Consider the following 144,179-nt stretch of genomic DNA (forward strand, 5'->3'; position numbering starts at 1 on the left):
CTTTTTATTTTATTTATATATATATATTTCAGAAAGGAAGGGAGAGGGAGAGAGATAGATACATCAATGACAAGAGAGAATCATTGTTGGGCTGCCTCCTGCACGCCCCACACTGGGATTCAAGCCCCCAACCAGGGCATGTGCCCTGATTGGGAATCGATTCATGACCCTCTGGTTCATAGATCAAAGCTCAACCACTGAGCCACGCCGGCCAGGCCATTTTCTAGCTTTTTAAATTACAACCACAAAACCAGAACCCTGCATAACAAATTGTTCTCATATATAAATCAATTCCTTCCCCCTTCTCCTCTCTCCTATAAGGGAGACAGGATTCTAATTTATTTCTCATTCCTTGGATAAACTAATTTTTTTCTTGTTATAAAAGAAATCATTTTAATTTGGTGCCTTGGAACCAGCCAAAAAATAGAATTGAATCACAGAGTGGAGATTATGGAGTGAAGTTCGGCTGACCTACCACCACAAATTAAGCTGCAGTCCACTTAAACTGCCAGCAATGGTGAGTTAAGCAACTGTGCTTAACGGACCCTCCATTCTGGCATTGGGCAGGATGGGGGTCTATTGATGAAAAGCACTTGGTCCCTCGCTCCCAGTGCCGTCCTGTGTGAGGGGGCTGCCTCCTGCGTGTCCCTGCATCCCATCTTGTTCCGGCTCCCACTCTAGTATCATCGGAGAGGTGACCCCAGGTGGTGACAGTTCGTATTTCTCTGCTCCTTTGACAGTGGGTGGAAGTATGGGTGATAAAGTTGAAGGAATTGCTATTAAGAAATAAAATGTTCTCTAGTGAGATTGTGCATAGTCAGAGGTGGGCTGATCTGTGAGGGTGGATATTATTTTTCTTTTAATTTGGGGTTATTTTGTCTGGCATTTCCCATCCCCATGGCCCAGTAATGGTTTTACTCGAAAAGTGACCCAATGCATATCATAGGAGTCTCATGAAGGGGAAGCAGAGGCGAGCAAACCTCAGAAGAGTTGAAGGCTTTCATTAAATACCAGAGGCCTGGTGCACGAAATTCGTGCACGGGGGGTGGGGGGTGTCCCTCAGCCCAGCCTGCACCCTCTCCAATCTGGGACCCCTCGAGGGCAGTCGGACATCCCTCTCACAATCCAGGACTGCTGGCTCCCAACCGCTCGCCTGCCTGGTTGCCACTAACTGCTTCTGCCTGCCAGCCTGATCACCCCCTAACCACTCCCCTGCCAGCCTGATTGACACCTAACTGCTCCCCTACCGGCCTGATTGCTCCTAACTGCCCTCCCCTGCTGGCCTGGTAGCCCCCAGCTGCCCTCCCCTGCAGGCCTGATTGCCCCTAATTGCCCTCCCCTGCAGGCCTGGTCCCTCCCAACTGCCCTCCCCTGCTGGCCTGATCGCCCCCAACTGCCCTCTCCTGCTGGCCTGATCACCCCTAACTGCCCTCTCCTGCAGGCCTGGTCACCCCCAACTGCTCGCCCCTGCAGGCCTGATTGCCCCTAATTGCCCTCCCCTGCAGGTCTGGTCCCTCTCAACTGCCCTCCCCTGCTGGTCTGATCACCCACAACTGCCCTCCCCTGCCGGCCATCTTGTGGCAGCCATCTTGTGTCTACATGGGGGCGGCCATCTTGTGTGTTGGAGTGATGGTCAATTTGCATATTACCTCTTTATTATATAGGATGCCGTTCTCTATAAATGCCTCAAATGCAGTGAGATCCAGCAGAAAGTTCTCTCTCCCCCAGCAAATTCTGTTATGCTGAGCTCCTGGGAAAGGCAGGGACTTCCTGACTTCTCTCTCTCATTTCTGCCCACCTCCAGCCATGTCAGGCGGCCTGTAGAACAAGTCACAATACACAGTAGGGTCACTGGGAATAAGAGCAGAGAAGGGACCATACTCACGCACAGGTTTTAGTTTCCATGACCTAGTGTGATTTGGCACCAAAATCATCCCACATGTCATAGAAGGCGAGGTGTTGTGGGGGGCGGGGCCCTCATGGGGCAATTCCCTGTGGAGGCCTGTTACCCATACCCGTGTCCTCCCTGAAATGACGGGAACAGAATCTCTCCCTTTAGTCCTCCGAATGTTGGATGAATTAAGTGAAGCCCAGGTCACTTAAGCATCAAGCACTTAAGGCCACAGATTGATTGTATCGCAGGGGCATGGATTTGGTCACGATATCTCCACATTTACCATCTGAACTGGGAGGACTGGTGGGCCACGGGCAGGCACAGGCTGACAGCTCTCCCCACCACCACCCCCCACACACACTCAGTTAAATGGCACAAAACCGAGCCTGGTCTCGGTCTCCTGGGGGCACTGAGGTCCCCTGGGCCTGTGCACCACCTGGAACTCCATGTGAATTAGCACCTCCCTCCTGCCAGCCACGCCCAGGGTTGAGAGCTCTTTACTTATGTTTACCTTTCAAACAAGAAATTTAGTCTTTAACATAGGAAACGTGTGGGGGAAGAGGGGGTTGAAAACGCAAAAGGAAAATAGATTTATTTGCAAAAATGAATTTGTTCATAGAACTAAAATCCAAGAGGGCAGGGTTGCACAAGTCTGCAGGCTGGGGCTTCAGAGCTCTGGCCTTCTTCCACTTGACCTCTGTGCCGATTCAAATTCAGTTCTTTTCTTCCTCCAAATTTCAGATAAAGCTAGCGACACGCTGCCCTTACTGGTCAGGTTCCACAGTCTGTCTGCCCACCACTTTGCTGAGAGTTTTTATCATAAATGGGTGCTGGATTTTATCAAATTTTTTTTCTGTGTCTATTGATATGATCATGTGATTTTTATCCTTATCATTATGACTATGTAGTGTATCACATTTATTTATTTGTGAATATTGTACCAATCTTGCAGCCCCAGAATAAGTCCCACTTGGTCATGGTGTATGATCTTTTTAATGTATTGCTGGATCCGGTTTGCTAATATTTTGTTGAGGATTTTTAGTATCTATGTTCATCAGGGGATACTGGCCTATAATTTTCTTTCTTTGCCCTGTCTTTATCTGCTTATGGAATTAAGATAAATGCTGGCCTTATAAAATGAGCTTGGGAGTCTTCACTCCTCTTGAATTTTTTGAAATAGCTTAAAGAGGATAGGTGTTAGTTCTTCTTTGAATGTTTAGTAAAATTCACCCGTGAAGCCATCCAGTCCAGGACTTTGGTTTGTTGGAGTTTTTATATTACTGCTTCAATTTCATTAGTTGTAATCAGTCTATTCGGATTTTCTGCTTCTTCCTGATTGAGTTTTGGGAGCCTGTATATTTCTAGGAATTTACCCTTTTTGTCCAGATTGTCTAATTTGTTGGCATGTAATTTTCATAATGTTTTCTTACAATCCTTTGGAGTCAGTTGTTACTTCCCTTCTTTCCTTTCTGATTTTATTTATTTGGATCATCTCAATTTTTTTCTAAATGTGTCTAGATAAAGGTTTATCTTTTCAAAGAATCAGCTCTTTGTTTCCTTGATTGTATTTTTTTAGATGCTCATTTATTTCTGCTCTGATCTTTATAATTTCCTTTCTTCTACTCACAATGGGCTTTGTTTGTTCTTTTTCTAGTTCCTTTAAGTGTAAAGTTAGACTGCTTGAGATTTTTCTTGTTTCCTGAGATAGGCGTGTAATGCCATGAATCTCCCTCTTTGGACTGCTTTCACTGTGTCCCACAGATTTGGGGTTGTGTTCTCATTTTCATTTGTTTCAGGGTACGTTTTGATTTCTTCCTTGATCTTATTGTCAACCCATTCATTGTTTAGTAGCACTTAGCCTCTATGTCTTTGTGTGTATTTTAGTTTTTATTTATGTATATGTGATTGATCTCTGGTTTCATATCATTGTGGTCAGAGAATATGCTTGATATGATTTCAGTCTTCTTAAATTTAATGAGACTTGTTTTGGGTCCTAATGTGTGGTCTGTTCTAGAAAATATTCCATGTGAAAAGAATGTATATTCTGCGGTTTCGGAGTAAAATACTCGGAAGATATCAAATTTATCTGATCTTGTGTCATTTAAGGCCACTGCTTTCTTGTTGATTTTCTGTCTGGAAGATCTATTCATTGATGTCAATAGGTTGTTAAATCCCCTACTATGACTGTATTACTGTCAATCTCTTTCTTTATTTCCAACAAGATTTGCTTTACATATTTAGGTGATCTTATGTTGGGTGCATAAACTTTTACAAGGGTTATATCCTTTTGTTGGATTATTCCCTTTATCATCATGTAATATCCTTCTTTGTCTCCCACAATGGCCTTTATATTAAAGGTTTTTGTTTTTTTTCAGATTTATGTATTGCTACCCCAGCTTTTTTTTTTTTTTAATTTCAAATTGCATGAGATATCTTTTTCCATTCCTTTACTTTTGGTCTCTGTGTATCTTTCATTCTGAGGTGGGTCTCTTGTAGACAACCTATGTATTGGTCTTATTTTCTAATCCATTCAGCTACCCTATTTCTATTGATTGGAGCATTTAAGCTATTTGCATTAAAAGTGATTATTGACAAGTTCATATTTATTGCTATTTTGTGTGTTTTTTTAAACTACATTCCTTTGTTTTTCTTTCTTCTTCTTCTTAAAGTAGTCCCTTTAACAATTCTTGCACTACTGGTTTGATGGTAACAAACTCCTTTAGCTTTTGGTCTCTGCCACTCTGATGACTTCAATCTCCCCAGGGCAAATGAAGTCCAGTTCTGGATGTGGAGAAGTCTTACTGCCCTCAACTAATCAGGAACAAATACATCTTTGTCTTGCTTCCCCCTTCCCTCCCCCCCCCCCCCCCCCACACACACACAGAGGTTATAAAGGAGAGAAAATAGTGATCAACAAAACTTATTCACTTTGCTAGATTAAAACAAAACAGAAACAAACTCATAGATACAGAGAACAGACTGATGGTTGGGGGGGGGGGGGGGGGTTGGGTGAAAAAGGTGAAAAAATCAATACAAATTGATAGTTTCAAAATAGTCACGGGGATGAAAAGTACAGCATAGGGAATATAGTCAATAATATTGTAATAACTATGTATGGTGTCAGACAGTATTAGACTTATTGGAGGGATCACTTCATAAGTTATATAAATGTCGAACCACTATGCTGTACACTTGAAACGAATATATTTCCACCATAATTTAAAAATAAATTTAAAAAACAGATAGCAGCAGAGCCATTGCTTTCCAATAAGACAAATAATAAATTTCACAAACTTAAGGAAAAATACAATTTATTCAAAAGGCTAAAAGAGTATCGGAATCCAAGTGACACTAAAAAGCTTTGTTCTCATGATTGAAAATACAAGGATAATAAAACCTCAACTGCATCCTGTTATACTGAACCTCCTGTTCATCCTTTCTGACATCTCCCAGCACAAGGCTCCCTCTTCCTGTAGGTCTATGGGTGAGCAGCCTGCCTTAGCTCATACTCTCTGGAGGGGCAAAATGCACGTGCCTGACCCACAAGCAGAGGGCCGGGGAGTGTCCATGCCGCCCCGAAAACAAGCTTCCTGAGTGGTTATGAAGTGTAAGGGCTGAGGGCTGAACCAGAGCTGACTGGGAGAGGCAGCAAGTAACACTGGCAGAGAGACAAACCAGCCAGAGAAGAATTCGAATCTACCTCCTTCATTTCTTCCACCAACATTGGGAAGTACCGAGTTCCTATGTGACTCTGAGGACAGAGTCTGTGAACAAGACAGGTTTGTCCCTGGCTCGGTGGGTATTTGTGTCATGAACCTAGAATCTCCAAGGACTGATCAACAAGTGTTTGTTACATGCAGGTCTGGGAATTTATGACACAAGTTAAAAATTGAATGCAATAACTTCATCAAAGACTTTTTAAAAATTTAATAAAATAAATTATGGAAATGAATTTACCGGTGTTTTAATTTGTTAATTTAATTTTTCCAGGACTCTCAATTTTTCAAGATTATTTTTTATAACAGTTTTAGGTTCCCTCCTTTCTGCTGCTAGAGACTAGGGTACAAATGGATGTATTAAAGCATCACAGGTGTTACGATGATCCTATATAATAAAAGCATAGTGACTGAAACAGTGGAACGGCCAGAATGACCAGAGACAGAATGACTGCTGCCCCCTCACCCTGGCTGGCCCTGCCCCCCAGCAGGGACCCTCTCCATCCCAATCTGGGGTCCCCATCCATGAACCGGGCCTCTATCCTATATAATAAAAAGGTAATACACAAATTGACCCTAACGGCGGGATGACCAGAACGACCACTGGACCAGTCACTATGAGACGCATTGACCACTTCTCAGTTCCTTTCCCCAGCCTGCAGGCTCCGATCACCCAAAGGCAAACGGGAACCAGGGGTGAGTGGCGGGGGATGCAGGTGGTGCCAGGCCATGGCCCCCGCCCCACCAGTCGCCCCACACACAGAGGGCAACCTGCAGTGGGGGCAGGGCCAGCGATCAGGTGGAACAGCCTACCTCTCAGTTCCTCCCCGCCACCTCCCCAGCCAGCAGGCTCCAATCACCCGATGGCAAATGGGGAACTGGGGGTGGATGGCAGTGGGGGATGGGGCCGGCTGCGAGCAGCTGGGAAAGATGGCCCTGATCACAGGCCAGACCCAGGGACCGTACCCGCGCAGGAATTTCATGCGCTGGGCCTCTAGTATTTATATAAAATGCACAAAGTAAGGGCAAGCAGAGATGGTAATTTGATGTTTTTCTTCCTTATTATTCTCAGCTCTCTAAACAGCTTTTCTCTAGGAAAAAAACTCTTTCAATGGAGGATGGAGGCTGCTACTGGAGTGAGGTCAATGGTTAGTAATGATTCAAGACCAGAAATGAATGCACCTTGAAATATTCAGTTAAATGTAACCAATAATATTTGCCCCCAAATTTCTGATTACTTTTCAGTTTCCCAGTTCTTTATGGATCCGTTAAAATACCCAGCTAGTGGCCTCCCAGGAGCCATACATGTCACCCCATTCCAGGCATTTGCTTGCTCTTCCCTTTGGGGGAATGCGGTCTGAACAAGGAAGCGTCCTGTTCTCTCTATATGTTTAAGATCCAACCAGAGTAGGCTTTTGTGTGTGTGTTTGTTATAAGCTTGCTATGTTTGTAGTCCTAATTTAACATTAGTGAGACATCCGCCAAGCTAGTGTGGGTACTTCTGATTGGGAAGCCCAATCAGGACTTGTTCTGAGTTTGATGATCAGTCAGAAACACACATAGAGAAATGCTCATTAGAGAGCTACTGAGAGCTGAGGCAAAGCAGCAAAGGGCTGAATTCAGAGCAGCTGTCGCTCCCCCCCACACACCAGTTCACATTTGCGTGAGGAGAGATGGCAACCAAACGACCTCAGTGTTCTGTGGTGCCCATTGGATGTACACTGATATCCTGATACCTCAGGATATCAGCGGGCATTTCACAACATGACATGGCAGACTAATGTTAAACAGCAGCATTGACTCAGCCCACAGACGGCTCCGTCTGCCTGCTGTCTCACGTGGGCGTGCTGTCACCTCTAATCATACACTTGGAGACTGTCTGTGGTATGTGAATGGTGCGGCGGGGTTCCCTACCTGTTACTTTGTGGAGCGCCTCACACGTGGTGTCTTCCCACCCTCCTGCCGCAGAGCTGTGATTGTCAGGGTGAGTGTCTTCTACGCGTGAATCTGCTGCTGGTCATTATCTCAGGATTGGACTGGCTTTGGTGAGGTCGTCCCAGACGTTCCAGGGCTTTCAGAGACTCGAAAACTGGCCTCTTACTCCTGGAAAGGGAGGAGGAGCAGGAAGATGTTGAGGGCTTGAAGGATCGGGTACTGGTCGGGCTGGGGTCCCAGGGCAAAGAGCATATGGAGAGGCACTGGGCAGCCAGGGCCAGCAGGGGGACCCCGAGGGGCATAGAGGCAGAGGGACTTATAAGGGGGGAACACGGATGGGTGAGGTACACTCTGCTTCCTCAGCACCATGTGTTTGATGGAGCTTTTGAGGTTGCTCAGAGTGCGTTTCTCAGACTGTTTTTGAATGAATGGATTTGGCAAAAATGAACAGAATTTGGCTAACTCAGCAAACTAAAGTTGTCACACAAAATGGTAGAAGGGCTACCTTTTCCATTCCTCGAATGGGGGGCTTAAGAAGTAGGCTGAGCCCAGCCTGTATCTCTCAGTGGTTGAGCATCGACTTATGAACCAGGAAGTCACCTGGTCAATTCCCAGTCAGGGCACATGCCCGGGTTGTGGGCTTGATCCCCAGTAGGGGGCATGCCAGATCAGTGTTTCTCATCATTGATGTTTCTCTCTCTCTCTCCCTCTCCCCTGCTCTCTCTGAAATCAACAAAAATGTATTATAAGAAAGAAAAGAAAGAAAGAAAGAAAGAAAGAAAGAAAGAAAGAAAGAAAGAAAGAAAGAGAGAGAGAGAGAGAGAGGGAGGGAGGGAGGGAGGGAGGGAGGGAGAGAGAAGGAAGGAAGGAAGAGAAGGAAGGAAGGAAGGAAGGAAGGAAGGAAGGAAGGAAGGAAGGAAGGAAGGAAGGAGTAGGCTGAGTACCCCGTTCAGGCTTCTCAGTTGTGTGCTGCTCCCCTCTGGCTCAAGGGGTGCGCGCCTGGGGTGGCCGTGCACACGCCTCCACGCAATCAGGGGCCGAGAGTCCTCGTCCTCATTTTGTTGTCGGCTGATGTGATCGAAGCTCCTGAGCAGTTTATTTGAAAAGCGTTTGAGAAATTTAGCTCCTAAAGGCTTCAGTACATTTGCTATTTCAAACATTAAACACATTATTTTAAAAATGAAACGGGAAAATAGGTTTTCACGCTGGCTGTTCCATTAAACAATGCCCATTTCCTGCATAAAGAACCCAAATTCAAGAACACAACCTTTAATACCAGACAACAGTGAGTTTTAACATGATTTACCTTATTTGGAAGCTTAAAAAAAAAAAAAAAGGTCAAAATGACAGAACTTGTATTTTCTAAAGAAAGTCAGTTGGTGTCTAACAGTGTAACATGTCCCACGTGGTGAAGACAAGTAATGCCCGCTGGTCCTTTAAGACCGGAGATCTCACGAAGATCAATATTGGGGTAGGCCTCCTCCAGGGCACTCCAACTGTCCCTGCTCCTCAGCTCAGGGCTAGCTGGGGTGGGAGGTGGTAGCAAACCGCACCAGGTGTTTCTGTACTATGACGCCTGTCCTCCGGTGGGGGAAGGGAGAGGCAGGAAGGAAGGGGCTGGGAGCACCCCTGTGCCTGGCTGCAGCATTACGCCCGTGGCCCTGACCCCTGCTCCAGGACAATAAGGCTGTGGCCGAGGCAAGTGACCTGCTCACCCCATAACTCACCCAGAGCTGCAGCAGGACGACCAAGACAGCTGTTCCCATCCTTCCAGAGGATGCTTGTCCCCCGCAGGTAAAGGGACTGAGGCTCAGAGAGGCTGAGCCACTGCCTCTCGGGCTCCACCCATGCCTCCTCTGTGAGAAGAGGCCGGGGATTCCAGCACATGCTCCGCTCCACGCAGAGCACACAGCAGTGTGGCCACACACATGCCCACCCTCCTCCCCTCTGAAAACCACTCTTTGTAGCTTCTTTAAAAAGGAAACACCTCCGCCAGGGAGAACATTATTTGCTTCTGGGTGGAACAGACTTTATTTAGGATCAAGCTTCCTGGGGGCCCCTGCCCACAGGGAGCAGTGAAGGGAGGAGGAGGAAGGGGTACCACGGATGCACTGTGGGGGCCAGTTTAGAAGAAAGGCTGGGGAGAGCTTAGAGCATAAGGGGGCTGCAGGCCCACAAACCCAGCCTCCCTCAGCTGGACATCCCCGCTCTCCTCCACAAGCCTGCCCTCTGGAAGGACCTGAGAAGTGGCAGAGCGACAATCATTTTTGGGCGTTTAGTGGTTGGGTTGGCTTAACCCTTAGATGCCTGCCTGTCCTTTCCAGGGGCGAGTAAAGCCAATCATTCTTTCACTCATTTGGCAGCTCTTTGCTGAGCACCTACTTTTGAGCTAGGCCCTGTGCCGGGCATGCACACAGCAGGAAAACAGACAGGCTGTTTCACATCCCCCCTGACCTTGGAGCTGGTGGTAGAAACTAACCACACAGGCAGCTCTATAATCACACGTGGCTTACGGGGATGTTCCAGGGGGCAGCTGATGGTGGGCCTGATGGAGGCCGGCAGGGATTCCTGCCTGTGGAAGGGAAAGAATCTGTGAAAGCAGGATGGAGAAGGCAGGAGCAGGAATCTAACCCCTGGACTTTTAGAAGCTTGCTAGTCCCAGTTATGCCATAGTAAGGATGCTTTTAGGCGCCCAAAGCCAAGTTCAAATACTGGGTCATGGAAAAGGGTCATTTATTCCCAGCAAGGGTCGAAAAGCTGAATCTGGCCCTCAGGCTGGAGTAGAAGGTGTGTTCTCTTGGAGGGAAGCTTGTAGCCCAGCAACTGTTGCCATGAGATGCCCGGGGTTCCTGAAGCAGAAATGACAATACCTAAACTGTCAGCAAGTATTTGTGAATCTTTTGTTAAAAGAACAACAGAGGATCATCTGGTAGTCCTATTATTTATTTATTTATTTTATTATTTTTAAATATATTTTATTGATTTTTTTTTTACAGAGAAGAAGGGTGAGGGATAGAGAGTTAGAAACATCGATGAGAGAAACATCGATCAACTGCCTCCTGCACACCCCCTACTGGGGATGTGCCTGCAACCAAGGTACATGCCCTTGACCAGAATAGAACCTGGGACCTTTCAGTCCACAGGCCGACGCTCTATCCACTGAGCCAAACAGGTCAGGGCCTATTTTTTATTTTTGGAGGAGCCTCCATACTGTGTTCCATAGTGGCTGCATGAATTTCCATCCCCACCAGCAATGCAAAAACGGACTCCCTTTTCTCCACATCCTCGCCAACGCTAGTCATCGCTGGTCTTTTTTGTAACAGCCACCCCGACAGGTGTTTGGAGATATCTCCTGGTTTTTATTTGCACTTTCCTGATCATTAGAGATGCTGAGTACCTGATAGACATTTGAATTGCTTCTTTTAATAAGTGTCTTTTTTTTATATGTCAGACATCTATATATATAAAGAGGTAATATGCAAATTTGTCCGGGACGCCTTTACAGTCACAACTGGTGTGGCTCAGAGCATACCCCCACCCCAGCGGACATACACAGAGGGGGTCTTTGCCTGTGAGCTGCAGAGGAAACACCTTTTCTGACTGCTCATTGGCTAAGCTCCCTGTACGCCGCCACTCACAATGTTCTTGGTAATTTGGGTAATAAGAATCCAAGAAGGTGATCTAGGGTTTTTCCACCTCACTCCTGGAGGAAACAAGGAAGTTCTGCTACTGGAGGGGCTAAGAAATGTCATATCCTGCCCTAGCCAGTTTGGCTCAGTGGATAGAGCCTTGGCCTGCTGACCACAGGGTCTGGGTTCGATTCTGATCAAGAGCATGTACCTAGGTTGCAGGCTCCTCCCTGGCCGGGGCCCAGGTCAGGACTCATGCAGGGCAACCAATCGAAGTGTCCCTCTCACATTGATGTTTCTCTCTGTCTTTCCCTCTCTCTTCCATGCTCTCTAAAAATCAATGGAAACATATCCTCAGGTGAGGATTAAAAAAAAAAGAAATGTCATATCCTATGAAAGACACATCTTGAAAACGCCTAAAGAAAGTTGTCATTTTTTCATGGTGAAGGGACTGGAGTCCGCATTGATGAAAACACCTTGGCAGCTGCGGTGGCTGACAGTGGCAGCAGCCACAGGGTGATGGGGGTGGTGCCTTCCCCTGATCAGCCTGATCACCTCCCACAGAGGGAGGTCAGACCATGGCTTAGGCCTGCTCCCCATGGGAGCCGTCAGTAGGACTCCCTACTTAAGCCATCAGTAGGATATCCCCTGAGGGCTCCGGGACTGTGAGAGGGGGCAGGCTGGGCTGAGGGACCACCCCCACACCCCAGTGCACAAATTTTGTGCACCGGGCCTCTAGTATTTCAATAAAGCTGTAAAAAAAAAAAAAAAGGAAAGAGTAGAGGGAATGTCTATGCCTCTTGTGAAAGCCAAGGGAGGGATTCCAAGTGGCATCTTTAGGGTGTGGCCATCTCTGTCTACTCAGGTGCCCTGCTTACTCTGTGTCCACAGACACGCATGTCCGCTGCCTCCACACGTGAGCACTCACGCTACTGCAGAGCAGAGGGCAGTTAGGGGAGGTACATACAAGCTACCTCAACCAACTTATATGTTTTGGATTCAAGTGTTCTCCAGTTGAACTCTGTGGGTAGCTGAATAATAAGCCAAGCATGCCTTTTATGGTTGAAAATCCTGTAGTCCCTTCTCTTACATGAATCTAGTACACCAGAGGTTATTAGTAAATTGTGTCGTGGACAAATGAGGAAATTGGACACTCGAGTCTTTTATGAATTTCTGTTTTCATTGTATCATGATTGTACCTATGGGTGGAATGTGTGGAAAAGATAAATAAATGCTTATTTGGATATAGAACATTATACTTCCCGAGGTGTTTACACGACATTACTGTATTTGATCCATGCAATGGTCCTGGGGACTAGGCAAGAAATATGGCAGTTTCACAGATGATGAAACTTATGTTCTTATGTTTAAGTAACTTGACCAAGGAGATGGGACTTTGGATGGTGAACACACAATGTCAAAGGTCATATAATTAATTCATTTTGTTTTTCAGACCATTCCTCTATACTATCTTCAGAACTCTGGAAGATTATATACATATAAATAAATCACAGTTTTCTTAATATTTATCTCTTCCTAAAATTATGGCACAGAAAAGAAAAGCTGTCTAAAGAATTCTAAATTTATTGTATGTCTGGATAATTAAATTTTACTATATTTTGTTTTAGTAAAAATTTGCAAATAGCCCAGGAGATTTCCCCTAGAGTTCCAAATTAAACACACATGGATCATATACATGTACAGCTCAATTGCATGGCAGGTCCAAATTATTAATTTCAATCTTTCATTGGAATAAAAGTCTTTATTTTGTTTTCACCAGGTTTTTTGTTTGTTTGTTTGTTTGTTTGTTTGTTTGTTTTAATGGCTAAGGAAAGCAGTGGGAGGGGTGAGTTATTTAGTGGCATCTTTGTTTCATTTGACAATCACGGGCGCCATCTACTGTCAACAAATAAACTCATGAAGGATTGAACAATTTGTTAGTGAATTAGGGCTGAATGAAGAAAAGATAATTTTATAATCCTGGGACTTAATTGATATAGATTCGTGTACACATTTTTATTTTAGATTATGACTTCCTTAAAGCAACTTACAGAAAGAGCCCAATGAAATTAAATTTTAATTACTTATTTAATGATTAAGAGGACTAACTTCTGAAGAGGATAAAAAGGGGAGGAGTCTCAACTAAACCACTTAGTAGATATGTGACTCCTCTTACCCTCAGTCTTTCTATCTGTAAAATATGAGTAATTATACTTGTTAGGTTATTTTGTTGACTAAATGATATGTGTAAAATCTACCCCAAAGCTAGCAGAACAAGGTGGCCATTGTTATATGGCATATGTTGAGGCAAGCTACGTATTAGACTGTGCTAGGAACTTCTTTACAGCAGTCGTGAGAGATAGAAAGAGCAAGATTCACAGCTAAGTGAAAGCCAGGTTTACATTCAATTTTCATCTAGTTCCAAAGTTATCGTTTCTGTCCACTCCCCTTCTGATAGCCTTCTGTGGATGTTCACTTTGGGGCCATCAGTGAGAATCTGCTTTTCATTATTGATATGAGCCTTATGTGTGGCCTGATGCACGTATCTTATTGCATGAATGTGCCAAGTTTACCTAACGGTGCTATACACATCTATTTAAGAAAGTAATTTCAGAAAGACTCTTAGTTTGATATGTAACCTTGACCATAACCAAGGATGAGAAGAATAATAAACCTGTGTTCTCATAGCATTTTGTATAGACCTCTCTCTTACTGCTATCTCACTATGTCATCAAAGGTTTTCACAAAGCTGTCTTTCTTTTTGGAGTAGAATTTCTCAAGGGCAGATTTCATGTTTGCTAAATGAATAAATGAAAAAAACACGATAACATTAATTCTCCCAGGATGAAGAGGGTCTTGGAGGACAGGGACCTTAAATTCTCTGCTCCACAGCATGGAATGTTTACCTGAGATTTACTGACTGGACTTGAATCAGATTGGCTGAAAATTGTCCTCAAGGTATTTCCTTGCATACAAACCACTTGAGAGTGTTATTCTTTCCCTCTTTTAATTAAGTCAAGAGACATTCTTTTAATTCAAATTTCTTCTGTAGAGAATTTGACTGAGATTCAAAAATATCAATAATTGGAAATGGATAAAATACATATCTAAATCACAAAATTGTATTGCTAAAGTTGCTTTTAAAACTAAGAGTGTCTTGGGGAGAAAAGGAAGGGAGAAGAAAGTAAAGAGGGCATATGGTGATGGAAGGAGATGTGACTTTGGGTGGTAAACACGAAATACAATATACAGATGATGTATTATAGAATCATATACTTGAGACCTATGTAATTTTGTGAACCAATGTAATCCCAATAAATGCAATAAAATTTTTTAAAGATTGCAAATAAAAAACAATAACAACTACATAGAAGCATTTTAAGTATTAAGTGAAATAACTTATGTAAAGCATCTAGTCCAGTGCTTACTCAATTTCATTCTTTCATTTAATAGTATATTTCCTGAGCTTCTATTATGTGTTGGATAGACAGTGTTTTAAGTGCTGGTATAAGAGAGTAAAAAAAAGAAAGAAAGAAAGAAAGAAAAGAAAAGAAAAAAGGAAGATAAAATTCTGCCCTTGTGAAACCTTGGGGATGGAATGGCAGGCAGGGAAACTGGCAAATATTCAAATGAAAAGTGCTATGAACAAAAGCAAAGCAGGGATGGGAGACCAGAGTGCCATAGAAAAGTATGAGGGCCGTGCTGAGTGGTGATACTTGAGCAAAGAGCTGATGACAGGAGAGAGTGTCCTATGAGGATATGTGGGAAAAAGAGTCTCGGACAAAGAAGACAAGAAAGATAAGGGCCCATAAGATGGAAGTATGCCTGGCCCAATAAATGCCAAGAGATGCTTCTTCCCACCTCGGCTCCCACACCTCAGCCCTTTGGTTTTCCTGATGGTGATTCCCATGATCATATCGATTTAAGGTACATAAGTATTGGCCACAAATGTGTACATAGATGTAGGGACATCCTTGACAAAGACCTAGTTCTTACAGTATGCCTCAAAGGGTATAGAGTAGTCCTAGCCAGTTTGACTCAGTGGATAGACCATCTTCCTGTGGACTGAAGGGTCCAGGGTTCGATTCTGATCAAGGGCACGTTCCTGGGTTGCAGGCTTGATCCCCAGTAGGGGGCATGCAAGAGGTAGCCCATCAATGATTCTCTCTCATCATTGATGTTTCTATATTGCTCTCCCTCTCCCTTCCTCTCTGAAATCAATAATATATATATATATTTTTTATTTATTTTTTTTTTTTAAAGCAAGGGTATAGTGTAGCCAAGATGAAGTTCTCTGTGGCAAGATCATTCCTGACTAACTGATTTATCATGCTGTTAGGGTGCCTGGGTTTCCAGACCTACCATAGGTCCCTACATAACATCAAATGCAGATGGAATATGGGGCATTGGTAATGGAGTACAGTGGAAAACAACTCTGTTACCAGTGTTCAGCACAATGTTCTAAATTCTGTTCAGCTCTAACATTCTATAATTCTAGGATATATAAAAAGAGCAAAGGGAAAATTCATTACCTGTACTAAGGGTTGAATGGGCCTTTGTGGGTTGACCTGGAGACCCGACAAACACTTCTAACATTCTCTCTTCAGAAAAATGAGTTCTGGGTTTCACATGCTACACTTACATTTTGAACACAGACTTTTCATGGATTGGAGACTTCCTGTGGTGGGTCAGAGCGTCCCTGGTGGCCTTGCACAGGAAGAGATTACAGAGCAAAGCAAGAAACTACTATAGCTGGCTCAGTATGGGGGAAACACTAATCATGACAGAGGGCCCAGACAGTCCTTGGAGAGCCATGGCCACAGCATTGCATGGTAGCTGCTAAAACAGAAGGCAAGCGCACCCAGCAGGCATGGCTCAGTAGTTGAGTGTTAACCCATGCACCAAGCAGTCACCAGTTCGATTCCAGTCAGGATACATGCCTGGATTTCGGGCTCAATCCCCAGTAGGGGGCATGCAGGAGGTAGCCAGTCAATGATTCTCTCTCATGATTGATGTTTCTATCTCTCTCTCCCTCTCCCTTCCTCTCTGAAACCCATAAAAATATATTTAAAAATAGTGAATAAATAAATATAACAAAAGGCAGGCAACCCCCAGTCTGTATAAGTCAACTGACAGATGGAGCTCTGTAAAGAGAAATTCTAAAAATGTTAACATACTTTTTTTTCTCTTTACATTTGGGGTCCTGTGCCCTTCTCTGGAGGCAGCATGAGGCATCATCTATCTCAAGCATTAAGATGCTTGCAGCAAGAATTCGAGTGGAGAAAAAATACTTTGAATAATTGTTTTAGTATTGGAAATAGGATTCTGTAGCAGAACACTAAGCTTCAAAACCAGACTGCATTCACAGAGTCAGAAAGTTGTTCCAAATTCTTTTATTTCCTTCTTCGACTTGAAAATCCATATAGGACCAAAGCGTTTGTACAGGAAATAAAAAAAATAAAAAAAACAGGTGAGGGGAAAGCCTTTCTCTTTAGACCCAGGAAAGCATAGCAAAGAAAGGAGAAAGAAGCTGATTGACTAGGTTAGAAAGCAAGCTTCTTCACACTCCCTTTGGTATTAAGAAGCTTTCACCATGAATCTGAAACAATTCACTGCTTTTATTCATTGAGGAAATCTTATTAAAAATCTTTTAATAATTGGCTGAACTACCATAGTGTGCTAAGTGATATCCTAAAAACTGAATGCCATCGAGGCCAAAATGCTCCGTTGAAATCATTCTCTTTATTAAGTATTAATGTGGCAGCTGACCTTAACAGTAGCAGTTGTTTCTTGATGAGGTAGGATGGTTATTGAGGGGTGAAGTTTTACCAAGTCAAGGATGTCTGAACTATGAAATGAGCTCATAGTGTTTTTGCACGTTAAGAAACCAGTTTACACTCGACAGGAATAACATTGCCCTTATAATAAAGCTCCATGGTTCTCCCTTCCCCTCCTCTTCACTTGCTTTTCCCTTCTATGAACACCCTTCCACCTTGGCTCCCAGGCCCGAGTGTGCACGTGGCTTCCCTGTCTGCCTGCACTGCGTGGCAAGCCTTTCTTTTTCCCAGATCAGTTCCTTTTGGTGAGAAAACACCTAGTCAATATTATTTTTCAGGCAACACCTTATAAATGTGTTCCTGGTATCAGACTTCAACCAATGGGCCAGGAACGGAGCTGTCCAACCAGAACTGCTCAATTATATTTCCATTGCAAATTTTATTGCTGTTCTTAATCTTCACCCCAGGATATTTTTTTCCATTGGTTCTTAGAGAGAGTGAGAAGAAGGAAGGGAGAGAGGGAGACAGAAACTTCATTGTGAGAGAGACACATCAATTAGTTACCTCCTGCACCCACCCAAATGGGGCCAAATGAACCCACAACCCAGGTACCTGCCCTGACTAGGATTGAACCTAGGACTCTTCCCTGTGGGTGAGGGTGGAGCTGAGGGGGGGAGGGAAGGGGGAGTGGCTGAGAACACTCCACCCACTGAAACACACTGGCCACGGTCTCTATTGGATCTTTACTGACCAATGAGAGCAGACCCATCAGAACATGTGATTCCAACCAATCAGAACAGGACAATTGGGTCCAATCAGACTATGCCAGATTGGATTAACCATTTGCTGAAAATAGACCTTTCAGGGAGCAGTGTGGGGAACTTATAAAAATCAGCCTCCCCTTTGTCTCAGGACAATACACTTGCCTTCCCACCAGAGCCTGCCTCCCTGGGTTTCCAAACTGTTTACCTGAATAAAGTTTCTCCTTGTACCACGCCCTATATTGGAAACTTCTGTTGGCATAAGATTGGTGGCTGTGACCTTTTGTTGACAAAAACAATCCCCCAAATTCCTAAGGAATTTGAGCCCAGCTGAGTCTCTGCTGATTGGATGAAGGTGAATATTTTTCAGCCAATAGGAGGGAGCCACACCCCTCCAGGGGCTCATAAAAGGCAGGCCCTTCAGGCCAACTGGCACTTCTGATTCTGGACAGAGCAAAGGAGGAAGGGGCTCTCCTTTGGGCTGCAAGATGGATTCAGGAACGGAAAGCCAAGATCTCCACAGCTCCTCCATCCGAAGCCCCACTGACCAGCCTCCCCTCCAAAAGAATTCCTTAGAAGAAAGAAGCTCAGATGTGGAGGAGAAACCACTGGAAGAAAAAGGCAAGACTTCTTCCCAGTCTACAGAGACCAGCACCCAAAGAGGAGAAGCAGGGAGCTGCTCCAGTCAGGAGAGCTCCAGGAAGAGGAAAAGAGGCTCCAGGGACAGCCCCTGCGATAGGGCAGAGCCCTCCCTGGGAGAGGACTGCAGGGTGACTGTTAAAAAGAGAGGACAGAGCCCTGATGCCAGCCACAGCAGCTGCAGCCAAGAGCCTGGGGACCCGTGCCCCAGCAGAGCCCAGAGGAAGCGCCCCGGGCACAGGAAGCAGCCCAGACCCAGGCCCCGGGAAGCCCAGCCACCTCTGCTGCGGAAAAGCCTGGTGACTTCCCTGCGCACCATGTCTGAGGCCACTTACCACACCATCGTCCAGATGCAGAACCAGCAGGCTGCTGCCCCGCTGAGCTGGGACCACTATGCCCTGCTTGCCCAGCTGCGGGGGCATTTGCACGCCCAGGTGCAGACCATCTATGCCCTGGCCACCCAGGCCGCCTATGTCTTTCCAGCTGAGGAATGGCTCGTCCCAGTCCCTCTGTCGGGTCCCTCGGGTCCAGAGGGAGATGGAGGAGAAGCCCAGAGCCCTTCCTAGGAGGGCGCCCTGGGAGCCTGTGCCTCTTCCCCGGGCTGGAGACGGCCGAGGCTGCCAGGGGATGGTTAGGCTCAGCTGAGGGCACTGGGCCCCATTCAGCAGATACAGACTGGGAGCCACAGCAAAGCTCTGCCCCTTCAGGATTCTCCCAGATGACCAGCAGGGCCTCCTTGGGAGACAAAGTGTGACTCAGTTGTTGGGATTGTCTTCACAAAGGACTTTGAAAACCAAGACTCAGGTGGTGAACCCTGGGTTTCCTGGAGGACTCTATTTCCAAATGGAAATTTCATGTTAGACACTTCATAAATGTTGACTCTCTTAGGAGAGCCAAGCGTTATTTGGAAATGAGAACAAATCTATGGGTTTAACTCTCATGATTGAATTCTGAAAAGGCTGTAACTCCTCCCTCTGTCACCTCCATCCCTGGAAGACTGACATCACAGCCTTGAGGAGCCTTTATTTCTGTTGGAGAAAAGTTTCTAACTTTCTGTTTGATGGAATCCTGGTCAAATCACCATGTCCCTGTTTCCCCGGGAATTACTGCATGTTAAGTGCTATTGGTCACATGTCTTTATCCTTCAGTTGCCTGAGATGATAGGCGTAATTGTAAATTTCCTCCTAGGTTATAGATTGCAATGTATTCTATTTTATTAGAGGTTACTAAATCTAGTATTAAATATTATTATTTACTTACTATATTGTATTTTATATGGTTTTTATTAGCATTTTATTATGGACTCATGTAATCTTTCATCAAATAAATTCATATAATTTTTTATTGCCTTGATTTATATATCTGAGAGCTGTTTGATTTATATATTGCCTTGATTTATATATTTGAGAGCTGTTTGTTCCAAATTATTGATGAGTTTTATCTGCTCAGGTCCTTGGAGGCCTGTCCATTTGGTGGTCAAGTCCATCCCTGTGCACGTAGGGCCTGGGGCCCCGGGACCCTGCCAGGGGCAGTGACCAGGCTGAGCTTGCCAAGCCCAGAAATATGACAAAAATAAAATTAAAGTTTGGTGGGAAAAGAAGAAACCAGTTTAGCCCGACTGGCACTGCTCCGTGGTTGAGCAAGACCTAGGAACCAGGAGGTCATGGTTCAATTCCAGTTCAAGGTATCTGTCTGGGTTGCAGGATCAAGAGGCAGCTATTAGTAATTCTCTCTTATCATTGATGTTTCTCTCTCTCTCTCTCTCTCTCTCTCTCTCTCTCTCTCTCTCTCCCCCTCTCCCTTCCTCTTTGAAATCCATTAAAATATACTAAAATGATAGATAGATAGGTAGATAGGTAGATAGATAGATAGATAGATAGATAGATAGATAGAAAGAAGGCAGGCAAATTCCAGTCTATAGAAGTCAACTGACTGATGGAGCTCTGTAAAGTGAAATTCTAAAAATGTTAACTTACTTTCCTTTTACATTTGGGGGCCTGTGCCCTTCTCTCGAGGGAGCCTGAGGCATCATCTATCTCAAGGATTAAGCTTGTTGCAGCAAGAATGCAAGTGGGGAAACATAATTTGAATGATAGTTTTAGGATTTGAAAAAGGATTTGGTAGCAGAACACTAAGCTTCAAAACCAGGCTTAGCCCCACCTGGTTTGGCTCAGAGTGTTGCCCTTCAGACCAAAGGGTCCCGGGTTCCATTCCCGTGAAGGGCACTTACCTGGGTTGCTACCTCTTCCAAACCCAGGCCCTGGTCTGGCTATTGCAGGAGGCAACCAATCGATGTGTTTCTCTCACATTGATGTTTCTCTGTAACTTTCTCTTACACTCTCTCTCAAAATCAATGGGAAAATATCCTTGGGGGAGGATTAAAAATAAATAAATAAATAATCGAAAAGAACAGCACAGCTTAAGTCCCAGAGTGAGAAAGTTGTTCCAAATTCTTTTATTGCCTTCCATCTAGGACGAAAACGTTCGTACAGGAAATAAACGAGAGGTTAGGGGAAAGCCTTTCTCTTTAGACCCAGGGAAGCAGAGCAAAGAGAAAGGAGAAAGAAGCTGATGGAATAGCTTTGACAGCAAGCTTCTTCACACTCCCTTTGGTATTAAGAAGCTTGCACCATGAATGTGAACCAACTCACTGTTTTTTTCATTGAGGAAATCTTATTAAAAATCTTTTAATAATTGGCTGAACACAGTGTGCTAAGTGATATCTTAAATACTGAATGCCATCAAGGCCAATATGTCCCATTCAAATCATTCTCTTTATTAAGTATTAATGTGGCAGCTGACCCATAACAGTAGCAGTTGTTTCTTGATGAGGTAGGATGGTTACTGAGGGGTGAAGTTTCACCAAGTTAAGGATGTCTAAACTATGAAATGAGCTCACAGTGTTTCTGCACATTAAGAAACCAGTTTACACTCAAAAGGAATAACATTGCCCTTATGATAAAGCTCCATGGTTCTCCCTTCCCCTCCTCTTCACTTGCTTTTCCCTTCTATGAACACCCTTCCACCTTGGCTCCCAGGCCCGAGTGTGCACGTGGCTTCCCTGTCTGCCTGCACTGCGTGGCAAGCCTTTCTTTTTCCCAGATCAGTTCCTTTTGGTGAGAAAACACCTAGTCAATATTATTTTTCAGGCAACACCTTATAAATGTGTTCCTGGTATCAGACTTCAACCAATGGGCCAGGAACGGAGCTGTCCAACCAGAACTGCTCAATTATATTTTCATTGCAAATTTTATTGCTGTTAATCTTCACCCCAGGATATTTTTTCCCATTGGTTCTTAGAGAGAGTGAGAAGAAGGAAGGGAGAGAGGAAGACAGAAATTTCATTGTGAGAGAGACACATCAATTAGTTGCCTCCTGCACCCACCCAAATGGGGCCAAATGAACCCACAACCCAGGTACCTGCCCTGACTAGGATTGAACCTAGGACTCTTCCCTGTGGGTGAGGGTGGAGCTGAGGGGGGGAGGGAAGGGGGAGTGGCTGAGAACACTCCACCCACTGAAACACACTGGCCACGGTCTCTATTGGATCTTTACTGACCAATGAGAGCAGACCCATCAGAACATGTGATTCCAACCAATCAGAACAGGACAATTGGGTCCAATCAGACTATGCCAGATTGGATTAACCATTTGCTGAAAATAGACCTTTCAGGGAGCAGTGTGGGGAACTTATAAAAATCAGCCTCCCCTTTGTCTCAGGACAATACACTTGCCTTCCCACCAGAGCCTGCCTCCGTGGGTTTCCAAACTGTTTACCTGAATAAAGTTTTTCCTTGTACCACGCCCTATATTGGAAACTTCTGTTGGCATAAGATTGGTGGCTGTGACCTTTTGTTGACAAAAACAATCCCTCACAATCCTAAGGAATTTGAGCCCAGCTGAGTCTCTGCTGATTGGATGAAGGTGAATATTTTTCAGCCAATAGGAGTGAGCCACACCCTGCCAGGGGCTCATAAAAGGCAGGCCCTTCAGGCCAACTGGCATTTCTGATTCTGGACAGAGCAAAGGAGGAAGGGGCTCTCCTTTGGGCTGCAAGATGGATTCAGGAACGGAAAGCCAAGATCTCCACAGCTCCTCCATCCGAAGCCCCACTGACCAGCCTCCCCTCCAAAAGAATTCCTTAGAAGAAAGAAGCTCAGATGTGGAGGAGAAACCACTAGGAGAAAAAGGCAAGGCTTCTTCCCAGTCTACAGAGACCAGCACCCAAAGAGGAGAAGCAGGAAGCTTCTCCAGTCAGGAGAGCTCCAGGAAGAGGAAAAGAGGCTCCAGGGACAGCCCCTGCGATAGGGCAGAGCCCTCTCTGGGAGAGGAGTGCAGGGTGACTGTTAAAAAGAGAAGACAGAGCCCTGATGCCGGCCACAGCAGCTGCAGCCAAGAGCCTGGGGACCCGTGCCCCAGCAGAGCCCAGAGGAAGCGCCCCGGGCACAGGAAGCAGCCCAGACCCAGGCCCCGGGAAGCCCAGCCACCTCTGCTGCGGAAAAGCCTGGTGACTTCCCTGCGCACCATGTCTGAGGCCACTTACCACACCATCGTCCAGATGCAGAACCAGCAGGCTGCTGCCCCGCTGAGCTGGGACCACTATGCCCTGCTTGCCCAGCTGCGGGGGCATTTGCACGCCCAGGTGCAGACCATCTATGCCCTGGCCACCCAGGCCGCCTATGTCTTCCCAGCTGAGGAATGGCTCGTCCCAGTCCCACTGTCTGGTCCTTCGGGTCCAGAGGGAGATGGAGGAGAAGCCCAGAGCCCTTCCTAGGAGGGCGCCCTGGGAGCCTGTGCCTCTTCCCCGGGCTGGAGACGGCCGAGGCTGCCAGGGGATGGTTAGGCTCAGCTGAGGGCACTGGGCCCCATTCAGCAGATGCAGACTGGGAGCCACAGCAAAGCTCTGCCCCTTCAGGATTCTCCCAGATGACCAGCAGGGCCTCCTTGAGAGACAAAGTGTGACTCAGTTGTTGGGATTGTCTTCACAAAGGACTTTGAAAACCAAGACTCAGGTGGTGAACCCTGGGTTTCCTGGAGACTATATTTCTAAATGCAAATTTCATGTGAGACACTTCATATATGTTGACTCCTGATGAGCGCCAAGCATTTTTTTGGAAATGAGAACAAATCTATGGGTTTAATGCTCATGATTGAATTCTGAAAAGGCTGTAACTCCTCTCTCTGTCACCTCCTTCCTTGGAAGACTGACATCACAGCCTTGAGGAGCCTTTAGTTCTGTTGGAGAAAAGTTTCTAACTTTCTGTTTGATGGAATCCTGGTGAGATCACCATGTCCCTCTTGTTTCCCCGGGAGTTACTGCATGTTAAGTGCTATTGGTCACATGTCTTTATCCTTCAGCTGCCTGAGATGATAGGTCTCATTGTAAATTTCCTCCTAGGTTATAGATTGCAATGTATTCTATTTTATTAGAGGTTACTAAATCTCATATTAAATATTATTATTTGCTTAATATACTGTATTTTATGTTTTTATTTGCATTTTATAATGGACGCTTGTAATCTTTCATCAAATAAATATATATAATTTTTATATTTTATTGCCTTTATTTACATATCAAATCCCTTAGAGAGCTGTTCATGTCAAATCTTTGATGAGTCTTACCTGCTCAAGTCCCCAGAGTCCTGTCGGTTTGGTGGTCAAGTCCGTCCTTGTGCACGCAGGGCCTGGGTTTCTGGGACCCCACACCTAGTCTGGATCGAAAGCCCAGCTGATTATGTAATTTTTATATAAGAAAAATAAAATTTAAGTTTATGGGGAAAGATGAAACCAGTTTAGCCCAACTGATTTCTGGCTTGGCTCAATAATTTAGCAAGACTAGTAACCAGGAGGTGATGGTTCAATTCCAGGTCAGGGCACCTGCCTGGGTTGCAGGCTCAGGAAGCATCCAATCAATGTTTCTCTCTCATCATTGATGTTTCTATATTTATCTCCCTCTCCCTTTCTCTCTAAAATAAAAAAAGATATATATTAAAAAGAAATGAGAGTTTAGACCCAGCTTTTGTCGACGTGAACTCGTCAGACAAGACTTGCTTATTATGTTTGATGTCTTCAATATTTTAAATTATTGTGATATATCTTACAATGAAGGAAGGCAGCATGCTCTTAAAATATAAGATCAAAGAGCAAACAGACACAAAAAGCTGGGATTTGGAAGCAGTTTTCACATAATGGGAGGATGATAGTCATCAGTGAGGAGGAGGATGATCTCAATGTAGCACCCTGGAGAAATGTTCGTGAAACTGCATTTGGTAGAATGTCTTGAAGTTTTCTATTGAGAGGAGATTCACGCATAGTTTATTCCATGGATGTAGAATAGGTTTCTTTCATTAAAATGTTATTTAAATATTCTAAAGTAATGAGGAAAGAAAATACTAGAACTCCTACTTTCATTTTAAATTAAATTTTATTAATGTTTAATATTCAAGGTATCAATAGAAGCTTCCATATTCTTAAATAATATATACATATATTGGGGATGTGGACTCCAACAGTTTTTGCTGATTGGGGTACACAATCAATAAAATTTGCAGTCCACTGGATTAGAAGATAGAACTCTCAGGATGTTTTAGCCTGGTGTATTTAAATATTTGGTTTCTTTAATTCCCCCTCATACTGTTCCATTTTGATTATGTCCTGCCACATCTATATGGCTGTATGGAAAAAGGATGTTGATGATACAGACTTGGAATATTTCCAGAGCCGTGACCACAGTTGCTTATGCTAAAGTAATAAAATGGTTTCTGATGATGATCTAGTTTGCCTTGTAGCTTAACTACAGGAATGTACAAAAATAGTCCAGCCCATTTTTCTCAGAGAGAACCAAGTAGTTGACATTTTGGTTAGTCTGTAACCTGAGTTACTCTCTCAGGGTCTGAGGCCTTCCCTGCAGGGATGCCTGAATGAGGTGATTTGTGCAGGGAGGTATCTGCTGGCCACCGAGGGCCTTCTTTTTAACCAGTGGTTTCCAAACTGCCCTTTACCCCTCCACGGTGGTCTCCCTCCCACCCCACTCCCGACCCTCAGCTTGCTTTAATCCATTTATAAGTGGTTTAACTTCATCCCAAATGAGATTTTAGACTGTTAACATAAAGACATTCAAATTTGTAAAGAAAGCTGGGTTCGTTGGATTTTACCTGTAAATCTACAGACACATCTCTTCTGGGACGAGCATTTCCTTACCAGGTTCCATCTGTTGCCTACCTATCAGTGTCGGGGCTCCCTGCTGGGTGTGATCTTGGAGGAACACTGCTCCCTCTCTCAGCTCAGCTCAGCTCTTGAAGATTCCTGCATACGAGCCTAACCAATGGTTAAGGACAACAGGGGGGTGGGGGCATGTGTGGGGAGGGGGGTGGGATGGGAATGGGGGTATGAGGACAAATATGTGACACCTTAATCAATAAAGAAATTTAAAAAAAAAGATTCCTGGACTCCCTCAGGCCACACCTTTGTCCACATCTGCCGGGGGTCTCAAAGGCAGAGGTCCTCCGGCCCTCTGCGGCTCCTGTGGAATCCAGCCCCTTCTGCACAGCAGCTGCTGAATGACGCTTTGTTGGCGGGAATTGCTGATGAAGGAACAAAAGAAAGTGTAAGAAAATCAAATGCAAGGAACCAGTAACAAGACTTTAGTTGATGAAATATAGGCTTGCCCCAGCATAGTATCTGGTTTATGGTTGTAAATTGTCTTCTATTTATCTGGCCTCTGAGTCTGAAGCCCAGATAATAGAAGATGATTGCCAGAGAGAATGCAGCAAAGAGGCCATTTCTGGTAAAGACTAACCTTGGCCCAATTTTTCAAGTTCTGTATCTATGTTGCCAGGTATCTCCATCCCAAGACTGGTATTCAGCTTGTGTGTCCACATAAGAACATTGCAGGTATTAATATATTGAAATACTTTCCTACTGGCTGGCAAACAACTGCTGGCCCACTTCCCCTAAGAGATCCCCTCCAACCTCCTCCTCCCGACCTCACTGTCCAGACTTTCTGCCCCTCCCCCCGCCACTGGAACTCCCCATAATCTGGCAACTATGGGGCTAATGTATGACTCAGCAAGAATATCTTCCAGATCTAACCTAAGCCTGTGGCCTTGAGAAATCACTAATGTGTTCCCATCCTATTCAGGTTCCTTAACAAATCTAGCAATCCAGTATCCTTGAGTCTACACACAAACACACACACACACACACACACACACACACACACACACACACACACACACATTGGGGATACTCTTCTTGGAGAATTGGGTTGGATCAGGGAGATAATGACTTGCTTAGGTCTGAATTACTCAGCCTGTCTGCCCCGAATATATCTCAATCTATATGCATTAGACTGTTGCCCAGGAAAGGCCCAAAGAGAAGGAGAAGGCACAGTCCATAAGGATAGGCTTGGAGCCTGCAGCCTGGAGAGGCAAAAAGATCAGTTCTGGACAACTTGTGGCTCAGTGGGACCTACCTTCGGGAGGGTGGAGTTTAAGTTGCTTGCTTGGATTTATTAAGCTGACTCGGGCCATGGCCAATGCATCACAAACCCAAGGCCACTGTTGAAGATAAAGTTTTGTATGAAAAATTGAGCTGGAGGAAGGGATCGGAGGCTCACACCCACAGAAATGCACCTGAAGACTGAGAGCTTTGGCTCGATTCACGTTTCCTTCCTTTCACACCCTCTTTGGTGCTTGTACTGATGGCTGAATCCTGGCTTGATATCTCAGTGTTGTAAAAGGTTTTGCAGTCTGCCCAGAAGTTTACCATGAACAATTACAACGCCACGCTGGGAAGTAATTATTTTTACTCATTTTACAAACAAGGAAACCAAAGAAACTCAGGGAGTTTCAATAACCTGCCTGCACCCCTTTGGGAGTGAGGCCCTCAGACCTTAAGTCCAACGTCTCCTATTACATCATGTTGCTACTTAACGTCCTTCGATAAAGACAGTGCCCTCTTTTGTGTGCCTTAGTAGGAAGTGGCACAGTGAAGCTTAGTGATATATGTGTCCATTTCTGAAGCAAGTAGGTGGCAGCATGTTAGATTGGGTGAAGGTTGAAAAGAAATATATCCTGGGAACTGATGGCCTTTTCAGTAAAACAACACATGAACACATGCAACTCTTCAAGAAAAATGTAAGAATCCATCTTATTTTTGTCAGAGAAACTCATTTCTCTACACAGGACACATCAGATGAGTACAGCTCATTGCAACAGCAAGAGAAATAAATACAAAAACCAGCAGTGGAAAGCTTACTTGTTGGATGTGTACCCATACGCAAGGAGAAGGAAGAGGATGACAGGTTTAGTTAATGGGGAAGAGGAATTTCCGAGGATTGAGGAGGATGCGGAAGAAAGAAGAGTAACCTACTCTGACGTAGCATCCGGAGAGGCACACAATTCAGGTTGGGCACGTTTGCTGCAGCCTCTAAGGGAAGGAGGATTGAGAAGTCTTTGACATCCTCCTATTGTCTTCACCTTTTCTGCATGGATTTTCCTTCTGTGGAGAAAGAGACTAAATAGCTTTGCATGTCTCGTGGCTTTATGATCTTTTTGTCTGCAATATTTGTAGGGAGATAAAGACGTTTTTAAAATTTCAGCGCCCTGGTAGGTGAGTTCCATGCTTGTTGGGAAAATACTCAGTAGGGCCACACAGAGCAGGTTTGCCTATGGGTGTGTGGAAGTTGGGGTTGGGAGGGGGGGTTGGTGCCAAGGCCATGGGAACGAAGGGCATACAGAGCAAGGAGATGAGATGTCAGCTCCCTATGATCCTTATGGAGGGACCATGGATGGAGCTAGGAAGTGGGGGCAGGAAGAGAGGAGAAGGAAGGGTACAAGAGATGGCAGTGCGTGGCAGCTCATGACCCCTACAGAAACTCTATGACATTATTAACTTCTAGGAATGCTTGACAAGAATGACCAACTGCAGAGACCTCCAAGGGCCTGAATTTCCAGGTTGAGGGGAAGCAAAACACAGGAACACTTGTGAACGCAGGGGCTTGGAATAATCCCATTCGAGGGTTCCCTAAGTCCCCAAAGGGCAGGGAGGTCTCAACTGAACTCTGGGTTCCATAGTTAATCACAGGCTTTTTTCTTTTTCTTTTTTTTAAAATCCTCACCCGAAAGTATTTTTCCATTGATTTTTAGAGAGAGTGGAAGAGAGAGAGAAATATCGACATGGGAGAAACACATCGATTGATTGCCTCCTGCACACACCCCGACCAGGGAAGAGCCTGCAAGGTATGTGCCCTCGATCGTAATCAAACCCAGGACCCTTTGGCCCGAAGGCTGACTCTCTATCCACTGAGCCACACCGGCTAGGGCACGTTAAGACATTTTAAATATCTAAATCAGTACAAATTGTTTGGTTTCCTGGTTTTTAAATTTTGGGGGAGATATCTTTTGGTCCTCCTAAACTCAAGACACCATGATCCTTCTTACGCTCTAAATTACAGTTTCTGAAAACCTGGGTTTTGAAGGCCCTCCAGGTGACCTGTGGTTTCCCAAACACAAGGAAGAGGTTTGTTCGAAGGGTATTTTGTGTTAGAGATTTGAGTTCTCCATAAAGGGTATAGATATTTGAAAATTACAATCAGAAAGATAGTCGTGTGCTAGACCAAACACTTCAAATGGTGTGTGTGTGTGTGTGTGTGTGTGTGTGTGTGTGTGTGTGTGTGTGTTGTGTGGTTGCAAACGAAGCTTTGAGGTTAAGTGGTCCAAGGGATTCTGTTTCAATGTGGTTCCCAGTGTGGACAATAAAAGGGCCACATGCTAACCTGACTAACTCAGGGAAGGCCAGGAGGCCTGCGAGGCGGCCTTGCAAACTCAGGAGACCTAAAGTAACCACAAAAGATGGTCTGAAATTAAAAACCTTTCATTAAAAAGCAGTTATAGTGGGGAGTCATGTCCTAGGCCGGTATCTTCCTTGACAAAATTCAACTTCGATCTTACTGAGCCTATTGTCCTTTTGCATCTAAGAGAACATCCCTGAGAAATGGTAGGGTAACTTGTAACTTCCCTTTTACCGGACCCCTCAGGGCACAACCAAATGCACCAGGGCGCCAGGGCAAAAACCAAAAATTCCCTCATTGTTATCCTGTTATCGTTGTTAATTGTTGACTGTTAACTATCCTGTACTCACCTAAGTAAAATAAATATGTGTCTATCATTTTACTTTTTATCCAGTCCCAGAGGTCCCCCCTTCCCCCACTGCCCCGCTTTGCTTTCTCCTACCTCCCTAATCCATCACCAGTGGATTTCATGCAACCCACTCACATCTCCTCCTTTGATTGTAATGTATAAAACGAGGTGAAAAACCACCATTCTCTGGATCATTATCCCAATCTATTAAGATTCTGCTTCCTGGCAATTGTCAACAGTTTGGCTCAAATATAAACTCACAAAAATTCTTTACAGATTTGAATGTTTTTATGTTAACAACGGTCTAAAATCTCATTTGGAATGAAGTTAAACCACCTATAAGACACTAAGAAATCAAACCATCAAGTTTGAAAATCTTTAAAACAGGTATTTATAACTGATACTTCAACTGAGAAACAAACTACCTTGACCCAAAACCTTTGCAATTTCATTTCTGACCATAATGAAGGCTTTTCTTGGCCGTGTTGCCCTCAGATCCAGTTTTGTTTTAAGTACTACTCAGCTTTGAAGTTTAGTGCTGAATCCTATTTATAGGGGATGGTTTGGGAAGAGATTGGCTAGGAAATCCATTCCCAGCAAAGGTCTTTTGAAAACCTTCCTTATTATTATATCATTATCGTTGTAACTATTTTATTTTAAGTATATTTGTATTGATTTCAGAGAGGAAGGGGGAGAGAGAGAGAGAGATGGAAACATCAATGATGAGAGAGAATCATTGATTGGCTGCTCCTGCACGCCCCCTACTGGGGATCAAGCATGCAACCTGGGCATGTGCCTGACTGGGAATTGAACTGTGACCTCCTGGTTCATAGGTCGGCGCCCAGCCAGCCACTGAGACAGGCCGGCCAGGCCATGGTAACTATTTTCTAACTTTAGTATTCTCTCTCACATCGATGTTTCTCTCTCTCTCTCCTTCCCCCTCTCTCTAAAATCAATAAAAACATATTTAAAAAAAAATTCTCTTCTATCCTTTGTTTCAAAACCATGCCAAGAGTGCAGATCACTCAGAGAGTAAGAGAGGGGCAGGGAAGGGGCTTCCAAGTGCTGGCCACATCCAGCTGCTCAGCCTTGGAGGGGTTTGCGCATCTTTATGATCTTCTTTGAAGTCCACAGGTCTTAACTACTCATTGTTATGTGGTCTAGTTTCTCAGGAAAACATTTTAACAGATATCACTCTCCTAACGATCGTGTATGTCCTTCTGGATCAGGGGAGCTGAGTGGAAGATTCTGAATACTTTAGGGAACAGTTCCCAAAAGTCAGCTGTGGAGCTGCTGCATCTGAATCCTGTGGGCCGTGTGTTAAAACTACAGACTGCCGGCCCCGCCCACGCGACAGAACCAGAAAGTCACGGGTGGGGTGGAGGAATGGGTGTCATTCTGCCCCGGGAATTTTCTACTGAGGCTTGTGGGGCCGCTCCAAGGCAGCCAGTCCTCTGCAGCATCCTGGGGAGGGCATCAGTGGCTCCCTACTGCCCTCTGGTGGTCGGAGACGCTCCGGACAGCCCATGTGCCTGTCTGCTTTATTCCTCAATACAGCTCCAAGGCTAGGTCCTTGGTATTAGGCTAAGGTGACCAGACCTCCCGCTTTTGGCGGGACGGTCCCGATTTTTAACAATTTGTCCCGCGTCCCGCGGCATTTTAAAAAAGTCCCGATTTTTGGAAAGAATGCACGACAAGCTAGGGAACGGTGGGAGAACGGGAAGGGAATATACGGTTTTCAGCGGCCATGTGGCTATTTAGCCAGGATATGAGTTTTATATTATTTTTGTTAATTTTATAATGTTAAACTTTAATAATAACAAATAATTGTTGAGAACTGATTGTTGAGAACTGCTTATCAAAGTTCGCATTGTTGATCAGTTGTTAGAATTCGTCCACCATTGTTTGGACTTAATGAACAATGGCATTTTTTGGGGATTGGCAATGACGAAAACATTTTGTAACTGTCTCTCAGACAATACACATCGTACTGCGTGCTAGTAAGCTAGTTAAACAAGTGATGTCATTACAAATCAGCTATTCAGATAATTTAGGTAAGTAATTTATTTATTTATTTCATAAATACATAAATTTTCTTGAATTTAGCAGACAGTACTCGTATTATTTATATTTTATAGTGGCGGCAAAAAGTCTAGCACTGGCCTTGAAAGTGACACTTACGACTTACATTACGGCAAATTCAGAGGAAAAATAATACAAGTTAGTATTGTTATTATTTAGAAAGAAATATAGGATTAAAATAATTTTTAAAATATAGTTACTTTATAACGATCAAATTAATTTAATTTATAAACTAACAATAAAATATGTTCATGTAATTATGTACCTACTTACTGTGTTTTTAAGCAATATGTATATAATAATTTATAATATAATTTTAAATTATTTTTTTAAGATTTTTATCATAATGAGTAAGAAAAGAGGATGCAAATTCAACGATGATCTAAGAAGTGAATTTCCTTTTATTAAAAAAACCAAAAGCGATTACAATATAGACCAAATTTTTAATCAAGAACTCTTCCCCCGCCCCCCCCCCCTGGGCCAAAACCAGTATGGCTCAGTGAATAGAGCATTGGCCTGCGGACTCAAGGGTCCCAGGTTTGATTCCAGTCAAGGGCATGTACCTTGGTTGCGGGCACATCCCCAGTAGGGGGTGTGCAAGAGGCAGCTGATCGATGTTTCTCTCTCATCGATGTTTCTAACTCTCTATCCCTCTCCCTCTCTGTAAAAAAATCAATAAAATATATATTTTTTTAAAAAAGAACTCCCCCCACCCCCGTCAATGGTGTCCCACTTTACCAATGTTAAAATCTGGTCACCTTACCTTACAAGATACATCAATATCCCTCTCCCCCTACTCTGCCTCGATGATGCCATTTTGGTCTCAGCCCTTCTGCTAGCAGATGTAACAATAAATATATAATTCTTTACCCCTTTGGGCCTCGTGCATTCCTCCTTTTGGGGACCCTAACACTCGACTCATCTGTGACAAAGATCCTGCAAAGTGACTTGCTGGAGGTCATAAAGTAAATCAAGTTCAGAGTCCAAAACACTAACCCAGGTCTCCCAGCTTTATTCCACACAACAGCTTAAAGCAATCCCCCACCACTGCTTTCCCCAGAAAAATTCGTGATAGGTTTACATCCACGTAAAACTCCCTTTTAACTTAAATTTGAACTTTCAAAAGGATACATATTTAGACTGTTGTTAGTCAAAACTCTTCCTTTAACCTGCATGAAACCTTCATGAAAGAACATTTACAAATTGCAGTAAAATTATGACGATGAGTTTTTTCTTACAATGTTTATATTTTTAAAACAAGACATTTTAGCTTCTATACACGGCCCCCATGCCACTCTGGGCCTGGTGGCACTGATCGGACCAGGGGTACTTAGTATTCTTCAGTTCTTCATTTGAGAGGCTTAATGCTTTATATGCAAAGCTCGCCGGCACGAAACCCAAACGGGCTCAGTCCTGAGTTCAGAAGAGCAGCTAGGCTCCCTGAGGGAAAATCACTGAAAGCAAACATTTGTTTTCCCCAAGGCAACATTATCTTATCTCCGACTTCGTTCCCTTATCTAAGAAGAGAAGGTCAAATTCTTCCTGGGTTCCCCGAGCTGTACGAGCACTGTGGCAAGCAAGGCTGAATTCTTATTTTCCCCTATCATAATCTCAGCTTTCATACAACTCTGTAAAAGAAAATGAGGGATTTTGCAACAGCTCATGGTCAGGAAGTCTCCTTTTAGATAGTTGTGCTTAACTGTGTCAGCGTTGTTTTTATGAAAAGGCCAGTTTGCCTCTGAAAGTTCGACTACCCCACCCAGGTAGGAAAGCAGGCAAGAGGTGGAGTGGGGAGGGAGGGGAAGCAGAAATGCCCAGAGAGCCAGAGACTAGAGAAAGCTGATGGTTGGCCCACAAAAGAAACAAAGTACTTGACCTTGAAACAAAAGGCCATGGAAATGACCCCAGACACCAGCTTCTGAAACTAGAGCATGAACCCAAAGGCAGGGGTGGAGGTGAGGGGTTGGGAATCAAACAAACTCCCTCTCAAGGGAAGAGAATGGTAACACAGCATGCCACATGGGTGAGGTGCCAGGCTGATACAGGAGCCTCATCAAGAGCTTAGCTCATCCTCAGGGCAAAGGAGAGAAGGTGAATGGGGTGGGGAGTGTCCCAGGTTTAACATCTAGGAGTAATCCAGTTCCCTTGAATAAGCAATTTTAATTTCCATTGCATTGCTAGCCATGACTAAGGGTTCAATCATTAAATTCAGTCACAGATTAATAAAAAACATGACATTTCTGCATAGTTGAATGTTATCTCTGAAAGGCTTACCTGCTATACTAGCAATATTTTGGTTTATTGAAGGATGTTGTTGTAGCGAATCTTTGTAAAATATTTTTACAACCCCACCCCCACCCCCCAAAAAATGTTAAGGCCATTGTCAACATGCCTTATAGCAAATCTAATTCAAATGTATGATAAGTTAGTTTAGCTTTGATAGTACCAAGGTTTTTGTTTTTAGTATCAAATAATAGAACAAATTCATATTCCTAATATATAATGTTCTTATCAGAGTTTCTCATACTTTGGTAATATATGAGCCTGCTTTAAAGAAAAATAAGCAGAATCCATATGTTGACTTTTCCTATTATAGTGTTTCTTAAATAGGTACAAACATAAAATCCTACCTAATAAAATAGTAATATGCAAATTGACCCTAACTCCACTATACCCGCAAGCCATGCCCACCAGCCAATCAGAGCGAGTATGCAAATAAACCCATCCAAGATGGCTACAGCCACAGAGAGCAGGAGGGAGGCTTGGGTTTCCAAGGTGATAGAAGAAGCCAAGCTTTCTGCCTTCCCTGGCTGGCCTAAGCCTCCACTCAAGGCTACAAAGTTTCAATTATAGAAGGTAAACAAACCCTAAACAGAAATGGCTGCCAGCCATGAGCGAGCAGGAGGCTTGACTCCGCTCCAGGCTACAAAGTTTCAATTGTAGAAGGTAAATAAATTCCAGATACCAGGGCCTTTGCTTGGGTCGCCAGGGGGCGTGGTTGGCCTGCAAACCACCACAGGCCCCTCTCTCAGGCCGCTCCATGCCCCAAGGGAACCCCACCCTGATCCGGGACACCCTTCAGGGCAAACCAGCCAGCCCCCACCCGTGCACCAGGCCTCTATCCTATCTAATAAAAGAGTAATATGCAGATTGACCATCACTCCAACACACAATATAGCTGCCCCCATGTGGTCAAAGATCCTGCCCCCATGTGGATACAAGATGGCCACCACAAGATGGCCAGCAGGGGAGGGCAGTTGGGAGGCACCAGGCCTGCAAGGGAGGGCAGTTGAGAGGGACCAGGCTTGCAAGGGAGGGCAGTTGGAGGCGATCAACCCTGCAGGGGAAGGCAGTTAGGGGTGACCAGGCTGGCAGAGGAAGGAAGTTGGGGGCAAACAGGCTGGCAGGGGAGCAGTTAGACATCAATCAGGCTGGCATGGGAGTGGTTAGGGGCAATCAGGAAGGCAGGCAGGCGAGCAGTTGGGAGCCAGCAGTCCTGAATTGTGAGAGGGATCCCAGATTGGAGAGGGCGCAGGCTGGCTGAGGGACACCCCCCACCCCCGTGCACGAATTTTGTGCACCGGGCCTCTAGTAGATATATAAAATCCTTATGTTTGATGTCTCTTTATTACAGAGGATATATGCAATCTTATGCTAACCAACAAAATAACCTTCTGAATTAAATAACCTATAATGAACAATGTTTCCCCCCAAATCAGGGAACAGGATGTATACTTAAAAACAAAGGCTTGGTTTGTCATGACTGCCATAAATCGCTAACAGCCCTTTGAGCATATTACAGGAACTAGCTAGGGGGAAGGAGGCTAACTCCAGCAACTAGACGTTGTGGCTTTGGAAGACTTGCTGACTCTCAACCATAAAAAGTGGACCTCTGCTTGACCAGTTTCAAGATAGTCATCAGAATGGACTGTGCTGACTTACACATAGAGAACTTCCAACTCTCCTTCCCTTGATTTCTTTGTTCTGCTTTCCCTCTCCCTCCAGATTAAAACCCCTACCTGCACTGAGATGTTAACATGGGCTTTGCGATGAGAGTTGCCCATCATCTCAGGTGGCCGGTACTTTACTTCTCATCAGCACCTATCTCACAAGTTTGACTTTCTTCATGGCAGGCAGCCTAACCTATATTCAGTTACACCTTTATAACTATAAGGAAAGAAACATAAATTAAATATAAGCAATACCCATATAATTCAAGGTAACAATATTAATTTAATGATAATTGATGCTGTTTTGCTGAAACTAAATTGCTCTTCTAAGAGTGAACCCAGATGTTTAGGCTTATTGGCTGAAAAAAAAATATGGACTAAGTGTTTCATCAGCAAAAAAAGGATTTATTAATAAAAGGATTTGTTCAGGAAAATGGATTGCAACCCCATACATGCAGACACAGCAAGCCACATGCACACTCTGGCCTACATGCCAAGATGAAGAGCTATTTATAGAAGGAAAAAGAAAGTTCAAGGGAGAGGAAGTTAGAACCACAGAGCTTTATTATAAACAGAGTTCTTCTGGTAGAGTTACATAGAAAGCGATAACTTCCATAACCCTTAGTTCTTTCCATAAACCCTCTTGTTTGATTATGTTTCTTCCTTTTTTAAAATATATTTTTATTGATTTCAGAGAAGAAGGGAGAGGGAGAGGGAGAGACAAACATTAATGATGAGAGAGAATCATTGATTGGCTGCACCCTACTGGGGATCGAGCCCACAACCCAGGCCTGTGCCCTTGACCAGAATCAAACTTGGGATCCTTCAGTTTGCAGGCCAATGCTCTATCCACTGAGCCAAACCAGCTAGGACATGATTATGTTCCTTTCAAGCTTCCAGTTAGTCTTTACCAGGCTTTAGAACTGAATCTAAAGAGTTAAACATACAGATTCACAGTTATTCATATGGAAAAAAATATGATAATTAATAAACGATAATACAAGAATAAATTCTGTTCCATGTACTTACAATGTAAACCTAAAAAAAAAGAGTGACCGCATGTTTGGTGTTCAGCATGTTTATCCCACCATATACCCTGGGACCACTCAACCCTTTTGCTCCACTTATATGTTTTGCAGATGCACAAAAAGGTGCATTCCAAGTCTGATGGTCATTGTAACCCACAGGTATTATGACACCCCCAGGCTCAAGGAGTCTGAAGCCCAAAACCTCTAGCTTATTATAAAACTGGGGGAGGAACCCCACCTTCACTTATTTCTTTATAAGGAAATTCATGCTGTGTCTCACCCCACGATCAGACCTACCACAGACTTCTCAATGAGAAGTAAATAAAAATGTGTACTGAGTGCGACTCAGCTTTGAAAACAAATTTTTATAATTTAGGGGGGAAAAGCTTATGCTTTGAAAGCTGCAAATCGCCCCCTGAATGCAGAGTGCTATGGGTCCAATAAAGGAGGCAGAAAGTGTTTTCATACCTCTTTCATCAACTCTTTGGTTGTGTCCCCTGGCTTTTCCCAACCTGAGAATTAACTTGTGGAAGGAAAGGAATCTGGCAAACAGAGACCATGGTGACACAATGGATTAATCTGGTGATGACAATAAACCTGTTGGCTGACTGCTAAAGAAAGGTGCGGCTCACACGGTGATCACCTCATTCCAGGCCACACCGGTTTCCTAGAACACGTGGCTCCCAGAGCCGCCAGACAGGACCCGGGGCAGAAAGTGCCTCTGTTTGAAGAGGTTGAAGAAGCAGGGACAGTTTCCTCCAATGCTGAGAGGAAGAGAACTATTTTCCTCTCTCTCTCTCTCTCTCTCTCTCAATTGCAAGGAGAATCCCTAATGAAGAAACAAAGAATTCCATTTGTGTTTTTTCAACATGGTCTTTGAACCACTTTTTGCATAAAAGACCAAACATGAATAAAGAGTACGTTCCACAGTAGTTCTAGTATAAAGCTGCCTGCTCTCATTTTTCCTCTAGAAATCCTGCGGATCATCGCCTGCACTGCTTACATGCAATGTTTCTCAAGGGGTGGTCCATGCAACAGCAACTCAGGGTAGTATTTTGAAACAGAAATCCCTGAGCCCCATCTCAGAACTAAGCACCTCAGGGTATGTTGGTCAGACAACCTACATAATCAGCAAGCCACCCAGTGGATTTATATACGTGCAAATACCCCAGACTTTCAGTTTGCCTTCTTAATTACAGGTGATCCGTAAAAGATTTAGGGGGCTTCCCAAAGCAGAAACTGGTGACACTAAACCATTTTCAAGTACAGATGTATTTAGAAAGAGTTCCAAACACTGATGAGAAAAGGAGTTTAATAAATAGGACTGGCTTGCTCTAGCCAGGTTGGCTCAGTGGATAGAGAGTCAGTCCAAGGACTGAACAATCCTGGGTTCGATTCCAATCAAGGGCACATACCTCAATTGCAGGCTCGATCCCCGGCCCTGGTCAGGAACGTGTGCAAGAGGCAACCAATCAATGTGTCTCTCTCACATCAATGTTTCTCTCTCTGTGTCTCTCCCTAAGAATCAATGGGACATTATCCTCAGATGAGGATTAACAAAAGTCAAACAAACAAACAAACAAAAAAATAGGACTGGATTTAGGCAAAATAGAGGTCTCCAAGGTGAAGTCAAAGGTTTTCACTAAATTTTGGAAACTTCACTTCTCCATTCTCTGTCTCCCTGCAGTTCCATGTTCCACGACCCATGGTACTTCCTCTTCTTGCCTGCATTAGCCAAATTAAAAAAAAAAAAAAAAAAGTAAAATGTAATCACATAGGCATATGTGCGAACTTGTCACACTTTCTGGCTGAAGATTGAAGATTTCGGATATCTAGATATTTTCATTTATCCATGAATGTACTCCTTCTTCAAGATATAGATTACTGAATGTCAAGTACTGAAGGTAGAAAAATGAACGAGACATGGCCCATGTTTTTAAGAAAAAAATATTCAAAATGTAGGAATTAAGAATTTGTAGCCTATTCTTTCAATGTCGGGCATTTTGCAAGCCCACCCAAGCATTATTTAATTCTCTAGGAAAATGTACTTGTGTGTTGACTGCTATTTCCTATTAACCAAGGGCTGGGATTCTACAAAGTTACATGTTAACTTGTAGATCTACCCGTAACTAGTGGGTGGAGGCCAGGGATCCTGCTGAGCATCCAATGGCAGAGAATTCTTCCTCCAGCAAACAATTTTCTAGTCCAAAAAGTCAACAGTACTGAGGAACCCTCTTCGACAGAGGTCAAAAGCCACTCTTCTTGAGAATTCAGGAGGCATTTGTCCTTCTTGGATAAAGCCTTTCAGCGCCATTTTGGTGGTTTCTGCAGTGGACTAACAAAGGGAAGGCAGTCAGCCAGTGAAGCCTGCACGTGAAAACCTTTAATGCTTTTGGGAGTGAAGAGTGTGGGTGAGATAATGTAGTAACACGCGAGGGGAGGCCGGGACCAAAGTATTTTAAAGTATCTGGATCAACTAACATTTGCATTTTCATTAAGATGACTGATGCCTTCAAAGCAGCAGTATATTATTTTAATGAAAGCTCTTTACATAGTCCACATCTGAAAAATGTGGGGAAATAACGATACCCAATTATGGTCATAGCTGCATAATCACAAACATTTAGCAAAGGAAAATGATGGTCGTGCCTTTACTGGTATGTCTAAAGCTGTATTTTCACCATTAAACACTGAGTGAAAATCAGAAAATCATGTAAGCTATTGTCACTCGGTAAAATCTCATTGCGTTTCTGTTTGTAAATATCTAAATTATTTAAGTAGTTTGTTAAGAGTCTTTCATTCATGAAATAGACACCCCTTCAGTTGTCCTTGTATACCATGAGTGACTGGCCAGTCATTACGTCCAGAAGAAAAGTTCCTTTTCAGCCCTGCTGTTTGAGAAATGGGAGCTTTCCGTTACTAAGCGAGAGAGTAAATGTCATTATTGTCAAAATTGTCTTCTTTTTCAAGGAGCAGTGGAAGAGTTGTTTTGCCGCAGGTGAGAAAGCCATAGAGCCCCGTGGCTGAATGGGTAGTTCTCTTACAATACGTTTTGTCTAACTGATGGAACATTTAACTTTATTTTTAATCTGTCACAAACAGTGAAACTGGCCTTGACTTGTGAAGCTGACATATACGTGGTCAAGGATGTCCTTGAACGTCCTCTCTCCCGAGGAAGAAGAATGCAGAAGGGAGGGGCAAAATTCCTCTTTGCTCTGACTCTCTCGGTTTCCATTTCAGAGTATACCCAAGGCTGCACTTTGAACAAGCTGAGCACAGAAAATCAGTAAGAATATGACTGACAACACCTCTTCTTGCAAGTTCTGAAGAAACTATCCCTATCTTGAAGTGTCACCAAAAAACTGCTGATAATCACTGAGCAAGGTCAGTATCAACTAGCAAGATACATGCTTTTCTGAACAAAAACTTAATTTTTCCAATAAAACAGAAAGTTTCTAATAAGAATTCTGTATTTTAATTAGATAGATTTTTTTAAATAAATGGATTCAACATTGAATTGCTCAGAGCCATTATTATATATAAATGTTGTTGCTAACTTTTCTTTCATGCATATCTTTCTAAAATGCTGTTTTTGATTTATTGGGTACAGACATATTGGGGCAACTATTTTCTTGTATTTAAGTGATTAATAATTTATTCCACTCATTACTTAATCCTATGGAAATAGCTAATAAACGTATCCTCGTGTCTTTTCCAAAGAAAGCATTTTTGCCTTGGGAGGTCCGATTTAGTCATAATTATTTTTCAAAAACTTTCTGGGTCACTTTCTTATGTCCTAGGGAAAAAAAAAACTTAAATGTTTATAGTAGACACAGTATTATTTTCCCTCTTTTCCTCAAACTGTATTCCCAGCCTAACCTGATAGACCCATAATAACTTTATACCCTGTGGCTTAGAGCTAAAAGTAAACCCCACAGAAAAGCCCTCCATGGGTGGGTAAGTGCGCCTGCTTGGGATTCAGTCCTTCCTGTAAGGGGAACAGTGCAAGATGAACCGGAAGTAGCTGAAGAGGGAGACGGAGACAGCAATACCACGTGGGAAGTGTTATGATGTGCTTATGAAAGGTGCTATGAGGAGTCCCCTTCCAATGCCTGGCTCACAGGGAGTGGTGAAGAGGGTCTCTGAAACTGACTGCGTGGCTGGGACAGGCGTCTTCATCTCTCTAAGACTCTCTTTCCTCATCTGTAACTTTTTGTTGGGAAGATGAAATATAATTATTCATGTAAAGAATGGAGCAGCAGCCCAGCCAGCATGGCTCAGTGGTTGAGTGTCAACCTATGAACCAGGAGGTAATGGTTGGATTCCCCGTCAGGGTACAAGCCCGATTGCTGGTTGGATCCCCAGTAGGGGGTGTGCAGGGGGCAGCCCATCAATGAGTCTCTCTCATCATTGATGTTTCTATCTCTCTCTCCCTCTCCCTTCCTCTCTGAAATCAATAAAAATACATTAAAAAACATATTATGCAATATATTGTAATAAACTTTTTTTAAAAAAAGAATGAAGCTGCAGCAAAATATAAGACTCGGTCATGGTTGTTTTTTTTTTTTTTTTAATATATTTTATTGATTTTTTACAGAGAGGAAGAAAGAGGGATAGAGAGTTAGAAACATCGATCAGCTGCCTCTTGCACACCCCCCACCGGGGATGTGCCCGCAACCAAGGTACATGCCCTTTGACCTGACAGGAATCGAACCTGGGACCTTTGAGTCCACAGGCCGACGCTCTATCCACTGAGCCAAACTGATTTCGGCTCGACCATGGTTTTTGCTGTAGCTGCTGTTGTTTGCTCTCATTCCAGGTCACAGAACTGGGGCGTCAGTCCTGCCTGGCTGGCTCCGCTCTCCACCCTTGCTCTTTGTACAGGCAGACTTGGATCTCTGACTCGCTCTCTTAATGTGTTCTTAATTTTTTAAAATATATATATTTTTGTTGTTGTTGATTTCAGAGAGAAAGGGAGAGGGGAGAGAGAGATAGAAACATCAACGATGAGAGAGCATCATTGATCAGCTGCCTCCTGCATGCCCCCTGCTGGGGATCGAGCTTGCAACTGGGACATGTGCCCTGACTGGGAATCAAACTGTGACCTTCGGGCAGGAATACAATTTCTTAATGCCTTTCTTTTGAGTGTCCATATTACTTTCACAGAAAGGTGTTCAAATATTTATCTAATATAGAGTATGTGCAGACATCAAGGATACACGGATAAGGACACCCTTGCCTTTAGTTGTTCACCATCTCCTGGACACAACCGTCACTAAGCAGTAATGTGCGGGGTCCGAGACAGAGGTGTGCTGCAAGACAACAGAGAGGAGTGTTATACTCGTTTAAACTCTTCATCCTTCCGCAAAAGTTTTGATTGGGCATGGATGACTACTCCTTCTGGGGGAGGAGGAGAATGAGTAGAGTCACTGCTCAAGGGAAGCAGACCAGACTGGATGAGTTCGTTTTTGACAGGCGGCACAGAGCAGAGTATTCCAGGCACAGGGAGCAGCCTGAAAAGGACCCAGAGACTAGAAAATGGGTGGCTTATGGGAAGATTGTAAGGAGGTTTGGCTACAGCTGAAGTACAGGATGATGCCCGGTGCAATGGTAGGGAAAAGCTGCGAACAAAGGTGGGGCAGATTGAATGCCTCTGGTGCCTGATGATGGTAAATGCTGTGCTGGGTGTGATGAATCAAAGCGTCTTAATTTGGGTTGCTATAGCCCATTACCAACTGGGCGGCTTCAGTAAGAAACATTTATGTCTCACAATTTCCCGAGGCTGGAGATCTCCGATCACAGTGGCATGGTTCGGTTCTGGTGAGGATCCTCTTCTGGGTTGCAGACAGATCGCTTACTATACCCTCACCTGGTGGGAAGAGCGAGCTCTGGCCTCTTTCTCTTCTTAGAAGCGTATTACCGCAATCCCATTCACGCAGGCTCCAACCTCATGGCCTAATTATTCCCCAAAGGCTCCACCTCCAAATGCCATTACACCGGGGAGTAAGGCTTAACCATGAATTTTGGGGCATGGATGAAATTCTTCGGGGAAGTTCTTTGAAGACTATACACTCCTATTAAGGGTGGGGAGAGTCATTTCTTCTTTTTTTATGTAATCCCTACCACAGTGCCTGGTAAAGATAGCTCCTCTCTTTGCTACGTAGTTTTAACTTTACCATTATCGGAGTTCTACCTCTAGATAAATTGTACCGATCAAGGAACAGAATCAAGGGAATTAGAGGGCAGGCAGAGGACCCGGCGTCCCACAGGCAGACAGGAAGCGTCCAGCTAGTTTACCCTGTTTCCTGAACTTGAAGAACTAGTGAGTACCAGCTTGCCAGCACCCATCTCCCTCTGGGAGCAGAGCTGGTAGGGTCCTGTTCTCAGCCCACACCCCATGCTGGTACTGAGGGCTCCTCTGCGCTGTGTGCTGGGGATGCAGCAGCGAGCAGTTCCCTGGGCTCCTCCTGGGAAAGCTTCCATCTCAAGGGGCTTGAAGCTCCTTTTAAGTATTGAAGAAACAGTCAAGTTTCTTTTATAATCAAATCCTGTTTTCCTTTCTATTTTTTAAAAGATGTTTTTATTGATTTCAGAGAGGAAGGGAGAGGGAGAGAGAGAAAAACATCAATGATGAGAGAAAAATCTTTGATCCGCTGCCTCCTGCACGCCCCCTACTGGGGATCAGCCCTGGACCTGAGCATGTGCCCAATCGGGGGCCCTTCAGTCCGCAGGCCGAGGATCTAACCACTGAGCCAAGTCGTCTAGGCAGTGGTTCTCAACCTTTCTAATACCGCGACCTTTAATACAGTTCCTCATGTGGTGACCCCCCAACCATAAAATTATTTTCGTTGCTACTTCATAACTGTAATTTGGCTACTGTTAATGAATCGTAATGTAAATATCTGTGTTTTCCGATGGTCTTAGGTTCTACAGCAGTGGTTCTCAACCTGTGAGTCGCAACCCAAATTAAGAACCACTAGCAGAGTCGCCTAAGACCGTCGGAAAACACAGATATTTACATTACGATTCGTAACAGTAGCAAAATTACAGTTATGAAGTAGCAACGAAAATAATTTTATGGTTCGGGGGTCACCACAACATGAGGAACTGTATTAAAGGGTCGCGGCATTAGAAAGGTTGAGAACCACTGGGCTAGGGCCTATTTTTCTTTTCAAATAAAAAGCTATTATCACCAAGCATGCCAGCTTTACATTATATGGTATTCTGGTTGAATAGCGTAAATTTTAGCATTACATTGTAGTGTCTTTGCAAACCGTGATAAAATAGCGCTGAAAGTGGTTCTTAGAGAAGGGCGTGCTTGCCGACCTGGGCAGCACATGCACTAGCATTGAAACACTAGAGATTGGCGTGAACCCTATGCAAGGATGATGCACAAATTCCTGAAGCGTTCCATTTAAAAAAAAAGAAAAGAAAAGGAAGGGGGGGGTGCTTTACTAGTTTCAAATATTAGTTTTGCTGTCTCGTTTTAATGACTATGGCTAGGCTTACTTATACTTGAATGTGGCTTCCTGAAAGCTCAAAGGCCATATTCTAGTCCTAATATCCCATAGAATTCCCACCAGTAGAGTTTTGTAGGGCCTGTAAAATCAGCCTCGTGGTTTTTTTATGCAGGAGCCGTGGGGAAAACACAGAAGGGAGGGAGTGAGCAGTTGTTGAGTTTATTTGGCAGAACTTTATTTTCGTTATCCGAACCGCAGAAAGGGAAGCTCAATTCTCAAAGGTGAAGCTTCGGGGGAGACGGTGGTTTTCACCTAAAGACGACGTGGAATGGCGGGGGGACCAGTAGGTCGGGGAGTGTGCTCGTTCAAAGGGAACAGGAGTTAAACAATGGAGCGAGGGGCAGGCGCTGTGGCCCTGATGATGGAAGACACCTGCGCCCGGCCCTGTCGCGCTGAGTCTGTGCCTGCGAAGGGGCCCAAGCGGGGGTACCGCCAGGGGAGGCGGCGGGTTTGGGGCGCGGCGGCGGCGGAAGGAGCGCGGGGAGGCGGGAAGCCCGCGCCAGGCCTCCGCCGGGGCGGCCGCGGGGCCCCGAGCCCGGCGCGGGGGGGACGAGCTTCGGGGGGAGGCAGCATCCGGGCTTCAGTGTCCGGCGAGGGCCGAGGGCCAGGCGGGGCGCGCTTTTCTTCTTCGGGATCCAAGGCGCTGGGCGCCCGCCCAGGTGAGTTAAAACCCGCGCGTAGAGGCGGGACCCGAGGGCGCGGGGCCGCGGACTCCTCCTCCGGCGCCTCCGCGGTCAGGGTCGGGCCGCGGCCGGGCGCCGGACTCAGGGCCCGAGGGCTGTGGGACTCCGACCGCCGGCCGCTGCCTCCCGCTCGCCCCGCCGAGGTGCCCGGTCCCCGGTCCCCGACGGCAGAGGAGCCCGCGCGGGAGCACAGGTGCGTGCCGAGCGGCGGCCGGCGATCTGCGGCCGGGACGGGACGGGACGCGGCCGGGGGTGTGCCGAGGTTGGGAAAGCACTTCCGGGTCGCGGCCGTGCCCCCGGGCCCGCTGGGTCTTTCTTCCGGCGGCGGAGGGGCCCCGGGGGAGGGTGGGTGCAGCCCCGCGGCCGGGGTGCGTGGGGAGGGGCGGTGCGCTGCCTCCGCGGCGGGTCCAGGCAAACCTCGAGGAGTTTCTGCCGGAGGCACTTGCTCGCCTCCCACCTGGGCTCCCTTGGTCTCACCTGTCAGCCGCCATCACACGTTCTTGTTTTGCTCAAAACAAACTCGCGTTTCCTGCCTAGTTTACCCCAAACGAAGACTAGATGTTCAGCGGCACAAACATATGCAAATAAGCCAAACACCGGAGAGCCTTCAATTAAAACGAAATTGTAAAATAGGAAAAGTTGTGAAAACCTGGTGAAATGGCCCTAAGCGGTTTGGCTCAGTGGATAGAGCGTCGGCCTGCGGACTGAAGGGTCCTGGGTTCGCTTCTGGTCAAGGTCATGTACCTGGGCTGCGGGCACATCCCCAGTAGGGAGTGCGCAGGAGGCAGCTGATCCATGTTTCTCTCTCATGGATGTTTCTAACTCTCTATCCCTCTCCCTTTCTCTCTGTAAAAAATCAGTAAAATATATTTATAAATAAATAAATAAATAACCTGGTGAAATGTGAGTGTTAGAATACACTTAACAGGATCAGATTATCCAGGTCGCTGTAGGAAATCTGATCTCTAATTCAAGATCGTAGAGTGATTCCTTGGGAATCTTAACCCTACCAGACCTGAGGCCCTGAACCTAAACCTCAGGCTTGTCCATAACCCAAAATGTCCCTTTACATCCTCCCCACCCTCTCCCCCTCCTGCAAGATTTTTCATTCATCCCCTGGCTTTATCAGTTACATATTATGTGTTAGATATTGCTGAAAGCATTATAATGAACTTATTAAAGTATAACTTTTACTTAAAAGTTAATTTAAACTAAAACATAAAAATTAAATAATGTTTTCTGAAGTTAATTTTTCGTGACTGCCTACAAAGAAATTTTAATATGGACATTTCTTTCGCGACAAATAGCACATGATCTAACGTACGTGTGGAATTTAATGAACAAAATAAACAGACAGACTGCCCTCAGAGAGGAGGTGGATAGGGGAGACTGGATGAAAGAAAGTGAAGGAATTAGCCAAAGAACATATATGCACAGAATATAGTGTGGTGATGGCCAGGCTGAAGGCGGAGTCTGTGAGGAGGTGGGAAAAGGAGGGAGGGGAATGGGGACATCTGTAATAGTGTCAACATAAAAACAAAGTTAAAAAAATTTTTTTTGAGTCAACATTTTGATTTGTTTCAGTAGAATTCTTGATTCTCATCTCTGAATAACCTTTAATTATATATTACGCATTAATTTCAGATGGCAAAAATTTAAATTAAAATAATGTCTGTCATTTTCCATTGTCATTACAAATTGAATCTTGTAACCGGAATAATACTTATATCTAATTATATAGTTAATAAATTGTAAAATAATTTTTTTATTGATTGACTTTAGACAGAGGCAGGGAGAGCAGGAGAAAGAAAGAAACATCGATTTGTTGTTCCACTTATTTATGCATTCACTGGTTGGTTCTTCTATGTACCCTGACTGGGGATTGAACCTGAAACCTTGGCCAGGGCCTCTGTTAACATATGTTTAATATTTATATTAAATAGTGAACATATTTGTAATAGTAGTTTTAACATTTTCCTGCTTCTTTACATGTCTAGTAATTTTTTATTGGATGATCGACACTGATTTTTATGTTGTTGAGATCTGGATTTTTTTTTTTTTTTACTACTTTAAAGAGTATTGACCTTTTCTCTTTCTCTTGAAGGCAGTTAAGTTTCTTAAAAATAAGTTTGAGCCTTTAGTTTAAATGCATTTTAAAGGTGTTTTAGGGCAAGTCTAAATAGCCTTAACTCTGGGGTTAATTAAGCCCACGACTAAGGGTTGCCAAGGCATTGCCCTTCTGAGTTCCCTGCTGAAAGCCTCATGTGTTTCATAAGCACTGAACTTGAACATGTCCCAGTTCTGTGTCATCTTTAGGAATGGTTCAGCTAACAGCTCCAGGGAATGGTTCTTTCCCTGGCCCGATGGGATTTGACTCGTGCAGGTGCTGACTAGTATTCAATCACAGGTTTAAGGAGACTCCCATACCTATTTCTGGAGCTCTTTCTCTGCATCCCTCCGTCATCCTGAGGACCATGCCACACAGACTGTATGTGCTTCAGTTCTTCTGAACTCTGACCTCTGGCCAACTCAGTGATACCACCAGGCTGTGTTTGGTTTTCCCCTACAATTACAAACTTGGGGAGATTAAAGAATTCACCTCCTTTGTTTACTTTTCCTCGGGGATCATAGGTGGCAGGGCTGTAATGATCTCCTTTAGAAAGTGTCAGGAAAAATAAAACAATTTACAAATTTTATCTTCTATCACAGACAGTTTACCATTATTTGTAATGTTCTTCCAACTTGCTCACAAAATTTAATACAAAATAGGGGAAATTGATGGGAAAACAATTTGGGGAACTTCTCAGTCTGTAAAAAAGCCTTACTCTATTTTACTCTAATTACCTAAGTTCATCATAGTTCTAAGATACTGAGGGCCATTTTAAAGTCTCAGAAGGAAAGGGGGCTTTATGTTATTATTTTCCTTTAATGGTCTTTTGACTTTAAGAATAGAGACAAGCAATAAAACTAGTGAAGATGGGATATACTAAAGAATGATTAGGTTCATTTAGTCAAAGTAGCTGTGGTTATACGGAATTAGATGGGCCAAAGCTTTAGCCTTGAATGCAGAAAGGTGACATTTCAGGAGAACAGAGTCAATTAAATGACTTTTTGTTACTTTTTTTAAAAGTTAAAATTTGAGACCTGGTAGGGTCGCTCAGTTGGTTAGAGCGTCGTCCCCAATGCCAAGGTTGCATGATCCCTGATCAGGCCACGTACAAGAGGCAACCAGTAAAAGCATGAATAAGTGGAACAACAAAGCTATGTCTCTCTCTCCCCTCCGCTTTCTCTCTTTCTAAAATCAATTGAAAAAAATTTAAGTTAAAATTTGAAAGAAAGGAAAACATTAAGACCCCAGACAGAAATAGAAATGTAAGGAGCAGACAATTTCTGGGTCCTAGGAAGGAAGGAGATGAAGGCTGCACCTAGGTTAGCATTTCTGCTTTCCATGTTGAAAAAAACGATTCAGGGGTTGGATTACAAACTTGCCAAAGTTCTCTAATATATTTTGAACCTCAAAGCTCTGGGGTTTTAAAATGTTTAGCACTCTAAATATAAATACAAATGTGAACTAGGTGCTAAGGAAGAGCTTCTTTTTGGCCTTCTTTAAAGATTAGATAAGACCCAGAAATCAGCATACAGTACTAGATAATTTTATACAAGTAAAAGGTTCAAACACAGTTAAGCATAATTTTAATTCGTAAATAGTTTTTTTCAGAAATTTATGATGATGCTTTTACCTCTATCACAACCTTTAAAAAGATATGGTAGAGTAAATGTCAGATCAGTCATGTAGAATACGTTGATACTTTACAATGGACTTCAATAATATCCTTAAAGTAAATATTTCCACTGGGCCACATACATTATAAAGGTAATACATTTTAATTTATGATTTATCAAGTATTTTTTTGTGTCTGTGTGATGATATAGACTTGGCTTTTGCTGTTTAAAAAGCTCTAACATTTTTGTGTTGTACAAAGACAGAGACAACATTCATTTACATTTATGCTTTTTAATTTTAGAAACAAAAACCAAGAAATGCCTCATTCCACAAACAAAGAACTGATCCTTGGCATCATGGTGGGAACTACTGGAATCAGTTTGCTTCTTTTGTGGTACCACAAGGTTTGTAAACCAAGGACAACAATGAATTTATCTAAATTTCTTTCTCTGGGTGATGCATTTGATTCGGTGACTTTGCAAGATGAGATGCAGAAGGACCAAGGAACAGCAGCGATCTTTCAAGGAAGGCAGCTTCAGATACTGGAGAAGTTAAACGAATTACTGACAAATATGGAAGAACTCAGAGAGGAAATCAGAATTCTTAAAGAAACCATTCCAAAGCTGGAGGAATGTGTCCGTGGTGAACTTGGAGGAAAGACAAGGATTAGTCCTCAGCACAGAGCTAGGAAAAGAAGGATTGCCACAGTTCAAAGTTCAGGAACAAGCAATAGTTCAGAGGAAGCGGAAAGTGAAGGAGGGTAAGTTTCTTTAAAATGTTTCCCATGTTGAATTGCTTATTGATTGCATTATTATTATGCCTTCCCAGTCACATATAGGTGTGGGCAAAAGTAGGTAAAGAATAATAAATAATACAATAATTAACAAATAATATAAGGATACTTTTTTTTGTATACTCACTGTATTCTGCTACAAACAAGATATAAAAAAAGTGATTATTTTGGCCTATATTACAATTAAAACCATATTCAATAGAGGTCAGTATTTAAGCTAGTATAGACCGCCTTGACAAAAAGAATATAAGTAACTTACTAGTGCTAGGTGGTAGCATGTGAGTATTGAAAAAGACCGTATTTGTTTGCTAAAATTTGTAACCTATTTTCATATGTAGCCCCTTATATAAGAGTGGTCCAATAAGTTCAATAGAACCTTGTGCGATGATGGAAATGGTCAAAATCTGTGCTGTGCGATGTAGCAGCCACTTGAAGTAGAGCTAGTATAACTGAGGAACTAATTTTTAAATTTTATTTAATTGTAATTAAATTTAAATTGCCATATGGGACTAGTGGCTACTGGATTGGGCAGTGTAGACCTAAAAAGATTTGAGAAAGTTCAAGTGAGTCACTTTTTTCCTCCCATGGGATAATCCACTGAATTCTAAAACCAAGAATATCCATAATATTGTCTTAGAGGAAAGCATGAGTGATTCATGAATAAAGAAATTGTGCTTCACTAGTGTTTTTGAGGCGTAAAATAGGCAAGTAAGTAAAGAAGCACCAGTGAATATGACATAGCCCAAATTCTTGAGGGTGGGGACCCCCATGTTTTCATTGTTGTATTCCTCACATCTGATGTTGCTGGAACACATCTGTACTGGTTGACCTAAAATATGTATTTTTTTGTTTCTGTTGTTTTTAAAACTACTTGCAGTTTGTTATTGGATCAGTTCAAATCCTTAACCATGTACTATTTCTTTATATTTACTAAACTGCATTTAGTAACTACTATCTAGTGAATTAATGAAATCTCTTTCTTTCTAAAGGAACTAATGGTAGAAAGGGAAATTCTAGAGATAGCCTAATGAATTGTTTGGTAATCCTCAAGAAGTATTTTTTCTACCTTTCAAGTCACGAGAGTTTAATATTGTAATGGAAAAAAAACACAAAAACTTAACCTGGTGCTAATTTATTGATAAACATTGTTGTTTCTTTACACAATAGGATATATCTGGCAAGCCATTTGTACAAATAACTATAATTAATGTAATAGGTTGAATAATTTACATTCACTACACTCAGATCAGCTAAAGATGTAAATGTACATTACTCTGTAACTGGATTCAGTTCACCAGCTCTGTTTTTGATAATGTGGGAAAACTTGAATTTGTCGATGCAAATTAACTCAGTCAATTCTGATTTAGAACTAGGTTGTTTTGTGTGTGTGTGTGTGTGTGTGTGTGTGTGTGTGTGTGTGTGTTAAAGATTTAGTCGCAAAAGATTTCCTTTTGGAAAAGGTACTCATGGATCTTATTGTGACTTAGGAACAATAGACAATCATCTCACAACACGGGGGGGGGGGGGGGAATAGTAGATTGCTGGGAAGAGAGCCATGCTCTTTGGGCTATTTTTAAAAAATATATTATTTAAATTGATTTTTAGAGAGAGAGGATGGGACAGAGAAAGAGAGAGGAACATCAATTGGCTGCCTCCTGCACATCCCCTACCAGAGATCTAGCTGCAACCTGGGCATGTGTACTGACCGGAATCCAACTGGCAACCTTTCGATGCAAGGGACAACACCCAACCAACTGAGCCACACCAGCAGGGCTCCCGGGCTTCTTACTCTCTTACACATCTTGCCAGGTGTCCTAAGAATGTAAGGCCCTGAGCACTCTTTTTTCCCCCCTTGATCCTTAAAAAATTGAGACTACTGTTTTAGAGCAGTTTTAGGTTCAGAGAAAAAATTGAGGGGAAGGTACAGAGATTTCCCATATGCCCCTGACCCCACACATGCCCCCCCTCCCCATTACCCAGTACCAAAACACCTATACTAATACATCATAATCATTCAGAGCTCATAGTTTGCCTTAGGGTTCACTCTTGGTCTTGTACATTCTATGGATTTGGACAAATGTTTAATGACATGAACCATTATGGTATCAGACTATTTTCACTGCCCTAAAAATCCTCTGTGCTCTGCCTGTTCATCGCTTTCTCTCCTCAGTCCCTGGCAACTACTGATCTTTCTGCTGTCTCCACAGTCACACCTCTTTCAGGATGTCATATCGTTGGAATTATACAGTATGTAGCCTTTTCAGATCGACTCCCTTTACTTCATAATGTGCATTTAAGTTTTCTCCACATCTTTTTTATGGCTTGACAGTTCTTTTTTTTTTTTTTTTTTTTTTTTTTTTTTTTTTGGTGCTGAATAATATCCCATTGTCTAGATGTACCACAGTTTATTTATCCATTCACCTACTGAAGGACATCACGTCATGGTGGATTCCAAGTTTGGGCAATTCTCAAGACAACCACCGTAAACATTCATGCACAGATTTTTGAGTGGACATAAGTTTTTGTCTCATTTGGGTAAATACTAAGAAGCACGATTGCAGGGCTGTGTAGTAAGAGTATGTTTAGTTTTGTAAGAAACCTTTCAACTGTCTTGCAAAGTGTCTGCCTTCACTTCCAAGGTGAACCACTTTGCATTCCCACCAACAGTGAGTAAGGGCTCCTCCCGCTCCACATCCTCAGGAGCATTTTGGTGTTGTCCGTGTTCTGGATTTGACCATTCGTAGAGGTGTGCAGTGGTATCTCATTGTTGTTTTAATTCACATTGCTCTGATGACATATGATGTGGGGCATCTTTTCATATGCTTGTTTGCCATCTGGATATCTTCCTTGGCGAGGTGTCTCTTAAGGTCCTTGGCCCATTTTTAAATCGGGTTGTTCATTTCCTTGTTGTTGAGTTTTAAGAGTTCTTTGTATATTTGGGGTAACAGTCCTTTTTCAGATATATAGTTTGCAAATATTTTCTCCTAGTCTGTGGCTTTTCATTCTCTTGGCATTATCTTTCACCGAGCAGAAGCTTATCAATTATTCCCTCTATGAATTGTGCCTTTGGCATTGCATCTAAAAAGTCATTGCCATACCCAAATTTATCTAGGTTTTCTCCAATGTTATCTTCTAGGAGACTTACAGTTTTGCATTTTATATTTAGGACTGTGATCCATTATGAGATAATTTTTGTTGAGGGATGTAAGGTCTACATGACCATCCTTTGTCCTGGCCATTTCTCAGTGTCATTCCTTAAGGAATGAGGGAATGTTTTTGTCCAGGACCAACATCAGGCTTAGCAGATTTACTCACTGCTTGCTATAAAAGTGGTGGATTCCCTAAGCTCAGTGTTCCTTTCTTTGTAACACAATTCATCGCGAATGTAAGAGTTTCTGGGCCCTGTGCATTGCCCTGTGGGACCTGGAGTCGAGGAGAACGGACACAAATATGCTGGTACTCACACTGCTTGATATGCTGTGAGTGATAAAGTCCTTTCTCTCTGACCCAAGAATCATGTGTCTTCAGCATCCACGAAGAAGTGACAGACTTACTAGCTTGTGTGTAGGGTAAAATAAAACTATAAACCGACCGACACCTGTATGGAGAGAATTGGAGAGTTTTAGGCCTCTGGAAAGGAATTTGTTCCCCAAGGGTTTCCCAAAAGAAGGTTGTTAGGAATGAAACAAAACCAGATGAGAACAGGGTATTCAGGATACTGAGAAGTAAAAAGAAATATAATTTAGAGGGTATTTTATGTCATAAGTAGCTGTACACATACAGCTATTATGTGGACAGTGCTTCAAGTTGGTTTGGAAAAGGAAAATGATTCTGTTAACTTTGCCTTTAAATGGGTATTAAGTTGTTTCAAGGGGTTATAAACAGTGGCTCAGCAGGTCTCCATAGTCTACTCATGTGGTCCATGCAATCAGATGGGACGCTGTATTACCAAGGTAGATGAAGCAAGGTAGAAGGGGGCAATAGCATTTGCTGTTTAGTTTTTTTTTTTTTTTTTTTACTTTCTCAGTATATCTTCAGATCAAATTTTATAATAGTCACTTTTCCGTATTACTGGATTGTGTAAAAACCTGGGGTAAAGAGTTTGGTGAAAGAAGAATGAGTTAGTAGGCCAGGGATATGGAGAGAAGCCAGTAAGAGAGACAGTCCCAAGAAAAGGATTGTGCAGATATACACTGAGTGGCCAGGCCCAGTGCATGAATTCCTGCATGGGTGGGGTCCGGCCAGCCTGGCCAGGGGGAGGGGACATGGGCGGTTGGCTGGCCTGCCTGCTGGTCGAACTCCTGGCCAAGGGGACAATTTGCATATTAGCCTTTTATTATATAGGATATACACTGAGTGGCCAGATTATTTTGCATTCAGAGATCATAATAATCTGGCCACTCAGTGTATATGTTATGGCCTTCACTTTGCTGTTTTCTCATCACTTGATTTGTTGGATGACTCCTTGAACATGACAAAGTTAGGATACATATTCCACAGTCATGTGGATTGGAGCTTTTCAGAAAGGTGAGCCGCAGGACAATTTTATTCTAAACTGACGTCATTAGATTCTAGAGTCTGCTGTCATCACATTCTGTGCTATTGCCAGGTTAATTCCACAAGCAACTTAAACATTCAGTCTTCTGACCTGTTCCACCTACACAGGCATTTAATGGCTTAAAGATGATGGCTTAGAAAGGAAGGGAGAGATGTATTTTTGATTAAATTTAATATGGGAAAATGTGTAAGGTAAGCCTTTAAAAAGAAGGAAAAAAAAACTTTTCTCTGTATATTTATGTGCTAAAGCTCATTGATATATTCATAAACCAAGCTTTAATGCTTCTTTCAGTTTCCCACTGTAACTGAATAACTGGGATATTTGAAATAGTCTTGCGAGTGACTGTTTAATCTGCGGTTAATATTTTAAAATGCATGAGTCAACAGGGTATACATTTATTTTACTGACTCCTATCACTAGAGGAATTTAATATTCTCAAACAGATATTATGGCTTATTATTTTTAAGATGTAAAGTCCTACCTTTTCCTTCAGGGGATCCTTTAGTTTTGTGCCCTCTCATGTGACTCCCCTGATCTTTCTCTCTGCCTGCTTCTCTAAGTCTTTCAACTTATCTTCCCCAAGGTTTAACAGACCGGGCGGGTACGTGGAGGTAATTAGAGACAGTCTTTTAGACTTAGCATCCTTTTTGGATACCTCTGTGTGACCATCCGCTTTAGCTGCCCTAATTTTCTTTTTTTTTTTTTTAAAATATATTTTATTGATTTTTTACAGAGAGGAAGGGAGAGGGATAGAGAGTTAGAACCATCGATGATAGAGGAACATCGATCAGCTGCCTCTTGCACAACCCCTACTGGGGATGTGCCCGCAACCAAGGTACATGCCCTTGACCGGAATCGAACCTGGGACCTTTCAGTCCGAAGGCTGACGCTCTATCCACTGAGCCAAACCGGTTTCGGCTGCCCTAATTTTCTTATTCCCTATTGTTTCCATATTGATAAGGTGGCTATTACTCTTCAGGAGGCTTGGGAGGTTTCCACGTCTGCTGCCTATTTTTTTCCTCATCTGACACTTTTCTCACTCTAGCTGCTGCAAAAAGGATCAGAACTTCCAACAAAATTGCCCTGCAGATCAAGTTACTTCAGACCCACTGCATCATGGGACCTCTTCTGTTTCTCACCAACCTAAATTTCTTAATCTCCCTACAAACCGTCCTAAAGTACGAAAAGTCAGTATACGTAGAGGAAGTAAAAATTTTACTACTTCATCAACTATATCTGCTTTCTCGTCTCCCTCCAATAGAAGACAGTCTTTATTTGGTAAATTTCAGAAAAGCAGTGGTTCCCTTCAGCGTCAACCAAGTAGAGCTAACTTTGATTCTGAAGACAAAAGCAGCATCAGTGACATAAAAATTTCCTCAGAACATTTTGCTTTTAGATCCCGGAGACCTTTCTCTACCCCTAAACTAAGTATAATTTCCTGTTATGAAAGTGCTATGTGGTTTGATCTTCAATCAAGTAGTGAGAACATGGTGGATCCAAGTGAAATTGAAGTAGCTTCTAAAATCTCAAGTACTGCTGTGGAAAAATATCTAAGTTCTTGTTCTCCTGACTATAACACTAAACATTTTATAAATTTTGAAACCAAAGTTCATTCCTCGGCCAACCCGACAGGTGCTGATAGAGATCACCACCGGCGAAGCACAGCAACCTACCTTTCTCTCCCGACTCTCATTTCCCATTCTTATCTGCAAAGTGACATTGCCAGTGCCACACAGGAAGGAAGCCAGCCAAAGGAAGAGTTCCTTCCTGATGATTTTCAAAGTCACAGTGCAAGTCGACCCTCAGCTGTGACCTCTGGAAGCGGGACTTCTGTCCCCCATAATGTTGCATTTGCTTCGTTTTATAAACACACTAGGAGGTTTACCCCACTTCTAAATGAAGTTATCTCAGATTCCTTTGATGATGGAAATATTGCTAAGTCATCTCAAGATGAAGACAAATCTCCACCTATTGAAATTCCTAACTTAAGGTCACCTCAGATTTTAGCCTCTCTTAGAAGGGCAGCTCAAATCAGAAGTTTTCCTACCAGGCATACTCTATAGTCTGTAGAAATCACTTCTCAGTGTTCACCGAAGCCTCCTCCCTTCCTAAGCTTCACTACATTTTCTGAAAAAGATTGCCATGTTGCAGTCTATATTTAATTTTAATTTCTGTGTTTTCTGAAAAATAGTTCATTAATATTATTGGAATATGGAAGTCAAACATTATGCATGTGTTTCAGGCTTTTAACAGGTTTACTACTTATAGATTGACGGGTCCCAAATTTCTGAGTGACTGTTGTAATACATTTGTGGTCTGAAAAGAACATCAAGCTTTGATATATAGGTCTTCTAAATGTATTACATTTTTTTGAGAGTTTAACATCTTTTATCCTAATCTCATGATTGGAGATAGCATTCCTATATAACATATAGGGCGGGGCAAAAGTAGGTTTATAGTTGTTCGTATGGAAAATAATATAACAAGTAAATAATAATACTCACACCTGTAAACTTACTTTTGTCCCACCCTGTATATTACCATATTTATCAGTTCAGAAATTTTCATTTACATAAGACTTGTTAATTATATTTCTCATGCCACACATTTCACTGACTGATGATGTTTTTACTAATACAAGGACCAAATTATATGTAAAAGCATTGTCATGGAAATACGTAGACTACTGAAACCAGATATTTTAACTAAATACTTTTAATACACATTTATGTATGCACGTGTCTGGGAATTCAGAGAACTCTGAAGTAAAAAATGTATATATTAGTAATTTTTATTTTTTAAAGTTAATACATTTCAGGTGTTTTCCAAAATTTTTATTTTTTAAATTTTTAAATAAAATTTTTATTTATATCTCTAAAATTTTTATTTTTAAGAGTGAATATTTTTTATATTTATTATATTATACAAAGTTTATAAATATATTTGTCAGACTAAATAATGGACAATGTAGATAGGCAATTAAAAATACTTAAGTTAGAATAGAATTAACCTTTTTAGAGGAAAGGGATTTGCATTATTTTCAATTATCGTAATAAAATGTTCCCTATATTTGTCATTGGGCTAAGATGTTATTTTTGTTTTTTACTCCTCTCCCTTGCCTCTCCGCCCCCCTTCCCCCAGCACTATTTGTAGAAGAGACTCTTTTTTCCTCCATTAAATAGTCTTGTCAAAAATCATTTGATCATATATGTGAGAGTTTACTTCTGGGCTCTATTCTATTCCACTGATGTATATGTCTGACTTTTTGCCAGTACACACTGTTTTGATCACTGTAGCTTTGTAATAAGTTTTTAAATCAGGAAGTGTGAGACCTCCAACTTTGTTCTTCTTTTTCAAGATTGTTTTCGCTACTCAAGATCTTCTATATGCATTCTAGGATGGATTTTTCTGTCTTTACAAAAGACATTGTTGGGAGTTTGAGAAGGATTGCACTGAATCTTTGGGTAATATTGACATCTTGACAATATTAAGTCGTCAAACCGATAACATGAGATTTCCATTTGTGCCTTCACATGTGTTGAAGTTTTTTCAATGTGCTGGAGTTTTCTCAATGTGTAGTAGTTTTCAGTGGCATGTTCTGGATGTATTTTGAAGATAGAACCAATAGGGAATTTCTAACAGGTGATATTGCTTAGGAGAGAAAAAGAGGTTCAAGGATGATTCTACGTGTTTTCACTTGGGCAACTGGAAGAATGAATTTTCCATTAATAATGTTGTAGAAGAGGTTGGATATCATTTCATATAGTGTCTTCATCATAAGGACTTTGAAATAAATTTGTTTTTTATTGGAAATAGTTGCACTTCTCTCAAAAACTTGTTTCATGTATATCTTTGTTAGTATCTGCTGGGGGCTGTGACTGCATGGCTGCTGGAAGACACAGACATGTGTGTCCCTCGTAGCAAGGATGTAGATATTTGAAATATATGTATTGTTTTTATTGACCTTACTCACATTTGGCCTTGGTTTTATCTTTTTTTTTTTTTTACTACTTCTAATTAGTTCCCTTGTATGTTATGTATCCTTACATACCTCCTTAAAATCTTTTTAGAACAGGACAGGGCTTGAATAAATGAAAACAAATTGTGTTTTGTATGCCACCAAAAAAGAGACATGTGGAAGGTGGCATGAATTTGTAAAAACCTAAGTTGAGAATGAGAACATTATCTTGAACTACAAGTATATATAAGTGTGTGTGTGTGTGTGTGTGTGTGTGTGTGTGTGTTTGTATTTGAGTGCCTGCTGAGTTCCTACAACGCTGTATCATACATTCAGCAATATTCAGTGCATATCCACTATGTGTCAGATGCTGTTCTAGGCACTTGAGACATCAGTTAAGAAAACAAAGAATCCTGTTGTCGGGGAGCATGCAATCTAGTGGGGGTGACACTGATAAAAAGTAGCACATGTAGTAGATTAGTAAATTATATAGTATATTCGAAGATGATACTTACTACAGAAAAGAAATGCCAAGCTAAGAGAGATTGGCCAGAAAGAGAATGTGGGTGGGTTGGAGTGTGGAGGCTGCAGTATTATATAGAGTGGTCTGGATGGGCCACATTGAGAAGATGACATTGGAGCTGAGACTTGAAGGAGGTGAGAGCAAGCCAAGGTCCTGAGGTCGGGGTGTGACTAGCACGTTTAAGGAACAGCTAGGCAGCCAGTGTGGAGTTGAATGAAGGATGAGAGTAGTATGGAACCAGCGTCAGAGAGATGATGTGGTTGGGAGACAAATATAGGGCCTTGTAGTCGCTTGTGAGGGCTTGAATTTTTTTCTCTGAGTGAAGGGGGCACAATAGCAGGGTTTGAGCATAAGAGTGGAACGATTTGACTTGCATTTTAAAAGGATCACTCTGGCTATTAGAGTATAACTTTTAAGAGAGTTGATATTATTTCTGCAATTTTAGGTATATTACAGCTAGTACTGACACAGAAGAACAGAGTTTTCCAGTCCCTAAAGCACTTAACATACATGTTAAGGAATTAAATTTAGATGTCCTTCTTCAGAAGGCAGATAACTTACGTATGGACGAGTCTAAAAAGATGGAGAGTTTTGAACTACTTTGTGACCACAAAGAAAAGGTAAGAGATATATGTTAACAAGTTTGTATAGCTTTAATTTTTTATTTAATCTATGATTCTATTCATGTCATGCCCATAACAATTGTGTCACAGTTTACAAAAGCTAAATGACTGATACAAAATTTTTCTATAATATGACTAAAATTTTTTAAAAGTATATGTAAGAGCCCCGTGTGATGTGGCTCAGTTGGTTGGCACATGCTCCCTTGCACCAAAAGGTCATGAGTTTGATTCTCACTCAGGGCACATGCCTAGATTGTGGGTTTGGTCCCTGGTTGGGGTCTATGTGGCAGGCAACCAATCCATGTTTCTCTCTCACATCAGTGTTTTCTTCTCAATTTCTCTCCCCGCTTCCTTGCTCTAAAATCAATAAATATCCCTACCTGGTTTGGCTCAGTGGATAGAGCATCAGCCTGCGGACTATAGGGTCCCAGGTTCAATTTCGGTCAAGGGCACATGCCTGGGTTGGGGGCTCGATCCCCAGTAGGGGGCGTGCAGAGAAGGCAGCCGATCAATGATTCTCTCTCATCATTGATGTTTCTCTCTCTCTCTCCCTCACCCTTCCTCTCTGAAATCAATAAAAATATATTAATAAAATAAATAAACATTATCTTTGGGTGAGGATAAAATAATAAATAAAAGATGTATAGTTTTTAAAAAGTTTATATGAGACTTTATTAGACTCTAAGATTATAAAAATGAGAACCAGAGATATGAGTATACAGGTTTACTTGGATTTTTATTAATTTGTTATATTTAATAACTATTTAATAACCTAAACAACAAGACACACTGCTACTCTTGAGAGGGGAGCTACATTTTAAGTTTTCTAACTTAGAGTTATTAATGTAACAGCCATCAGTATTTCTTTTTTAATCCTCAACCAAGGATATGTTTATTGATTTTAGAGAGGAGGGAGAGAGAAAGAAACATCAATGTGAGAAACATCAGTTGGTAAGCACCCCAACCGGGGATCAAACCCTCAATCTAACCTAGGTATGTGCCCTGATTGGGAATCGAATTTGCAACCTTTTTGGGGTACAGGACAACACTCCAACCAACCGAGCCACCCGGGGCAACACCATCAGTATTTCAGTCTACTTCTACCAGCGGTCAGTGTTTAATGTTGGGCTGAACTGGGAAAGCCCATTTCTGCCACTGTCACCACCACCACCACCACCACCACCACCACCACCACCGCCGCCACCATCACCACCACCACCACCATCACCACCACCACCACCACCATCACCACCGCCGCCACCAACACCACCACCACCACCACCACTACCACCACCACCACCGCCGCCGCCGCCGCCGCCACCACCACCACCACCATCACCACCACCACCACCATCACCACCACCACCGCCACTGCCACCACCACCATCACCATCACCATCACCATCACCATCACCACCACCACCACCACCACCACCATCGCCGCCGCCACCACCACCACCACCATCACCACCACCACCATCACCACCACCACCATCACCACCACCACCAAATAAGGGTTTGCAGTATCTCAAGGAGCAAGAAATCTCTTTCCCATGAACAAGCCTGATCTTTGAGGATCTAGCAACTCTAAGCACATTGTCTAAACGTTTTTAAATCTCCAGGATTATATTTAAGTAATTTAGGTTAAAAAAAAAAAAAGACTGCTCTTTTGAGCATATGTGACCTGTAGTAACTTACCGATATTATCTGAAATGTCCACTGAAGCATCATATCGATAGTCGGTTACTTAGAAAGTAAACGAGAAGATACTACAACCCCGGGGGATGTATGGACTCTGGCACTTGTCTGTTCTCTCTTCCACGCAGGTGGGAGCTAGTGCCTGGATAGTATTACTTAGTTTTCAGTTCCACATGTAACACTATATTAAATCACATTCTGTAGCCAGGAATATTTTAATTCAAAATGTTATATGCACAGGAATAGATTCAGTCATCTAGAAATACCAGCTTACCTCCCTAATCTCTTTGATGTTACAGTGGAAAACATTTATAGTCTGGTCAAGTGAGTGAGTTAATCTAACGTGCAGGTCTGTCTTTTCAGTTTAGAGATGAAATAGAGTTTATTTGGCGGTTAGTTCGTGCTTATGGAGACATGTATGAGCTATCTACAAATACAGAAGAAAAGAAACATTATGCTAATATCGGTAAGTATTTTGTAAAGATTGATTATCCTCAAGTGACAATTGTTGCCAATAATAAAACACTAATGGATTTTAATTAAAGCTAAAGTATCTTAGCTAAAACTAACATGTTTATTCTATTTCAGTATATCCTGGTACTAAAAAATACACATAGTCTAAGGACAGGAAATTTTTTTTTTTTTAGGACTAAAGTATATGTTCTTTAAAAACATGTGAGCATAAAAGAATAGGCGACTAAAAAACTCAGATTTTAGCTTTTAATGTTTATAAAACCTCAGAAGAGACGTGAAGTGGTAATTTTCAAGAACCAATACCAGGCAGAGGCAATAGTCTTTCACGGCAATTAAAATAACACTCTTACTTCCTATATCGTAGAACTCCAGGTGCCACAAAGAAATAACTACTCAGACTTGAATGTTTTTTCAAAATTGATCTTAACAAAATGAGATTAGCCTTGAGCAGATAATTGTTTTAGCTGAGTAATAAGTGCATGGTGGTTCTTTCTACTGTCCTCTATACTCTTTTGCATATTTTTGAACTTTTCCGTAATAACAACAACGAAAGAAAACCAGCCAGAATGTCAAGCTGTCTATACATACACATGTCCCCTGGACTCGCACTGCATAGCAAAACCCTTTCCGGCAAAAAGCTCCTTAACTGCCATCTCCATGACGACCTTCAGGGTAATAATTTGACATTAAACTTCTTTAATTCCTGCATCCCGAAGCCCTCTCTTTTCCAAGCTTTCCTTGTCTAAGACAGCAGGAGGAGGAAGCAGCAGGCAGGCAGGGCCCTCCAGACCTCCTTCCAGTCTCTCTTTCTGTCATCTTTATTTCCAAGAAGGAAATATTTTCAAACTTCCGGTGATTCCTTTTCCCCGCACCGTAAGTTTTCCTTGCCAGTTGACCTCTGCACCATCATTCTGTCTCAGTGGGAGGAGGTGGGAGGCAGCCCACTCTTGTTCTTTACATATTCACCACCTGCTTTGTGGGGACCATTTTTCCACAGCAATTCATCCCGCAGGCCATAGACAAAATGTAGACAAGAGATTTATTAACTTGAAGGTAAATAAAAGTTTAACCACAGGGGACAAACTGGGTTTTTTTTAATGTCTACTGAGAAAATTAAAGTATATCAATGTTAAATGTTCTGAGAGTCCTCCATTTTAAACACTCCCCTGTGGTCAAAACTTTTGCTTTCTAGCAAGTTTCCCAGTGAAGCTTTTGGTCTTGGGACCATACTTTGGAAACCACTAATTTAATTCAATAATCTACCCTCCCCCAACTCACACGAAGGTACTAATTGTAAGTCCGTTTATCTTTCAGGAAGGACGTTAGGTGAAAAAGCTGTTACTAGAGCCCCCATGAATGGACATTGTCATCTGTGGTAAGTACGTAGAATTTATGCAGCCTTCAAATTCTCACATGCCTCTGTGAATGAAATGTAAAACTATGATTGACTTATTTAACCATTCACTGAAAAACCTATTTAGTAGATAACAGTAGCTGTTCTTGTTCTGTTTATTCTCCGGTATTTTTCATTGTGTATATTTTAAATACATTTAAGGTGAACTTTCATTGAAGATTTCATAAGTGAATCTACCAAGTCCAGTGGCTTGGAATTTGATAAATTCTAATTAAAACTAATTTAACATAACTTAAAAAAAAAGCGAAAATGATGCTTTGTTTCTAACCAAAATATAGTGATGAAGTTGAATAGTTGCAACAGAGACACTCTGACCTCACAGTCTAACATGGTTGTTAGCTGGCCCTGCAGCAAGTTTGCAGACCCATGGTTTACAAGGGTTATGTGATGGTTTATAAGCCTTCATTTTGAAATAAAAGACGAAATCCTTAGGAATAATTATCGTAAAAGACTAACATTGAGGGAATAACTGAAAAACCATATTCTTTTAAAGACTTGTTTTTCATCTTCATCTTTTCCAGAATTAAATTGCTTTGTAACTTTAAGGCTACCCAAGCTTTGTGTTCTGGAACCAAGAGACTAAAACCACCAATGGATTTGCAGTTTGTTAGCCAAATTGGCCTGACCTTAATTATAAATAATGTCTTACATATTTGTTGTGCTCTACTGTTCACAAATTATATCCACATGCTTCAGAGCGTGTGATTCACAGAACAACTTGTTTTCATTTTATAGATGAGGTAAGCAAGGCTGTGTGTGTGTTGATGAGTAGATTAATAACCAAGGTTCACACAACAAATGGAAAAACAAAGGCAGAGCTTATATTCTTAAATACTCAGTTATTAAATACTCTCTCACATTATTCTTCCTCTGCTTTTGTACAGGATAAATAGCATTCATGCTCAGCCAGAAGTGCTGCAGGAAAATGAGCGGAGTTGTTTTAGTAGTTGTTGAAACAAGACTGTTTGTCCATTATTAAAGATATATTCCATATCAATGCCAATAAAATACAGAATTTTTGTCAAGATGCGTGTAGTTAGAATGACCTCTAGATGGAGGCAATAGACCATGTTGTGAATTAACTTTTTTCAGAGTTCCCATTGACTGGAGAGTTTAGGAAGTAACAACTTAAATTACATTTTTAATGCTGAACAATGTAGAAAACAACAGCACCCACCCAGAGATGTAGGTGGAATTGATTGCCAGGAAAGAAGTGGTGATCCTTTGGGAAAAAGTGGCCAGGTGTTCTGTGAATTTATGATATGTAGGAAGACTATCAGTAGTACTTTAGACTTTAAAGAAGCAGACTTCAGGAGGGATTATAAAAAAACAAAAGACTCTAGTGACAGATTATTTGTAAGGGAAAATGTACATATTTCATGTAGTGACATTCATAAATCGTGTTTTTTCCTTTCTAAGAGTAACTTGGAGAGAATGTGCTTAGAGCACTATGAAAGCCTAGAGCTACTACATGTGCATTAAGTAGTTCTCATTTTCAGAAAATAGAAGATTGATTCCACCGCTGTAGATCGGTGAACATAGATTCTTTTCCTTTGATTCCAGCCCTGATAGTTAGTTGGGTTGTTCTGTGAATCTCTGAATAAGGACGTTCAAATAGACCCAACATAGATTTTCTTAAAATGTGACATGGTCTTTTTTTCTTTGCTTTGCTGGTAGATAGAATAGGGAAATGGAGCCAGTGTATCTGGATTTAAGCAAGGCATTAAGGCAAGTTCACTCCTAAAATGTTTGTGAACAGGATGTAGAAATCTGGGCAAGCTTCTGGGCTTCCATGCTGACAGGAGGGTTTGGGCCTCATTATTCCACAGAATAGCTATTGTCAATACCCTTTCAATCTAGAAATGATTCTAGCGTTCCAGGTCTGTCTTAAACACTAGCGTGGTTAGTTGTTTTGTCAATGGGGAAAGATATAGAAGTTAGAAAATAACACAAATTAGGAGGAACAGGGCATATGATGCATAACAGTAGTAATTCAAAAGATTTTCACATGTTAAAAAATACAGAACAAGCCGAAACCGGTTTGGCTCAGTGGATAGAGCATCGGCCTGCGGACTGAAAGGTCCCGGGTTCGATTCCGGTCAAGGGCATGTACCTTGGTTGCGGGCACATCCCCGGTAGGGGTTGTGCAAGAGGCAGCTGATCGATGTTACTCTATCATCGATGTTTCTAACTTTCTATCCCTCTCTCTTCCTCTCTGTAAAAAATCAATAAAATATATTTAAAAAAAAAAATACAGAACAAGGTGTTAATTAATAGGAATATTATGGAAGGAAGGATGGAGAGAAAGTGTCAAAATTTAAGGATATTAGGGACAAACAAATGGAAATTTGAATAAAGTGGAGTTTAGTTAATAATTTGTTGATATTGGTTCATTGTGAAGATGTATCAGTATTGTAGGTCAATATTGGTACAGTTGTGATAAATATAGTCTAGTAATGAAAACAATAGAGAAAACTGGATATGGGTATATGAGAACTCTGTACTGTCTTTGCACCTTTCCTGAACATCACAAGCTACTTTAAAACAAAATTTATTTTTTAAAAAGTAGCCTAAAGTTTTAAGTCCAAATAAGTTACAACACCCATAACAAAAACGGGGAGTTTGGAGACACAGTTGTGTGGGACTTTGCTCCACATTCTGGAACTCTTTGGGAGGAATGACAGAACAGAGAGCATTTCAAAAGAACATAGAAGGGACAGTAGTGGCTTCCACCAGTGAGCTCGAGTCTTTCTCCCGTCGTCTCATCAGAAATTCTCTGGTGGCTGCAGGGATGTGTGTGAAATGCACTCTGATTTGACAATTTGCGAGTAGTAGAATCTCCTCATCTAGTAAGTGTTCACATCACTTTTAGTAGGTTGGCTTAGTCATCACTCTTGCTTCTACGGTCGCAGATTCCATTGATGATGTAGAACCTGGAAAGGTAGGGAGTCAAAAAGTCATCATTGAAAAGTAGTCATTTTTATTGGTTGTGCCTAAGTTATGTGAACTGTGTGATCTTTTGTGTCCAGAAACGGTGTTACTGTTCCAAAATAAGAAAATTGTTCACTTCATATTTATACTTGAAAGTTACGCTTATCCACAGAAACAGCAGAGATCAGTAACGCCCAGAATTCCCTTTTTCGTTTCAGTTAGGATGATGCAAGTGAAAATTAACACCTCCTCTTGAAATGCTTAGGTAAATGAATATTTTGCCTAAGACAGAAACACTCTGAAATAAATACTCCAAAGACTTTTGCACAGACAGAAGCACTCGGAATGTGAAAAGTAATATATCCCCAATTTTTAGAGTAAGCAAGCTGCTGAACAGACAACATATTCAATTTATAGTCAAGTATTTATGTAAGTTTTATGTTCCCAAATGGGAGAAAAAGTAAACAATCCATGGGCTGCTCTGTTCTAGTAATGGGTTTCCAAGGAAGGATAGAAGGACATGGGGAATTTTTTGAAAAAGCATTTTCTACAATTACCTTTGATTTTAGTTAGAGTCGTCATATTTATTTTTATCTTCAAATGACATTAAAGGAGGCCATGACATTTTGATTTTTATTTTTAAAGAAGAAGCAGGGATTTGTTGATCCAATGTATTTCTCAGTTTAATACTTGCATGATTAGATTTTTTTCTGAGAGCCTCTTTGTGACTTTAATGATGACGATGATGATAGTGGCAGCTAACATTTCTTGAAACTCACTATATGCCAGGCAGTATTCTAAGCAATTACATGTTTTGGGTATCTGCCCGCACAGCATGCATATGAGGTAGATGGTGGTGGTATCCTCTGTTATAGATGAGGAGACTGGTCTCACAGTCACGTCAAATATTCATTGTTTTCAGGGCCCTTGCATCCACATGAATACTTTTGTTAAATATTAATGACTACTTCAAAGACATGTTTAGAGATATACTTTTTATTGATTTCAGAAGGAAGGGAGAGGGAGAGAAAGAAACATCAATAATAAGAGAGAATCATTGATTGGCTGCCTCCTGCACACCCCACACCCAGGATCGAGCCTGAAACCCGGGCATATGCCCTGATTGGGAATCAAACCACGACCTTCTGGAGCATAAGTCGACACTCAACCACTGAGCCACACCAGCTGGGCCAAAGACATTTTTTAACTATTATATTTGGTGGTATTTGAATAAAAGTTCACACAATATCCACTGTTTTTACTTTTTTCAGGTACGCGGTTTTGTGTGGCTATGTATCCGAGTTTGAGGGCTTACAAAACAAAGTCAACTATGGATATTGCTTCAAGGTATTTCTTGATATGAAAAATGTTTGGGGCCAGGGTGGGGCAAAAATGTTTTAATGTAGCCATATTAACATGTCTAAATGAAATTATTCAACAAATTAACCTCTAGGAATTCATCCTTTTTATTTAAATAAAATGAAATGACATTCTTCAAATAGTACTGTGCCAAAAGGAATCAAACTGTTTGGGTGATTAGAGATTATTATTATTCTAGATCCTGAAAGAAGTCACATAGACGAGTATAATTTTTTCAAAGATAGAGAGTTAGCCTGTTAGCCATGAGCTCAATAATACTGTAAACATGACTGGACTAATTAGTTAACATTTTCTGCATATTGATTTGCAGGTAGAGTAGAATCCAATCTCAGCCTTAAAATGACCATGGTGGATGAATAAAATAAGTAATGTAATACATGTTATGTATACTGCGCCTGTAGTTGTCATAGCTCAATAAGTAACACCTCAGTTTCAGTAATTATAGTGATGGGCAGAGAGTTCTTTGTTCTTCAACCCCCTGTAACCATTTGATGATGTCAGTGGAGTAGATTTCTCTCCCATCCAGTTCTGCTATTTTTTCCTCCATTGTACCCTCACCATTTGATATTTGTAAGCTTGCCTCTGAATCAAGCACTAGCTGGGCAAGTCACAGGCAGACAATAATGTGACTGGGTGTTTTCTGTTTTTATAGTGACACTAGAGGCCCGGTGCGCGAAATTCGTGCACAGGTAGGGTCCCTAGGCTTGGCCGGTGATCAGGGCCAATCAGGTTCCCCTGCCTCCCTGCCTCCTCGCCTACCTGCCTCCTCCTTCCCTTGCTCCCTCAGCACCCCACCACTGCTGCTGCTGGTGGTTGCCCTCCATGTTCCGTGCCACCCCCTGGTGGTCAGCACACATCATAGTGAGCCATCGAACTCCCATTCTCCTGGTCGAACTCGCGAGGGGACACTTTGCATATTAGCCTTTTATATATATGGATTTTGGCTTTAAGTTATCTGTAGTCTTATTAAATCATAGTCACAGTTCTGGTTCTAGTTTTGAGCAATCATGTTTGGTAATGAATTATTGATAATAATGAGTTGTGTTAATGATAGGGATTGAGGAGGAAGATGAAACAACATTGTAAAGCTCCTTTGAATTTACTAGTCACAGTTCCATCCAACGCTGCCTTGAAACCTTGGGAGATGATATTTCTTTGGGATTTTCTTGCAGGAACATCTAGATAAAGCAATCCAATTAATACCTGCAGAACCCTTTTTGTATTACCTCAATGGAAGATACTGTTATGCTGTAAGTTGAATGTTTTTATCTATAAATCTTATTTGAATATATTCTGATTGTATGATATATTTTCAGTGACTTATTCATTCTTTTATTGTTTTACCTAGTGCCTACTATAGGGAAATAGATAAAAACATTACAAACTTTGAGTTTATATATTTATATTTTATAACTTATATTTTTGTTTTATATTTACATTTTATATATTTATTTTAAATAATATGTAAATTTTCTTCCTTTACTGCCTTTCATTTCCCCTGTAGCAGGCACATTGTCTCCCCCTGTGCTTGGGGGTCATCAGCCACCTACACGCATGTAGCCTGTGTTGGTGCACTACTCTCTGTTGTTTGGGAGGATGATTTTTATTTAGAGTTGGTTGAGTATAAATTATGTGCTCACTGGCCAGAAGATAAATAAAGCACTGTCCTTTTGTTGAAAAACCTTAATTTAGAAAGGGACATGAGATATATAGAAATAAAGGCACCTGGTAAGTCTAAGACCGAGTGAGGTCTTAAATGACATTAGTTTATGGAAAATTAACAGAATGTGAAAATAATACTTAAGAAATGCATTAAAAAAATTACCATGAAGAGAAATGCTATTTCTGAATGAGAAAATTCAGGTAAGCAAGAAAGGAAACTTTTAAAATGAGCCTTGAAGAGGATTAGGGATGAAGAAGGAAGCTTGCTTTTATTGAATACCTGCTACACATCAGATATGCATTTTGTGCTTTACATTTCTTATCTCAAATAATCCTATAACAGCTCTAATAATAATAATTTTCTCAAATAATCTCTGATAAGCAGTTTTTATTATTCCAGTTTTAAGTGTTAAGAATCCGAGTCTTCTTGAAGGTAGGAGACTCTTCTACAGTTTAAAGGCCATTGACCCAACCTCACATGAGTCTGGAACTTGAATGTACATTATTTGATTAGGCTTTAATATCCTAGGAAGGAAATTTTAATGCAAAAATGAAACCTGATGTTTATGCCATGGACAAATGGCAGAAGCTCATGCTAATCCTCTGCGGAGGAGTGTGCCTTCACACAGGCCTTATAAATCTCTCACAGAGAGGCCCCGCAATGATGAGCTCACCATCAAAAATAATGCAGTATACGAGGAATAAGCCACCAGGAATGACAAGCAACAGAAACAACAGAAGAACAGAAATAGGTCTAAAAGGACTTTAGGTTGTGGAAACATGGAATATAGGGCATTAAACAGCTACCTAACTAATGTGTTCTTTTTCCTTTTTTAAATAAGAAGAATTAGGGTGAAAAATGGATGAGGAGCATGAGACTATAAAAATTACCAGGTAGACTTGAAAAAGATGAAACAATTTTCATGCAAAAGTATATCATTTGGCAGTAGAGGAGAACTCAATAGAAAGTTGTAGCAGTAGCTGGGCACCGCCAAAGAGAGCATCAGACAGCTCTAACGTAGATCTGAAAAAGTTACCTAGAATGCAGAACAGAGGAAGAAAAGGATGGAAAATATGAAGGAGCGATAAAAACACATGGAAAGTAACTAAGGACACCACATAGTAGTTAATTTTTGCCCACCGCTTTTGGTAATGAATAGAATAAGAAGACAAAAAAATACTAAGAGCATCAATACCCTTTTAAGTATTCATTTCCGAGTCCTTTTAATCTTTTATAATAAAGATCTAATATTCCTATTTGGGGAAAATGGAAAAGTTTTAAAAGAAAACAAAAAATAAATGGTAATATGGAATTTAAATTTGATGGTTATTGGTTTAAAAAATGTCTCCTGGCTTGTGAATATGTAAATTGGGCCCTCACTCTACTACATTACCTCTGGGTTGAAAATTGTCCATCTGTTTAAATTTCTGAGATGCTTCCCTCTGGGTCAGGTTGGCAGCATGGAGGAGGCGGGAAGAAAGCAAAGGCAGGATCTTGTAGCTAGTACCTCTATGCCGAGAAACATTGTGCCATCATCTGAGAGTCATGAATTGGATGAACAAACAAAGTTAATTTAACATTATTCTTCTTACAAGTATTTCAAATTGGTTTTGTAGCCAATGCCTTCAGAGTTCAGAGTTTTTTGAACTATGAAAAAGGAAGTAAAATATTAATACCATAAAGCTGATATCTCTCATATGTTATTTATGGATAAGCATTTACATATATTATATGCATATATGTACATAGATACATACACAAACATCTAATTGGGGAGAGATTATCCGTTCAAAAGGTGAACACTTTCTAAGAGTGATGTTGCTCTGTATTTACAGGTCTCAAAACTGAGCTGGATTGAGAAAAAGATGGCTGCTACTCTGTTTGGAAAAATACCATCCTCAACTATACAAGAAGCTTTGCAAAATTTCCTTAAGGTATATTTTGTCTATCCATTATTTTAGTGTCAAACTGGGTTCTAACTGGGTCAGTCTTTCCTACCTTTCCTTGTCAAGGAAATTGCTCTTGTCTCCACGTGTAGATCTCTAACAGTTCGAATCCTAGTTCTGTTTTAAGCCTCTCATAATGTGAGTTATGTTTTAAATCCAAGCAGCAGCTGGTTATGCCCTAGGTCCCAGGTACCACAGCCCTTATTACCAAATCCAAGAGCAACTCTTCAGGTCATGGAATGTATTTAAAAGAATGTATGCCCTGAGTATTAGACTTGGTCTCAAATACTCCTGATTAGCCTAATGTAGACACAGTTTAATCTTAAAGAATCAAAAGATGCCAGAAGGAAGAGTTTTTTAAAAAGCCATTCCATAAGTTGCAGACAGGTCTATGACACATTCTTGAGACATCAGACCAAATCAGTATTTTCATTGGTGTCTTACAATGTAAAATTGCTATACGAATAGAACTCTAAGCAGTACTATGTGTGTGCGCACGTGTAAATGTGTAATATACGCACATATATAACCAACTTCCTGTTGTGCTAATCCCCTCATCTTTGTCTGGAACTAATTATAGATTCTTATAGGTACTAAGGTATTTTCCCCCCACCTATGATTTCAGATTTGTAACAATACAGACAAAATCAGGCTTCGAATTTTATTGTCCAACAAATTGTACCTGCTGATTTTTTTCTTTTTGGTGGGGGGGGGGGGGGAGCGTTGTGCTTCAAGGATCAATCTTGTAGAACTGAGAGGGAATTAGAGATCATATAGTCTACAATGAGAACTAGATTTCATTGTACTTTCTGAACAGTGGCTAGTGGCTGCCTAGAATGCTTTCTGGAAAAGTTAGTGGTCTGAGCCCTGGCCAGTGGCTCAGTTGGTTGGGAGCACACGACCGGTTATTTTTGTTCTCTAAAGAAAAAGAGAGAGAGGATAGAGAAGAAGAAGTGGGAAGATGGTTATACAAAGAAATCCCCAAACCTTAAAGGATCCCATTGCTTTGTAAGCTTTATGACCATGATAATAATTTCATTGTAATGGATAAGCTAAAAAGCTATTTTGTACCCAAAGGGTACTTTGAAACCAATAAAAGGACTCAGATGAGATACAACCAACCTAAATTCTTAGGGCAGTTTGCTTCAATTTGGTTAATATTTGATTTATTGAAATATGTCCTCTCCACTGGTGGTTTTTGTTGCTTGAATATCACCCTGTTTTTCTCTTTTCTGTTTCCTCTTAAAATCAGGTTGAAGAGCTACATCCTGGTTTTTCGAAGTCCAATTACATGTACCTTTCCAAGGTAATGAAAACGGCTGTTTTAAGATCACTTTGAATCCATTACATAAAATGCGATTACCTTTAACATTGGTTCTTCTCCATTTCCAGTGTTACAGGGACCTTAAGCAAATAGAGAATGCCAAGAAGTTCCGTGATTTGGCAGAGCAGCTCCCTTGTATTACCAGAGAGGTAAGCCCAGACGGTGCCGAAGAGCGCTATTATTTTACCAGTGCTACTCCAGCTTCAGATGTGAACCGTGGCTGACATACCTCTGGAGCCCTCTTCTATACTAAACCCTCTCGACTTGGATTTAGTGTGAACTACGAAGCGTTAAAGCTTGCTGTAGGTAGCCTTTCACCAGGAGACCCCTTGTGTCTTGAAGGGACTCACAAATCATGGGCTGGCAGTTAAAACATCCTGATACTTGTTCAATGCGAGACAGCAGGTAGTGGGACAAGTCCCACCAGAAAGAGCAGGGACAGCGTAATTCTGGGGAGCGGGTGATTAGACCTCGAATGGCAGCTAGACAGGCTGCCCACCTTAGAACAAGAGGCGTGTCCGTGGGGTTGCCATCATCAGTCCCCAGGGTTAGGGTTAGCCTTTGTTTCCTAGTGTTCCAGCACCTAACCACTAATTTAGCAGACATTTATTTAGGGCTTCTAGGTGCCAGGCACTGAACTAGCCCTAGGACAACAAAGATAAACACACATTATGGTGTTTTTATAAGTTCTTTTAAATAATACATTAACACCCTAGGTTAGTCATCATATTTTCTCACAACCTTCACAAAATATTGTTTTGATAGAAGGTAAACTTCTAGTTGGTCAGACACTACAATTGAGTCAGTGTATTAATGTTTATGATTAAAGCTATTGAAGAACTTTCTGTTAAAAAAAATTTAGCTAGCAGCTACTTCAGACATCTGTGTTGTCCAATTTTCCTCATATGTTTATTTTAAATGTATTACATTCCTCAAATTCTTTCTGATAGGTAAATGTTTGTTAAATATAAAAATGAATAGGATACCCTACCCCTTGAATTTATTGCCACTGTTTCTAACTTACACGCTTGTTTTAAGGAAATGACAATATATATGGTGTCCTAAAAAATCATATGGCTAAAAGTATAAGATTAAAAATCATAAACATATTATTTTTAAAAATATATATATCTTTATTGATTTCAGAGAGGAAGGGAGAGGGAGAGAGAGATAGAAACATCAATGATGAGAGAGAATCATTGATCAGCTGCCTCCTGGACACTCCCTACTGGGGATCGAGCCCGCAACCCAGGCATGTGCCTTAACTGGGAATCGAATCGTGACCTCCTGATTCACAGGTCAACACTCACCACTGAGCCACATCGGCTGGGCAAACATATGATTTTTAATCTTACCTATAAAGTCCCCGAGAATGTCAGTAATGAAATGTGTATTTGCCTGTGTGGGTCTTACAGTGGAATCTCAGATTTCTTCAGATCCTGCTGCTAGGGCGAGGACTGCTTCCACATCTGATAGTTGAAGAAGAAAGCAGTGTTATCATTAATGCACTCTCCTTCCTGTTTGCTCCCCCTCCACACCTGGTGGAGGAAGAGCCTGGACGTAGTTCTCCACGGTGCTCATGTTCTCAGATATCTGAGTCATGCCTGGTCCTCAGAAATCCACATTTGCATTGTAATGGTCATTCAGAAAAGTCTCCCCTCACCCAGCGGAGCTCTCCTTCCAAGTACCTTGAGTATCAGGAGGAATGTGTGCATTTTCATTGTGTGTTTGTGTTTTCTTGATAGGATAAAAATGCAGAGGAAGAGGTGCAAAAAATAAGCATGGCCTTGAAGAAGTAAATAAAAGAACTTACTCTTCAACAAATTAGATGTGGTCTACTAAATATTAAACTTATTGAAGTTGTGTTTTTTATTATCCTCTTTTTATGTAAGGCTAATACACTCAGATTTGAAGGGAAAGCCATGTTTCTGTAGGATGCATTCACTGGTAGCACTACAACACCAATCATGTTATTTGGAGAATTCTGTTTCTATAATGTCAGTACAAAATGATCTTTAAAAATGTATGATTTATATTTTTCCTATCAATAAACGATAGTCTTCAGAATCTTTCTTTAAATATTTCTTTAAATAAAATACTTAAATCAATCCAATAAAATGGACTCCGGTGAGTGTTTTATTGTTGCTTCAATGGAAACTTTACAAAACAAAATAATTTCATTAATGTGGATGAAAAATGAAAAAGTGGGCAAAGGATGTGAACTAGTCATTGGTAAAAGAGGAAATATAGCCCAGCCAGCGTGGCTCAGTGGTTGAGCATCGACCTATGAACCAGAGGGTCACAGTAGATTCCTACTCAAGGCACAAGCCTGGGTTGCAAGCTGAGTCCCCAATAGGAGGCGTGCAGGAGGCAGCCAATCAATGATTCTGTCTCATCATTGATGTTTCTACCTCTCCCTCTCCTTTCCTCTCTCTGAAGTCTATAAAAACATACTTTTTAACAAAGGTTTCAGATGAAAAATGAACCCTGCTTTATCTTCATATTAAACTAATTTTTCAAAGTGTTATCACATCTCCTATTTCAACGAAAGCTTTTTACATGCTGAGATAGGTTAAGAAAGTGATGCCATCCTCATTTTCCCATGGAGGAGCTGGACCAAAGGTTAGATTTGCTGGAGGTCACATACCTAGCTAATGAGAGAATAGGAACTCAACCCAGCCGTCCTGGTTCCCTGCCGGGGCCTGTACAGCGAGCAAAGAAGGGTCAGAGCCATACAATCAGTCTTAAACCACTTAAGATTTAATGGCTGTAGGAATGGTTTCCTTTGTTGCCATTTACCTTAAAAAAAAGCGCTTAAGGCAGCTAAAGAAGATAGCTTTCTAAAAACAAAGAAAGACTTGTTGAAATTTGTGTCATTATTAACCTAGCCAAGAACATACTAATATCTCCCACAGTGGGGGGAAGTGGTTCATTGGAGGGAAAACAGTAATTTAAGATGGGCTTTAGATGGGAGCTTGGTGTCCATACAAGATAAATTCATGGGGCTCGCCTGGAAAGGAGCCCTGTTCCACGTAGGGGACCATTTGCTTCATCTGGCTGTGGGAATTTCCCCTCAAGATGTTGCTCAGTCATACTTTGTTTCCCTTTTCATTTTGATGCAATTATGTGAATTTTCACTCTTCCATAACTATAATTTACATTTCATAGCATTCTTAGTTGAGATTGTGATCTATCTCACAGTTTCAGATGCCCTCAATCAGGACTGTTGCATTTGGCTCTCTGAGTTGGCCACAGAAATTTGGGGGTGAGGGAAAAGTTTGTGTGATTTTCCCAAACTCAGCTATGTATTACCAACACCCAGTTTCTTTACAAAGAGGCCAGCCTGGAAGTAATAGCTGCATGTTCCCCTGACCTCCCACATCGGTCTCAGGCTGGTCATGTTCTCAGCTCCCAGGATGCACAGAGCCCATGAGGAATGCTCTTCTTATTTTATTATTTTTTTAATTTTTCAATCGAATCTATTGGGGTGACATCTATAATAAAAGCATCCTATGCTAATTAGACCGGATGTCCTTCTGGATGACCTTCCAGATGAAGCCAGGGCTGTGAGGGAAACCCAGGTCCCAGGTGCCAGAGGGAAGCTGGTGCCAGCAGCCAGGGGAAGGAAGGCCTACTCTTGCATGAATTTTGTGCATCGGGCCTCTAGTTAGTTAATAAAATTATATAGGTTTGAGGTATACAATTCTATAATACATCATCTGTATATTGTATTTTTTCTCCACCCCAAGTTGTCTCCTTCCATCACTATTTATGCCCCCTTTACCCTCTTCTACCTCCCTCTACCCTCCCTTTCCCTCACTAATCACCATACTGTTGTCTATGCCCATGAGTCTTCTCTTTTTTTTTGCTAAATCCCTTCACTTTTCTCACCCAGTTCCCAAACCCCTCTGACAACTATTGTCTGTTCCCTGTGTCCATGATTCTGTCTCTACAGGAATGCTCTTTTGAACAGAGTGAGCTAGATTCCCAACTTCAGTTTCTTCTTCTTCAAGAGAAGCCAGTGATCAAAAGAATCATGCAACCAAGCAGACTGTGACTGGCCTCGGTCCTGGCACAGCATTTGCCCAGGTCTGGGGAGGAGGTGCTCACGACTCCATCACCCACAGTGAGTGCTCTATTTCCCAACAACTTGACCCTGTGGACTGCTCACTAAAAGGGGTGTCTCCTCCTTTTTGCATCAGCTTTATTGAGATAGAAATTACATCTAACAAAATGCACCCAGTTAAAGGGTACAGTTTGGTGGGTGAATACAAATGTATGCTGCAGTGTAAACCCTACCACAACCAAGATACAAAATATGTGCATCATTCCAGAAAGTTCCCTTGTGTCCCTTCCCACTCAGTCTCCCACTTGCACCCCAGTGTCAGGCAACTACAGATCTGCTTTCTGTCACTGTAGTTTAATTTTTTTTTAGAATACCATATAAATGGTATTCTTTTGCAGAGCACAGTTTTGAGATTCATCTGTGTTATTGGATATATCAATAGTTCATCCCATTTTGTTGCTCTGTAACATTGCACAAGTTGAATAGACCATAAATTGTTTATCAATTCACCTGTTTGGGGTTGTTTACAGTTTGAGGTTACTATGAATTAAGCTGATATGAACATTCATGTACAAGTCTTTCTGAGAACATGGAGAGGGGGGAATAAACACCTAGACATGGAATTGTTGTGTCACTTGATAAGTGTATGTTATCTTTATAAGAAACTGCCCTACCGCCTTGCAGATGGTTGTGCCATTCTGCATTCAGAAATGTATGAGTTCCAGTTCCACAGCCTCGCCATCACTTGGCATGGCCAATCTCAGTCTCTAATTTTAGGTTTTAATTTGCACTTCCCTGACTAGTCATTTGAGCATCTTTTGATGTGCTCATGGGTAAACCTTCTGTGATTTACCTGCTCTGATTAGCTCAATGAACTAAATTCAATAATCCTATGGCCCAAAGCATCCTTGTCAGTTGCTGGTCAGTTGTTACTTTTTCTTTCTTGCCTCAACAGCAGCAATAGTGAGAGAGCTGACAGAAGCTGCGGTGTCTCTTCTGTCCCCGGGGGAGATCATCAAAATGGACCTTCCGAAATCACCTGCATCAGCAATTAAACTGGTATCTGGAGCCTGCGGCCCCGGAACATTGCTGGGAGAACGGAGTTATCAATCATCAATCGTATGTGCCTCTTCCTCCCTTGGTCTCCTGTATTTATTTCCCAACAACTAGTCTTGACTCTTCTGACCTCTTACAACACAGTTTATGCTTCTAATTTTGTTATTCTATTCTGTTTCTCTGAATTGTTACCTACTCCATAAGTGCATGTATTCATTCTCTAAATCAAGCATGTCAAACTCAAAGGCTAACATGGGTCAAATAAATGAGGCATGCGGCCCACGGGCGTTGAGTTTGACATGCTTGCTCTGAATAGATTACAAGACACTGCATCTTATCTTGCTTCTGTGTTCCAGTGATGCTCAAAAAATATTTTCAAAGTTGAATTAAATTTGCAATTTTACACACACATACACACTCCATACTCTCGTTTAAACTGTAAAACAAACTGCAGTGAGCCTGGAAATTATCTTTATGGAATAAATCAGCATGTTGCTTTGAGTTCTTGCAGTGCATGTATTAATTTTAAAAGAATACATGCCTTGGTTCAGTAAAATTTGCAGAAAGCCAGACATCCCATGAAAAGAATTGGTTGGTTGAAATGTTTATCCCTCCAGCTATCTTTCCCCTTTTATGACTACAAAGAATACTGGTGTTTCTTTACTTTTCAGAATCCTCTACTCTGGAAGACTTCTGGCAGCGACCCACAGGATGTCCCACTGTGCGGAAGCAAAGGGTCTTTATGAGTCTGGCTCCTTCCCACCCTTCGGCTGGTCTGCCTATAGGTGTGTCCGCTCTCACACTCCCACACTACCTCAGCCAGGAAGTGTCTCTCTCAGCCAGTACACTCTACTCTGCAAGACGGGACCCAGAGAGGCTGGGCCCAGGCACACCCTCTCTCCCAGCCCCTTCTTGTTGTGATGGGGGTGAGGGGCTGGGGGAGCCCAGAAGATGACAACTTCACCAGAACTGTCTGATGTAGAAGAAGACATTGAGAGGGCCACAAAAATCAGGCTTTTTCAGAGGAGAACTAAGGCCTTTCAATGACTGAGGCTCAGTTAGCCAACCTTCCATCAGCTGATAGGATACCAGATATCCATAACAATGATCACAAAGCATTCAGAATCCCCAGAGGCCTTCTACATTTAAAAAAGAAAGATTAAAGTGTATGTGATACTGCTGAAACCGGTTTGGCTCAGTGGATAGAGCATCGGCCTGCGGACACAAGGGTCCCGGGTTTGATTCCGGTCAAGGCATGTACCTTGGTTGCGGGCACATCCCCAGTAGGGGGTGTGCAAGAGGCAGCTGATCGATGTTTCTCTCTCATCAATGTTTCTGGCTCTCCATCCCTCTCTCTTCCTCTCTGTAAAAAATCAATAAAATAAAAAAAAATAAAGTCTATGTGATAAATGTTAATATTTTAATGTAAGTAATTTTACTAGAATCTTCTAAACCCATTATCTCCATTTAAAAAAAATGTATTTTTATTGCTTTCAGAGAGGAAGGGAGAGGGAGAGAGAGATAGAAACATCAATGATGAGAGAGGACCATTGTTTGGCTGCCTCCTGCACGCCCCCTACTGGGGATCCAGCCCACAACCTGGGCATGTGCCCTTGATCAGAATCGAACCTGGGACCCTTCAGGCTGACGCTCTATCCACTGAGCAAACCGGCCAGGGCTGTCTCCTTTTTTTTTTTTATGGCATTGCTTGAATTAGTTTTTTGACATCCCCCAAATATTTATGTTTATTTATAAATTATACATATTAATACTCTGTTAAAATGTTCATGATAAAACATACACACAGAGAACATTTTAAGGGGTAAGATTACCTCCTTTCTTGATTAAAAAAATTCTTAGCAAAGTAGAAAAAAAGGACACTTTCTGAGCCCATCATACTTATTAACACAGAATTTAGAAGCATTTGTACTGAAGTCAGGGAAGAGACAAGGATGACAATATCACTATTATTATTTAATATTGTTCTATAAGTACTAGCTCTAACAGGAAAAGACAAGTAAATTACATGTGAAAGTAATATATGAATGGAGTATAATAGATATCATTACTTATGTCGGTAAATAAATTTATATGCATGAAAAAACTGAGGGAATTAACTTCAAAACTAATGTCAACAATAGGAGAGTCTACTGAAGTAATGCAGTAAAAAAATTAATGTGTACAAAAAAAAAAGAAGCATCACAAATACAAATAATAGCCACTTAGAATATATAATACCCCATTTACCATAACCACATAACAAAATCAAATAGCTAGGAATAAACCTCGGAATCAAGCCTGATAGGTAAGCAGACATCTAAGGACCCAATGGTTTGAACAAATAGAAATATATTTTGACTAAGAAGATAGCATCCTAAAGTTATCAAAAATTCCTCAGTTAATCTTGAAATTTAGTGTAATTTCAATTAAAATACCAATACAATTCTTTTTGTGTTCTAAGAGTCAAATAGAAAAACAAAGAGCAAGTGTACTTGTGGAAATTCTGAAAAAGTTGAGTAAGGAAAGGAAGCCAAAGCTACCAGATATGAAAAAAAATATATTGTAAATCTGTAGTATTTAAAGCAGTTTTGTGAATAAATGAACAGAGAAGTAAAATAGAATAGAAAGACAATAAATACACCTTAATACACATGCAAGTTTAATATAATGGATAAAGGTGACATGTAAAATAGTCATTCTATAAATGAGCCTTCTTCAATAAATGGGGGAAAGGGAAAGTGGGAAAGATGGGATAGACTAAAATTAAGCAACAGGTTTAGATATAGTTTAACCAGTAGGAGGCAGCAGCATCCTGAGATCCATCCTCCCCATTGCACCATGATGGTCACAGATTCTCCTAAGGGCCCCAGCAGTGTTACATGGATCACTGTATTCTAAGCATGCACAACTGTGTCTGGAGCTACACACAGCTCATTAAAGGTCCACAGCATCTTTAGCCTGGGCTACCACAACAGGGAAAGGGCTGCCAACTAGGAAGGAAGTCAAGGCTCAGAATTAAAGAGTACAAGTAGAAAATGAGGAAATGGGAGAGAGAGAATAGCCTCGCTGGGCACACAATCGGTGGACCCTTGTTGATGGGCCCAACTTAGAGATGAAGTGGTGCCTATGACAGAGAACCATGGAGATGTCATCACAGAGACCTGATGTGTCATGTGGGAACAGCCACCACCTGCCAGGAGCCATGGCTCTGTGTGATCTCGAGCAAACCAAGCATCCATCGTTGGGACACTCCTTCCTGCTGTGTCCAGCTCACAGGGTTCACATACGAAGGATGTGACATGACAAATGTGAGTATACGTTGCAAAAACTATGATTTGTGATCATTGTTCACTTTTTTTTTTTTTTGAGGTTTTTTAATTTTTATTTTATTTTTTTAAATTTAATAAATCTTTATTGTTCAGATTATTACAATTGTTTCTCCTTCCCCCCACCCCCCATATTCATTGTTCACTTTAAGTTAAGCCTTGCTGGTAACATGCCCTGACTCACTGTGATCACCTTTTATTTCCAAAGGAGCCAGGGGTTATATGGACTATGTAGACCCAGCAGGAATCCAGACACCCTCCCCCAAAGGAAGTGGAGGGTGAGAGCCGTGGAATAATCAGCATCTCTCGCTGCCCTGTCCAGATGCAGGCCCCGGGAGGGAATGATGACCCTGTGAGCCTCCTGCTTCGTTTTCCTGCATCCTGCAGGCTCTGAGGCATCTTGTGGAACTTGGTGAAAGACCCAGAGCATGGCAGCAGCGAGGGCTTTCTTAGATGCAGAGCTCACATCACAGCTCTCTTCTTCCCTGCTGACATCTGTGGCTCTTCAGCGGGTCTGATAACACATAAAGAGATACACTCCCAGGTTCCAGAGAAGGGCTGAACTGAGCTGGCAGGTACGGTGTTCCTTCTGCAAAAGTCTGGTGGCAAAGCAACGAGGCCAGACGCCCACTGTGCGTGCTACAGTGCAAGGGAGACCAGGGCTGCCGCAGGCATCCTGGTGCCTTATTACCTATTTCCAGAGAAACAGGAGGAGGGATCAAGAGCAAAGATCATGGGAAATGTGCTGCTTTATCACTGGAGTTCATTTAGTTCCCAGAAACTGGCTTCTAGGGAGACATGGCATGGTGTGAAAAAGAAAAAACTACTGGATTCAGAATTGGGTTCAAATCTAGACCTGGCACTTGCTATGGGTATGAACTTGGGCAAGTGACTTATGCTCTCCCAGCCTTAGCTTCCTCATCTGTAAAATGGTAATAAAAATGCCTACTATGCAGAATTTTGTAGGAAGCTTAAATGATGCACATAACATAATTGGCAACAGAGATGGAGAATGCTCCTCAGCATCCCTCCTGGAGGGGCAGGGACTCTCCTGGCTGTTTATGTCTGCCCGAGACAGTTCCCCGGCCCCCGCAGCGCCACTAAAGTGGTTCACATAGAATCTGGTAGGTGCTTGTTGACTATTCCCCTAGCTTCTGGTTGTTTCATATATTTCTGCAGAAACAGCCCGGCTGGCATGGCTCAGTGGTTGACCTATGAACCAGGAGGTCATGGTTTGATTCCCGGTCAGGGCACATGCCCAGGTTGTTGGCTCCATCCCCAGGGGCATGCAGGAGGCAGCCACTCAATGATTCTCTCTCATCATGGATGTTTCTATCTCTCTCTCCCTCTCCCTTCCTCTCTGAAATCAATAAAAATATATTTTAAGTAAATAAGTAATAAATAAATACATTTCTGCAGGAACGGGCTGGGCAATGAGCCCACTGAACAGAGTCCCTGAAGTCCGTGGCGGCATCAGAGGAACTCGGTGCAAACTGTGGGAGAGAAGCTGTGTGTTTCGCTCCATCCCACGCTGGCTCCCAAACGCTGTGCTGCACGCACACTAGATGGTGAGTCGGTGCTGGTTCCCTTGACTTGACTGGGTCCCACAACGTAGTTCGGAAGCCTGGTGAGACGTTCCTGAATTCACATGTTTTGTGGGTGTTTTCAGTTTCCCATTGGCTACTGAGAGCTTGCAAGGAGCACAAGGAAGGAAACCCACAAATGGCTCGTAGAGAGCCTGTTTCACATGCGTGGCACACGTGGGCTCCGCTCATCCTCCCCACGGGCTCCCTGTGCCCGTGTCACAGGAGCTGAAGCACAAGCTCCCCGAGGATCAGGAAGTCACACAGTGTGACAGAGTGCTGATGCCTGAGCTGGGACACAGCCCTTTCACAGTGAGATGGCAAGAGGATAAAAATGTTAAGGAAAAACACACACACCACACTTTCAGGTGTTTTGTAAGTCTGTGGAAGCTTCGATAGCCTGGTCATTGCTGACTTTACCTCCAAGGCTGCCGTCCAGGACTCTTGCTACCCTCCTTCCCTCTTCTCAGCCCTGTTTTGCCTCATCCCCTTCTTTTCTTTGCCCATTTCGTCCACCATTTAGACCATAGAGAGGCCCGTACTGGCTCCATTTTATTTATTTATTTATTTATTTATTTATTTATTTATTTTATTTATTTTTTCTGGCTCCATTTTAGCCAGCACAAATCCCCCAAGCCCAGGAGAAGAACTGTGGGGACTTTCCACGGGAGGGCGTTTGCCTTGGTTGTGGAGCCCTTCATGAGGCCAGCGCCCCATCCCCAGGAGCGAGGAGCATCTGGGCCAGGCGGGACTGCCCACTAACGGTGAGTCTTTCCTTGCACAAAGCATGTTGCCCTTCCTTCCCTTGGGGTGTCTGCGGCTTTTCCCGACAATCAAATAAGCTGTGTTCTGTGTGACTGGCTCAGTTATCCCGGTACATGGGGGTAAGCGCCAAGGAGAAAGCTGATACCCGTGTTGTGTAAGCTGTTTCCTGGGAAGTTTGCCTCCTGCGTGGTCAGAGCTGGTTACCACTGTCTGCGTGCCTTCCCCCCCCCCCCCCCAATCCCCGCCAGCCATCTGTGCCTTCTGTGAAAGAGCCATTTGGGGACATGGCCTGTGTCCTTTCGTCTTCCTGAGCTGGCGTACAGCCAGACAAACCACACATCTTCAGTCATTGGGTCCCCAGCATCAGGAATAAAACTGCCACATAGCAGGCGACAGTAGAAATCCTTTGGAATCAGAACAGAGGACGGCGGGTTACCCTGGGGGCTCCTCACAGCCCACAGGGCTGGTACTAACAGGTTTATGGGCTGGGCAATGAGCAGCTAATGTAATTCTTTTTATACATTTATGATTTGACTTGTTAATATTTTAAGAATTTTCACATCTATGTTCATGAGAGGTATTGGCCTATAGTTTTCCTTTCTTATACCCTCTTTTTCTAATTTTGATATTAGAGTAAATAATGCTGGAATGAGTTAAGAAGTGTCCTTTCTGGTTTCTAAGAGAGATTATAGAAAATTAGTATAATTTCTTCCATAAATGTTTGAAAGAATTCACCAGAGCAACCATCTGAGTCTGATGCTTTCTTTTTTGGGGGAAAGCTATTAACTACTTATTCCAATTCTTTAGTAGATATTGGCTTATATAGATTATTCCTTGTGTGAATTTTGGTAGTTTCCATCTTTCAAGGAATTCGGCCATTTCATTTAAGTTATCAAATTTGTGGTCATTGTTTTTCTTTTTATTTGTATCCCTTAGGGAGGAAATTAGTAAGGGATTTTCATGATTTAAACCAGGTTCTATATTTCTATGAGGATGAGAAGAAATGATACCTATAACACACTTAGCAACAGGACTGACAAATAGAAATGTTGGTTGCTGTTATCTGTATTACCTTCAATCCTTATCAGACTCGTGAATTCTGTATGTATGTTTGAGCTTCTCATCTACCCTGATTCCTCAGAAGTAGGAATCTGCATTCCCGCCAACAGTGCAAGGACTTCTGCAATGGTGGGGCAAGAAGCTTGGAAACACTCTCCCTCCAAAATTGTGATAAAACTAAACAAAATTGTTGTTTAAAACAACTATTTTTGGTCTCTGGAAATTGGTCAATGTAACAAATTAAGAGCATTAATTGAAGACAAAAAAAAAATTACTAAACCTTAACTATTAGCATTTTTGCCTGGAATTGCTCTCATTCCTCCCTACCCCTAACTCAATTTGTGTGGTAATTATACCAGGGTGGGGCAAGTAGTGAAATCTTGTAGCTTCTCTGCCAGGGCTGCTGACTTGATTGGAACAAAGCATGGAAAAACCCAATGCCAGTGGGTGTTGCAATGAACAGTAGCAATCTCGGTGAGAAACAAACAGGAAAGGCCAACATCACAGACAGCCTGAAGTTGTGATTCTGCTTGAGGCAAGCAACAGAGAGACAAACTAGTTGTAAATTGAACAGTATAATCCAGGGAATGAGGTAGAAGTAGTGAGTTCCCACATATCCTGGTAGTCTGAAAAGCTACACACATGCCCATGGCCATATACCCACTTAGGAGAGACCAGAGAGGGCCCTCATTATTCACACATCATTGTCTGAACATGAGCCCTTACACGTAAAACAAAGATGAGCTTGAGAAAAAAGTAAGTCTGGGGTAGACTTGTAAACTGTCTGAATTTTGAGTGCATTTTTCAACCCATACACAGATTCATTGACAAAGGATGTAAGACCATCTGATTCAAAGTATTTGAGCACAACCCCTAACCTATCATTGGCTGACCACTAAGCTATGCTGTCACAGGGAAAACCCTAAAGAAACCAGGCTTACGAATAAGAATAACAATTTAAAAAAAAAACAAAAAACCTAAGCAGAAATATGTGTAATAAAGAAAGGAAAAAATATTTGAAGAAATAATGGACAGAAACTTCCAAAATTTAATGAAAAACATCTAAGAAGCTCAAGGTAAACTCAAAGAAATCCACACCTAAGAACATCATGGTCAAAGTGTTAAGAACCAAAAACAAAAAGAAAAATCTTGAAAGCAGCAAGAGAAAAGAAGTCTCATTATATACAGAGGAACTATTAATAGCTAAGTTTGCATATGAAAAAACATAGGCTAGAAGGAAGTAGGATGACATAATCAAAGTCTTAGATGGAAAAATTGACAATCAAGAAGTCTATATCCAGCAAAAGTCTGTATTCTTCAACATGAAGTCTATATCTTTCAAACATGAAAATGAAATAAAGACATTCCCAGATAAACAATGACTGAAATAACTCATTGCCAACTGAGCTTTTTTGCAAGAAATACTAAAATAAATCTTCCTGACAGAAAGGAAATGACATCAGATGGAAATGTAAATCCACATGAAGAAACAAAGTGCACTGGAAAAGGCAAATACCTAAGTAAAAAATAGGTTTATATAAGTATGGCCCATAAAGACTTATATATGAATGTTCATAGCAGCAATATCTATAATAGCCCAACACTGGAAACAATCCAGATGTCCATCAACTGGTGAGGAGATAAACAAAATTGGTATATCCATACAATGGAGTACTATTTAGCAATAAGAAGGAATGAACTACTGAGAAAACACAGAGCTGATTTGTAAAAGCCTAGAACTGAGCTTCCCCTGTTAAAAGAAAGCTGATGACTCAAAGTTTGGGTAAAGACATCTGGAAAAGAATCTCTAACAAATGGCAGAACCACCAGATACCAAGTAGCTAGAAGTCCTGAGTGAAAGGTACTTCTTCTGGGGTTAATCTGCAGAAGCAGCAAGTTGTAGGCATGTTTAGACTATTCTCTGGCCAAGGAACATTAAGTGATGATAAAGGGAATTTTTATGAGCACCAAACCCATTGCAACTTAGGTTCAGAGAGAAGTATGAAGCTATGAGTTGGCAGGCCTGAGGTTCATTTGAATCTCACCAATAATTTTATTTTATTTTTTATATTTTAATCAAATTTATTATGGTTAAAATTATATAGGTTTCAAGTGTACAATTCTATAATACATCATCTGTATATTATATTGTGTGTTCACCACCCAAAGTCAAGTCTCCTTTCATTACCATTTACACCCTCTTTACCCTCTTCTACTTGCCCTCATCCCCCTTTTCCTCTGGTTATCACCATACAGTTGTCTGTGTTTATGAGTTGTTTTTTGTTTGTTGTTTAATCCCTTACCTACTTCCCCTAGGCCCTCAAACCCTCTTCCCTCAGACAGCTGTCAGTCTAGTCTCTGAATCTATGAGCCTGGTTCTATTTTGCTTGTTGTTATTTTTTTTTGTTCATTAGATTCCACATATAAGTGAAACCATATGGTACTTGTCTTTCTCTGGCTGGCTTATTTCACTTAGCATAATACTCTCCAGATCCATCAATGGTATTGCAAAAGGTAACATTTCCTCTTTTTTATGGCAGAGTAGTATTCCACTGTGTATATGTACCACCACTTTTTCATTCACTCTTCTACTGATGGGCACTTGGCTGCTTCCAAATCTTGGCTATTGTAATGAGTAGCATTGCAATGAACATAAGTGTGCATATATTCTTTTGAATAAGTGCTTCAGGTTTCTTAGAATATATTCCCAAAAGTAGAATTGCTGGGTCATAGGCTATCCCATTTTTTTATTTTTTGAGGAAATTCCATATTGCTTTCCACAGGGGTTGTACCAATCTGCATTCCCACCAACAGTGCACAAGGGTTCCCTCAGGCTTGGTGTTAGATAATAGGGATATAAAATGAATAAAATTTAGCTGATGATCTTAAGTAACTTACTCACTGACATAAAATATCTTGTGGGTTTTTTCTCCCCAGACTGTAAAAATAGAGAACATGGTCCCATCCTCTTTCTCAGAAACCGGTTTATCAAATGAGGCTAGTTTCTTCAAAGTGTGAGAGATTGTTGCTTATTACTCTGTCCCTTAGAGCTCCAGCAAAGCAGACCTGGAAAGTCTGCCTCTTTAGAAGCAGCTATAGATAGAATAGGGGGGGTGGAAGGGCAATAAGAGTGGAAACCAGGGCCATTAAAGCTATGCTGCAAGAGCTACAAAGCCCTTGCATTGGACTGGACCATCCTGAAGGGGTAAAGAAGAAGATCAAGTAAACACTTAGGGGCCCAGTCCTATCTCCTCATGAATAACACTCCAGGTTTCTCACGATCCTCTAAATTCTTGAGGGAGGGGGATGTGAAGACTGTGGGAGCCATGACTCAATTCTGCTTTAAATTACCATTGTTTACACATTGCTCTCTCACGCTATTCAACTCCTCATTGGCAGAGACCTTGATTTATACATCTTGTTATCTTGCTTCCCCAGCCTCTGTGCCTAATATGAACAATAATAATTATTACGATGATAACTGTAGCTAACATTCTGTGGCATGATTACTTTATTCCAAGTACTGTGCTAGGTAGGCGGTAGGCAGCAGGTATGGTTTACTTGAATATTCACAACAATAGTTGAATTTGAGACCTTAATTTCTCCATTTTGCATATGAGGGGATGACCATTTTAAGAGGTTAATGTGCACCAATTCAAACATTTCTACAAACTGGCAGAGATAAGATTTGAACCCAAGACTTGAAGAAAGCTCTTAACCCCACATTACATGAACTCCGTGCACCTAGCCCCACGTCCCATGTGGCATGCATCCTATCCCCTAGTGCCTTTTCAGGGACTCGACTCTTACAATAGGCTCCTCCCTGTCCTGCCTCTTCCTTTCCTCTCCCTGTTGGACCACTGTGGCCAGCATATGCACATGCCTAAGCATCACTTCCTTTGAAAAAATACCTTTCTTGACCATAATATCTCCTTCTATATATCCCCACATACAGCACTAATTTCTCTGATTTTCCCCTCCTATTGCTGAAAAAGCAAATCATGTGACCAGCCCGTCACATTCTTTTCACAACTCAGATGTGTTTGTGGAGCCTTAAGAAGTTCATTGGGCCTGTGCCCTGCCTGACTGGATGCCATCTAGTTTCCACTTGGGCAGAAAAGCTGGCCTGGATATCCCATGATGCCTCAATTTCTATTGAAATCCCCGGTCACCTCATTAAGAACTTGGAATCAAGAGAAAACATGATTCTCTGTGAACTCCACATATATTTCTTAAAGGAGGAACGAAGGACAATTTCACTATATGGCTCTAAGTGATTACTTTCATTCCTCATCTATTGAGTTGGTGTAATAACATGTGTTATTCTATTAAATTATGATTGATGTTATTATCTATAAGATCTATGTAAACAGAAAATTAGGCAATAACTATAAAAAGATCGTAAAAAGGTAAACACTCTGAAATACAAGACACTACTTGAAAGACATGAGTTTCAAAAATTGTAATGGGCTCTTATTTAATTTGGGGTGATTTGTACTTGTATTTATGGTCCCCCCCCCCGCCACACACACACACACACACACACACACACACACACACACACAATGTGCTGTAACAGAAGCATCACGATTTGAAATTGAATAGTAACTCTTACTCTGAATCTAGTTTCCTGCCTATAAAAGCAATACACTGACCTTTAGAACTCTCCTGAATGGTCTCAATGCCTAAGATTCAGAAAGAGATGAGAGAGAAGACCTAGCATACAGAGGACGCTCATGGGTAATCCTTTGCTCCTATGAACCTTCCACCTGGAAAAATTACCTGAAAAGTATGACAAAGGGCACATTATTTATAACACCTGAATAAGAGTTGTGGCGAGGGTAGAACAAGCTGTAACGTGGCCTGGTGAGGCTGGCTGTGCCCGCGGGGGAAAGAACATGTTTAGGAAATACATCACCAACCCTAGTGACAAGGATTAAGATTTACTCTAGGGCATGACACCTCATTAGCTCAGGCTTCCTTAATCTGGAATTGATGCAATCAGACGAAGTGTGGTTTGGTGTTTATCTTTGGTTTGCCAATCCTTTCTTCGGGGTCATGCAAATTCACAGTGAAAACAAAATTTGAGGGGAAAAGTGTTGAAGATATAGCCGACCCTTCACATTCAATCAGAATAATATGTCTGGAGGCAGCTGTGAGTGTTGATGAGACTTTAAATTCCTTCTGTACAGTGCAGTGAAGTGGAAGTGAGAATGTAGAGTAGACCTTCATCCTCTTGATGATTCTTCATAGACGTTTCTGAACCTGCCTATGGAGCCTTCTTCCTCTACTTCTCTCTCTTGTAACTGCCATTATAAGTAGTTGCTGTTTTTTTTCTGGGGCTGTTTTCTACAAACTTAAAAAAAATCAGTTCCCAAGAATTATAGGGACTCTGACGTCCAATAGAAAACATTCATGCTACTTTGACATGAGAGGGTGGGCCGCTCACTCCCATATTCTAAGTTTAAACTTGGGAACTGTTTGTGGGATCCAAATCTCAGCAAAATCACCATGCAGGATAGATCTTCAGCCACTCACTCCATGACTTCCCAGTCTACAAATTTCAAGGCTCAGTTGTCATTCAAAGCAGTGATTCTTAATCCCAGTTATTATATCATAATTCATTGTGAGATTGACAGTATTGTGTTATAAAAATAAAGTACCAGCTAGTGCAAATAATGTCCTTTACAAACAAATGACTGGTTGAATTAAGATTACTCCCTATAACAACAACATTTTTCACTTGAATTGTAATAACTTTTCTGAGTGAGAAAAAAAATAGTGCCTCCCAAATGTAGTTGCCAAAGACCCACAACCCATCTTACCTAAGACCGAATATTTGATAACAAGTGGCCATTCAGTAATCAAAAGTTGAGTAACTCAGTACTATTACCTTAAATGTCCTAGGAAGTTTTGTGGGTTTCATGGGCATGTCAGACACGTGCTATCGACCATATGTGCCAGAGGAAGAGAGAGATTCAGAAATGCTGCTGAAGAAAGAGTTCAAGCTCTATCCAAGGGCTCCAAGAAGTTCCATTTATTGGTCTACAGATACTTGAAATATTAAATTAAAAGTCAGCCTCATCTAGTCCCTAAAATGGTCCCCAAATAGTGTGTTAAGCATATATAACACACTCCCCTACTCCACCTGGGTTATCGCCACCCCACAAGCACATCATATCCATTCATTCGACAGGTGTTTATTGAGCACATCTGAGATGCCAGCACTGTACCATGCCCTGGGGACTCAGCAGGGACACAACACATGACCAGGCCTTTCCATGCCTCAGGGACTTGTCCAGGATATTTTCATCCGTCTTCCTCAGTATTGCGTCTCTCTGGTCAACCCCTACGCATCTTTCATGGCCTAGCTCATATAGCACCTCCTTTTTGACCCTATCTCCCCACATTCCCTAGGAGAAGGAGGTATTTCCTAAACTTTATTCCCATAGCACTTTGTATGCATCTCTGTTACACCATCCATCACACTGTGTGAGGGGTATTTGTTGAGCATGTCTCCTGGAATAGACAATGATCACCTCTGAATCAGGAAATGTCTTTATTTTACAACAAGATCTAATAGTACTTAATGTTTAGAAATCTAAAGTATATGCTGAATAAATTCTGGCTGGACTGATCTGAATGTATGTGAAATTATACTTGATTTTACTGTGCTCTGCATGTAAGAACATATGAGAATTCTTCAAAAACACATGTCAGAGTGTCCCCTGTGATCGTATGAGGAAGAACGTAGCTTATTTGATTGCTACATTATCTTAGATTATGTGTACTAATTGTGAAACTGTGGCACACTCTCAAATGATATAAATTACACAGACCAAATAGTTCAGGAAGAAAAATATAATTGAACAAGGACTTCACGTCCTGAAGCCACAATCTGTTTTTAGATTTCATTTTAGTGATGTTACTACATTGCCTGGGTCTGAATTTTGTAGGAATTTAACTGCTGTGTTCTCTAGTCTATAGTAAAACGCCTACATTTTCAAACAATCTGGAATATTTCCTTCGTGAAAAATGCCTTTGACCTCCTTCTAGATTCCTAGCGATCTCAGTTGGGGTTTTGGCTTTGGGGGTTCCTGTCTCTCTGAGAAGCAGCAGCAGCTGCCAGGGCCCTGGCACAGTCTCGAATGATTCAAGGCCAAGGTAGAAATGATGTGTGGGGAAGTGCTTTTGTTAACCACAAAGTGCTTGAGATGCATGAGGAGGTTATCATCGTTATTAGTTGGTGCCTCGAGAAGTTGATGTGTATAGACCAGGTTGGTAAACTTATTCTATGAAGGACCAGTTAGTAAATATTCCAGGCTTTGCAGGCTGTGTGGTCTCAGTCACAATTACTCAACTCTGCCACTGTAGCAGGAAAGCAGTCATGGACAATAACTGAGTGTGGTTGTGTGCCCACATAACTTTACTTAAAGATATTGAAATTTGGTCTGGCCGGTATGGCTCAGTGGTTGAGCATTGACCTATGAACCAGGAGGTCATGGTTCAATTCCCAGTCAGGGCACATGCCCAGGTTGCAGGTTCATCCCCAATGTGGGGTGTACAGGAGGCAGCTGATCAATGATTCTCTCTCATCATTGATGTTTCTATCTCTCTCTCCCTCTCCTACAAAGGGAGCTACAATAATAATATTTATTCCTCTCTGAAACCAATAAAAATATATATTTGGCCCATAGCCCATGGACCTCTGGTGTAAACCACAGAAGCTTCACCTACCGAGATGGTTGGTAGCAATGGAGCTCATTGAGTCCATCTGAACAGAATCAGAATAAATACTCAGGAAACAGTCAACTTGTATTAGTGGTATTAGAAAGCCACACTGGCTCTCGGATATTTAATTTTTTTTCTTTGAAAATAATTGTTCTCCTCATATGCCTTGTTTCTTCAACCTGCGTTTATTTTCCACTGGGAGCATTGGGTTCTTCAACGCTGGGTGAAGGCCAGGTCAATACAGGTCAGCCCCTATGGGCTCAGAGGAAGGAGTGAATGAGCCCAAGGCAGAGAGGTTAAAATCATAACTCCAAAGCCCTGGGAACCACAACTTTGAGTCTCCTTGTTTGGAGTTAACCTTCCCACCAGATTATTACTTTATACAGTTTCTCTCCTTTAGTTATCAGGTGTTGAGTGTTCTCTGCTTCAGAACTGAGGGAATGGGCAGTGTTCCATTTCAGACCCACCTCCTCCAAGAAGCCTGCCTTGATTGCCTATCTTGAACTGGAAAACACCAAGTCTCTCCTTCCTTTGAATTTCTCCAGCACTTTATCTGTATTTACCTCAAGGCTCCTGATTCATATCTTCATATTATCTGTATCTACAGACCCACTGGCTGAAAGAAGCAAGGTCTCTGAGCCCTCCCTGCGCAGCTCACATTTCTAATTACGTAAAGTAGATGCTAAATACATAGTTTCCAGTCAAATAAAAAAAAAATTCAATAAATTGACCAGAAAATCCAGGAAGCTGACAGACTGACTCACCTATAGCAGACTGTCCAGTCCAGCAGAATTTCCTGCTATGATGGAAGTGGGTTAGATCTGTGCTGTCCACAACAGTAGCCACTGGAATATGGCTAGTGTGGCTAGGGAACTGCATTTTTAACTTTATTTAATCTTAATTACTGTACATTTCAATAGCCATGCGTGACTAATGACTACCTTGTTGGATAGCACATGGCTCTAGGGCAAATAACTAATTTCTTTTGTGAGTGGATTGTTTATTTGGGCAGTGAATTCAAACCATGTGAATTGAAAATATAATGCAAACCAGTTGTTGGATATTGTGTAGAAAATCCAGCGGGATGATTGGATAGTCCAGTTATCAAGCATCAGAAAGATACTCACCCCTGTGGTGTTTATATTCTGATAGGGACAGACAAGAAACCATACACAAGATTAAAAGTTTAAATTTATGTGAGATTAAAAGGAGGTACTGCTATGGGAAAGGGGGCAGAGGGGAAGAAAAACAGAAAAAGTAGAGCAAGGCAAAGCAAGTTGAGAGTGCCGGGGTGGGAGAGGGGAGAGGAGGGGGTGCTGGGCAGACTGAATATTAAACTGAGTGGTCAAGAGAGGCTTCATTAATAAGGTGGGATCTGAGCTCAGACTAGAGGGAGGTGGGGGAGGGGCAAAGACAATGAGAAAGATGCTGGACTCCGCAGAGCCGGTGGCAGGCCTGGATCATGAACCGAACTCACTGACACCTTGCCACAAAGAAAGTGAGCCTGTGGGGCATGGAGGAAGGAGGACAGTTTTGTTGATTTTGTTAACAAAGCCACGGTAGGTGTTTCCAGAACCATCTCTGGAAATTAGAAATTAAAACTAAGTGGCAGGCAGGCCCGTTCTACTTTTTTACTGCAGTAAGTTTCTGGAAACCACGTTGGAAAACACAACAGTAAAAAATCAACTTGATTCTTCCACCTCTTTGTCCAGCCTGTACTTCCCCACTTCTTTCCTCAAGGTCAATGCCAAACGTGGAAAAGCAGTGCCAACTGGATTTGCTTGGGGGCTGTGGAAACTGCAGAAGCAGAGTCTTAGATTAAAACAGTGGTTGCTGGGAAGGGCAGTGAGGACCGAAGTGGCCTCTGGCCTGAAGCTGAGCAGCAATGACATGTGAGCTGGGGGAGTCCATACCAGAGGAAGCGTCCGGAGGGTGGGGACAGAGCCTGCCAGGCACAAGGCAGCACTGGCAGCTTCCTCCAAGTGTGGGATGGAACTGTGTGGCCTCTCGAAGCTGGGTGTGACCCAAGCCCTGGTGTCCCAAGGCCTGGATGTCAGCAAGAGCTGTCATAAATGTGGTAAAAGAGTAAAACAAGGTGCAGCAAGGACAGCATTTCTGGACCGGCAGCAGAGCACCTGGGATGTGGGAGCCCAGAAACAGTAACCCACGGCTGCTCAGCAACCCCACTGAGACCAGGGTGGAAATCCTTTTCATCAGACATAAGAAACGTTTCATTAAGGGCCGGGGCAGACTGATAAAGTATTCCAGAAGAAGATCCATTATGAGTTTCAAAGAATCAATTTGAAATCTTTTGGTGCACATGAAATTGAAGAATCAGCAGGCCATTTGAACTTGGATCCAAACATACTTTGGGACGTAGAGAGCCTGCCTCCTCATAATTCTTCAGGAATGGTTTCAGCGCTCCCAGGGGAACATGATCCGGAATGAACTTGGGAGTCTCAGGCAGGAAACAGTCTGGACCATACCGATGCCATTTGGCAAAACCAAAAGCCAGGGTGGATTAAGGGCCTGCCTAGAACATCTGTCACTGGGTGTGCTGAGATTATTTTACTTTAGACTGTGGTCTGTGACTCATTAGTGACCATAAATTAAATTTAATGGGTTACAACCAGCTTTGTTTTTCTTCAGGTAATTAATTTATTGTCTGCTAACTCAGTGCTCCTATTTATTTCACAAAGGGAGGGAGGAAGAGGATGTTTGTCCCTAATCCTGCCTCTTCATGTCACCTCCTTCAGAAAGCCTCCCCTGACTACTCATTCTAGAGTCCCTCGAACACACACACACACATACCTCACTCTGTTTTATTGTCTTTACAGACAGCACACTTACAATGAACTAAAATCTTATTTCTTTATCTTCTCTCTCTCCACCCACCCCACTAGAATATCAGCTTTAAGAGCTGGTTGCCTTGTTTATTGTTATATGCCCAATGTCCAGAACAGTGCCTGCCACCTATTAGGTGCTCAATGAACACTTATAACATCCTATATAATAAAGATGTAATATGCAAATGGTCGTTACGCCATGAAGCATAACGACCGACCGCATAACGACCAGATCACTGATCAGCAGGAGGGTGGGGCAGCGAGCTACAAACAGGTGGTAGAGAGCTACAGGAGGGGGGCAGGGAAGCAAGCTATGAGGGGGGTCAGGGGGGCGGAGGGAGCTACAAGAGGGCAGGGCAGCGGGCGGAGAGCTACTGGAGGGTGGCAGCGAGCTACTGGTGAGCTACTGGTGCACAGATTCATGTGCAGGGCTACTAGTTGAATTATAATAAAAAGCCAGCGTCCAGAATGCCATAACAATTAGAACGACCTGTTGCTATGACACCCACTGCAGCCAGCGAACCGGCCTGATCAGGGGGTAGAGCTGGCCAGCCAACCTCCCATGGCTCCTCCCACTGGCTGGCCCTGACCCTGATCAGCCCACAGCCCCTCCCCCCGTCTGGCCCCATCCCTGATCTCCTCCCCACCCCAATAGGGGGCAGAGCCGGCTGGCCAACCTCCTGCATCCCCTCCCCCCAGCCGGATCCACCCCCAATGGTCCCCAACCACCCTGATCAGCCCGTGGCCCCTCCCTCCAGTCAGCTCCACCCCTGATTGGCCCCACCCACTCTGATCAGGGGGGGATGGCTGGCCAACCACCCATGACCCCTCCCCCAGGCCGCTGACCCCCAATCGGCCCCCCCACCCCAATCAGGGGTGGGGCCCTCCAGCTAATTGCCCTCAGCCCCTTCCCCCAGCTGGTCTGGCCCTGATCAGGTGATCAGGGCAGGTGGGGTATCCAACCTCCTGCCATCTCCTCCTCCCAACCAGACCCCACCTGTGTATGAATTCGTGCACTGAGCCTCTAGTTGAACTATAATGGCCCTGAGCAGCAGGTTCCACCCTATGGCTATGGCTGCTGTTGTTCATTTAAAAAGCTGGTGTTCTACTTTTCTGTTCTGCCCTGAGGACCTGGTACCACCTTTTCCCTCAGTCTGCAAGGACTTAGCACAGGCCATGACCTTGGTTCACACATCTGGGCTTGACCTTCTTTGTTCAGTTTTTCTATATCTGCTGTATTATCCGCCAACCTCAATTTGGTTTTAATTAAGCTCATTTGTATCAACTCTCCTTTAAAAAGTATTTTTCAACCTACTTTAGTATACAGTTATATGACATCTTGATCCATGTAACTGTTTATGGACAGGAGAGAGCCTTGTCTCCCCTGGTTGCTAGTGGGAGTGGAATTCTTGCCATATCCTAAGAAAAGGAATTTTCTGAGACTTTACAGGAGAATGAATGATTTTTATTTGCATAGAATTAAATTCCTGAGTTCCCATTCCCCTTAGTCCAGTCATAGAAGTGTAGCTGGGGATTCAGTAGAACTAAAATCAGAGACAGTGTCCAAAGTTTCTATTTCATGTCCTAGTCAGCATCTGTCTAGCTTAGCTTATGCTTCCCACTGCTATCCATTAGTCTATTGTTTGTGGGATCCTTGGAGGAATCATGGGCGAATGCAAGGAAGCTAAGTGTGAGCCACAAGCTAAGAGAACAAACTCCTTTTTATATAGAAGACTAGAGGCCCAATGCATGAAAATTCATGCACTGGAGTGGGGGATCCCTCAGCCCAGCCTGCCCCCTCTCATAGTCCTGGAGCCCTCAGGGGTGGGAGGCGACCCAGCCATCAGGGGAAGGCAATGCCCCATCACACCTCTGCTGCTGCCACTGCTGGCAGCGCAAGTCTCAGCCAGCCCTGGTTACCTGAGCCTCAGGCAGCTCTGGGCGGCTGGGAAGCTGCCATCTGAGGCTTGCCTGCACCTCAGGCTGGCCCTGGGTGGCTGGGGGGGCTGAGGGAACTGGGCACCACCATCTTGGGGCTGTAAGTGCTGCCATTTTTTTGAGGGCAGGACAGTCAATTATCATATTCCCTCCTTATTGGCTGTGGACGCTGCCATCTTTGTGACAATGTGAGGGTCAATTAGCATATTCCCTCTTTATTAGATAGGATTATGTATTCCCAAATTTTCACACTTACAATGGCCACGCCCATTCTGGCCCATGATCTCTGTTCCCAGGTATGCTTGACAGGCAAGTACCTTCTCTATATCACTGACTTTACTAGGCATGCATCTATCTTCCCTTTGTGGTTCACTGGGGAGTGCAAAGTTGCAGCTTCCTGGTGAAGCTGCCCAAGTGACATGCCTATAATGTCTGGCCTTCCCTTTGCTCCTTTCCTATTATCAATAACTATCTCATTACAACTAGAAAACCCCAAAAACGTATCATGCTTTGTAGTCACACTCTCCCTCCACCCCTAACCCTTGGCAACCAGCAATCTGCTGTCACTTCAGTTTTATTTTTTAGAGACTACCATATTACTGGATTCATGTAGCACATAACTGTTTGAAGCTGGCTTCTTTTACTCAACATTATTCCCATGAGACTCATCCAAGTTGTTGCATGGATCAATAGTTTATTTTTTTATTTCTTTGTATGGACATATCACGGTTGTTTAGACGATCTCTTGTTGAAGGACACTTAGGTTGTTTCCAGTTTTGGGTGATTATAAATAACACTAGGAGCCCAGCACACGATTCAAAATCACGTGGCGCCGCCCACCCTTGAGTCGCTGGTCTGGCCCTGCCTTGCTCCCCGGGCCCTGCAGCTGCAGCCACTGCTGATCACGCCCTCCACCAGTGCAGGTGCGTGGATGCCCCTGCATCTCCGCCCCTGATGCTGCACGTGCAACCTCCTCCTGTCCAGTGGACCCGTTACAGCATCCCTGTTAATTAGCATACTTCTCTATTACATATATATATATATATATATATATATATATATATATATGTATGTATGTATGTACAAGAATGCTCCTAGCAGCATTACTAGGGGATGCATAAAATTGGAAGTCATCTGGGTGCCCATTCCCAACAGAGTGGATGGAGAAAATGTGATAGATGAATACCATGGGGCAGGAGGCAGCAATTAGAAGCCAGAGATTTAAAGCAATGGGACTTTCAAATATTGTGTGGAGAAGATGAAACAGCAGGATGAGCTATGTACATACAGCATTTGTACAAATTAAAAATGTATACAAACAATAATACAAATTTTGCTAGAACACATACAAATAATTACACATTGAGCACTATTGGGAGGAACAGAAACAATTGGGAGGCAGAAGAAGTGAAACAAAATAGAATTTGTTTTAATTTTTAGAAATAAAAATAAAAAAAACAGAATTAAAATTTGTAAAAAGAGGCTGGAAGATTTTTCTGGGTTGTGGAGAGAATCTTAGCCCTGACCTACAGAGATCTCAGTGGCTGTTGGGTTTGTGCTGTAATACTGTGTCATTTGTAACACTGTGTGTGTATTTAGTATAATATTTAATTTATTTGGCCTCTCAGTCACCTAAACGGATCGCAAGTGGTCCAACATCAGTTCTAGGGGCTCCAGTTACGCTTTTTCAGAGGCAGCCTTCCTGTCAACATGCTTCTTTCATTCATGCCATGGTTCTGCCTCTTTCTCTCTGGCCAGTGCTCTCAGCCTTTATCCTACTCAAGGTCTCTGTGAGCATGAGGCTCTTTTTGGTCACATGAGACAGTACCAGTATGGTGCAGTCCTATCAGAGAGGGTTCTCGAATCAGGCCATTTCACAGGCAACTGGTCCAACCTATGGAAGGTCTTTGGTTCAGGCAAGGGTCCCTGGCCCACATGGATTATAGGACAGAGGTTTGGGGAGTCTTAAGATAAAGTATGACCCTTTTCTTTTCTTTTCTTTTTGCCTAACGAACAACTTGATGATACTTTTCTCAGAAGAGATTAGTGTTGTGAATCTTTCTGGCACTTCACAATGTCACTTACTCCCTGATGGTGGTGTGGAATGCACCCTAGACAAAGGAGGCACATTGCTTGTGAAACTCCAAGGATCATAGGGGTTAAAATAAAGACCAACTAGACTATGTACTCAACATGGGCAGATTGGGGAGTGAGCAGCTATATATCAGGAAGTCAGTTCATCTCTAGGGAAAACCCTAACATTGCCTATAGAGAGCGCCTGGGAAAGCACATTGAGCATTTCTTTAATTATTGTCGGCTGAGTCCAGTGGCGTTGGCAGAGCCATGTCCTGGAGACATACCGGGCCAGAGGCAGGTACGTTGTCAGCCTGACTCTTAGCTCAGGTGCCAGGGGGTGGGTTTCATTATTTAAGTTTAGCCAGGCACAAGGAACGGATGCAATTATCTGGGCTTAGCCAGGAGTGACCATTACAAAGAAGCCACAAGAATGAAAAATTACAGCTTGATCTTTAACCATGACTATAGCTTGATCTTTAACCATGATTTCACATAATTTTCTGTTATTTTAAACGCTAGTAAAACTTCCTGGAATTATAATAAACGCGCTGCACCGGCTCTGGGTCACTGTCTCTCCATCAGAGGACAGCTGTCCCACCCGGTCCCAGCTTTCCCTACTGTTTCTGAGTCTGTCTCTTTCCTTTTCTCAATCCCCTGTCGCCCCTACTCAGGACTCCTGTCTGCTCTCTAGCCGCGCTGGACGCGGTAAAGAGAGAAATACTTTATAATTGCTACTTCTAAATGTATACTTTTGGCATGATACATTACTGCCTCCTCATAGGATTGTGTTGTATGCATTCCAGTGATGAGCATGGTGATTCATACATAGTAAGTGCTCAATATACTTTAGTTCCATTTCTTCCCCTCATACCTGACACACACTGAAGAATGTTCATGAAGCCTACACAGACTGCGTGTGAGTGAATAAAGGAGCCACACACATAGGCTGTTGTTTGCCTGTAGCTTGCCCATACCTATTTAAACTAGATTATTTTTCTCCAATCTTCTGCATTCAAGATAATTGCTTCTGAATGTATTTGAATGTATTAAGTTCCTTTTTTTCTCTAAGAATTATAACTCATAGGTCAGAACTGGAGAGCAGAGAGTATGTGAGTCATTGAACCAAAATAAGAGAGAGTTAGCAGCCAAAATGTCTGTAGCCCTTGTGCAGACAGATTGACTGGCTTCGAGGTTATAGAAATGACCTTGAGTTTGCAACAACCACGCCTGTCTTATGTCCCAAGCTGCATTCATTCCCTACCCTGAGCCCCAGTCTGCTATTCTAGCGCATTGATTGGGTAGAACCCAACTCTGCTTGACATTTTTGTCAACACCTGACCCCAATTATGATTTTGTTAAAGAAATGTGTTTTTTTCCTTTGAAAATATTTACTTCAATTGTCCTGAAACTTTATTACCATTTCCAAGATCCTATGTTAGTACATCTGGAAAACAAGTGAATATTCTGTTAAACCAATTCATAGCCATACCCTTGGCTGCTAAAGTCATGTTCTCAAGCCAGTGTATCAATAACATGGTGTGCAATTTTACTTCACAGTTTCTCTTCTTGTTTTCACAGTAATGGGAACTAAAGTCTGGAAGCAATCAGAGCCCTTGGCACTGCACAGTGCTGCCATCTGGGAGGGTGGGGCAGTGAAGGCCTGGAGACCACAGAGGGGTCCTGCAAAGCCAAGTCTTTCCCCAGGTAAATAAGGCATCAGAAAAATCTTCCCACGTAGTGTATTACAGAATATGCTCATCCATTCTATTTTATTGGAAATCAATTGCACTTATTAATATATATGTATTTTAAAAATTAATGAATGAATGTGTATCAACCAAATAAAACAAGTAAAAAAGAAAAACAAGGAATGAAATACTCAAGGAAAAGATGAATGTGCTGTTGCAAGGAAAAAATGTGCCCTCCATTTTTTAGACGAAGCAGAAATGTAAGGCCAGAGTCTTATAGTCCCACTCTATTCAATCTTTCAAAATTAAAATGAATTCCCATTAATTTTGACATCGGTAGTGTTGTTTGCTATTCAAACTGAATGTCTGTGTTGGTTCTTACAAATTCAAAAATATGGAAGTCAGGAATTTGGTAGGAAACTGAGTGGTACAAGCCTATTTTAAAAAGAAAAAAAAAAAAAAAGGAAAGGAAGCAACCTAAAATGTAGAATGACCAAATAAAATGCTTACAATGCAACATTTTAATTCAAGCACTTAAAAATCGTAGTTGATAGGAAGGCCTGACCAGCATGGCTCAGTGGTTGAGCATTGACCTATTAACCTGGAGGTCATGGTTCGATTCTAGATCCCCAGTGTGGGCCATGCAGGAGGCAGCCAATTGATAATGCTTTCTCATAATTGATGTTTCTATCTCCCTCTCCCTTTCTCTCTGAAGTCAATAAAAATATATTTTAAAAAATAGTAGTTGAAATGAATAGATGCATTAGGCTATATTTGCTACAACATAAAGTAAAACTTCATAACAAGATTATGAAAGTGATTTTTATTATTTCGGCAATGGTGTCCTATTATAGGTAATTACAGATACAGAATTTTTAATTTGGTATATCAAACAGTAAAATCTACATATTAATGCTGTGTCCCTAAAATATATTTCAAGTACAACTATGCATTATAGTCACTATGTACAGATTAAAAGCATACATGATAAAATACAAAAATAATAAAAGGTTAAATAAGAAGTTATCCTTGAGTTATAAACATCTAATAAAGTATAGCTTTTTATTACACATTTGTTTCATAGCTAAAAACACACGAATGAATATATAATGCTATGCAATTATCTGATCTAATATAGATGTAATATGAAAATATTAAGGCTATAATAATATTTCACAGGTAAAGGCTAAGTTCTGAGACATGAAGGCTTTTAGATAACTCACAAAACAAACCTGAGACACTTTCTTTTTATTTTGGAAAACAAGCAATTTTCTTATAAAGTCAAAGCTTTAATATATACTTTATTGCAATTACCTGGAGTAGACGTTCTGACTATAATGGTGACCAGCAAGTGCATTTTTTTCTCTGGCAGAAATAAAACGAGGTTTTCTGATTAGCCAGTAACATGATTACTGTAGCCCCCAAATTTGATTATTTTTCTTTGTTTTGGGGTTTGCTTTCCTTCCTTTAACTAGGTTAGAAACATATTAAATAAACCAGCTAACCTCTAAGCATCCACCTTACTTTCTTCCATATAAGCACAGCTTTCCCACTGCTGAAAGCACATTAACTGAGCCCACGTACATAAAAACTGCATTAAAAACAGATTATAGCACATCTGGATCTGGTTTACTTAATGAGGCATCCAGATTAGTACGTGATTACTGTGCTGCCACACACCTCCCAGAATAAGTAGGGTAAGGCAGCCCAAAGTCACTTTCTCAGCCCTGCTGGAGGGAGGGGGGAGGGAAGAAGGTAATAATATTTTGGAATTGCCAGTACCAAAAATTTTTAAATGTATTGGTAGGCCTCATTTCTATAGTTGACTTTAGAGCCCTTAAAAATACTGGCACAAACAGTTTTTCATATTCGAGATAAACGGCTATGAGATTTTATAATTAAAATTATGTGAAATTTCTACTAATAAAAAATTTCAAATTACAGCTCTGGCCGGGTGGCTCCGTTGGTTGGAGCGTCGTCCTGTACACCAAAAGGTTGTGAGTTCAATTCCCGGTTGTGGGTTCAGTCCTGGTCAGGGTGCATACGGGAGGCAACCGATCGATGTTTCTCTCTCATACTGATGTTTCTCTCTTTCTCGCTCTCTCTCTCCCTTCCCTTCTCACTAAAGAAAAATCAATAAAAACAAATCCTCAGGTGAGGATTAAAAAGAATTTTGAGTTACAAAATAGATCTAATATGTTGCAGATTTTTAAAAGTCTACTTGGGATTTAATACAGGCACACGAAAAACATCTTTTTTTCTAAATATTCCTATTTCAAATTAATTAAATTGGAATGAGTGGGGAAATGTTTAACCATCTTTCTTCCTTTTCAGTTTTTCATGCTTGACTCTTTCCACCCCTATACACACAACAGGATACACTCCTTCCTTTATAATTCTGATGAAAGTTAAACCTTCAGACTTCATTTTGCACTCTTACAATCTTCCATCACTTTTTTTAAGGTTTTCAGATTATTTGCATAAACTGAATGTACACATTTAGTTCCAGCTTTATGTTTTCAGTTACCAGAGGGACGGCTCCCCGGGTTGCCCATCTTAGACAACACAATTTATCTGATCAGCTTCAGTGATACACAATGCAGCCCTCAAAACAGCCACCCCGAGACTACCTTCGGATTCTGACTTTCCAAAGCACTGACATTAACGCTATTTTTAAAAATTATTTAAAAGGAAAAATAGGTCTGTTATAATTTTCCCTCTTCTTTCTTAATAAAGGTAACGTTCAGGTAATTTGTTGGATTGTTCGCTATTCATCAGGAAACACAGGTGAAATTTCTCTGCGTTCCAAAGGCTAATGGTCAGATTTCCAGTAACTTCAACTTGTACTCAATAATTAGAATGTCTTTAAAATTAAATTAAATTTTAAGCATGCCAAGAGTTTGGAATTATAACATATTTGATCAATTTTTAAAAGAGATTCTGTATTATGAATAGAATTTTAATAAATATATTGTAAAGTAATAAGGAAGAGACATCTTGCAGACCCAATTTTGAGATTTTTCAGTTGTCATTCGAGTTTTGGATGAAAGGCAAGACTTTGCTTCAACTTGGTTTCCATGTCAAAAATAGGTAGTTGACTTAATCTAACTCATTTCATGTATGTGAGACAGAATTAGTTGAATTGGTTACACTTTTCAATTTTCTATGACAATATAAAAGATATATGTTGTACAACCTTTTCTTGACCAAAATAATTAATACTAAGAATTTAATAATAAAATAACTAATACATATTACCTATGAATAATTATATGTGTATACATACTGAGTACTATTGGGTGATTTTTTAAAAAGCTATGCTAATTATTGAACTCAGTGCATTGCAATTACATAATTTAAAGCTTAGCTGGGCTGTTAAGTCTTGTTTTTTTTTGGGGGGGGGGATGTTGCTTACAATTGAAATTCTGTACTTTGGCAATCAACACAGTTTAGAATGTTTTACAGTTTAACAACTTACATTTTATAATGAATGATAAATCACTGAAACCCACTATAATCATTAAAGCAACTACTATTAATTTCCTTTTCAGCAAACGACTTTATGAACCATCCATAAAGGTATGAGAAAGCACATCGGTAGGCCAAAAGATAAATCCAACCACAGATACCAGAGCCTAAGTAAGCTACTGTATTGACAAGGAACTTTCGGTCTGAATCTTTTCCCTCTCACCCTGAGTCACATGTCTTACACTGAAATTATCTGCCTTTGCATATTCAACAATATATTCTGAAACTTGGCTTCATACGGTTTTTCTACTGCTGTTCAGCCCACAGAACGTCCACCTGGGATCCCACCCACGAAAGCATGGTATCGGAAGTACCTCTTCACCAGGTAGTTCTGCATGTGGGCCCAAATGTGTTTGATCTCCAAAGCATGCTCTCTGGAGGAAGTACTCCCAGCATTCCATGTGTGTATAAAACTTCTTTGGGCCCCTTCACTCCTGAATGGAAAAGAAGTCTTCCCAGAGCTCCTGCACAGCCCGGTGCTGATCTGGGCTCACTTGGGAGGCGAACTGAGAAAATGTTACTCCCCATCCCCCAAAACTGGAGTCCTTCTAAAATTCCAGCTTGCTTCTGGCTTCTCACTGGCAGTCTTCCTCAGCTTGCAACGTTTGGACGGCCCTGTCGAGGAGCTCCATGGACTCTCTGAGGGTGACATTGATCTTAAATGACTTGGGTTTAACGGACAGGCCGTAAGTGAAGTCCATTTTTGCGGGCTCCTCGGGATCGGCCTTGAACTTGCACTGGTGAGCCAGGACGGAAACCAGGAGAAACAGCAGTGTCTTGGAAATCTCTTCCCCGATGCAGCGCCGTTTGCCCATGGAAAAAATCATCACGCTGCTGGCCAGGTCCTTGTTGAGGAAGCCGTCCTGGTCCAAGAACCGGGTGGGATCGAAGTCCTCCGGGGCAGGCCACTTCGCGGGGTCATGATTCACGGACCACTGGTTAACAAACACCACCGTGTCCTTGGGAATGTGGTAGCCCAGGACAGAGGTGCTGGCAGTGGTGGCGTGGGGAATGGTGATGGGCACGAAGCTGGAGAAGCGCATGGCTTCGTAAAGAAAGGCCATGATGTAGGGCAGTTTGGGCTGATCATCCAGGCAGGGCAGACGCTCTCGACCCACGACTTGGTCCAGTTCGGCCTGCACCCGAGCCTGCGCTTCAGGGTACCTATTTGGTTAAAAATGCAGAGGGAGAAAACGGGTGAGGAAAACTCATTCTCCTTTCACGTAGGAAGCACATTACCATTTATTTTAATCCCACTCTCTTTATCTGGATCAGGGGCTGACTTCACTTTTCCGTGCTTCCCCCCAAAATAATCTAAAACCATTTTTCTAATTTCTCACGAAGTTGCAAGATGGATACATTAGCAGTTACATTTCCTGCAATAGGCCTCACGTGGCTAACACTCTCTTTCCTATCATAAGTCAAAAAAGGTCTAAGTTTTCTCAGCCTGAAAAAGTATGATCACGGACAAGGCCAACTTCTCCAATAGAGGAAGCAGGCACAATGCTTAGGACTCACAATACTTTCCAGAGGCCCAAGAAATGTTCGTTCTTTCTTTCTTTCTTTCTTTCTTTCTTTCTTTCTTTCTTTCTTTCTTCTTTCTTTCTTTCTTTCTTTCATCAGAAGGGGGAAAAATGAACTTTTCGGTCAAAGAAAATGTTTTAACATATACTTTTAATGTATTTATCTTTATACCAATATAGTCATAAAATATAATTTTCTTTTTTATGGAGTAAGGTATCTACAAAGACAAAAGCGAAGCACCCAAGGCCCATAAGAGTTAAAATGCAGCCCTGAAAGAAGATCCTTCCCCGCCCCTCATCTCCCTACTGTTCTCCTTGGTACAAAGGTGATCGGTATATCTTCTAAATGTGAAAGCAAATTCCCAGTGTTCATGAGATGATGGTACCAATTGAAATACGCATTCACTATTGGTGACATAAACTAGCACAATCCTTTTGGAAAACAAAATCTTACTACAAAGCAAGGTCCAAAAGGGTCGGTAATCCACCTAGCAATGTATTTTCAGGAAATAACAAATACAAAAATATATAACCACAACAATGGCTGAAATTTTAGCTCAAGCAATGGTTATATACAATGATTTATATTACTATGGCAAAATATTATGTAACCATCAAAAATTACTAAAGTGGACATGTTAGCAATCTAGCAATATGATTTTTTAAAATGATCAAAATAAAGTTTAAAAGATGGGGAAATAGCCGTTACAATAAGAGGAAATGTGAGAAGTAAAAAAAAAGTAAATAATTATTGCATCTCTGCAGACCAAACCCTCTTTGTCCCAGTTGTTCAACTCTGCCAGTGCTGCGGCATGAAAGCAGCCGTAGCCAATAGGTACATGTATTTTATTCCTTTTGCTAAAACCTATCTACAGAAGTGGATGGAGAAAAATGTACTTATCAGCTATATTGACTCGAAGGTGACCCCAACCTTGTTTTATTTCCTTTCTCTGCCCAATCTGTTTCTAAATGGAAAAGGAAGTCTATTTTAAGAGATAATATGTTTATCTGGGAATGCTAAGGATCTACTGATCCCCTTTTGGGATGTTTTCTTTCTAACCTACCTCCCCCCCACTATGAGTTTCTGTGATCATAATACAGAGAAGCGATTTTAAATATACAAAATATTCAATTTGTGAAAGTAGCCGTACAGGATCTAAGGGTTGCAGTGTTGCAGGGGATTCTAATAAAAAGCTGTCTTTGCCTTTCAATATCTGAAAGATATTGAAAGAAAATTCAGCATTCCCCACAGCTAACTTGTGCCACCAAGAAATGTCACCACCAGGATTTCTGGTCTCTCCAGGCAATCAAGATTTACCTTGAGCCAGACATTTGCCCCCTGAGATCGAGTTGCCAGACAAAAACAATGGCTAAACTTTTAGTATACCTATGTCCTATGTGAAATGCATTTTTTATTTGCTAAATTTGGCACCAAGTGATATGTGGAACTTGTCTGATTCTGCGTTTAAGGAGCTTCATAAAGGTCCGAGATTTTAATCAAGATGGTCTCTGGAGACCAGCTAACCGACCGAGAGAGGCCCAGGGGCCAGGAGGTCCGCAGGGGCCTCCTGGATGCCCTGTTGGTCTTTCTGGATGCTGTTCTGCGCTGGGTAAAAGCGACTGCTTCTCCAGTTCTTTACGCATAAGACACTTACTCCTGGCGCGGCTGTTTTACAAAATCCATTACAGCCCACTGGTTCCTGACCTCCTTCCTAAAACTTCCACGAGGACTAACCAACCCGGGGCCAAGTCTGAGGGCCTCCAGAGCCGCCTCCGAGCGCTTCCTTTCCCGGGGAACAAAGCCCGGACAGGCCGCTGGCTCTTCGCGCGCGGCCTGGGGGGCCTGGGATCTGCGCGGAGGACCGGCGGAGCTGGCTAGGCTGCTGTGTGCATTTAATGCATTGGCCGCGTTACCCTTTCTTTCTTTCGGAACCATTCCAAGTATGCTGCTCCTGTGGCAGGAAGCGAGAGATCTGGACTGATCTGCGGGCACTTAATAAAATCTTGTTTTTCCAGGGGGTTTCTCACAAATGTGTTCCTACTTGGAGGACGCAGCGACAAAAATCAGAGATTCGGAGAGGTCCCGCTGGGTGGGGCGTGCTCGCTCGCGTGTCCCTAACCCTCCTGCTGCCGCCCGCCTTGCGGTTTGAGGACGCGATGTCAGATTTGAGAGGTGGCGTCCTGCAGCGAAACCTCAAACCCTCCTTGCGCGCTGGTCTCAACTTCAGCCTATGCTGGTCCCACTGCACTTTTTTTTTGTTTGTTTTATTTAATTTTAATTTTATTTTATTAAGGTATTACATATGTGTCCTTAGCTCCCCATTGCCCCCCCCCCCCAACGCTCCCCCCCCCCCCCATGCACCTTTTATAGGAGGAAAGGAAGGCCCGACCCACGCCTCCTGGAGGCTTTACCTGGTGAAAAGGAGGAACAGCCACTGCAGCGCGGTGGAGAGCGTGTCCTGGCTGGCGCCAAAGATGTCGGTGACAGTCGACGGCACGTAGTCCTCGTCCAGCCGCGCGGCGCTGTCGCCCGAGCCCACGGCCGCCTCCTTCCCCACCGAGAGGATGCAGGCGTCCATCAGGTCGCGGGGGGCGGCCCCGGGACGGAAGCTTTCGCGGTGCCTCAGGAACTTGTCGAGGACGAAGTTGCTGAAGTTGCGGTTGAGCTGCTGGAACTCTCGGAAGGTTGTGCGCAACGGGTTGGGGAAGCGCAGCAGCCAGGGCAGCACGTCCACCAGGCTGCCCGCGCCCACCGTGCGCCCGAACTCCTCGTTGTGGCTGAGCAGCTCGCGGAACTCGGCGTCCCCGTGGCTGTAGCGGCAGCCGAAGCACGCGGCGCTCATGACGTTGGCCACGGCCACCAAGGTCAGCGGCCGCGGGTCGAGGAAGGCGCCGCCCGCGCTGCCGCGCACCAGCAGCTGCACCAGCTCGCGCGCCTCGCCCAGCACGTGGCCCTCGAGGACGCGGCGGCTGCGCGGCTGGAGCGGGGAGAAGGCGCGCATGGTGCCCTGCGCCGCGCGCCGCTGCGCCTTCCAGCGCTCCGAGTACTGGCCGAACGCCAGGCTGCGGCCGGCCGACACCACGCGGAAGGAGGCGAAGGGCGGCCGGTCAGCGAAGGCGGTGGCCTGCTGCACCAGGGCCTGGCGAATGGCGCGCTCGCCGTTCAGCACCACCACCGGGCAGCCGCCCAGGCGGATCTGGAAGACGTCGCCGTAGCGCCGCGCCAGGCGCTGGAACGCGAGGTGCGGCGCGGGGCCCATCGCCGCGGCGTTTCCGATCAGCGGCCACGCAAAGGGGCCCGGGGGCGCGGGCCCGGGCTGCGGCCGCCGCTGCCTCAGCAGCCACTGGCCCACGTGCACGGCGGCCAGCACCGAGAGGAGCAGCAGGAGCGTGTTTTGCTGTGCGGACAGCGTGATGGGCAGCAGGGGGTCGTCGAGGCTGAGCCTGGTGGCCATGCTGCAGAGAGAAGGGCGAAGGCGTGACAGTCAGGTGTGCGCAGAAAGGGGCGGGCGCCCCAGGCCCCTGTCCGCGGCCTGGGGCTGCACCATCAGCGGTTGGGGAGGGAGGCCGCGGGTAGGTTAGGAAGGGCTGCCTCGCTGGAGAAGCAGCTGAAGACGTCCTTTCCCATCCCCAACCCACTCCCCGCAGGAAAGGGAAGGGGGCGTGTTTCTGCTTCTCTGCCATCAGCCTCCCCGTCCCACCGCAGCCGCCTAACGGTCCCTGCAATTCGGGGACCACACGGCGGGGCATCGAGGCGCTCAGCTCCCTCTAAGGGACTATCACCCCAGCCCTGCGCCTCCCCCCTAACCCCCCATCTGCGAGAACCCAACAGGAGAGGCCGCGGGAAGGCAGCTCCGCGGACACACTGACCTGCGAAGAGGCACGGTTTCCAGCGGCGAGGGACCGCGGGCTCCGAGCAGGGGCGGGGGCGAGACGACAACCTGAGTGTCTGCAGAGAGCGGGACGCCCGCCCCAGACACCTGCTGCTGGAGCCTGAGCGCTCACTCTGGAGTCAGGAGGCGCTGTCACAGCTAGGGGCGCTTGGATGGGGATGGGGACGGAGAAAGGTGGCTCCTTCGCGGAGCCCCGCTGCACGTGACGCGGTTAGGGGGTGTATGCGTGGAGGCAATCCCCAAAGTTCTCACGACCCCCCGAGCTGGTGGCTCTGACAGCTGGAGTCGCAGAGGCGTGGCCCGTTTGCACACAGCCACTCCAGAGTCAAAACGCGCCATCCGTTTTTAAGGTCTGAGCAGAGGGAGGAGGCGGCCGGACCTGGCGGGGGCGGGGCGCGCCGGAGGGCGGGGCGCGCCGGGACGGTCCCCGAGGCTCGGACTCCCACTGGAGTCGCCGCACGCAGGTGGTCACGCGAGGCGGCTCCGGCGCGCCCCGACGGCCTTGGAGAAGGAGCTGGTGATCTTACCAGTAGCGGCGGCCTGAACTTTTCGTGTACCCGAAAACCGCTCGTCATCAGTCACCCCCCATCGTGGCCGCACGGTTTCCGGCGGAATGCGCTCCGGCCAGAATCTGCCCGTACCGCTGAGCGCTCCCCCGAAACTCCCTTCCCTTCCAGTGACTTCAGCTGCGGTCCCGAGAGAAGGCTGCTCGGGATGCTTGGGCGCCCTCGCCAGGAAGGGAAACCTGTCCGTCTGGAAAAGAGGAAAGTTGGGTTTGTGGCGCGGTTTGCCCGACAGCCTCCCTAGTTATTTTGTCTTAACGTTCTCGTAAACAAATGGCCCTCAAATGAAGCCCTTTTTAAAAATATATATTTTTATTGATTTTTTACAGAGAGGAAGGGAGAGGGATAGAGAGCTAGAAACATCGACCAGCTGCTTCCTGCACACCCCCTACCGGGGATGTGCCCGCAACCAATGTACATGCCCTTGACCGGAATCGAACCTGGGACCTTTCAGTCCGCAGACCGACGCTCTATCCACCGAGCCAAACCGGTTTCGGCATGAAGCCCTTTTTTAAAAAAAAATTCTTTATTGATTAAGGTATCACATAATTGTCCTCATCCCCCCATTCCCATCCCAAACCCCTCCCCACGTATGCCCCCAGCCCCCTGTCGTCCGTGATCACTGGTTAGGCTCATATGCATAAATGAAGCCCTTTTGCGTGCGCGCAAAGTTCTCCCCGTGCAGCGACATCAAGAACCCCTGAAAGGCGCCGCTCCCCTGCCCCAGGGCCCCGGCTGTCCTTGGCAGCGCTGGCGGGGCGCAGCTGGCCCCGAGATTTCCCGCGTGCAAACTCCTCCAGGTGGCGCCGCCCACTGGAGGGCGCGGGGCCGCGCAGGCCGTGTCCGGAGCCCCGGGAGCTGGGCCCGGAGCCAAGCCGGGGCAAACAGAGGGGGCTGGAGGGGAGCGGGGGCGGGGGGCTCTCTGAAGATTGCCTGCCGGAGGGAGGCGGGGGAAGAGGAGGGGGAGGCACATCGCCGCGCGACTGAGAACTTGATCGGGTTGAAAAGTTCCTCTGCGGTCGCCTCCCCCTTGCGTGCAGAGCTGTGCCTTGCGTGCGTCGCTTCTGGAAAGCCGGCTCTAGTCATATCCCTCGGCGCTTCTCACGGCACCTGACACGCTGGGGCGGCGACGGGGGAGGCGGCCGAGGGCGGGGTGCGGGCCGCCACCACCCTCCGCAGCGCACGCACAGCCGCGCCCGCCGGGCCAGCGAGGTTGGGCCGCCACCCGAAGGCCAGATCTGGGCGCGTGCGCTGGAGGTGGGAACGCTTCCTTCAAAGGGGAAGCCGGAGGCAGGACGCATCCGAGCCAGCGCTGGCCTCGGGCTGGCTGCACCCGTTCCTACCGGCTGGTACAAAGTATTGTTTAGAGGAGAGGTCTTCACAGCAAGGCTGTGGGGAGGGCAAGCCCGTGGGAAAGGTGGGATGTCTTAGTTCATCAGGTAGGAATTGTACCTCTGGGCCTCCAAGGTCATCAAGTGTAAATAGAAAAGTTCTGCGTTTACCATGTGAAAGCCCTGTGTTTTGAATTTTACTGGAGCTTCGAGAGTCTGTTTCCCCGTTACAGAGGAGGAATCTGGGGTTCAGAGAGGTTATGTGACTTACTCAAGTTAGCACAGCTAAACTGAGGTGGAGTCAGGATTTGAACCCATGAAGTCTCTCACTCCGGATCTATCATACAAGTTTGTGCGAAAGGAAATCCTCAGATAAAAGGCACAAATGCCTTCTTTCCTGTCTGCTCTCCCATCAGCTGAAAGAATTTTTAAAATTTTTGTTTTTCAATTACAGCTGGCATACAATGTTATAGTCGTTTCAGGTGTACAGCATAGTGATTAGATATTTATATACCATAGGAAATGATCACTCTGGAAGACATTTTTTAAAAATATATATTTTATTGATTTTTTACAGAGAGGAAGGGAGAGGGATAGAGAGAAACATCGATGAGAGAAACATCGATCAGTTGGCTCCTGCACACCTCCTACTGGGGATGTGCCCACAACCAAGGTACATGCCCTTGACCGGAATCAAACCCCGGATCCTTCAGTACACAGGCTGACACTCTATCCACTGAGCCAAACCGGTTAGGGCTGGAAGACATTTTTTTATAGTTGTTTTTTGTTTGCAGAATTGAGGATTCTGAGGGTCACACAGAAGAAATAGTATGCTGACCTTTGGAATTAAATTGGCTTTGAATAAAAAGACTTCAGGAGAGACTGAAGCCAATGATAAAATATCTGACCTGATGAGAAAATGCCTTTTTGTAAAAGTCTTCATTTGTTAGTTTTTGTTGTTGTTGTTGTTGTTTGTTAATTCTCACCAGAGGATATTTTTCCATTGCTTTTTAGAGAGAATGGAAGAAAGGGGGAGAAACAGAGAAACACTGATGTAAGAGAGACATATCCATTGGTTTCCTCCCACACACACACCCTGACCAGGGCCAGGGCATTGAGCCTGCAACCTAGGTATGTGCCCTTGACCAGAATCGAACCTGGGACTCTTCAGTCCTCAGGGCAATGCTCTATCCACTGAGCCAAACCAGCTAGGGCCTATTTGGTAGGTTTTGAGAAGTTCTCTAAAAATGATTTCACACACCACTATGGAGTACTCACATCCATGGTCAAGTTAGTTTTTGAGCAACTGTTTATTTTTTTTTAAATCTTTATTGTTGAAAGTATTATATATGTCCCCCTTTTTCTCCCATTGACTCCCCTCCAGCCAGCCCTACCCCCTGCCCCAGGCCTTCACCACCCTATTGTCTGTGTCCGTGGGTTATGCATATATGCATACAACTTCTTTGGTTGATCACCTCCCCCCCACACACACACTGCCCCCCACCTTCCCTCTGAGATTCTGCACTCTGTTTCATGCTTCCATGTCTCTGGGCCCACGCCATTCATCAGTTGAGCAACTGTTTAAATAGCATTGGTTTCCCAGAGCCATGTTTGCCTACATCTCCTTTGAAATGAGTTTCATAAGAACCTTACAATGTCCTGCTTTTGCAAGCATCTGCATGCATCAGGCTCTCATTAGACTTTTATGTGGTGGACGGGAATTGTCTGTGGGCTAATGCCAATTCTGCGCTATCAACATTCCTGAAAGCCTTGACCACTGTATCTCCTCCAGAATCAGAGTGGATGGAGGTTTCCTTTAAACCAAGCAAATTCATGTCTTAAAAGGTATAACGCGAGGCTGTTCCTAAGACCTCTTGCTTAATTCCTGAATAATGTCTTAACAGTTTTTAGATGAACTCAGTGCATGTCTTCCTGCCACAACAAATAATTCAGGCGTGTCCTCCATGCTACGGTGACACCTTGAGCTTAGCTCTTGTACTAGGCCGTGCTTTAAAAAAAGCAGAGGAACCCTTTGAGGAAATGCCATCAGAAAGATAAGCCTGTATCGGTTATGACAAACTAAAATGAAAATAACTGGCTCTGGTAGCACCTTCTTCGGAATCTGCAGGCCTCCGGTTCTCCCAGGCTTTGTGGTGTAGACCTCTATTGCAGGGCCCATCTGGTACCTGATGAAGAGATAAGACAAATCCAAAGTGGCCTGTGGGTACCCCTGATCCAGCTCAAGGTGGGTCCCCTCCCTCTAGTGAGAATTCACACCAGGCCCTTTAATTATCACCACGACTTCTTGACCAAAGTCAGTATCTAAGACTCAGGGATCTCCTTTTAGGCAGCAGCTCAGAATATGGGGATTTCACCCTCCCAAATCTGAAACTTGAATTGCTGGCTGCAAATAACTTTCCAAAGAGCAGGTAAGCTAAAGAGAGTTTAAAGTAGAGGTTTTAAATACCTTGTATTGTATTGATGTCAAAGAACTGACACCCCGCTTAAGCTTGTTTAAGCAGGACAGGAATGTGCTGGCTCATGTGCCGGGAATGATAACAGTGGTACCTCACAGGATGGAGGGAACTGGGCTGCTCTCCCTGCCCTCTATCTACGTTGGTATCTGCTTGGGCTTTGTTCTGCAGACTCTCCACATGGTGGGAAAGCTGGCCATGGGCAGTCTCAAATGAACCACCCCAAGAAAAAGAGAACATCTTTCTTCTAAAGTCATTATGTAGGCCCCTGGAAGGACTTGGACACGCCGGGCTGCACCAGGCCACTCCCGTGGCAGAGGCTAGGCCTGTTATCAGAAAAAGAGGGACGGGATGAGGGGAACATGCTAGGGAGCCAAAGACAACAGCTCCATTAGTCCACACGTATCCCACTTCTGTTCATTGCTCTTTTTGGGGTTGGAGGATAGCCCAAACCTATTATTATTTTTACTAGTTTCAATCAGCAAGTGAGATAGATGCATTGCTCTTGGAGTCAGTTGCCAAGAAAGCTCAGCCCTTATGTCATCAGGCTAGAAGTTGGTTTTCTTCCTGGGCTTTCTCTCTAGAATAATCTCTGTGTTGATTTTATGGGTAAAAAAAAATAAAACCCAACTCTTCGAGCCTCCTTCAAACACACATATGCACGTGCTCTGAGAAGACAGTGTAGTGTAAGCATGTCAAACTCGCGACCCACGGGCCACGTGCCTCATTTATTTGGCCTGTGTTAGCCTCTGAGTTTGACATGCTTGGTGTAGTGGAAGCATAATCTCTAGAAAGTCCTTGGTGTGTGGGGTGGACAGGAATCAGCAATCAGACACATGCTGGAAGGCAGGGCCAAGAAGATAAACCAAGTGTCCAAGGTGACCGAGAGTATGACAGAGGGGGGGGGCAGAGCTGGGAAGTGAGAGGATTCTTAAGAGCTGGTACCAAAACCCTGTGCCTGCCTGACTTGCTGCTACTTCCTTCCCACTGATAAGGTACAGGCTGAGAACTACGGAGCTAAAAGTAGATATTATTTCATCTAATTTAAGAAACCATCCTTGTAGGATGCACCATTATTTTACATATATAATTTTATTGATTTCAAAGAGGGAAAGAGAGAGAGAGCTAGACACATCAATGATGAGAGAGAATCACTGACTGGCTGCCTCCTGCACACCCCCTACTGGGGACTGAGCCCTCAACCTGGGCATGTGCCCTTGACCAGAATCGAACCCGGGACCCTTCAGTCCACAGGCCAGTGCTCCATCCACTGAGCCAAACTGGCTGAGGCTGCACCATTGTTTTATATGCTAATTAATATAAAAGATGGGGGTTGCCAGCTGTAATTATGCCTTTGATTTTAAGACATATTCTGATTTCAAAGATGTTAAGATGTTTTTAAAGTGTGTTTTAGAATGATGCCCTGTGCATGCTAGCCAAGACCCTCTACCTTTGCAATAAGCAGCGGTGGTCCTGAGGTTTCATAGATGGCACAATTGGGGTCAGGAATGTTACCTCCTAAACCATCTCCCCTTCCATTAATATTATTTGACTAGAGGCCCGGTGCATGAAAATTCACCGGGTCCCTCAGCCCGGCCTGCCCCCTCTCACAGTCCGGGAGCCCTCAGGGGCGGGAGGCAACCTGGTGATCAGGGGAAGGTGACACCCCATCACACCTCTGCTGCTGCCACTGCCAGCAGTGCAAGCCATGGCTGACCCTGGTTACCTGAGCCTCAGGTGGCCCTAGACGGCTGGGTAGCCGCTATCCAAGGCTTGCCTGTGCCTCTGGCCGGCCCTGGGCGGCTGGGGGGCTGAGGGGACTGTGGGACTCTGGAGGCAGGTGTGCAGAGTGGCCAGGCCCACTGCCTGGGGGCAGGCCCAGCCTTGCCACACACCTGCCACCCCAGCAGGGCTGAGGGGACTGGGCGCCACCATCTTGTGGCTATGGGTGCCGCCATCTTTGAGGGCAGGGCAGTCAATTAGCATATTCTCTCCTTATTGGCGGTGGGCTCTGCCATCTTTGCAATGGCATGAGGGTCAATTAGCATATTCCCTCTTTATTAGATAGGATGTTTTTCCAATCCTATGTAAAGTGTGGGTAGAAGCTGCTTTAGAAGATTTTGCTAATTTTATCAATCTAAAATCTAAGAAAAAGATAGTCACTTGCTAAATCAGTGTAGCCTAAGACAAGTTTCTCAACACTCCTCCCCTTCCAACTTGATTGCCCACCAAGCTCTTTCCATAGCGTCTGGTATTTGTGAAAGTCACAGAGCAACACTGTATTCTAATTTCTCACCAAATACTTTCATACATATTTACAAGTAAAGGGCATCAATGCCTGCAACTTGCTCTCAAACGTTTCAAGGAAAAAAGACAGGGAGAGAGGGAGGAAACCAGAGAGAGGAAAATGATAAAGCAAGCATGATAAAATGTTCCTAACTGAAGAATCTAGGTAAATGAGAGTTCTTCGTGATGTTCTTGCAGCCTGTCTGTAAGTCGAAATCTTATCAGAATGAAAGTTACTAAAAATAAAAAACTAAGAGCACAAGAGAGAAATATTTTCATAACACTATGACCTCACATTGCCCTCTCAGCTTTTTATTGACAGTTTCTTATAAGAAAGGACCGTGAAAAGAACCTGAGATTGATAAATCGCTTAATGTCCTCCACGTGCTTCTTTGTTCTTCGAGTTCAAGGCTAAGTAAAAGTTTGTGCTCAATTGCAATCATTTTCCCCAGCAGGATCTGATATGACCTTGCTCTTTGAATGGTTTGAATGTATCTATGGTCTTTATTGTAACCTTCCTTCAATGCCTTTTGAAAATAGAAGGAATCTATACTCTTGAAAGGGTAATATGCAAATTGGTCACCATGCCCTCACAGTAACAACTGAACAGCAGGCTGCATGGGGCGATCAGGCCGGCAGAGGGGGGCAGTTAGGGGCAATCAGGCTGGCAGGCAGAGGTAGTTAGGGGTGATCAGGCTGGCCGGGGAGGCGGGGGGCAGTTAGGAGGCGATCAGGCAGGCAGGCAGGTGAGCAGTTAAGAGCCAGTGGTCCTGGATTGTGAGAGGGATGTCTGACTACTGGTTTTCAGACATCCCCCGAGGGGTCCTGGATTGGAGAGGGTCCAGCTGGGCTGAGGGGACCCCCGCATGCACGAATTTCATGCACCGGGCCTCTAGTATATTATGTAAAGAGTACCTGCCTTCAGTTACACTGTGTTCTTTTAAGAGATGATCCATTTAAAGTCTCCTGTGCTTCCTAAATGTAGTAAATGGTGCATTTCTCTAATGGCTTCTTCCCGTTTTCTTCAGTTTCCTTCTTCCTTTTCCTCTTCCTCTTTTCTTCCCTGGCTCTTCCTTCCTTCTTTCTTCTCTCCCAGGCATCTCACCTTCTTATCTCTTCCTTGCCCTCAGGAGACCACCATCCCTGCAAGCCTTTCTCTTCCTTTCTCTCTACATTCTCCTGTTTACCTTTCCTCTCTCACAGAAGAGCAAAGAATAGGGGCTGAGGAGAAGGAAGAGTGGGAGTGAAGAAAGTAGAAAAAGGGGTCAGAGAGATAGAACAACTAAGAAAAGAAAAAGGAGTAAAATATCAAAGATAACACTGGTGATCATTTAGTCTAGTCTCACAGTCAATCCATGAGTGCCTCCTGCTCAATATTTGTGAGCTGAAGGTCTTACTAACTCAGAACAGTGATGATTCCACAGGAAGGAAAGGCCTGTGGTTGCTTCGGCAGGTTTGTTCCTGGTGCTTCAACCCCCACCCCATCCGGTTCCTGAAATTCACCTTTCTAACAGTGGAACCAGGAGCCTGCTGTCTACTACTTTGGTCAACGGAGAAAAACTTTACTTTCCTAATTCTTTGATCAAGCACAGACAATCTTCAGGCAGATGGAGAATATTGTTTTTCATTTTTATTTCCTAAAAATAAATATTTACCAGGTTACCAAGAAAATGCATAAAGCAACAAGAAATAAAATAAAAACAACAATAAAAAAGACAAAACGCACATTTGGGTTCAGTTAAACCACAGTATCTAGCCATGGGCATGTTGATTGATACCTCTTCCAGATTTGGGATGGGTTCTTGGTAGAAAATCCAGATTCCAATCTTCTTTTTCTCCGTTAACCTCTTAGTTTTTAGGGTTAGGTCTGTATTCTATCACTGGTTTCCTTCTCTTTGCAGAAAGAAACAAAAATTCAGGTCAAAAACTGTAGTGACAGCCAGGGCTTGAGAAAATAATTGGTAATGTGATAACATAAGTGGCTATTCCTCCCCTACGCATTCCCTAAAGAGAACACAAGGGCTGGATAATTATACACTGGTTTTGTGACCATCAGTCTCCAACAGGATTTTTCCATTTTATGATGGACGGGTTCATGACTCAACTGTGGCCTGTCGCATGGTTGGACTGCTCTGGTTAGAAAGCTCTGGGTGTTAGGAAGTTCTTCCCAACATTAAGAAAGAATTTGGAGTGATTGTTTCCTGCTGAACTTAGAGTTACCATTTGGAGTGACATTGATTAAAACAATTTCCCTTTCACATGACAGCCCTTCACATGTTTGAAGATGGCTATTGTGCTGTCGCTGAGCCATCATCCCACCAACTAAGAAATGCTCCAGTTCTTTAAATGACTTGTTTTCTAGAACTGTATCCAGCCTTTCTGTGCCTTCTAGACCATGTAGTTTTTAAATGTGCCTAAGTAAGTACCTAAAACTGAACACAGTACCCCAAAGGTGACATCTTGCTTAGCCCAGAGAGATGTATTTAATTCCCATCAGCCACACAGAGTTTCTTTAATGCAAACTAAGTTTTTGGACTATCTATATATATATATAAAGACAGCAACCAGAACGCCATAACTACCAGAACAACCGGTCTCTATGACGCCCACTGCAGCCAGCAAACCGGCCTGATCAGGGGATGGGGCCGGCTGGCCAACCTACCTTGGCCCCTTCCCCCAGCCAGCCCTACCCCGATCGAGGGTGGCCCGGCAGCCAATCCCCCCATGGCCCTTCCCCCCTGCCAGCCCTGCTTCTGATTGGCATGCCCCACCCCAATAGGGGTGGGACAAGCCTGCCAACCTCCTGAAGCCCCACCCCCCAGACAGCTCCACCCACAATCGGCCCCCCACCCCATTCATGGGCTGGGCGGGCCGGCCCACTGCCCACAACCCCTCCCCATGGCCGGCCTTGCCCCCAGTAGGCCCCCCTACCCCAATTGGGGGTGGGGCCCATCGGCCAATCGCCCGTGGCCCCTCCCCCCAGCCAGCCAACCTCCCGTCATCTCCTCCTCCCAACAGGCCCAATTGGAGCCTGGCCAGCTGGACTCCACCTGTGCATGAATTTGTGCACTGGGTCTCTGGTTTTTAAATATTTGCATTTTCACTATTGTACCCATACTAAGCCTGTGATCAAACTGAAGTCTTCATCTTTTATTATAAGACTTGATACCATTCTGAGTCTTTCATTGGACTTTGGCCATTGATTTTTTTTAAACTAAATATGAGATTTTACATTTATCTTTTTTTTTTTTTACATTTACCTTTTTTTCAATTACAGTTGGCTACATTTATTCTTATTAAATGCATCTTGGGGCTTTAGGACAGTGTCACAGTCCATGGAAGCCACCTTGATACTCTTGCCGTCCCTGAAGGCCAGAGACCAGAACGGGAGCAGGAAAGCAATATAGGGAAAGCATGTCTAGTGATCAGGTGACCACTGGCCCACTCTGGACTACTTAAAAGCCACAAAAAAAAAAAATCTTTGGACTGTGGTTTATATTCTATATTCACAATATTATGCATATCATTTTCTGTTTTGGTAAGATACAAATTCTTAAAACACACACATATAGGACATGAATAGACTCTTGTTGCAAAAGGTTCAACCGGTATGCAAGAACATGCAGAGAAGTGGGAAAACCCATACTCCCAGCCCTTCTCAGACATGATGACGGGAACCATGTGCCTTCTATTTATGTATGTGCATATGTTTGTACATATGTATGTACTTTAATACAAATGAGATCATAGTAGAAGTACTGTTCAGTGACTCTTTTTTCTAACTTAACCATTGTCTTGGTGTCCACACAGAAAGTATAGATCTGCCTCATGCTTTTAAACTATTGTGTAATTTGATTGTAACAATTTATTTAACCATTTCTCTTAGATCATCATATGTGCTGTTCCAACTTATTATAGACTCCACTCTAATGACTTCACTTTTCTGTGCAATTCTACATATGTTTGTGTTTCCCCAGTAGATATACTTGAACCAAGGGAATATGCATTTTAAAGGGTGTTGATACCACCTCATTATCTTCCAAAAAGGCATGCCAGTTTGCATCCTCATGAACCTGGGGTTTTGTACCATGTAGCCTGTGCCAAAAATACCTTTTCCTTCTTTAAAGAATTATTGCTCTAATTTAGCTTTGCAAATGTAGAATGAAAATAAAACAAAAATATTACTTGTCTTTCAGACCTATTCCTTGCTTTAAAGAATAGGTATGCGTGTGTTCATATTGGCTCCTCTTCTTTTTTTTTTCCCTTCTGATCTGTGACTTTGTTTTTAATTATCTTAAGCCTCATGCTGACATAATTTACAATTTTGTGTTGATGACCTATTCTCTACTTTAATCCTAGTGAGCTGGCAAAAGCACCATTACCAATCACACACATATATAGTCAATGGATAGCTATTCAAGACAATCCTGAATTATAACTTAGTCTGACTTAAAGAATTCACAAAGTTTGCCACTATATCTTGTCACACTGAGTTTTAAAAGCACCTGACCTTAAAGATCATCTATAAAATGCAGGAGTGTTAAATACTCTTTATTTGATATTATACATAAACCACACTAAAATGCCTTTCATTCAGGAAAAGGCAATGGTTTAGATACAGGGAATTTTATTAAATTGGCATAGTTGGGACCAAAAAGATAAAATGGTCACTGCCAGCTTATCTGCAGCCCTTCCTTTTAACAGGCTAATGAACACAACTTGAAATACAAGCATGTCTTGCAGGTCTAAGAGATAGGGAAGGGATTTCCTCAGAATTTAAACAAGGTAATACAACCAATCATATCAATCTAAATCTCAGCCAATCTCCTACAGGTTCTGAAATGGCACTCACCACCTCTGTGAAAAGCTGAACACTAGGAATCAAGTCCAATCATATTTTTAGAAGGAAGGACAGTGACAGTGCTTGCTGAACTAAAATTATTATCAAAGCTCAAAAAGCTGACCATATTCACTTAACCACAAGCCAATCTTATTTAAATCAGGACTGCAGGAAAGAAATGCTCTATTAGCCATTCATGATCTGAATTCTGCTGTATGAGATCAATTTAAATATGGTACACATAAGAGAAGTCAGGAGACACTTGTCCAATCTAATAAAGAGGGAATATGCTAATTGACCCTCACATGACGCAAAGATGGTGGCGCCCACAGCCAACAAGGAGGAAATATGCTAATTGACTGCCCTGTCCTCAAAGATGGCGGTGCCCACAGCCACAAGATGGCGGCACCCAGTCCCCTCAGCCCTGCCAGGGCAGCAGGCGTGATGTTCTGCGCACCTGCCTCCGGAGTCCCTCAGTCCCCTCAGCCCCTCAGCCACCCAGGGCAGGCCCAAGGCACAGGCAAACCTCAGATGGCGGCTGCCCAGCCACCCAGGGCCGCCCAAGGCTCAGGAAACCAGGGCCGGCTGAGGCTTGTGCTGCCGGCAGTGGCAGCAGCAGAGGTGTGATGGGGCGTCGCCTTCCCCTGATCACCGGGTTGCCTCCCACCCCTGAGGGCTCCCGGACTGTGAGAGGGGGCAGGCCGGGCTAAGGGACCCCCCTATCCAGTGCATGAATTTTCATGCACCGGGCCTCTAGTAATAAATAAGGCAGTGGCCAACTATTACTCATTAGTAGCTTTTTAAAAAATATATATTTTATTGATTTTTTTTACAGAGAGGAAGGGAGAGGAATAGAGAGTTAGAAACATCCCTACGTACCCCCCACTGGGGATGTGCCCGCAACCAAGGTACATGTGCCCTTGACCGGAATCGAACCCGGGACCCTTCAGTCCGCAGGCCGACGCTCTATCCACTGAGCCAAACAGGTTAGGGCTCATTAGTAGCTTTTTTGAGATAAGCTATCAAGTCTGACCATTCTGCACTCTTCTAAATGCCAGTGAAGATCATTTTTGTTCCATGGATGTACTTCCTGGGATTCTCCAAATACTCCATCAGTGTAGCCTCTCCCCAGGTGATACCTTTGTTCTTGTTGGCTTCCGTGTAAGAAAATCCAGGGGCCTGGCCTATCTTTCGCCCAAAGAGACCATGGAGATTTGGCCCAGTCTTGTGCTTGCCTCCCTTTTCCACAGTATGGCACTGGGCACACTTCTGAACAAAAATCTTCTTGCCCTTCTCAACATCACCCATTTTTAAATCACTTGTTAGTCGCGCACAACACTGAGATCCCCACTCACAATCCAAACGGCCCGCTTGCTCGGTTCTCTTCTTGACAGATGAGGGAAAACCCCAGATTAAAGCCTGTAAGAGTTTAGAAGGGGTACATTCCAGCTCGCCACATCCCTGTGGAGCACATCACAGAAGCCAGGGCGGGGAGAGTGACCTCAGTGGCTCTGGATATCCCCTTTGAGATGATGGCAACTCTTTACAGACCCCTGGGCACAGGCCCAAATGCCTTCCAGGTTCATCTAATCCTCCAGAGGAGACTGAAAGCAATGAAGCCAACATATCACAACCATTAAGATTTTGGCTTCTGGGGTCAGGCACTCTTGGCTGTGAGGCCCAGCTCTAACTTAAAAGCAGTGACCTTGGCCCTGATAGCTAACTCTTCTGAGCCCAAGTTTCCTTATTCATGCAAGAGGAATAATACTATCCTAACCTGAGAGGGTAGTTGTGAGGATTACCGTATTTTCCAGCATATAAGACAACTTTTTAACCCAGGAAAATCTTCTCAAAAGTCAGGGGTCGTCTTATACGCCAAGTGTTTTTTGTTTTTTTCTTTTATTGTTTAAAGTATTACAAATAGTAATACATATGTCTCCTTTTTTTTTCCCCCTTGACCTCCCCCCAGCCTCCCCTACCCCCCAGCACATGCCTTCATTTTTATTTGGTGTGCGTTGGAAGAGGGGTAGTCTTATACGGCGAGTATATCCCAAACTCTATATTTTAACTGGAAAAGTTGGGGGTCGTCTTATACGCTGGAAAATATGGTAAATGAGATATTGTCAGGAAAATCCATTAGCGACGTTGATGGTAAAGCGTGAGCTCTCTATAAGAGTATTTGCTATTATTCCTCCTACAACCAAGCCCTTATTCCTGTCCAGAGTCACACGAGGAATGAAGACTTGGCCTGCTTGGTTCACTGTGATGGCTCTCAGGGCGACACACCCTTACCCACCTGCAGGCTCCTGAGAGCCTAAGATGATACCAATCATCTTCTCCTTGTCTTGTCCTGTGACACTTTGAGTGGTGAATGGACAACTCCAGAGCCAGCCAGGGTGTATGAATCTGCCTCCACTTCTCCTAGCTGAGTGACTTCAGTTGCTACAGATCACTTCTCCGGGTCCAGGTAAAATGGAGATGATCCGGATGAGATGGAGGATGTGGCAGAACAGCTGCCATCGGTAAAAGCGACAGGAGCTGTCAAGGAAAACCACCCCCCTCTGGATTTAGGGCTTAAAACTGGCAGAGACCAGCTCCATCCAATATGGAGACTGATTCATCCAATGGTAACCCCTAGCCTCATTATACGCTCACTGTAATACATCAGCAAGCTAACCGACACACCCAGAACCACAGAAAGCCCATATAAGGACAAAAATGGCCCATGGAGCTCTTCTGAGAAGTCTCCACCCCTTTTCCAGAAAGATCCTGACTATTCCTCTCCCTCATTAAATGCTCTATCCCCGCCCCCATCCCCGATTAAATAAATCTCAGTAAAGGAAGCAAATTCTGTTAAGGGAGGGGGCCGGAGGGGGAGGCCTGCTCTGCCTGTGGAGTAGCCCACTCTCTGTCTCTGCTGCACTAATAACCTCACTTCCATTTTAAAGTCTGTGCCGGCTCCAATGGGATTCTTCACTGCACGAAGCCAAGAACCCACCGTGGTGAGGACTAAACGAGCGAATGCATGCCAAGCTGTTAGACCAGCGCCACCTGACAGGGGCTCAGACAGCATCGGCTCAACGGCCATTTGCTGTGGCCTCAGAGCCCTCTGCTCTTGGCAGAAGGGCTCAGCATCAACAGCCACTCTGTGTTTCCCTCCGACTCCCAGAGGGTAGCGTGTGTCTCCCTCACCTCATCTCACCCCGCCCAGACGTGCCCCCTCCGGACCTTTAGCACAGAGGCAGTTCCTCGGGCAGGAGGGCGCCACGCTCCTGAGAGGCCCTGGAAGAGGCCGGGCGGGGTGATGTCCTCCACGCCAGGCTTTGGGCCGGTCCCTCTGCGGCTTTCGGGAGTGCTTTCCAGGCCTGCGGTTAATGAGGCTGCAGGACCGCGCTCAGGCAATGCCCTGCCAAGGGGCGTGGAGACGACACCACGCTACACAGTGCAAATGTGAGGGAACATCAGGGAGCGCTGTCATGGGACCTCCCAGAGAGCTGCACACATGAGGCAATGCTGCGCAGCTTCCCAGAAGACACCGCCTTCTCTTCCCACAGGACAGGTCTGGGTGAGAGGGCACTGTGGCCTCGGACCCGGGGCCTATGGCACATCTTAGAGCTCCACTGAGGAAGCTGAGGCCAGCTCCGGAGCCCGGACCAGGAGGCAAGGCAGAGGGGCTCCCAGCTCTCCCTTCTTACAGGCCGGGAGGAAACTGCCCAAAATACTCCCCCACCCAAAATGAAAAGGGAAATTCAATCGTCCGTGCTTGGTGGTGACCAGCCTTCGTTTTTCCATATCCCACTGTGCTTACTCGGTCCCTGGTGGCCCACTCACTCGAGTGGTTTGAATGCGGAAGGAAGGAGGGGCTGCTCAGCGTCTGAGCGTTGGAAGCGTGGCACCCTGGCCTGCTCAGGCGCGGCTGGGGCCTCTGACCACCCGCTGTGTCTCCAGGGCAGTGGTCGGCAAACTCATTAGTCAACAGAGCCAACTATCAACAGGACAATGATTGAAATTTCTTTTGAGAGCCAACATTTTTAAACTTAAACTTCTTCTAACACCACTTCTTCAAAATAGACTCGCCCAGGCCGTGGTATTTTGTGGAAGAGCCACCCTCAAGGGGCCAAAGAGCCACATGTGGCTCGCGAGCTGCAGTTTGCCCACCACGGCTCCAGGGCCCTTGATCCCCGTCCACTCTTTCAGGGACTTTCTGGTAAGGATGTGGCTGAGCCCTGAGCTCCCAGGTCACCAGTGCCAAGGGGCAAAATGGAAATCCGCTTCCCGTCTGGAAGAGCAGGTGCGCTCCTTTCTGTTCTCTTTTCCTGCAGGGATCTGAGCACACTTCCGGGGCTCCCAGAAGCAGAGGGAGAGATGGAAACCTAGTGACACCTATCCCTTCGGAGGGATGACAGTTTGGAGTGCCGCGTGCAGAGCTCTGTGCCCAGCATGAGAGGAGGGGCCTCTGTGCTGATGCTATCACCGGAAGGCCAGGGGCGGCTGCTCTGTTCTCTTAGGATGCTTAACACCACAGAGCAAGTCAGGACCAAGAAAGGAAAGGGACTGATATCCCCTGCCATGAGCCAGGCACTGTATTCTATGCTTTACACCTAGTGTTGCATTTATTTCTCCCTATCATCCTAAAAGGATGGTGGCTTTTTTTTTTTTTTATCAGCAGCCACCATTAAATACAGATAAGGGCATTAAGGTTCTGAAATGGTGAATTATTTGCCAAAAGTCATAGAAGTTGCAAGCGAAGGGGGTCAGGATTTGAACTCAGGTCTGCAGACTCCAAAGGCCATCCGCATCACACCAGTAAACACTCATTAACTTATTGCCTGTGGCCGTGAATCTTACAGAAGCCCCTCCTTCTAATCTACAGGAAGTACAGGCCTCTCCGGTACCATTATGCCTGGTAAGGGTCCGGGCGACAAAGGCTGTCCGCAGCCAGGAGAGCTGACTCCCACCAGGGGCCAGGCACCCAACAGGCAAAGCCACTGGTTCCCAGTGGGATGCGATTCCCAAGCTCTCCCTCCCCTCCCAGTGGAGAGGACCCTGGTATCTGCCCGGCACAACTCAATCTCTGTAATTTATCATCCAGTCTTGGGAGAGTTTAGAACCTTTTCCTTTAAAACAGTGGCTGCAACATGCAGAGAATTGCAACAAAGCCTCCACATGGGCTTCGTGACCAGATCTGCTCCACTCAAGCCCATTATATTGAAGCGACTATAAAATTCACACTATTCCAAATCCCCAGAAATAATAGGGTTTGTGTTTTTTTTTTAGAAGTGAGTGAAGCGATGATTTCATAGGCCCCCATGCCAAAATCTGAGCTCAATGCTTCTCAAATGTTTTGTTTTCAAGATCTCTTTCCACTCTTACAGATGGCTGTAGAACCCGGAGAGCTATTGCTTAACCTAACTCACATCTATCAATATTTACAATTTTAGAAATGAAAATGGAACACATTCGAAATATTTATTCATTTAAAATAATAAACCTAATACATGTTAACATACATAACATTTTATGAAAAGTTGTATTTTCCGAAACCACAAATAGTGAGAGTGGCATTGTTTTACACTGTCACAAATTTCTTTTAATTTCTGACTTAATAGAAGACAGCTGAATACTCATATCTGATTCTGCATGTAATTTGTAGTGATATCAAATGTCATGTAGCCCCTGAGAGACCCCTGGTAAACTTGGGAGAGAAGGAGAGTGAGAAAGGCAAAAAAAAAAAAGCCTACGACCATTGTTCTGGGTCCCTTAAAAGGGTCGCGGGGATCACCCTCCCCAGGAGTCGCTAGAACACACTTTGAGTACCACTCTCTAAGCTTAAAACTGTGGTTTATCTCTTGGAGAGTCTCTCCAGCCAACATATATCTAAAGGGCTATTGTCTTGATGTAGGAAGTTGGTGAGAGTAGGGGTAGATCTCAGAGGGAGTGATTTTAGGAGCAAAGGCCCAGAGACAAGTGTGGACACAGTCAAACAGCGCTGCCACCCTGTCGTGCAGGTACCACCTCCAGGTGTCTGGCCGGGATGATGCATGTTCACGCTCAAACAGAGCCAGAAGGAAGAGACCAGCAGAGCGATACCCAGTTCACTGCTGCTGCCCAGAGCCCAGGCAGTGCCTGGGTGGGGCGGCTGGCTGGGAGAAATGGGCTCAGTGGAAGAGATGGGGAGGATCCTGCTCAGGGGTGGGGCCAGGAGAGCATCAGATCCACAGCCTGAAATCGCAGTGGCTATTTGGATGGCTGCTCTGCCAATAATAACAATGGTGACAATAACCATACACCACAAATAATGGGAGAACTACCATTTATTGAGCCCTTTGAGCCAGGCAACGTACCAAGCGCTTGATGTAAATCATTCCCTTAATCCCTCACAACCAACCCTTTGAGGTGACTATTACCATAATCCCTCTTCCACACATAAAACAAAGGCAGGAGCAGTTGGAGTTATTAACCAAGGTCACACAGCTTCTGTGGCAGCTGAGCCAAACTTTGAGTTCAGATTTACTGTTTCCCATCGGATGAAACATGGGGACAGGGTGGACACGCCTTTCCTTTGCCAGGGATGTTCTGAAGACTTCAGAGCTGAATTGTATTGGCGTCATCACAAGACTCAGGGAGGTGACAGTTCTCAGTGCGTGGCCCCTTGGTTTCAGGTTCCTCCCCACCCAACTCTGTCCTGCAAGCTGTCTTACCCTTGCTGCCAGCAGCCAGGGAGTTTGGGAATTGGCACTGCCACCTCCAGCCCCTCTCTGAAGGTCTACAGTGACACCCATTCAAAGGTCTGACTTGGGGTCCTTTGGGGACCTGCTCCCAGCAGACCATCTGGCACAAGGCCAAGGCCACATTCCACCCCTTCTGAGCTCAGCCTCCCAGAGGTGCGAACTTCCCATAAACAGCTTTATCCCCCGTTCCCCCGAGAAAACAAACATCGTGTGACAATTCTCTTCCAAGGAATCCTCCCTTCTCCCTAACCAGAGGCGCTAAGGAGTTCAGCTTTGCACAAGCTTTTCATTTGCGTGCAGACAAGTACAAAAGGCTCAACCGGATATACCTGTTATTTCCCAATGACCTGTGAGCCCGGCGGTTATGTTAAGCCTTGGGGTATGGCTCGGCTTGCACGCAAGGCTCCAGGACTCCTGGGGGCAGTTGCGAGGAGGTGGTGGTGGAGAGGACAGAGGAACAACCCTGCAGTGACAGCACATGATTTAATTCCCCCTAAGCTCTCCAAGCACGCAGACTGTTCCCTCTTTGTCAGCATCTAACCTAAGTAATTTGTTCTACTCAGGCAAGAAATGTCTAATTTAAACCACATTGCAGCTAAGCCTCTGGTGAGGGAAGCGCTGCCTGCAGCTTGGCTGGTGCGCGGTAGGCGGGATGGCCGCTGAGGCAAAGCAGACTCCCCGCAGCCCCTGGGTTTCTCGCCCAGGTCAGGAGCAGGGAAACGTGCACTCGTGAGCTCTACCGCACGCTCGCTCTTCTGCCTCGTGCTTCGCCCCTCGTGAATGGGTTTAATGTGGCTCCATCTCCCTAATGTCCTGCGTTGGAGTTCCATCTCAGCTTGGGACTACAGGCAAACCTCTTAAACCTCCAACCACTGCTTTTTCTCCTCTGAAAAGCAGCCGGGAGAGGTGCAGATGGTCACAGTTCAGTGGAAAGTGATTTGTGGAAAGAGAGAGAGCTGTGTTCCAACCCTGCTTTGCCCCGACTAGCCGCGGATTTCAGAATTTCGTCATCGGTAAAATAAGTGAGTTGAATGAGATGGTCTTTCAAGTTCCTTCAGCTCTAAAAGATGTGTGTCCCAAAATCACTTCCAGTTTGACAAAATAATGATCCTAACAGCTATGATTATTATAACTATTACTGTTATTATTATCTGTGATTCCCTGCCATAATCCCAAAGACTTCACTGGCCAGCCAAATACTTTTAAGATTCTTTTTCAAAAATACTTTTATTTGCTTAATTCATGTGAAACAAGGAGGATTCTAGCCACTCCCACCCTCCTACCACTCCCATCCCCTCATCAAGCCCTCCCCTGTGTGGGCTTGTCTTTATCTTGCTGAACCTAAATTCTAATTTAAAGCAAATTCCTTGATTTTTTAAAAATATATTCTTTTTATTGATTTCAGAGAGCAAGGGAGAGGGAGAGAGAGAGATAGAAACATCAATGATGAGAGAGAATCATTGATCCGCTGCCTCCTGCACGCCTCCTGCTGGGGATCGAGCCTGCAACCCTGGGCATGTGTCCTTGACCAGAATCGAACCCAGGACCCTTCAGTCCACAGGTGTATGCTCTATCCACTGAGCCAAACCAGCCAGGGCTTGATTTTTTTTTTTTTTATTTTTTAGCTAGATAGAGATTTTGCAGAAAACCCGATTCTCATTTTTAAATGAATGAGGATTTGAAACATTTGTCTGATGAAGAAGTGTTTAGATGAAGCGCTTTTAAACACAGTGAAAGAGAGACAAGACCTATGTCATTGGAAAGGATCTGATGTGGAGGTCTGTGTCCATCTCATTCTTCACTGAATTATCAAATTAGCCCCATAGCCACGCCGGACAGCGAAAGGGTCTCTAAACACCGCCTACACGTCAAAGCTGTTCCCTCACTCCCAAATCCCCCCTCCCCTTCTGTGCCGTGAAAAATCTCTTCCTTTCCTCTCCCCATTGTGCAATGAATTTTCTCCTCTGGATCCCTTGAGCCCTTTGCACTATGATTCCATTGACTTCCTTCTATCTGGTGTTATTTTTGTTTTCTCTCCAATATATCTCTGCTCAACTAGACCCTCAGGACCCGGAAAGCGGGGACGTGGTCATCTGTACAGCCCAGCTTCTTTGTTCTCCTCCTTCTCTCCCTCCCCTGGCACCTGGTACACATTCACCGTTCAGAGAAGCATTGAATTGTTGAACTCCGTGGATTGCATCGCATGGGATAAGAATGCTCCCTGGGTTAGGCGCTCACAGCCGGGGCTGAGCAGCGCTGATCTTCATCCTCAGAGGCAGCCTTGTTAGGCGGGTGATCAGAGGAGGCTGTGGGCTTGGGGTGCTGCTGTTCCGGGGTCCCAGGAGCATACACTGTGGGGCCCTGGAGAAAGATGGCTTTTCAGTGGTAGGCAAGGGTTGGTCTAGCCTCACTTGCTAAGAGGAGTTAAATGTTCTTTTCTCCTGAGCCAGGCTTAGGAACAGCCCAGTGACCCTCCTGTGTGAGCATGTTTTGTAAATAGCACCCAACTCACATTAGTTGGGAGGTTTTCTGAAACTTTTTTGAAAAACTGCTACTCAGTTTATTTGTCGCAGGCTCTTCCTCCCAGCCTACGGCACCTCCCTTACGAACATTTCCGTTTGCCCTACTCTTTCTCCAAGGCAGACCCTTGAATGCATCTATGCCTTTGTTGCCTTTGGTGTAAAGTCATGTTTGGAGCCCTCAACCCCTGGGTGGGCTTGTCTTTTTCTTGCTAAAGGTAAATTCTAATTTCAGACAAATTCCTTGATGTGTACTGGGTAGAGCTTTTGCAAAAAACTTTGATCCTCATTGAAAACTGATGAGGATTTGAAACTCAGGCCTAAAGAAGGAAAGTGCTTTTAAACACACTAGGAGAGCTGTCTCATTGGAAAGGTGATTTTAGATTCAGCGAAGCTTTTTCAGTGGAAAGGAGCGAACAAAAGAACATGGTCTTGAAAAGTGGCAAAAACAAATAAACAAGCAAACAAAAGCAGGCGCTAAAATTCATCTCTGATTGTTGCCCTGTCAAGAAAGATGTTGTCGTGGGTGCTGCAAATTTTGAACAATTTCTTCAGAAAAGGATCAAATTAACTGGAAAGCTGATCACCTTAGTAAAAATATTGAAAGAACTATTGACTAAGGTAACTGTGTCCTTGGAGGTGCTTTTTCTCTTGAAATATGTGAATGATCTCACCAAAGATATTTGAAAGAGAAGACTCTGTGCTTTTTCTCTTGAAATATGTGAATGATCTCACCAAAGATATTTGAAAGAGAAGACTCTGTGTGGTTGCAGCATGCCGTTGTCAATAGTAAAAAGACAGTTGGGAATTTTATGACTCCCGGGCTCACTGAGAGCCAGAGGAGGCCGAGTGGCCAGGAGAGGCTCTGCTGGGAATCCAAATGGATGGTAGCTGTGTCCTTTTTCTCTAGCAATTGGTGTAAGCATGACACAGGCACCTTCACAGAACATCCTCAGAGATTGAAGAAGAGAGCTACAGAAGGCCAAGACAAGTTATCTCAATGCTTGAGACCCACAGCAGATAAAACCTGTTTGCTACCAAAAATGCAGTTGGAAGCAACATTCCTCAAACGGAGGAGAAATGACTAAACTCTCCTGTCCGAAAGGGGTGAGGCAGCTAAACACTGACCTTTCCACTCCCAGCCAGGCTGGGATGCTGGCTTAGACAAAACGGAAGGGTAGGGGGTTTTTATTTCTTAACAAGACATCTTAGAAATGATGGCAAACATGGCAGAAGGGGAACGGGAAAGGCCGTGGCACCTCGAAGCTGGTAGCTGGAGGAAGCTGCAGGAAGAAAGAGAACTTCCGGCTAGAGTGGAAGGATGCTAAGCGTTCAGTCAATAGACCAGAAAGGGAAATACAAGTGAAGCGAGAACAACTTTGGGGAAAGGGCATGGAAGGGGGAGGGCGAGGGGGAAATTGTTTTCCTTTCTGAATCTGAGAGGGAAACTTTCTTGTGGGCGAGGGAAAGGAAAGCCAGCAGGAATGCCAACAGTTTATGTGATATCTGACCCTATAATTTCTACAACATTATGACACCGTGTGCATAAGGGTCCCTTGCCTCAGCTCTAAAAATGCCATTAGATGCATGTCTGTTTGATCAACACTGTATGAAATTGGCTCTGTCTGCAAATTTCTGCAAAACAATTTGCAGTAATGGGAGGCCACTAGGGTGTATGGGACATGGGGAGAAGGAGGACTTCTTGAAGTTAAAAACTGCAGATTCTTCTTCAAATATGTTTGAAGAAGGAGGCACTTCTTGAAGTTAAAAACCTTTCTGTAGAGACCTTGAGCATAGTGAAATGGGAGAAAATCTTTATACTAGTATTTAGTCCAAATGTGAGTGAAGTTATCCGAAAACAGCTCCAGATCAACCCCTACCCCCATCTCATTTTTATCCTAAAGCACTGGTTACATGGGCAGCAAATGTTCTGAGAGAAGGATCTTAAATACACAAAGGATTTCCCAGCTTATCACCACACACATGATGCAAGCAATCACCTATAGCGCTGAGTTGGGTAATGTCCTTTTAACTCTGAATTATAAGTTACTTCATGGTGGTAGTCTTAGATTTCAGGCGTTATTCTCAGCCAGTCATAGAGGAAAAGCACGATGGTATGATTTATGACCTAGAAAGAGCAGCAGCAGCTTCTAATTTCCACTCATCTGCTGTGTCATATGATATGTTTCAGAAACTCACTTAAAATTGAGAAAATAAGTCATTCCTAATTGTATTTAAGTAAGGAAATAGCTCATTTATGAATCTAAGACGATTAGAGAATCTTTAGTGTGTTTATTTAGAACTCATGCCAAAAATTTTTACAGAGGCATAAACCTGGTTTTCCCTTTTCCTTGAAAAAAAGCCAATAAAGCCAAATGGTTAAATAAAAAGAAAAAGGCCTTCATGTGTAGTTATATCATTTTTTGCACTCCATGGTATGTTCCTTTGAGGTGGATCCTATTTTTTAAAATGTATATATCATTGTATTATTGAAGTTTCATATGAGTCAATATAAAAATAATAATGAGACCATTTTCCAATTGCTTTGAATTTCCTTAAAATTCAATTCAGGTTAGCTCAACAGATCTTTTAAAAATGAAAATTCCACTCATGTTGTTTTAAACTCTTTAATGTGTTCCCAATGGACTTACAATAGAATCCCACCCCCTTACCAAGGCCTACCCCATCTGGACCCTTATTACTTTGCTTCATGCACTACGAGCCAGCAGAACTGGTCTCCTCACAGGGCCTCAAACATCACAGTTCCGGGTCTTGCTGTTCTTTTTTGCCTGAAAAGTTTTTCCAGATCTTTGCATGGCTGGCTTCATCATGTATGTCCTCTCAGAGCATCATTCCTTGACCTTCCTCTCGGGGGCAGGGCCCCACCCCACTCCATTGCTATCAATCCTATCACCTCTCTTTTCCAGCGGGCATCCATTACAATATGCTTATCTTGTTTCTTGATCGAATTTGTTTCTGTCACTAGATTTTAAGTCTCTTGAGAACAGACATCCTGTGCGTGTTTTTCACCATTCTCTTCCCTCAGTGCCTGGCACATAGAAAGTGTTCAATAAATAGGTGTTGAATAAATGAACCAATGATACAACATTGATCTTTATTTTTCTTTCTGGGATTTCTTTGTCAAGTTTTGGTTTGGGTTTCATGTGCCAATTACTGAGAAGGAGAAGAGAGGTGAGAGAATGAGGGGATGGACTTAGAGGGCCAAGGACTGAGCCCTGGGGTTCAGGGTTCCTGAAGAAGGGAAGAACTAGCAAACAAGTGTGAGTAGGAGAAATCTGTAAGGTAGAAGGAAAACCAGCAGAGTGTATTATCTCAGGAGAAAGATGAGGGAGTGTTTCAAAAAGAGTGGTCAGTTGTAGACAATGCCACTGCCTCTAAAAATCAGTTAAGATGAGGACTGGAATATGTCCATTAGATTTGCAACATGAAAGGAATCAATGATCTAGACAAGAACAGTTGGAGTCCATGATGGGGACTCACTGGGAGTCAGTGGAGGGTAAATGGGCAATGAAGAATTGGAGGAAGAGTGCAGAGTTGAGGAGAAATAAAGAGACCTAAAAGAAACATCTTGAAAAAGAAGAAAGCAAACAGTAGAGATGTATGGTAGAATTGCAGTGCTAAGCAGTCCACTTGAGTTTTGTCATCATCAATTTGAATTGAGATAGATGAATTTGGTGATTTTTCCAATGCTTGTGCGGGAGGGGGATATAAATTGTTACCACTTTTCTGGAGGGCCGTATCCTTCAACCCAACAATCCCATTCTAGGAATTCATCCTAAAGATGGGTGGATGAGTTTGAGAAGATGTATATACAAAGATGTTCAACAGAGTATTTATAATTGACTGCAAATAATTGGAAAGTACCTAAATATTCAACAATAAGGGATTGAATAAATGAATTGAGACGTTCATCTAATGAGATACTTTGCAGCTATTAAAGACAACATATTTACATTCATTGATATGGATTGATGACATGATGTCTTGAGTAAAAAAACAAAATGCAGTATTAAAAGCAGCATAAAGAGTAAAAAACCCCATCTGTTGAACTCTGATGCAGTTGCTACAGAGTTCTTAGTTGACCCTACAGGGCGTTCTAGAGCTGGGATGGCCCAAGGGGGGAGTGAGAGCTTGAGTGAGGCAGATCCCACCAGTGGAGGGCAATCCCCAGTGAGGGACGCAGTGGTGGCGTCAGCAGCCCACACTCCCCACAGCCGAGGGGTCCTGTGGGTGGCACATCACAGCATCCATCACAGACCTGCAGTTGCTAGTCTATAGTTACAGAGATATCCATACTGGTAATGTCTGTTGTGTATTCCTCTTCAGGAGCTAATGAGACCAGGGGTATGACTGTTCTATAAACCCAAGGACTATGGACTGCAATGTGTGGTTACTCATCATTATGTTATCTGCTCCTAACCGGCCTGTCTTCACCTTCCTTAGGCCTGAACAATCACCTTTTCTCTTGCTCCATCTGTCTATTCCTGGGTCATCAACACAGGGGAGAAACAAGAAGGAAAAGCAGGTTATGGTTCTAAAAAAGAAAAGGGCTGGTGCTTTTCTTGGCCACATGCACACGCCGCAGTGGGTCCTGTCTACTCGCTGAGATCTGGGCTCCCTCCCCAAGGCCAGGGCTCAGGAACCTGGATTGCCAAGGTCAGGAGAAGGACTCCAGCCCTCTCTTCCTTCCTTCTCCCAACTGAGACAAGCTCCTGGATAACCTTGGAACTAGATCAGGGAAGAAAGGAAAGCCACCTTGGGCAACAGAATTTCACTGCAAGGAGAGGATGTTGTGAGAGAGGTCAAAGCCCAGGTGAGAGTCTGAGAGGCCACAAATGCCTTTGTTAGAGTCAGATCAGGGGAAAGAAGAGGAAACAGAGTATTTTCTTGAACGTTTCTAAGGAGAACTTCTTTTCCTGGGAAGCTAGTAAACATCTCTTTAAAGAACATGTGTGGTCACACAAGTTGAAGGCTGAGCAAATTACCTCCCAGCCCCCAGATGATTTTAAATGGTAGCAGATAGGAGTCAAGACTCCCACCCCCTACCCCCCCCCCCCCCCTCCCCAGGCCACCCTGGCTCACTATTGCTTTTCTCTGCCACCAGCTCTGGAAGGGCGAGGCTGCTTTTCAGACCCAGGATGCCTGCAGGCTGACTGACAGGCACTCGGGAGGGAGGGTTTTGTGTTTCCCTAAATGCTGAAGCTACCCCATCACCCCTATGGCTCTAAACCACTCAGAAATGCTAAAACAGCACACAGGGTGCCCCTGGTGGAGGGGTGGGGGGCAAACAGCAGACCCCAAGTGAATAGAGAGAAAAAAGACAAATCCAGTCACAGGAGAGAAGAAAATGATCTCTCTTCCCAGAAACGCTCATGAGAAAGATAGAACACAGGCAGCCCTGCCTGGCACCCCGCCCTCAGGAAAATACTGGTGTTGTGGGACTTTGGAGGTTATAGGGCCCAAGGAGAGCGCTACTCACTGTTACTTATGCCTTGAGCCAAGGAAATGGGTACTAAATATGTGTAGCCTGATTGTAGTTAAAGTGTCTGGTTAGGTACCACCAGACATGGAATCCTAAACCAACACTGGAAATCATGAGAACTTGGGGGAATGGTCATGATACATCCGGAACTTCCAATAGTTTCAGTTAAATGAAACGGTATTTGAGCAGGATCCCAATTTTGAAAAACAAAATAAAGAACTCTCAGTGTGTCAAATGAAAAGACCAGAATGCCAGACACAAAAAGCCAAATGTTTCTTCTAGTTGTGGAGGGGAGCGGTATTTTTTTTTTTCTTTGCGCTTTTCTGATTTGTTTTTCCTACAATGATCACATGTTCCTACTGGAATCTGAGCAATAGAACTCAAGAACTGCAAGAACGCAGTTTGGTCAGATGAGCTGATTCCCTGGTTGTGAACACTTCTCCACAAATGTCCATTCACACGCATAGGTGGTATGAAAACAGTGTGTGTGTGTGTGTGTGTGTGTGTGTGTGTGTGTGTGTGTACACGTGTGTTCCAGTGCTCTGGGCTGTTCCTTCCATCTCAACCAGGATCAGGATCCTTTTTGTCTCTGGTTAGCCCTCAAATATCCTGAGTAACCTCAGACCACATTTCTGGAGGGACAATCTCCTAGTACTGTACCCCCAGCCTTCCAGTAAGTGGCTACTCGCAGTTCACCTTCATTAGGGCCCCCAAGGACTGTGTCTGGTCTCCACTGTCACTCTCTGGGGTGGGGGAGGGGAAAGAGAAGGAGCACCATGATTTGCTGACCTGCGGCTCTGTTTATATGCCCTTTGGCAGAAAGGCTCACAGGTGCCACATTCTATGGGCTTTAGAGAGGACACCCCCAAGCTGACCCCTAGAACTGTGAGAAAGGAGAGACTCTGTCTGACTAGCTCCCTCAGGCTTTTGGCTCCCAGTAGAGGGAGGAAGCCAGGACTAACCGCCTGATCCTGCAGTGTCGGAGGCCCGGGTTTCTTAACTGCTTCCTTCCCTCAGTGGGTAGTGCCTTCCCTCTCTGCAGGCCCTTTAAAGGGCAGTTTAAATAGCACAGTGTATGAGGCAGAGGTTTGTCCTCTCCTATGCCCTCTCCATTGGCGTCCTTTTCGCTCCCATTCCATTGTTATTCTCTTTGTAAAAGCTCATAAATTCCGTAACTGCCAGGGCGTTGTCTTTGGGGGCCACGCTAACCATCACCACATACCTGCAAATGATTAATAAGCAGTGTTTGGTTAATAAGTAACATTCAGCTCTGATATTAGTAACAGATTGGAAGGCCAGACGCAGCTGGTGACAATTTAGTGACACTGGGTCACCTTAGTGTTTTTGAGCAATAGCTTGGAGGAGAGACTGAATGCTGCCAGATGTCACTGAGCTAAAACAACAAATGTAACAGGGTCCTAGGAAGATCTGTGTGTGCGAGCACTCACACACATAACACACACACACACACACACACACACACACACACACACACACACACGGCAAGAGATTCCTGCTCCCTTCAAATGCCACCTGTACTTTCACCACACAAGGCCCTGTGGGCCCCTCACACGGCCTATGACTGCCTCTCCATGGCTCTTTACATCCCTAGAGCAAGAGCATCTTCTAAACTAAACATCAGGGCTCATTGGTGGGCCATGAGAGTCAGGAGTGAAGAATATTCTGGAAAATTTGGGGGGGAAACTGGTTTCTTCATGTGAGGCATCAAGCAGTGTTCCCTACCGACCATCTTTGTTCAGCCGTGTTGAATAACTTACTCAATGCTAAGCACTTCCAGGGACTGGGGTGACAAAGCAGAAAACGTCTTTCCCTGTGGGGCTCCCCTCGTGAGTGAGGGTGTCTGGACAGGAGCACCGCTGCCAGGAGGAAATGCCTGAGTGCCTTCCCCTTTCTCCCTCTACTGTCTTCTCCATAGATCTGCACCCCTTTTCTTCCCTCTCACATGCTTCCTCTCCCTTCTCTTAGGAAGGAATGTGATATTTGACGGGCATGTTGTCAGGGACCTGAATTCTAATTACAGCTCCATCACTCTATCAACCTATGTGTCTGGGACAGAACCATACCAATAAAGATGACAAGTTCTATTGTGTAAATTAGTTCTTCATATAAGTTTGTCATTCTGGCACCTTACTGTTTAACCAGATGCTTTGTCAGAAATTATAATGTAAGCATTTGAAGGGCTGCAAGTAAAGGATTAACAAGGCCCTTTCCCTTTTGGCATAACCATTTGATTTTTTACTAACTTTCTAGCTCTGGTCCCCTAGAAACCTGGTAAAAATAGCCCTGATCAGGGAATTCTATATGGACTGGGATAACTGTGGATGCACATGGTAGCACTAGCTTTGGATTTCGCTTACTATGGTGGCTCTTGTAACCCAGTGTGGACCACAGAAACTATGCCCATGGAGTTTCTCCAAAAGATATGAATTGCTGTGGAGTATGAACCCAGAGGGACTTCCACACCCTCCCGATGTCAATCTCATTTCTTCACAGCTGAGTCATCACTTGGGAGCTGAAGACAGTAACTTCCGACTTCAAGGTCTTGCAGAAGAGCAATGCCAGATGTGCCCTGTTGGCCTCTGACTGCTCTGAGTCCCAGGGTGCCCAGTGTGGCAGGGCAGTCTTGTGAGTCTCCATGTGTGGTAGGGCCTTAGAAGACCCTGGTGGGGGTAGCAGGTGATGTTTTGACTTTTAGTGGTTGGAACAAGAACATTTTTCTGTTAGCTGTCTGCAGGAGTCCAAGGTCCAGTCATATTTTTAAATTACCAACTTCTCTTTACAAATTTAAACATAATTTGTATATGAAAGTTGACAGGTTTCACTTGAGGACATTGTACTCAGTGGAAGAAGCAAGTAGAAAAGGACAAATTTGCTGATGATTTCATTTATATGAGGTAGCTAGAGTGATTAAATTTATAGACATGGAATGGAAGGGAGGTTGCCAGGGGCTTGGAGGGAGGGGAGAATAGGGAACTGTTTAATGGGGATAGAGTTTCAGTTTTACAAGATGGAAAGAGTTCTGGAGATTGGTTGTACAATGCAAATGTACTTAAAACTACTGAACTGTATACTTAAAATGGTTAACATGACAAATTAGATGTTATGTGCATTTTACCCCAATTAAAAAATATTTTTTAATTGGCAGGTTCCTCTAACCATCACACTTAAATCATATTTTCAATGGCTGGGCTAAGGCTGTTTCCAAATAAGTAGTTTAGGAAGAGTTGTGTGTCACTTTTCCAATTCTGTCTCCCAGTTATGGTTAAAAATCACCTAGATTTCACTTATTATTGTATGACCAATTGACAGTTTCAGCCATCAGTCACCACAAGCACTCCTGTAAGGGGGTTCCCATGATCCTTGAGAACACCACCTAGGGGTCAACTGTGGAACTACAGGCCACGCAGAGGAGAAGGAGGAAGGCCTCCTCGCTAACATGTCTCTCACTCCTTAATGGGAAAGAGATACTGGAAAAGTAGGCAATTCCAAGTACCATCCATTTCCCATCATTTTTCCAGTCAGTACAGTTTCCAGGATCTTGCTGCTATTAAAAGAGAGATCTCCCAATATTTATATCACTTGAAGTTAAAATAAATAGTCTTTTTATGGGATAGAGTACTAATACTTTGCTAATAAAAGCTTCAATTCCTAATCCTTTGTTATTATCTTTAAACAATGTAACATCTCCAGTGTAAATGAGGCTAAAAATTCTCTCATAAACTCTTGTACCCACTTAGCAATGTAATAAAGTCATTTGGAATAATGGCCCAAAGATTTTGTGTTTGCTATAAGACTGCATTATGGAATCACAAGGTCAAGAGTAGTAGAACTTAAACAGCTTTAGAGACCATCTGGTTTGAAGACCAGTGGTTCTTCGCCATTATAGAGTCACAGACCCCTTTGCACTCTGATCAAAATTAGATGCTTTTGTCTTATCTAATACTAGAGGCCCGGTGCATGAAATTCATGCACCGGGGGGGGGGGGGGGGGTCCCCTCAGCCCAGCCTGCACCCTCTCCAATCTGGAACCCCTTGGGAGATGTCCGACTGCCGGTTTAGGCCCGATCCAGTATCAGGCCTAAACCAGCAGTCGGACATCCCTCTCACAATCTGGGACCACTGGCTCCTAACTGCTCACCTGCCTGCCTGCCTGATTGCCCCTAACTGCCCCCCCCCCTGCCGGCCTGATTGCCCCCAACTGCCCCCCTCCCCCGCCAGCCTGGTCGCCCCTCATTGCCCCCCCTGTCGGCCTGGTCGCCCCATGCAGCCTGCTGTTCAGTTGTTTGGTTGCCCCTCACTGCCCACCCCTGCTGGCCTGGTTGCCCCACACAGCCCGCTGTTCATTCGTTTGGTCATCCCTCACTAACCCCCCTTCCAACCTGGTTGCCCCACACAGCCCTCTGTTCAGTCATTTGGTCGTCCCTCACAAGCCCCCCAGCTGGCCTGGTCACCCCACACAGCCGGTTTGGTCATCCATTCGGTTGTGACGGTCGCTTAGGCTTTTATATATATAGATTATTTCGAATACAGTTTTAAAGGGTTTGTGGATGCCCACCCCAAAGTTCATAGATTCAGAAGTCTTGCTCTCACCTCACCCCATAATTTGGAAGTGATATTTCTGGGAAACACTACATGTGAAGAAGCAGCCTAACAGAGCTGGATGCTGGAGGGAGATGTAGTCCCACACACAGTGTGATGATGTGTCAGGACCAGCCCTGGCAAAACCCATTCCCAGAGTGCACATGTTGTCTAGGGAGGAGCAGACAGAGGAGAAGAGCAAAGGAACTGCCCACTAGAGATCTCAGTTCTGAGGGTAACCCACTCAGAATCAGCAGCCATGAAAAACAAGAGTTGTCCTGTTGGCTCGAGAGGAAGAAGAACTGGAGTAGTTGGCACTCCAGGGACAGTCCAAAAGAGCATGGACAGTGACCCATGGGTTGAACAAAAATGACATGCAGGAGAGTTTGGCAGAGAATGGATTGTAACCCAGAAGTAGAGAGAAATAATAGTCAAAATAGCAGAAGGGCAGCAAGAGGTGAAGACCAAGAGCAGAGGCACTGTAAAGCTGCACGCAGAAGTCTGGATTATTCGTGAGACCTCTTCTGGGGCTTCTAGAAAAATCATTGGAATTTTTAAAAGGCTAGATTTCCAATATGGTGGAGAGAAGCATTGTTCTTTGGGTTCTTGCTACAAATGGGACACTTTGATTTCCCAAGACACAAAGAGTAGGAAGAGCCATTTGTGATATGTTTTGGCTTGAATTCCCTACTGAAACACAGCAGCACTCTAGGTAAGTTTCCTGCAGCTGCTATCTGGGGAGCATCAGCTGCGATGGACTTTGTAATGAATTATGATAAATCTTTCTGAACCTCAGTTTCCGTGTTAAGGACCAAGGTTCCTTCCAACTCGAAAATCAAATTACATGACCAAATTGGAAGGCCAGGGTTGGGCTCTTTCAACTCAGCAGATTTAAATGAGTCATTTCTGAATTATTGGCATAAGCACCGTCCTCTTCACTCAAGCATTCCCTTGAGGCCTAATTTCTTTTTTTGGAAAATGGGGATGGGGAGGAAACCAGTAAGGCTCTAAAAAACATTTCCTATAATTAAGGAACAAAATGAAAAGGACAACAATCAGAATTGGAGTTATAATTCAAGTTGGACTGATTCCAAGATGCACACCACTAAAACTGGGGCTCATAACTGAAAGTTTAGAGGTGGGGCAGGCTTCAAGGTTGACTAACCCAGTGGTTCCAGTCCCACTTCCCCATGATGCCTGTGTTCAGGCTGGGGGTGACATGGCTGCTGCAGCAATGTTGCCAAGCTTGACATTGACACATGACAGTGTCTAAGAAGAGAGACTCTCCCTTTCTATGGCTCTGTCTCTTAAGGGTGGGGAATTTTCCAGAAGCCCCAGCAAATTTCCCCTTGAATCTCATGAAGCTGAATTGGTTTATATGCCTTATTTCTGAACCTGCCACTGGCAGGTGTGATGACATTATGCCTAGACAATTTAGGCTTACCCAAAAGGTACAAGGCCTACAATGGGGGAGAGGTGAATACCTGAAAAAAAATCATCAAGATTTGTTGGAATGATGAAGTAAAGAATGGCTGCTGAGCAGACAATCATCAGTGTGCCTATCATATGCTGTATTTCAGAAGTCTTAACCGCATTCTTTTTAAAATTGTCTTTTGAAATACAATGGAGTGTGTGACCACAGTCCCCATTTTACAGATGTGGTAATTAAGCTCAAGGTCACGCAGATGGGTTAGAACTTAGGACAAAGACATTACTACTCAGAACCCAGGGCTTCTCTATGTACATTCCAAAAGGTTTAAATTTTTGACTTATCCTTTTATCCATAAAGTCTATTTCTGAGGATGATTTTAAGGAAATAATGATTGGGAAAACAAGAATAGAGACAAGAATGTTTGTTCCAGTATCTATCTATCTATCTATCTACCTACCTACCTATCCTTAAAAGTGGAAACAACCTAAGAGCCCAGTAATATGCAGTTAGTTAAACTAATGATAGTACATACATACAATGGAATATCATTCAGCTGTTACCATTATATTGTAGAAGAAGAGGCAGTGACCTGGAAAAATGTTCACAATATATTGTTACACAAAAGCAGGCTGGACTAGAAAACTGTTGTGAAAGAAAAGCAGACCTGGATAGATGAAGAGATATGTACATCAACATTTACTGGTGCTTATCTTTGTACAGTGGAGTCATAGATGATTTTAATTTTCTACTTTGTGCTCATCTCTATTTTCCAAATTTCTTCAGTGAGAATATATAACAAAGGATTTCTTTGGTGCGAACATTATAATCAGAAAAACTGTCTGCTAGTTGTAAAAATGTACTTTAAATTAAATAATTTCTTTTCACTAGAACACTGATTTTTAGACGTGGCTGTCAGGCCCCAGAGGGTTCCACGAAAGATTTCTGGAAACAGAGTCAGGGGTAATGGCAACAGCCCTCGCCATGGCTCTTGCAACAGCCTCCTCAGACCTATCCATGACGCTGATGAAATCTTAGGGTAAGAAACATCTCTTGGGAGGATTCTAAAAATTCTACCCTCAACTGCGTCAAAGAGTGGTCCCTGTATCTGTGGCCGATGAGCGAGGCACAAGGATGAGCTTTAGGAATCCTGGGGACAACACAATGTTACAGATTCTTCTTAATACAACACTCATGACAATAGTTATTTCTGAAGTTTAAAGTTTCTGGCGCATATTCAGTGCCTAATAAATATTGAGTTAATGGAGAGATGTTAGGCCAAGAAAATGGATTTCAAAATATTAAACAGTGAAATTACCAACTTATAAAGACTCAGCACAATGCCTGCTACAAATTATATTATGGTAGAGGACAGAAGGACTCTCAGACACTCTGCTTTTTCTGGAATCGTTCCTGGGTCTCCTGACCACCCAAGTCTTGTGGCGTTCTCCCACATTTATCCCAGTAGTCACAGACGAGAAGTACTTTCTCTTCTGTTTACCTTCTGGCCCCTGGTGATTTTGTGTCCTGTACATACAGAAAATACCCAAGCAACAGCACAACCAAAAAACCCACATTTTCAGCCTCAAAGCGAAACACAAAAGAAAGGGGGGGAATCCCAAAGCCTGAAGGCATTTAAGGACCAAACGCAAATGCGAAAATGAAGTGCACCCCCCCCTCCCCAACATTCTTCAAATAGGTGACTGGGGGAGGCTGCCAGGTCCTGAGCTAGTATCATTAAAGGAGCACATCCAAGGGTACCCCACTGTCTGCTCTGCTTTGAAGGCAGACAGCTCCCCCTAATTGGAAACAGCTTTATTCACATGCCAGATGTCCATGCTTCCCTTTCAATTATTTTCAGAAACATCATAAAGGACCATTAGTGACAGTGTGAAATGTCCTTTTCTTTAAAAAAAAAAAATCGTTCATCCTTATGAGTTCAGCCTGATACAAAGATTGCAATATGCTTATTCCTATGGGCTGGTGTTTTTTGTTTTTGGTGTGTGTGTGTGTGTGTGTGTGTGTGTGTGTGTGTGTGTGTGTGTGTGTTTCTTTTTCAGGATAGGAATGTGCTTCACTTGAACTTTTATCATGAGAAATACTACCACATACTTGGTTTTAATCACAAAGAGCAGACAGTGTTAAAAATTTTTAACAAAAGTTCTCTCTCACTCTCTTTCTCTCTCTCTCTCTCTCACTACATTAGTACACCTGAGCACTTCCTAAGGATAATATAAATAATCAAAATTCTTGGAAGCAGTGTCCTTATCATCCTATCTAATAAAGACAGAATATGCAAATTGACTATAACTCCAAGACAAAGATGGCAGCACCCACAGACAATAAGGAGGGAATATGCAAATTGACATGACAAAGCAAGAGGCCGGAGCAAAGGCGGTGCCGGCAGCCAGGGGAAGGAAGGCCTATTCTTGTACAGATCTTCGTGCATCAGGCCTCTAGTGAAGTAATAAAATAGTGTCCGGAAACCACATTTGGACATTTGGAAGGGGATGCTGACCTGTTAGAGAAACCCTAGGGAGTATGTTGCGACCACCATGGACTTTAGACTCCTTTAGGGCAGGGTATGTGTCTTGTCTTCTCTTGTACCCACTGCCCCTGGCACAGTGCCTGCATAGAACACACTCAAAAATATTTGTTAAATGAATGAATGAGTAAATGCATCCATATTTTACGCATAACCGTTGATGTAAGCACATGTGTTTAAAGTGGAAAATAAAAGATAAGGCACAATAGTTCACTTCAAATGTTTGAAGTGCTATCGCAGGGAAGAGAGCAGAGTTATTCCCTCTTGTTCTCTGGACCGGAATGAGGGCTCCTCAGTGAAAATTACAGGAAGGCAGCTTTGACCCAGGATCATTATTGCTATGCGTGTCCATGTTGAAAAATTATGGGACATTTGGGTACATTCCTGGCACTCAATTTTAATTTGAATATTAGAGGAATATGCCTAGAAAGAGAGATTTGTGTTTGTGGACAAATTAATAGTTTGTTCAAGATATCTTTGTGCGTGGTGCCAGAGGATGCTGAGCACAGGTTGGGTAG

At 43.5% G+C, this 144,179-nt stretch overlaps 5 protein-coding genes across 9 annotated transcripts; 3 read left to right on the top strand and 2 right to left on the bottom strand.

Moving 5' to 3' along the window:
- Positions 1–18,200: 18,200 nt before the first annotated feature.
- LOC129151914 (protein FRG2-like-2) lies at positions 18,201–18,917 on the top strand. The gene has a single exon (XM_054728526.1). The coding sequence runs from the start codon at positions 18,201–18,203 to the stop codon at positions 18,915–18,917; it is 717 nt and encodes a 238-aa protein (XP_054584501.1).
- A 3,491-nt stretch (positions 18,918–22,408) lies between these two features.
- On the top strand, positions 22,409–23,125 carry LOC129151915 (protein FRG2-like-2). Its single transcript, XM_054728527.1, has one exon. It carries the CDS (start codon positions 22,409–22,411, stop codon positions 23,123–23,125), a length of 717 nt encoding a protein of 238 aa, XP_054584502.1.
- A 21,767-nt stretch (positions 23,126–44,892) lies between these two features.
- On the top strand, positions 44,893–73,872 carry RMDN2 (regulator of microtubule dynamics 2). 4 transcript variants are annotated; one of them, XM_054728278.1, is made up of 12 exons: positions 44,893–44,948; positions 48,781–49,239; positions 54,876–55,820; positions 58,757–58,931; positions 60,996–61,098; positions 62,421–62,481; positions 66,723–66,798; positions 68,004–68,081; positions 70,330–70,428; positions 71,693–71,746; positions 71,833–71,913; positions 73,510–73,872. In XM_054728278.1, exons 2-12 carry the CDS (start codon positions 48,797–48,799, stop codon positions 73,561–73,563), a joined length of 2,169 nt encoding a protein of 722 aa, XP_054584253.1. In that variant the 5' UTR covers positions 44,893–44,948; positions 48,781–48,796; the 3' UTR covers positions 73,564–73,872. The 4 variants fall into 4 exon arrangements, with proteins under 4 accessions (XP_054584253.1, XP_027995902.2, XP_027995900.2 ...); XM_028140099.2 differs by lacking the exons at positions 44,893–44,948; positions 48,781–49,239 and adding an exon at positions 53,895–54,021; XM_054728279.1 differs by lacking the exons at positions 44,893–44,948; positions 48,781–49,239 and adding an exon at positions 53,913–54,021 and having other exon boundaries at positions 54,876–55,008.
- Positions 73,873–100,706: 26,834 nt separating this feature from the next.
- Positions 100,707–109,171, bottom strand: LOC103305457 (cytochrome P450 1B1). Of its 2 annotated transcripts, XM_054728468.1 has the most exons (4): positions 108,820–109,171; positions 107,362–108,405; positions 104,945–105,027; positions 104,283–104,590 (listed from the first exon to the last, which is right to left on the bottom strand). In XM_054728468.1, the coding sequence occupies exons 2-4, from the start codon at positions 108,402–108,404 to the stop codon at positions 104,352–104,354; spliced, it is 1,365 nt and encodes a 454-aa protein (XP_054584443.1). In that variant the 5' UTR covers position 108,405; positions 108,820–109,171; the 3' UTR covers positions 104,283–104,351. The 2 variants fall into 2 exon arrangements, with proteins under 2 accessions (XP_054584442.1, XP_054584443.1); XM_054728467.1 differs by lacking the exon at positions 104,945–105,027 and having other exon boundaries at positions 100,707–104,590.
- Positions 109,172–121,230: 12,059 nt separating this feature from the next.
- On the bottom strand, positions 121,231–121,779 carry LOC103305670 (cytochrome c-like). The gene has a single exon (XM_028139835.2). It carries the CDS (start codon positions 121,642–121,644, stop codon positions 121,384–121,386), a length of 261 nt encoding a protein of 86 aa, XP_027995636.2. The 5' UTR covers positions 121,645–121,779; the 3' UTR covers positions 121,231–121,383.
- Positions 121,780–144,179: the final 22,400 nt, after the last annotated feature.

This window comes from Eptesicus fuscus, chromosome 16, assembly GCF_027574615.1.
Source record: "Eptesicus fuscus isolate TK198812 chromosome 16, DD_ASM_mEF_20220401, whole genome shotgun sequence".
In the NCBI taxonomy this organism is placed as follows: Eukaryota; Metazoa; Chordata; class Mammalia; order Chiroptera; family Vespertilionidae; genus Eptesicus; species Eptesicus fuscus.

Coding starts and splice junctions, on each gene's coding strand:
- LOC129151914 (XM_054728526.1), top strand. CDS start 18,201: ATGGATTCAGGAACGGAAAGCCAAGATCTCCACAGCTCCTCCATCCGA.
- LOC129151915 (XM_054728527.1), top strand. CDS start 22,409: ATGGATTCAGGAACGGAAAGCCAAGATCTCCACAGCTCCTCCATCCGA.
- RMDN2 (XM_054728278.1), top strand. CDS start 48,797: ATGCCTCATTCCACAAACAAAGAACTGATCCTTGGCATCATGGTGGGA. Junction 58,932..60,995: donor TTTGTGACCACAAAGAAAAG/GTAAGAGATATA, acceptor CTGTCTTTTCAG/TTTAGAGATGAAATAGAGTT. Junction 71,914..73,509: donor TCCCTTGTATTACCAGAGAG/GTAAGCCCAGAC, acceptor TTTTCTTGATAG/GATAAAAATGCAGAGGAAGA.
- LOC103305457 (XM_054728467.1), bottom strand. CDS start 108,404: ATGGCCACCAGGCTCAGCCTCGACGACCCCCTGCTGCCCATCACGCTG. Junction 104,591..107,361: donor CTGTTCCTCCTTTTCACCAG/GTAAAGCCTCCA, acceptor TTAACCAAATAG/GTACCCTGAAGCGCAGGCTC.
- LOC103305670 (XM_028139835.2), bottom strand. CDS start 121,644: ATGGGTGATGTTGAGAAGGGCAAGAAGATTTTTGTTCAGAAGTGTGCC.